Source organism: Vulpes lagopus, chromosome 5 (assembly GCF_018345385.1).
Source record: "Vulpes lagopus strain Blue_001 chromosome 5, ASM1834538v1, whole genome shotgun sequence".
NCBI lineage: Eukaryota > Metazoa > Chordata > Mammalia > Carnivora > Canidae > Vulpes > Vulpes lagopus.
The window spans coordinates 62,023,120-62,151,015 of NC_054828.1; the positions used below are offsets into that span (position 1 = coordinate 62,023,120).

Below are 127,896 nucleotides of genomic sequence, written 5' to 3' on the forward strand. Positions count from 1 at the left end.
ATCTGCCTTTGGCCCAGGTCATGATCCTGGGGTCCTGGGATCGAGCCCCACATCGGGCTCCCTGCTCAGTGGGGAGTCTGTTTCTCCCTCTGCCTCTGCTGTTCCCCCTGGTGTGCTCTCTCTCCCTGTCAAATTAATAAAATCTTAAAAAAAAAAAAAAAACATGTTTTGAGTGCCAGTGGAACTTCCTGAGACAGAATCGCAGTAGTGCCCAGAAGGCTCAGGGCCACACACACCTCCAGGTCACTACGGGCCAGGAGCTAAAAGAAGTCATAAGACTTCATCTCTCCTCATCTTTAAAGTCTGTTACAAGCCTAAGTCATTCATCCTTAACACACTCCTGTAATCATGTGATTTGCCACAAGCAAAAGTCCTTTCACCTGGGATCTCAAAGCACTCTGTAAATATCTATCAATCCTTGCACCTGCCCCGCAAGGTGACCAAGTATCAGCTGGCCTACTCGGTAAACAGAAAAGGTAGGCGACTGATTCTAACCACACAGCAAACTGGTAGCAGAAGTTGAGAACTCGGTCTGGGGGTTCTATTCCCAGGCTTGGACATCTAGGGCTGAAAGCCAAACCTGCATTTCAAGCACCCACAAAGTAGCTGGCACAGAATAGGTGCTCAGGTAATAATTCTTGAATGAATCAACAAGTTGGATATCCGTATTTCCAACTGCCTACCAAAAGTGTCTGAGTTCTGCTAACCTCCCCGCTCAGGTTCACATCTCTCCTCCCAACTGGCTTCGACTCTTGGGTTCCATTCATTCATTCTCCAACCAGAGCGTCCACTCTGGCAGAGGCCGTCTTCTAAGCCCTGGAGATGGAGCAGTGAATAAGTCGGGCAGTGTCCTTCTTTTAAGGAATTTACGTCCAGAGAAAATGAGGTAGGTAACAATCAAGGAGAAAAAATAAGTAGTAAGAAGGGTGATCCACACAGTAAATAAAAGCCAATCACCAGAAACCAAAGTTGCCGCTGCAGGTACAAGGCAAGAGCTAGATGCCAGAGCCCAGGGCACTAAGGATTTTGTAATATTCTAGCAACTTCTAGAAAGAAATTCTCATTTGCTTCTATTCCCCTACAACTGACAGCAGAAACTCTTAAATTAAAAAGAAGTCAATCATTTGCCTTCAGGGATGATGAGAAAGAGGCAAGCCGGTGATATTGTGTTTTAAGGAGTCTGGGAATGGAGTGGATGATGGCAGTTTCTGTGGGGGGGACAAGTCTGGTCCCCACAGGCGGCCTGCACCCAAGCGTTGCCCCAGAGCATAACATGAAAAAGACTTCAGTTCCCAGCAAAAGCTAGTCACCTCATTTACTCACTTCCCCACCCATGCATTTTATACATATTGAAATATCTATTATGTGTCACGTTTCAGGCTCCTCTATGCTCTTGGTGACCCCAGTACGACCCGGGCCAGCAACAACCCATCCCTCTACTCTTTTGTTCATACAAGTTATTTTTTATTAATATTATGAAGTGATTTTCTACTCAGTAGCAACAAAAGGAGCAAATACAGATAAGTGATTGGTAGTTGTTAAAATGAACTAATCAGTACCAACTTCAGTTTTTCATTTGCTTTAATAGATTTATTTTTTTTTTTAGGGAAGTTTCAGGTTTACAGACAAATGGAAAGTACAGAGTTCCCACATACTCACTCCCCTCCCCTGTCCCTGTACTGTTCGTCCTTCCTGGAAATGTGCCCGCCTGCTTACTTACGGGAGCGGGTAAGAGCACTGAGTGCATTAGCTTCCTGTTTTTCCGATCCTTCAAACTGTACAAAAACACTTAAAAGTTAGAAGAACTCAGGTTACAGAAAATCTAGCTCCTGCTTTTCTGCCTCACACTCTAGAACCAGCTATGTCCAGATAAAAATTCCATTCATGCTTCCTGGACCTACAGTGACATTATTTTAGGAGTGCACTTCAGAATCCCTCTTGGGACTCTTGATTTCATCATAAACCTCTTCTTCCCTCTCCTGAGTCTGACAGAGTGGGATTGAAGAAGAGGAGAGGAGGCCTGGCGATCAGAGCTGGCCATCCTGGCATCAGTCACAGCAATACCTTGAGGCCTGCAGTGCTGGGGAGCTCCCCTGTGGAAGTGTTTCCATTTTTCTCCAGGCACTTAAGGTCACTCCAGGGCCCTTAAGCCTTGGTCTGGGGAGGCAGCTCTGTAAAGAGGAATTCCTTAGTCCCATGTTCTCTATCCTCCTCCTGCTTCTCCAGGCCACTGTAGTCCCTCCTCTGAATGTTCCCAGGCCAGCTTAAATGCGGACAAATTCATCATTCACTGTAACTGTAATGTACCCAAAGGCAGCAGAGATTTTCCTTACCACTGTAGACAGGGCACTCACTTCCTTTTATTCCCACTGTATCGTGGTAATGCCCATGTAGAGTAAACCCCAAGGAAGAGAGTAAAAGGGAAAAGGGTGACTTTAAAGGCTGAGATGATCTTCAAATTAACACTTGCTCCCTGTAAGTGAAGCTTCACACAACAGATTCTCTCAAACCTACCTTCCTAAAACTATGATGCTGATGCTCGGCTCCAAGACCTTTAAGAACATCAGAAACAACCCAGGCACCCCAAGTAATGGGTCAACTGAAAATGCTGAGGAGTTTGTTGATGAAGAAGGTAACGCCCCAAACCCTGGAGGGACTAGGGCCGTGTCATAGCCAGGATGAGCTAGACCCTGGATGCTCCAACTCTTCACAAGGTGATGACCCACATCCATGATACACGCTATTGGTCCCATGCACGTATTTAATACCTACTACCTCCAGAGTTTAAGTTCACCTTAACCAGCTAAAGATGGAAAATGAAAAGGGATCCTTTGGTCAGACAGATACGTTGATGTGCAAAGCCCCAGAAGTGAGCTGGAGAGGAGAAGTCGGCGCAGCCAATCCCAAGAAACTGAGTGGGACCCTTTCTCCCCAACACTTTGATGCCCTGCAAGTGAAATCTTCGGTCGCATACGTGTGGTTGATGTAAGAGGCAGTTATCTAAATAGGTAAGTAGGTGTCTAAGTAGACAGACAATTAGCTAAATAGAGGAGCTAGAGATCCTCAGGGCAGCAGTTGAGGTAAAAAGGCTCCAATAGCAGAGCAACTATGTTTTCTTCTATGTTCTCTGGGCTGAAAGCGGGGCTCTCTCCACCCCCTTCTATCCACTGAATTTAAATTACAACCATAGCTATCACTTGTTGGGTGGTAGAAACTGGATTAGGTGGTTTACCTATAGTCTCACAATTACTCCTATTTTTCTGATGAGAAAATTGAGACTCAACGAGGCTACTTCATTGGTCTCCCTCCAAAGTCCGCTGCTGCCCGCCAGGCCGTGCTTCAGTGAGCCACGAGTGGGAGCTTCTGTGTGCTCTTTCCAAGAGCAGAGGAGAATCTCCTAGGACCCCACAGGACAGTAGGTGCATGAAGCTGAGCCTGGTGCATCTGGAGCATTTTCTGCCCCAGGGGTTGGAGGAGAGGTGAATAAGTTCGTGGAACCAAGACTCATACTACAGTCCCCCAGGACAGCCCATCCCAGCAGAAACATTGCAGTGAGCTATCCCAGATCCACAAAGCTCCAGCTCCAATCCCAATATTAGATATTTTATGCAATTGGTATCACCCTCCCTACGACAGGTGCACATGGGGCATTGTCCTATCGCTTTCTCTGCAAAACTTCCTTTGGCCAGTGCCATTCCCTGGTGAGTAACTGGCCCCCTGTTGATTCTGTGTTCATTACACAAAAGTCCTCTTCACAGTCTCTCCTTCATAGTGGCAGTGGGGGATGACATCTTCGTGGCTATGGCCATATAAACGTTCTGCTGCCCCAGTTCCTACATTGGCTAGAACTTTCCACAGGGACTATAGACCCACTCCTTCTGCACATATGCTGTGCTCTATGAGTGAGGGGGGTTGGCGTTTCAGTTGCATGTGTGTTGACAGGTGGACAGAACAAGGGATTTCACATAAATTATTCTTTAAATCCCACATTTCAGGGGCACCTGGGTGGCTCTGGTTAAGCATCCAATTCTTAATTTCGGCTCAGGTCATGATCTCAGGGTTGTGAGATGGAGCCCCGTGTCGGTTGGTCTGCTTAAGATTCTCTCTCGCCCTCTGCCCCTCCTCACACCCTAGTCACACTCCCTCTCCCTCACTCTCTCTCTCTAAAAATTAATTAATTAAAAAAATTAAAAATAAAATAAATCCCACACCTCCGTGTTGGCCTCCAGGCTCCAGGGTCACAGCCAGGTGGCCTGTGAACCCAAATCAGCCTTGTTCACACCTCACACTGAACTACCTGAACCTGTCTCCTGTTTCTCCTTTCATCAGGAATTCCTGTGACTCTCCCACATATGCCCTCCCATCTTCCCCACCCCTACCTGCATGGTGTGCGGTGGAGTTCAGCGTTTCTCAAACTTGGGAAACATACAGAAAAAATTGGGGGGCGGGAAGGCAGATCCATTCCCCACTTTAAGAGAAAGTGTAAAGCTGTCCCTTCCTGTGACCACTAGTTAGGAACCTAGATGCACATGTGGGCACTAAAACTAAATGACAGCGCTTGGTTCTAAGGTGATTATGACATGATCCAAAATCAGATTAAATTGGTTTTTTTTTTAATATTGAGACATTAAATATATTCACCATTAAAATACTGACATTAAAACATCAACATTTAGGGGTTCCTGGTTGGCTCAGTCAGAAGAGCATGTGACTCTTGATCTCAGGGTTGTGAGTTCGAGCTCCACATGGGGTGTAGAGATTACTTAAATAAAAATTAAACTCAAGTAAATAAACACTAAAAATTTTTTAAAATACATATTTAAATTTCTCACTGAACTCATGGATCTCCTGGGAAGTCGTAGCGGGCAGCTTAAGCAATGTCTTTAGAGGGGCTCCTGGCTGGCTCAGTCAGTAGAGCATGTGCCTCTGATCACAGGATTGCAAGTTCAAGCCCCAGGTTGGGCGGAGAGGCTACTTAAAAATGAAATCTTTGAAAAAATATTTAGAGGTGAAGATCAACGTTCTCTTTTTCGCAGGTGGGCACAAAGACCCCCACAGATTTTGAATTGGGAGTTGCTGCGTGAATGTTCAGGAAGAAGGAGGGGGCACCATTAACAGTTACTGAGAGCTTGCATTGACCAAGCCTGGGTAAGCCTGTTGTGTGCTTTATCTACTTAACCCTCCCCAAACCCCGATGAGCTCGGTACTGATCTTATCTCTGCTTTTACTGCTGGAGCAATCAAGACCCGGGGTTAAGCCATTTGACCACGGTCACCCTATTAGCAAGCACAAGAGCCCTGGTCTCTACAGCTAATGCTACGAAGACTGGCTCCGTCTTGTGAGTGCACACACACACACGCACACACACCTAATGAGACATGGCAGCAGCATCTGCTTTTGTCCTTCCCCCTTTCTGTTCTCACCTCTAGTTGCCTCCGCACTGATTCCAGACATTACAAAAAAGCCTGCTTCAGCATCACTCACAGCTCCAATGCCAGCATCGAGCATCTGATAAGTGCTTATGAATACCGTTGGCTTGTCATGGAGGGACGAAATGCCTTAAACAGTGTGTGTGCGTGTGCACGTGTGTGACTGTTCGTTTCAATGAAATCCTTATTGTTCTGTTCCCTGTTTTATGGTAATTGAGTACTGACTGGAGCACATCCAAGCAAATTAACTTTCTATTACTGACAGCAGAACAAGGAGACCAAAATCAGGACCATATCCCCTAAATAGGCCCTCACATGCTTTCTCCACCTCCCCCTGGGACCTGCTGCTGGTGTGCGTGAATTCTTGAGGACACAAAGCCCCCTACATGTCTGGACGGGGGTGAGCTTTTGGACAAAGATGATGAGGCCTAATGGCTGAGAGACATCCTCTGGGGTTTGGGGCGGGTGGGCTCCGTGCCTGACTGGCTCTTTCCTCCATCCTCCTTCACGATTTCAAACAGGCACCGAAGGACACTGGGGATCTGTCCATTGTCTCCCAGAACAATAGCTCTCGCAGCCCCCCCCCCACCCACCATGCAGACGCATGTGGAGAGACTTGATTGAAGAAGCATGTGTTCAGACATGATTAAACTTGCTAACTTAAAGAGGTATTAAAGGCAGGAAATAAAAAAGAGATGAGCCGTATTACTTTACCTTCGGGACCCCAGAGAGTATGTTTATACAATCACCATGAGGTAACAGCATGGAAAGGCTCCAAAGTTTGGCATGATTGAAACTGCGAGTCTCTTTTCTTGCTTTCCGGTCTAGAATCCTCTCCTTGGGGGGCTGAGTGTTGTCTGGTGCTAAACATTTCCAGTCAGAGACCTTCTCACCTCTCTCTGGAGACAGTCCTCTTCTCTTTCATTTGAACTCACCATCTTGGCTCATGTTTTTTGGGACCAGGCTCGATACATCCTCGCTTTGGTGGTTTACACCTTCCAAATATTTGTTGTCTGTTATCATGTTCCCCAAAGTCACCACTGGGTCCCCACTCCATGTGTTTGACTTCTTTAATCTCTCCTCATAAATCGCTCCATTCCTCCATTCCCTTCATTCCCTTCATTGTTTTTACTGCTTTTCTCTGAACTCCCCCCAATTTGTCTACATATTTCTAGTGCCAAGTGTCTACAAATAATCTGCTGGATTAAAAGCCAAATTTGGAGGGACCTCACCGATTCATCTCCTGCCCTGCATCCTTTCAAGGGGCCTTGGGTATAGTTCTAAATATCACTGACCCTTTTATCCCATTAATGCATAATAAATATCCTCTAGAACAACATGATCATGTTGTGAGGCTGCACATCACAAGACTTCCTTAAAGATGTTATTTTTCTTTGGGGTCTTTTAGTTCACAGCACCTAAGCCAACATGGAAGGACCCAGTTCACACCCTGGTATGCTTTCTAATGAATGATGTTAAAGAAAAACTTCAGGCAACCTGCCACCTATGGAGGAAGGCTATTTCCCACTTGGCCATTTAGGTAAGATACACTTCCCTAGAGAAATTGTGCTGTTTGCAGTTAAAGCCTGACACCAGTCCACAAAATACACCTAATCAAGCTTTCGAATACTCATAAACCCCAGCATGGGCAAGAGAGGTGTGAACGAGGTCACTGGTCATACACCAGTAGTGGTTGTGCAAATTGGCACAACCTATCTGTTCGGCAATCTGGCAATATGTATCCACAATCTTTACAACATACATGCCCTTCAACCAATGGGTAACTAATGAGGTTACTTCAAGGAAGCTTTCCTGAAAAAAATAATTGGAAAGGGGACAAATAATTGGAAAGTATGTACAAAGATGTTTGTTCAAGTATTATTTATAGTCATAGAAAAACATTGGAAATAAGCAAAAATTTTCTTTAAAGAGTGTTTGGGTAAATATATCTGAAAAGGGGCACAAAGATGTATACACAAGGATATTTAGCTCAGCGTCATTTATAGTAGTGGGTGACATTGGAAATAACCTAAAAATCCAATGTGGGATGGTTGGTTAAAAACTGATGGTTCAGGGGCACCTGGTTGTTTCAGCTGATTGAGTGTCTGACTCTTGGTTTTGGCTCAGGTCATGATCTTAGGGTCGTTGAGTTCAAGCCCTGTATCGGGCTCTACACTCAGTATGGAGTCTGCTTGAGATTCTTCCCCCCTCTCTCCCTCTGCCCCTTCTGTCACTTGCACACACACTTTCTCTCAAATAAGTAGATTTTAAAAAAAATTTTTAAGTCATGATTCAGCTGCATATTTGTTCACACAGAAAGATCCCTATGGCACCCTGAGTCAACAGAGCATCTTACAAAGAAGTCATAGTGTGGTCCCATTTTTATTTAGAAAAAAATATCTACCTTTATTTTCATATATATGGGAAAAGGTCTGGAGATAAATGCCCTGAAATAGTCATAATGGTTGTCTCTGAGTGCTGGGCTTTGGTGTGATTTCACTTTTGACATTATTGTCTGATTCCATCCCAATGAGCCTAGTTACTTGTAAGAGACATCTCTTCAGAACCAGAATCAACTTGGTAGCTGAACAGACTCCGAAGCCTGTCTTTGGACAGTTCCAATATCTTGGTTCTGGCTATACAATCTTGGGCAAGTTACTTAACCTCTCTCTCTGCCTTAGTTTCTTCATCTGAAAAAGATATGTGGGTAATAATAGTTTTCACCTTAAGAGAATGTCATGAAAATTAAGCTACTAAATATATTGCAGTGCTTATAGAATTGTGCCTAGTACCTAAGAAGAGTCCATGCTTTATTAAACTTTAGCCCTGTGGTGCCTGGATGACTCAGTTGGTTAAGTGTCCGACTCCTGATTTTGGCTCAGGTCATGATCTCAGGGTTCTAGGACTGAGCCCCACCTCAGGCTCCATACTCACCATGAAGTCTGCTTGAGAGTTCACTCTCTACCTTTCCCTCTACCCCCCTCAACACCTTCTAAAATTAATAAATAAATCCTTAAGCTCTGGCATTATTCAATAATAGAGAACATATATCAAGGACCTATTCTATACCCGGTACTGAGCTCCGTGCTTTACATACATTCTCTCTACCTTCAGGGGGAAGTGGTTTAAACCCTCTTTTCTCTAATAGATAAGGAAACAGACTTGGAGATGTATGTGATGTGACCAAGGCCACAGAGCTCTCCACCTCTGCAAGACAGTGGGACCTCCCCCAGGCTAACTAGAGTCCAAACCTGGTTCTTTCCTCTCTTCCCCAGATGTGAGGAACAGAGACAACTCAAAGATGGCTCCATGCTTTCTAGTTAGGGACCTGCATAGATGGTGATACCACAGACTATGGTGAAGAAAAATAAAAGAAGGCTTTCCAAAATTTTCAAGAAAGAAGGACTGTGTCAAATTAATCTAGTTTAACCCACATTATAATTTCAAAATGTCTAAATCCAGAACTTTATCTGTCTCCTCACAACATGCTGCCTCCAGAGTATCAAATGTACTCTTCATTTAAAACAAATGTTTCCTTCCCAACATTTTGTTGGGCTTGAACTAAAATTTAAAAAAAAGTAGTAGTACCAGGAAAAGCCATACATAAAGTTAGATCCTGATTATATAGAATAGTTAATATATGTAATTCATCTGAACATGCATAGAAAACACACTGGAAAAATATTCCACAATATGAATAGGTCTTTAGTATAAATATTGTAGCAATAACTTAATATCTCTGGAACACACAAGTATTTAATGTTTGTGCTTTTATTGTCAATGAAGTGGTAGGTCGATGTATCTGCCCAGAATTCAGTTGATTTCACTAACAACCTATTAAAACTAAAACAATTAGAAAACCAAGACACACAGTTAAAGTTGGGTTCAATCAGACTCTCAGTAAGGAAATGTCCAACCTGGAGTTAAGCAAATAGCATGTGCCTAGCTCTGAATGAGGCACTGAAACCACCTCCTAAAATTCCCAACCCCAGCTTCTTCCTCCCTCACATCCTCACACGTGTCCAACCTTCATCATCACCCTCAGTAAGCTGCTGCCTGTTAACTGAGTGTTGATAAGTTCTTCTCAGTGCCATGGTGAAAATCTGAATCACAGCTGATGTTTCCACCCACTTTCCAGATTCTTGGCTCTAAGACAGAGAACAGTCCACTGCATTCCAGATGCCCAGATGAACGCATCATCCAACACAGGAATGATTTCCTGTTGAGAGATGATTCCTCTCATTCTGTAGATGACCTAGGAAACCAAGGATATTCCTGCATGTGGGCATTCCCTCATACCACACAGGGCTCTGGTTCTTCGGGAAGACTACCGAAAGTCCTTTGCATACTAAGAACTAAGGCTGTGGTTTACCTACCAAGCATTTTGCTGACCTGTCTCCAAAATAATGGTCTTCACCTTGATCAAAGCAAACATTGAAATTCTGAAGCAGCCCAAGAGGGTAAAAACGGAGAAACCACGAGAACTCAAATTGTTACACTCTTCTCCAAATTGTACATGCAAGTTTGGTTAAAACACATGCACTGAAAGGAATCAAAGAAATAATCAACATATGCTAGAAAAAGGATTCTCTTGAATTAAAGGAGAATCAATGTCTACAGTTAGAATGAGCTCAAGAAGTACCAGGAAAGCACGACAATGTGAATGTACTTAATGTCACAGAATTATATATTTTTAAATGGTTAAAATTATAAGTTTTGTTATGTATATTTTACCCAACTAAAAAAAAAGGTAGTAGTACCAGGAAAAGCCATACATAAAGTTAGATTCTGATTATATAGAATAGTTAATATATGTAATTCATCTGAACATGCATAGAAAACACATTGGAAAAATACTCCACAATATGAATAGGTCTTATCACTAGATGTTGGTATTTCTGTTAATTTTTTAATGATTTCCAAATATTTTCCAAACTTTATGACAAGTATGTATTTCTATTATAATCAGAGGGATGCTGTAAAATATATACATACTTCTTAAATATGTCCCTTCTTCACCATTGCCTGTAGCAAGACCCCTGTAATCATGTCTCGTACAGACTATTTCCTTAACTCTTGACTAATGAATCAGACCCTCTCCACTTTCTCCTCCATACCAACACCAGGATGAGAAAGAGTTCTTCTGAAGTATAAAGCAGAGGACACATCCCCCATAATACCCCACCCCATTCCTGGTACTTACTCACCCCAAAGCCTCAACCCACCCCTGAGTCCTGAGCCTTGTCCTTCAACTTCCCCCATCCCTCTTCCTTCTCTTTGGTTGAGCCCCAGGATGATTGATTTGTCAGTATCCAGGGATGAGAATGAGTTTAAGGGGTGGTTGTGGTAAGGGATGTGGGGTAATGATACCTTCATAAGTGTCTTTAGGAGGAGATTCAGGTAAACATCTACCTGAAATTGCAAAAGTTGTGTTATATATTAGTGTGAGGTAACTTGAGACGGGGAGTGATGGAGATGAAGGGAGTTGGAATAAAGCAGCGTTTGCCTACCGGCATATTGTCTTTACTCTGTTTTTTCACTTGGGGTGGTATGAATTAAGATTGATGGAAATCTGGGGAGTTCTATTCTCATCGAGCCACCCCTCGTTTACCCTCACTTTTTTTTCTGGTTTACCCCCACTTTAGCTTCCTGCTAACTCCTAGGTCTCTCTCATCACTTAGATCAGGCGTCATTTTCTCAAGATCCTGCCCAGACATCCTGGTCTTGACTACATGTTCTTCTAGGCTCTTATAACATTTCAGCTATGCTTTGGTATAAGCACTTCCTCTGCTCCACTCTGTCCCTTTCCTTGCCCACCCTGACGCTAGACTGCAGTTCCACCAGCACAAGGAACATCTTTCATTCTGAATCCTGAGCACCAAGCATTATGGTTAAAATACATAGTGCAAGTGACAAGTGTTCAGTAATTACTTTTTAATAAATAGTGAGTGAGCAGAGAAGAATTAAGGATACGGGTAATTCATCTGAAGAACATAAGAGTTTATGGAGGGCTAAGTGGCTTACTACTTTACACCCCCACAATTCTGATGAATAAGCCAGAAGAAAGGGGCTTTTCATATATAAGTTACAGTGAACTCACATGTGAATCAGTCATTGATGAATTAATGGACTAATGAATCCATCTAAGACAAGGCTCAGGACAAACTTTTAAACAAAAATGTAGGATTATTTGATCCTCTAAAACTGAAGGCAGATAACAGACAGCAACAGTACCAGAGCTTCAGAATCTAAGAAAGACCAGGATAGGACTTGCCCGTCCCAGTTAGGCCATAGTTATTCTAAGAACAGATTGTGGGAGCATGGATGTTCCTCTCCATGGACCTCTAAATAGCCCCGTCTTCCTCATGTTCCCACTCCAGAACAGCAGCAAAGCCACTGTTATTTTTAGCCACTTGCCAAATATAATTCTAATTTATACAGCTTCCCAAAAGAAATAAGTCTTGAACAATGAGCATGGGTGGGCCAAGCACAGAAAAGCAGACAGGATGATTAGAAAGGTAAAGAACATGAGCACAGGTATGGAGGTGTGAAACTAAATTCTGCGTGTGTGCGCACGTGTGTGTACACGTGGTGCAGCGGATATCAAGAAGGCCAGGACACACTGCAAGGCAGAAAAAAAAAAGCAGGATGTGCATAGGTAGGAACTAAGGCCAGGATAATGGTGTATGCTATGCAGGGAGCCTAAATTCTTGTCTTGACTACGACAGGAAGCTATAAAGTTTTCAGGCAGGGGAATGATACAGTCCGATTAGCATTTAGAAAGATCCTGGAAGTAGAAAAGGCAGTGAAGGGGAGCAAGCGGGAGTCAGATAAATGGCTGCTGCAATAGTCCAACCGTTCATTGCCCCAAAATTTACCTGCACATTCAAAGTGACACAAAAATAAGTCTGCCCCTAAAACTTAGAGATGAGAGGAAATCTTGGAGAACATAATTGTAAACAATTCATGTAGCCAATTACAGTTCTTTCTTTCTTTCTTTCTTTCTTTCTTTCTTTCTTTCTTCCTTTTCTTTTCTTTTTAAATATTTTATTTATTTATTCATGAGAGACACAAAGAGAGAGGCAGAGACACAGGCAGAGGGAGAAGCAGGATCCCTGCGGGACTCAATCCCAGGACCCTAGGATCACACCCTGAGCCAAAGGCAGACGTTCAACCACTGAGCCACCCAGGCATTTCTCAGCCCTTTATTTAAAAGGATATAAAGAATAGAATGTCTTAGAACAGTCTAGTTCAGCTTGGCCCTGGCCATCAGGCCTGCCTGTAACCCATAAAGCCAACACCCAAAATGACGGATTCCCTAGACCTTTGCCTCATTCTTGAGCTGTATCCTGAATCACTACAATCTGAATCCACCTTGGTCTTGGTTCTGGGGCCCTTGCCTCATTTGCTGGTTGTGGTCCTACAGCTGGTACCCAAACCTACAGTCGGTACTCAGACTCTTACCTCTAGCTGGCCATTGCCCCATTTCTTTGCTGTCTTTACAGCAAAACCTCTCCAAAGACTTTCGAGTACTAATTGTCTCCAATACCCTGCCTTCTATTCTACCTCAAATCCACCCACCACATACATCAAACTATTTTTGTTAAGATCACCAAAGACGTGCCTGTTCCTAAATATAATGATTAATATCCAATTCTCATCTTACATGACTAATTAGAACCATCGGACACATCTTCTTGATAAACTTGTTTTGCTTGGCTTCTAAGATCTACAACTTTTGGTTCTGTCCTACTTGGCTGATTGCTCCTTTTCTGTCTCCTTTGCTGGTTCCTCCTCTTCAACATTACTTGTTATGTGTTGCTGGATAGCCCAGGCTGGGTCCTTGACCTTCTCTTCTCCATCCACACAATGGTTTCTCAACTTTGGCACTATTGACATTTGGAGCCACACAACTCATTGATATTAAGGGGCTATCCTACACATTATAGGATATACAGAAGCATCTTTGACTTCTACCCACTAAATGCTAGTAGCAACCCTTCCCCCTAGTTAAGACAATCAAAAATGTTTCTAGACATTGCCAAATATCCCCTGGGTAAAATGGGGAATCATCTCTGGTTGGGAACCACTTCCAGGTCTACAGGGAATGTTCCTTTAAATATTTTAGACTTTAGTGATCTCTCCTAGGCTTTAGGTTTTTTTTTTTTAATTTTTTTTTAATTTTTATTTATTTATGATAGTCACACAGAGAGAGAGAGAGAGAGAGGCAGAGACACAGGCAGAGGGAGAAGCAGGCTCCATGCACTGGGAGCCCAACGTGGGATTCGATCCCGGGTCTCCAGGATCGCGCCCTGGGCCAAACGCAGGCGCCAAACCGCTGCGCCACCCAGGGATCCCGGCTTTAGGTTTTATTTTTTTTATTTTTTTTTTCCGGCTTTAGGTTTTAAATACTATCTATATGCCAATGGCTCCCAAATTTATATATTCACTCTAGACCTCACTCATGAACTCTTAACTAGAATAGTCCATTTCCCAGTCAAATATTTCACTTTTTATCTAACAGATGCCCCAAACTCAAAATGCATTCCTCCCCATCTCAGTTGAAGTTAATTCCATCATTCCAGTTGCTCAGAGTAACAGTCTTGGCAACATCCTTAAATTTTTCACAGTCTGCCAAGAAATCTTACTAACTCTACCTTCAAAATACATCCAGAATTTAAGCACTTTGCTCCATCTCTACCACTTGATCCAAGTCACTACGATCTCACACCTGGTTATATCCTTGTGCCCCTACTACCTATTCTCAGCAGAGCTGTCAGATGAGGCTTCTTTTTTAGGGGTAAGGGGAGGTGCAGAGGGAAGAGAGTTAGAATCTTAAGCAGGCTCCATACCCAGCTTGGAGCCCAACATGGTGCTCCATCTCATGACCCGGAGATCATGACCTGAGCCAAAATCAAGACTGAGCCACCCAGGTGGCTCTTAATAGTTATTTATTTAAGTAAACTCTACACCCAATGTATGGCTCAAACTCATGACACTAAGATCAAGGGTCACATGCTCCACTGACTAAGCCACCCAGGCACCCCAGATGAGCCTTTTAAAATATAAATCTGATCATTTCATTCCTGAATGAAACTCCTCCAGTGTCTATGCATCTTACTCAGAGGCAAGTCAAAGTCCTTACTAGTCTAACCCCTTTTTACCTCGCTGATCTTTTTTTTTTTAATGGATTTTCCATCCTTTTTTTTTTTTTAATTTTTATTTATTTATGATAGTCACACAGAGAGAGAGAGAGAGCGGCAGAGACATAGGCAGAGGGAGAAGCAGGCTCCATGCACCGGGAGCCCAACATGGGATTCGATCCCGGGTCTCCAGGATCGTGCCCTGGGCCAAAGGCAGGCGCCAAACCGCTGTGCCACCCAGGGATCCCTACCTCGCTGATTTTATAAAGCACTGCTTTCAGTTATCATCTGAGATGAGAAAGCTGAGGGGAGCAGGTTTGGAAGGTATGACCAGGAGCTCATGTTTGGATGTTCTTATATATCCAGTGGAAATGTTGTATTGCAGTTGACTCTGTAACAGTGAGGGAACTCAGAGGGATTTTGGACTGGAAGTATACTTTGGGAGTTGTTGGTATAATGTTGGGACCTGTTTAAATACAGAGACGGTATTTGAAGACATAAGCCTGGAGCAGGTCACCAAGGGAGTAAAGACAAAGAGGACCAGGGGCTGAGCCTCAGGGCATCCCAATGTTAAGTGAATGGAAAGAAAAGGAGGAACCAACCAGCAAAGGAGACTGAAAAGCAGCAATCAGTGAAGCAGAGGGAAACCAAGAGTGACTTGTCCTACAAACTGTCTGAAAACAATCCATCAGTGAACTAAAGCCTGTGAATTGAAGGTTCCTCACTAAACCTAGATTCATCTTAGGGACTTCTCTAGCAAATGTACAATCTACTTGCACAGGGAAATGGAGAGCGTAATGTAAATATTTATTTCATCACTGTACTTAATTATCCACTAATTCAAAATGTATAGTTCTTGAGGTTCATGGTCTCATCTCCATTTACCGTCCACCTGCTTTCCTATTTATGATGTTATCACAGTTGAATTAAATAAGCCGAAAGCCGAGGTGTTACATGGATAGGGCACGTGGAGGTAGAAATACCAAATCAACACAAATGACTAACATCTTAAGTGTATTGTGACATTATCTAATTATTAATCTTGTCATTTACCAAAACGAGTACCTAAAAACCAAAACCAGGGTTTCTGAACTCTAAACTTCATCGTAACAAAACCTACTAAACACAAAATGCCTAATATTTAATAATCAATCTGCTATTATTCAGACAATATATTAATTGGTCAGTTAATTTCAAGGGTGTAAGCCCAACACTTCCTTCACATCTAGCACCACTTCACTTGGCTATTTCTTCCAGTGATAGAGATGAGGATTTATCGGGTGTGTATGACATTCATGAGTTACCATAGTGAGCAAGGCACAAACAGAACCAAAATTGGAACTCGGATCACTGTCTTTGTAAAAAGAAAGGTGACTAATGTACTTCTAGGTGGCTTCTTAGAAACACTTACTCCTCCATTAAGCAGAGGCTGCCCAATCTTTGCTTCTGATCAGCCTTCTAAATCAGAAGCTCAGAGCAAGCGTAGTTAAAAAAAAAAAAAAAAAAAAGGCCTTCAAGGTCATATTTCCTCCAAATAATAACTGAGTTCCAGAAACTAAATATCAGCAATGCTTCACACATGTAAGAAGGCATACGCCTCCGTATGATTTTCGACATATACACTATTGTTCTGTGAGCTCCTTGAACATAATCATGTATCTCTATGCACTAAACTTTACCAAAAAAAAAAAAAATGCTGAATTAAGTAACCATTTCAAAAACTTTCAAAACACCAGTTTTAGAACACAATGATAAACAGGATGCCAAACCCAAGAGAAGTTTCATTCACGTTTCTTGTGGAATCAGATTCCGTAAAAATTAGTCAGAATCTTTTAAAGTTCCTATAGAACAAATAGGCACATGCAGGCCTGCTTTAGCAATTAGGATGAAGTCAGATCGGGTGTCCATTTCGAATCTGTGAATGATGCAGCCCTGGGAGGGTCTGTTTCGCTAGATGAAAAAAAAAAAGGTAGAATAATTGTCGTATCTCTTACCTAAGTGGCATGCAGGACTGTGAGGCGCTCAGTATCCACTAATTGAATGAATGGATGCATAAAGATGAAAACCGGGGTTTATAGTTAAAATTTATGTTAAAAAAGCCCAGGATGGAAAGAACTGGCTTGACACAGATCCTGAGAAAAGAGCCCTGGGAACTGAAATTCAACTCAAATGCAGATGACCTGGCATTGTTAGAATACATAAATATATATATATATATATATATATATATATATATATATATATATATATAAGGTTTTAATATATAAAAATCTTATTGCATGGAAGCTTCCGGATCAAGGGCAGTAATTGTCCCTATACTTGGCATGAATTAGACCTCACCTGGAACGTTCTGTTTTGTTCCAGGAAAGACATAACAAGAAGGACCTCAGCAATCCCAATTTTCTCCAGAGGATACCAACCCCCCGCCCCCAATTGCTTAGCACAGGGCCTTGGACCTAAAGCTGTTCAATCAATAAGTGCTGAATTACCCTGAACTGATATAGAAGCATCTGGAAATCATACGAGAAGTGATTAAGGGAAGCTGAAAGGAGGTGGATTTTAGGTGAGCCCAGAATGCACTGTCTAGCGGAGCAGCCCTGCAATGAAATGAGACGGCCAACGACGTAGGAATCTTAGTACAGAGAGTATTCCGTCAGGGGAATGCGCATCCACCGTGGATGTCACCAAAGAACTGCTTATGCTAAGTGGAAATTGGAATAGATGGCCTCCAGAAACTCTTCCAGTCTGAACCACCTGGACAGACAGGTGTCAGGGCCGACAGAGGGTCCGTCCCTAAGAACACAGTCCAGCTAGCACTGCCCCCCTGCCCTCAGGTGAGCCCCTGCCTGCATCCTACCCTTCCAGAGGGTGATGCTGTTGGGCTCCAGGCTGCAACCTTCCATGTGCACAGCCATGGCCAGCCGCCCCGTGGGTCACCTAGTTGTGACAGGGTGACCTCCACCGGACCCTGGGTGGTTCCTGAAGCCCTAAACCAGCCATAGCACTTGCCTTCCCTTACCATGCTTCCCACTCGAACTGTTTTGAAAGGAAGCTGTTTTTGAAGAAATTCTTCAAGAAATAGAGATCTTTGGCTGGGAACGTTGTACCTACTTGCTCCTTACCCAAGAGCCAAGTCTACATACTTTCCAAACTTGATGAGATGAGAGCACCGGGGAGGGGAGGCGCAACTTCTTGCTCCCTTTCCACACACAAGCATCCTTAACACAGTGCCAGCATGTTCTAGAACCCGGCGGGCTGGTGATGTTTGCACGAAGCAACAGTGGCATCTAGTGGTGACACAGTTCATGTGCGGAAAAACTAAGAAAAACCTAATCCTACTCCCCAACCTCCCTTTGTTCTTATCCAACCAGACCTGAGAGAAATTGGCTGGGAAATAGGAAAAGTCGGTAAAACAGGGAATCATGAAAATGATGTGTGCGGAGCTTACTAAATACTTAACATATCTAACCTTGCATTCATTCAACCAATGATGTACAAGCCATAATTTCTTTCTAGAATGCCGACCCACTGGGTTAGTGCTAGTCTACGTAGCATAAACCAAACATCACACATCATCTACAGTAGCCAGTTTTTGTTTGTTTAAATAAGCGAGAACTTTAAGACACCTGTGAAGTAAGATTTACTTCACTGGTTTTTATAGAGTTTTGAGGTTTTTTTTCTTACAGTTGTCTCTTATTGCTTTTTAGTAATCGTGGCCCTTCAGCTCCAAGCCTAACTTAAAAGGGAAAAAGACACCAGTGTGGGTTTTGGTAGTTGGGGATCTCGAAGGCATCCACAGCACCCCTCTCCAGCTGCCTCCCAGCTCTGCCCCTCCTTATATCAAATTTTTTTACTGGGAGGAGGGAGCTGCACAAGGGCAGGTGGGAGCACAGGCTTCTAGAAGCACTGCCACTGGGTGGTTTAGTGCATGAGAGCTGGAGCCACACTCCCTGGCTTCAATTCTACCCCCGCCACTTTGACCTCTACCAACTCTATGGTCTTGAGAAAGTTATTTATCCTATCTACGCCCAGGTTCCTGATTGGGAATGTAAGAAAGAACACTAGCCCCTACCCTGAGGGTGGTTATGAGAATTACGTGACGTAATCCATGTATGGCCCTTGGCACAGGGCCTAGTAAACAAGAACCACTCAACCAATCATTAATTACTGGTATTTGTGTTTCTCTTCTTTCTCTATCCCACAGACCTGCAGTTCTCAACCCTTTTCATCTTAGGACCCCTCCACCTAAAATCTTTAAAATTATTTAAAGGTCCCTAAGTTCTTAAGTTGATACATAACTTTTTAAATTTACCATTTTTTTGAGTGGGAAATATCAGGGAGAGAGACATAACATGAGAGACTCCTAACTCTGGGAAACAGGGGGTGGTGGAAGGGAAGGTGGGCGGGGGTGGGTGTGAATGGGTGACAGGCACTGAGGGGGGCACCTGATGGAATGGGCTCTGGGTGTTATTCTGTATGTTGGCAAATTGAACACCAATAAAAAATAAATGTATAAAAAATAAATAATTTACCATATTTTAAAGATAGATTTATTTATTTATTTATTTATTTATTTATTTATTTATTTATTTGAGACAGAGAGCACAAGGAGGATGGGGGAGGGGCAGAGGGAGGAGCAGACTCCTCGCAGAGCAGAGAGCCCCATGCAGGGCTCGAGCTCAGGATCCTGGGATCATGACCTGAGCCGAAGGCAGACACTTAACCGACTGAGCCACCCAGGTGCCCTGTGATATTCACCATTTTACACATCATTTTAATTCTTTTTAAAAAAGACAATAACAGGGGGATCCCTGGGTGGCTCAGCCGTTTAGCACCTGCCTTTAGCCCAGGGGCCTGATCCTGGAGACCCGGGATCCAGTCCCACATCGGGCTCCCTGCATGGAGCCTGCTTCTCTCTCCTCCTGTGTCTCTGCCTCTCTCTCTCTCTCTCTATGTCTATCATAAATAAATAAATAAATAAATAAATAAATAAATAAATAAATAAATAAATAAATAAATCTTTTTTTAAAAAAGACAATAACATAAATAACTATTTATGAAAAATAACTACATTCCCTGAAACAAGAATACTTGGTAAGGGAGTGGCATTGCTTTACACTTTTACAAATCTCTTTCATGTCAGGTTATTAAGAAGATAGTCTGTTTCTCCCATCTGCTCCTGCATTCAGTCTGTTCTAATGTCACACATCACGTAGTCTCTGAAAAATTCCTTTTACACTCATGAGAAAAGGGGAGTGGAAGAGGCAAATAATGTCTTAGTGTTATTCTGGAAAGAGTCTTGGCCTCCTGGGCTCTACAAGAGGACCTCAGGGACACACTGCGGTGCCCAGGCCACACTTGGCAGTTTGCACCTGTGGCCCATAGCTCTCCCAGAGAGCACAGCAGCAGACCCCAAGTCAGCTCACTGGCAAAACTGGGAGGATTTGCACAAAGTAGGAGGCCAATGGAACTAGACATAAAAATACACCTGCTGGTGAAAGCTCCAGGCAAACCCTTTACCCTGAGCCTACCATACGCCCTCTGGTTCAGAAACTCCAACTTGGGCCACACAGGTCAGAGTCCTGCCACTCTGCTGTGTGGATGACGCTTGTTTATGATTAATAATACCATTCCTGGAATCCATCCCTTTGTCTGATTGATGGGATATAATTGTTTTCTGTTATTGTTTTTCTTGGTTTATTTTTTAAATTTGCTTTGGAAGAGAGCCAATCCAAGGAAACTAAAACATTCCCTTAATGTAATTCCTTTCTCAAAAAAAATTTTCTGGTTGGGGGAGCACCTGGGTGGCTCAATTGTTTAAGCATCAGACTCTTATTCTCAGCTCATGTCGTGATCTCAGGGCCATGAGATCAAACCCCATGTGGGTTCTGCGCCCAGCCTAAAGTCTGCTTGAGATTCTCTCCCTCTCTCTCTGCCCCTTACCCTGCTTGGTCACTCTCACTCTCGCTCTCTTGCTGTCTCTAAAATAAACAAAATCTTTTTAAAAAACTTTTTAAATTCCAGTTAGTTAACATATGGTGCCTTATTAGCTTCAGGAGCAGAATTTAGTGATTTGTCACTTACATGTAACACCCAGTGCTCATCTCAACGTGTGCTCTCCTTAATGCCCATCACCCAGTTAGCCCATCATCCCCCCACATCTCCCCTCCAGCACCCCTCAGTTTGTTCTCTACAATTAAGAGTCTTTTACAGTTTGCATCCCTGTTTTTTTTTTTTTTAATTCTGGAAATCCAAAAGTTGTATGTGACTGAATCATTACTTATTTCTACATCATTATAGGTTGGATTGGTGGTGGTGTGGGTGACCTCAGGCAACAAGAAGGGAATAAATGGGGAGAGCTTTAGCCCCTCCACCCCAATCTCAACTAGAGCAGCTCTGATATCCCCCAGATTTGGTTTGAAGAGAGGGTTCTTTTGTGGATCTGAAAGTCCAGAAATAAACCCTAAAACACACAGGCATTGAGTGCAGGATAAATAAAGAGAAGATGGATTATTAAATAAATCATGTTTGTACCACTGGGAAACCATTCAGAAAATCGTTAAGATGGAGTCTTAGTGCACATCTTATGCAAAAGTAAATTCCAGATGGATTAAAGATTTAGGCATGGAAAGTGAAACCCATAAAAAGAAAAAAAGAGAATTTTCAAATAATTCCAAAGATATGGGAAAGGTCTTTCTAAATATCATATGAGACCCAAAAGCCATAAGAGGCTGATAAATTTGAATAGATGTTTTTAAATCTATATACATGTCAACAAATTAGCATAAAGTCAGAAGATAACCAGAAAAATGAGAATACTGCAATATTATAGACATTTTTCTTAATGCATAGAGAATTTGTATCAGTAAGAAAAAAGACCAAAAATGAGCAAAGGCTATGAACAAAGGACCTATAAATGATTAAATATATGTTAGCCTCATGCATGTTTTTATTTTTTTAAGATTCTATTTATTCATGAGAGACAGAGAGAGAGAGAGGCAGAGACACAGGCAGAGGGAGAAGCAGGCTCCATGCAGGAAGCCCAATGTGGGACTCGATCCCGGGACTCCAGGATCACGCCCTAGGCTAAAGGCAGTGCTAAACTGCTGAGCCACCCGGGCTGCCCTCTTGCATGTTTTTAAATGGACAATAATACCTGTCCAATCAGAAAAGATCAAAAAGTTTGATAAGATATTGAATCATGTGAGGGTGGGAAGTATTTACATAATATCTGTGGAGAGAAACTTAGCAACATTTTTCAAAATCTAAAATAACAGAGGTAAAATAATAAAAAAATAAAATAAAATAAAATAAATAAAATAATAAAACAAAACAATACAGAGGTACTTGGGTGGCTCAGTGAGTTAAGCATCTGCCTTCGGCTCAGGTCATGATCCCGGGATCTTGGGATCTGGTCCCTGCTTCTCTCTCTTCACTCCCTCTGCTCTTGTGTGCTCTCCCTTTCTCTTACCCTCTCTAATAAATAAAATCTTTTTTAAAAATCTAAGATGTACATTGTCGACAAGTAATCCCATATCTAAGATACTATCCTGTAGCTAAACTTGCCCATTTGCAACGTAACAACATGTGTGCAAGGACATGCTCATTCCACAGGTATGGAATCGGAAGCCAAAAACTTCTCCGACAAGAGGAGGATTTCATTGTGTACGGACCTAGGATGGGAACGAATGCAGCAGTAAAAGAAATGAGGTCTACCCACACTGTTACGGAAGTCTCCCTGATATATTAAGTGAAAAAAGAGTCAGAAGCTTAGCATGCTATTATTCATGAAAATGTGTGTGTGTAGACATGAATATGCACAAGATACTTCTGGAAGGATCTGCATGACAGTGCTAACGGCAGGGAAATGGGATGGTTCAGGGACGAGCTGCAGAGACAGATCTAGTTTTTGCTACACGCTTTTGGGGTACATTTTGAATTTTCACCCTGTGCAAACACTACCTTGTTTAGAGGAAACGTTTCATCACTTTGTAATTCCGTTGCTTAAAAAACATTGAAAACTACTGAGCTACATGATCTCTCCATCTGACATTCCGTGATTTCATTATTCCAATGCGCTTTTATTAAATAATTCCATGCTCTGCAATTTGTTTTTTTTTTTATTTTTTTATTTATTTATGATAGTCACACACAGAGAGAGGAGAGAGAGAGAGAGGCAGAGACATAGGCAGAGGGAGAAGCAGGCTCCATGCACCGGGAGCCCGACGTGGGATTTGATCCCGGGTCTCCAGGATCACGCCCTGGGCCAAAGGCAGGCGCTAAACCGCTGCGCCACCCAGGGATCCTGCATGCTCTGCAATTTGTTTCCCACTTGAAGAATGCACTAGAAATTCTGGTCCATGGATCCACACACAAAGAAAATCTTCAAGCTTTTCACCATTTGTTACGTCCGGCTGCATATACGTTTGTGGAATTTATCATGTAGCAGTTAGATACGACCTGATTTTTCCCAGACATCAGTACCTTTCTGGTCCAAATGGGGTCCCCAGAACATCAGTGACTCAAATTCTATTCTCACAGATAAATTTTGAAACAGTGTCTATAAAGTCTTTCCTTCCCCTTAACACTGGGCAAGTCTTTCTTAACATCCTCAGGGGGTGCCTCTTATGTGTTCCCAAATAGGCATGGTCCCAGCACGTGCCCCTTGGCTCTGCTAAACACTGTAGGTCCCCATGAGGACCATGCTCACGTCCAGCCCTGCAGCTTCCCTAGGACATGCTGGAGCCTTCTCTGTGAGAAAGCTGCACAGCCACCTGATGAAGGGAGAGGGAACGTGCCTTCTGTTTCTATTATACTCTAGGAGGGGAGTTCCACAACTATGCTGTTTGGGCTCCCACAGCTTGTGTTTTGCTTACAGTCACCCTGCTGTCCACAGGACGCATCTGCCATGAACGCAGATGGGGCTGGGGCTGTAGGCAAAACTAGCTAAAGATGGTTTTCTAGTCAGAATCACCTCTCCTGGGGCATCTGGGCGGCTCAGTGGTTGAGCATCTGCCTTGGCTCAGGGCATGATCCCGGGGTCCTGGGATTGGGTCCCACATCAGACTCCCTGCAGGGAGTTTGCTTCTCCCTCTGCCTGTGTCCCTGCCTCTCCCTCTCTCTCTCTCTCTCTCTCTCATGAATAAGAGTCACCTCTCCCTCTGTGACAAGGAGATATAAGGCCAAAGAAGACTCAAGGACTTGGAGAAAGAACCTTCTTCATAAAATAAGAATACGCTCCCTGACCATGTCCCCTCTTTCCACTATTATTATGCTGAAGAGGACAAAGCCAAAAATAACAGAGAGCAGCTCAGGGGAGGCTTGAAGCACTAGACAGTAAAAAATATTAACAATTTTTCACTGATGATACAGCCACTGGCTTGCCTTTATAACCTGCAACCTTCAACCTTCATAGCATCCCCACCCCTGTGCCAAATGAGAATTGTTTCATAGGAATGATGGAAAACCTGCTCCAACTGGGCCAAAAGCAAACACTGGAATGTTTGCTGATGTGCTAAAAGGCTATAGGGAGACAGATTTCAGGTATGACCTGATCCTGGGATCACTTGATATGAAAAGGGCCTGGTTTCTGTTCCTCAGCTCTGCTGGCTCAGTGCTGCCTGTTCTCCTCCCACCCTGGTGGTTACAAGACCATTCCCAGAAGCCACCATGGGCTCCTCCCTCCAGGTGCAAAACCATTAGAAATGAGCGAGTCAGCTGCCCCAAGACTTCAAAGCAAGAGCCCAGGAACTGAGTTTCTTTACCCATGAGCTTGTCCGGAGGTCAGACACCATAGCCGGGTGGAAGGAGAATGCCGAGTGGCTTAGCTCAGGCCCTGTGCTCCCGGGGCACCCACCTCACCAGAACTCAGATGCAAGTGGAGGGAAGGGAAGCTCGCCCAGCAAAATCAGGGTTTTGCTGCCAAAGGAAGATAGTTAATTATGGGCAGCAAAAATAGCAGCGTCCGCAACAAATCTTGTGAGGTTGGAATTACTGTTCTCACTGTACAGATGAGAAAATCAAAGGCCCCAGCTGTTAAGTGATTTGCACAAAACTCATAGAACTGGGAAGTGGCACGGATTGGATTTAACCTCAGTAAGGTGTGGGCTAAGGATGAGTGGGTGCTTCCCTGGTAGACTGGAGCAAGGGGGGTGCTCTAGGCAGAGGTTTGGGAAGACACAGTTGCAGGGATGCTTGGAGGGCAAGCAGCTTTTTTTTTTTTTTGAACCATTCAGGAAAATATTTTTATACAACTTAATCCTGAAGATGCATCATGTTTGGGAACTGGTCAAGAGGAAATCTGAGGGATCCCTGGGTGGCGCAGCGGTTTGGCGCCTGCCTTTGGCCCAGGGCGCGATCCTGGAGACCCGGGATCGAATTCCACGTCGGGTTCCCGGTGCATGGAGCCTGCTTCTCCCTCTGCTTGTGACTCTGCCTCTCTCTCTCTGTGTGTGACTATCATAAATAAATAAAAAAAAATTAAAAAAAAAAAAGAGGAAATCTGAATCTTCAAACCATTTCAGAATGGCTTTACATAGCCCCCACCCCCACCAACACTTTGGTCCCCATCATTTATCTGGGAAATGGCCCAAAAGAGATCATTTCCCTTCTGGGGTAGTAGCACCTAGTGGTCAAACTTCCTCACTCCAAGCTGCTTATACTGGGGGGGGGGGGGGGGGGTGCGGGTGAGGGAAGTGGAGTTAGGCTCGTGGTCCACTGTTGTAAACTGCAGCTGATCTGAAATGCCAACAACAGCAATGAGACCCTCCTGAGACAGAAGGGGCTTTGGAAGGGAAGGGCAAGCAGCTTTCAAGGAACTTCAAGTCGTTTGCAAAATTGTTAGATGGTGCAACAAAGAGCTCAGTCTGGTGTCAGAGGGATCGTGACTCTGTTATTTACCAGCTAGGTGACCATGGCCAAGGACATAATTGCTCACACCTCACATTCATCATCTGTAATACATGCTTCATGGAGTTCTTGGGAGGAATAAGCCAGAGAACATAATAAAGGGGTGGGGACAGCACAGTATTGTGCTGATGATAGGTTGGAGAAGGTGATGAATGGGAAAGATGGTAGGAAAATAAGCTCAAAAAATAACCATGGGCCAATCATGCCAAGATACGGATTTTAGATTTTATCCTCCAGAAAATGGGGAATGATGGAAGGATTTTGACCAGAGGGATGGCCTTCTTAGTTTTTCATTTTAGAAGGATCACTCTGGTAGCAATATGTAATTATAGCAGTGGGGGATCTAGGGAAGACTATTAAAATAGTTAGATTGACTGGTGGTTGCCGAATCTAGATCATTGTTGAAATTACTAGGATTTTTGTTTTAATGCAGATTTCTGGACTCCTCAGGGATGGGGAGACATCTGGGCTGAGGGATCAGCAAGTTTCCACTCAGCCCTGTTGGTCTCTTAAGGAAACTGATCCAAAAAAAAAGAAAGAGGGAAAAAAAAAAAAAGGAAACTGATCCACCTTCCCAAGAATCAGCATTGCTTAAAGGAGAACTAGGATTACAGCAGGAATGCAAATATTAAGAATAGTCAACTCTCTAGTTTTAACTCCAAGATTCTTGAGACCCCAGGGGGCAGAGTGGAGCCTTGGATAAGGAGTGGGGGTGCCGGAAGAGGTGAAGAGGACGGGATGGAGCATGACTTTTTAGGTCATGAGTCTGACCAGAACTGAGCACCAGGAAAGATGTACTCAAGTTCAGGAGATGGCCCACTGGGAACCTCCTGGAAGCTGATCCAACCCAACATTTGCCCAGTCCCCATTCAGTCCCTATTTGGCCACAGGCCACCTTTGTGAAAGAGCTACTGCCTGGCTCTGTCTGCCTACTTTTAGCCTCCATCCAGAAGGGCTTCCCATCCACAGCTGTATCCCAGCAGCTCTATGACTCTAGACTTTGTTGACTTCGAAGTGCTTTGTGTGGGCAATAGATAGTAGTCAACGGGCCAAATACTCATGGGCCACTGCATTTCCATCTTATGGATGAGCCATAATTCACCCAACCATTTCCCTTATTCTCAGATGTTTACATTCTTTCCAAATTTCTATTAATAAATTTACTGCAGTGAAAATTTGCCCACAAAACTTTTACTATCACTTCCAACTCTAAAGTATCTAATACTTTTCGAAGAAACCTGGTAATGGTTATTTTTCTCAAGTTTGAGTTCAAATCTCAAACACTATTTTCTTCTCAAAGGTTGCAATTCGATCATCTGATAACGTTTGATACAGTTCACCATTGAGCAACTCCAGGGTTAGGGGCACAGTCAAAAATCCACGTACAACTTCTGATTCCCCCAAAACTTAACTACTAATAGCCTGTTGACCAGAAGCTTTGCTAATAGCACAATTAACACATATTTTGTATGTTGTATGCATCATATACTGTATTCTTATAATAGAGAAAAGAAAATGTTGGGGGAATCGTAAGAAAAATGTATTTACAGTACTACACTGTATTCATCAAGTGAGTCCACATAAAAGTGGACCTGCAGACTTCAAATCCCTGTTGTTCAAGGGTCAACTATACCTGTTGATAATTTTTTTAAAAAACTCTAGGCGAGCAAAGAATGAAAAGTAAGAAGGATCCCTGGGTGGCTCAGTGGTTGAGCATCTGCCTTTGGCTCAGGGCATGATCTTGGAGACCCAGGGTCGAGTCCCGCATAAGGCTCCCTGCCTGGAGCCTGCCCCCCCCCCCCTCTCTCTCTCTCTCTCTCTCTGTGTGTGTCTGTATCTCATGAATAAATATTTTTTTAAAAAGAATGAAAAGTAATTTCTTTAACCTGATAAATGATACCTACCAGAAACCTCAGCAAACTTAATGGTTCCCTTAAAAGTCAGGAATGAGCTATAAATGCCATCACTGCTCTAAGGGTGGCAATTTGACAACATACAGGACCGAGAAATGTTCATCCTTTCTGACCCCGTACCACCATCTGGATGAACATACCCCAAGGAAACACGTAAGGCTCTCGGTGAAGACAGAGGTATTAAGGCACGCCCCAAGAACTGCCTGCACACAGGAACCACCTGTTTGACAACAAGGCTCTGGTTCTGTGAATTCTGGCATGAACAGGTGATGGCACCCGAGGCACTGAAAGTGATGCTGTTGTGAGAGCATTGACTGGAAAGACAGCTTAGTCTACCTCCGTGTGTGTGTACACGCGTGCACAGACAATAGCATACTGGAAAAGCCCATACCAGAATACTGATGATTCCTGATGAATATGCTCTCTTCTGCAAATTTTCTTAAAATACATGCTACTTGGGCAGCCCTGGTGGCTCAGCGGTTTAGCCCCACCTTCAGCCCAGGGCCTGATCCTGGAGTCCTGGGATCGAGTCCCACGTCAGGCTCCCTGCATGGAGCCTGCTTCTCCCTCTGCCTGGGTCTCTGCCTCTCTGTCTGTGTCTCTCATGAATAAAATCTTTTTAAAAAATCTAAAGGTGAATTTTACAGACACACGTTCTTCAAGAAACTCTCCGTTTATTCATACTCACGAACCTGCTATTCTGCAAAGTTCCTCAAAGGTCATGAGCCATCCAGTCATCAGGTCGGAGGAGATGGAGTTTATTGGGCTGGTTCCTTGGGTCATGTGACCAAGGTGGGGGGGTGGGAGGAGTCGAAGGGGAAGGGGAAGGGGAAGGCCAATGTCACAACAGTATCCCCAGCACGAGCTCAGAGAGAAAACAGCACACCAGCTACAACAATGAGAATCTTTATGCACAGGTCTGTAATCAGTACAATTCCTTGGAACAACAATAGAGACCCGGAAAAAAAGGAATACACGGTTTCAAACAGTGACAGCCCAGAGGTCAGCATTACCAACCAGGTGTAAATCATCTGGAGGCTTTTGTAAGAGGATGGAGGTGCAGGAGGTGCAGGAGGTGCAGAAGCGTCGAAGGAGTCCACTCCGTGCACAAGACCTGACCAGGGACAGGGGTAAAAATAAAGAAACGGTCACTGGCAAGTGCTTCTGGTGCTTGCACCCAGTGTCCATGGCATGGCGAGGATGATGAGTCCAGGCTGGTCTTCGCACGTGCTGCGTGCTAGCGGCTACTGCACACGTCCCCGTTTTCTAAAGTAGGCAAGGCTCCAAAATTAACTGATTCACGCTGCGATTACATGGTAGGATGCATGCACGTTACTGGTACAGAGAGTGCTTTGACGGAAATCTGTCGGTTTTTAAAATCCTGACAACCATGGTGCCCCCTCAAAGGGCTAGCATCCTTTCATTTCCTCATTCTTTCATTTGGGATCCATACTTACTCCAAAGCATGTGCCATCTCCTTTATCCCTCCTCCAGAAAGACCAACCCCAGGGAATGGGGTGGAGGGCTGCTGAGGCTAAGACACCCCGCAGACAGCAACAGCACCATCCTAAGGACGGTGGCAAGGGGCCTCCACCCCCCTCCCCACCTCCCTGAACCCAGATCCTTGGGGGAGCAGAGAGCTGACTCAAGAGAAGGAACAATAGTCTATTCGAGGCGGACAACCCCCAAAGGGATGAATCTATTCTGACTCACGTGGATGGGGGAGGGGGAAAGAATAGAAGGTGGCATCATTGTTATCTGAAAAGTTTTAGCAGATGGAAGAAAATCATGTCATGTGCTTAACTTTGGAAACCTAGCAGAGGGTCCCATTCCCTGGGGGTGGAATGCAAAGCAAGCCCAACATTCCACCTACGCCCTTCCCAAGACAGAGGTGGTGGGCACGGCTGCTTTTTAAGCAGCGGCATGCTAACTTCAGATGGCACAGAATTCCAGACCGAAATCGCAATGACTTTTTAGTCATATTTTCCATCTTCAGTTCCTTTGGGGGTATAAATACCACAGAAGGGATTAAATGGCTTTTCTCACTGTATGTCATTCTTGTGTTTTCTGTTCAAAAGAGCCCACACAACCGCATTCTCCATTATAAAAATTAATACCTCTCGTAGTAAAAGCCCTCTCTAAAATTATAGCTTTGGTTTCCGGATTGGCAATCCAATTAGCTCAAATTCACATCGACTGCATCAACAATATGCCTGCAAGCGTGGCCAAGGTCTTTCAGAGATGAGGATAAAGACGCTGAGTCTATGCTTCCAATGATAGTTAGAGAAGGGGACTGAGGAGTGAGACTTTGTTCAAACAAATGACAGCTGCACAAAGCATCTTTAAAATGAACTACCTTTTTGGGTCGAAAGGTTAGAGCTGGTTTTGTGAAATGCCATCACAGGCCTCTATGACATCTGGAGAAAGGTCCTCTGAGTCTGGAGGGAGCGTAGTGAATGGCTTTCCGGGCTTGGTTTTTAGAACCTATGTAGCCAATGCATCTGTGCACAAAGAGCATTCAATCTGCCTATTGCGCCGGGGGACACGTGACTTAAGTCACGCTGAACAACCAGGAGTATTTACCTTGAGTGTCTGAAGTGCTGCTTCACCTCCGTTGTGACTCAGAGCTCCCATCTGCATAGTGGAAAGAACAGGTGCTGTCTCTGACCCGCTGGGACCGGGGGAGAGGTGGATAAGAGAGAGCTAGAAAGCACTAATGCCTTCTCCAAAGAAAGGCAGTGTTCAAGTAACAAAGTACTCCACAAAGTACTCCAATCAAAGAAGCGCAAAATTCAAGTAACAGAGTGGCAGGTGCTGTGTTCTGGCTTTTGAGCAGCAGAGGCCTCGCCGCATCTGCCGTGAAGAGCTGGTGGGTAAATGAGCCGCGTGGACCAGCTCCGTGGAGAAGCCACCAAGTCATCCTACCACGGAGGACCATGACTCTTCTGAAGAGGAGAGAATGAACCTTGGGAAAAGCTTAGTGGAATCAGCAAGCTGCTCAGGGTGATTGTTTAATGCATATCCAGTGTGTGTTCTCTGCATAAGATCTTCAAGTTGGTGGGCCAACCTAAATTTCAACAGATAGAGGTTTTCTTCATTTTGCAGGTAGAAATACAAAGAAAGGCTATCTACATTTTTCTCTTGCATTTCAGCATAAGAATTTAAAAAAAAAATCTTGAAACTGGCTGAAGGGAACTATTAAAAGACAAACTCACACACACAAACATTCCCCCAGTGGGGCAGGAAGAGGAAAACCGGGAAGTTTTTTGTTTTTGCAACTAAGACACTTACTTCCTTTTCACAGTTTCTGTTCTAGCAAGCTAGTGTGTGCATGCTTGAGGATCAGTTAACACCCAGAGAACCAGAAGGTTTGGGGGAGCGGTGTCCCAGGGACCGCGAAGGTTCTCAGAATGGGAAGGAGGAGGGGGGGGGGGTTGATAGCCTAGAGACACAGTTGTCTAAACAACTCACAATGAAAAATTGGGAAAACTTCACACTTTAAAACTACGGTATTTATTCTGGCCACAAGAATTTGCTGGATCAGTTATGGGTGGGCGGGGAAAACACACCCCGTTCTGGCTCCCCTTAGGAAAGGCCCATTTCCCATGTTTACGGATTGGTGTTCATCTCTGAACCGATCTACTCGTTTCCATTGGACAGCTACGAATGTCTCAGAGCCATTCAGCCGGAACCCCTCCACCGCCAGGAGAAGGTGCATCTACGTGGACCTTGAGGCCCATCACCGTTTCTTAGTGCTGCTGTTGCCGCCACCAGACTTGCTGAAGCTCCTGCTCATGTGGGGAAAGTGCACGGTTGGGGTTCTTTCCGTAGGACCATATAACCCCAAATTCCTGGCAGTGGCTGACTTGCGCAGTGGTTTGACACTGGGGAAAGGGCTAAAGAGGGGCGCTTTCGGGTGGCCACCCTGAGGGGGTCTGCTTGCGGCTTTGTGCTCACCAGGGGCATCGGGCTCTGGGAAGTGCTGCGGGCAGGGCGGGCGTGCCTTGGGCTCGGGGTCTGCAGCAGCATCCCTCTGCTTCAGCTCCAAGGCCTCTAACTTCACCTGGACTGCAGACACGTCGGCGTCGGCCTCCCCAAAGGCTGGCTCTGGAGACTGTCCTTCGATCGTCCTCCCGGCGCTGCCTTCAGAGCAGCCGCCGTCTCCTCCTCCAGCTGTGGCTGCACAACTGGACGGACCCTCTGCTGCCCCCGGGCCGCTAGTCTTGCCACCCTCGCTCTGCTCCTCTATCAGCCCGACGGTGTCCCCGCAGCCCAGCTGACTCTTGGTCCTCGTCATGTTCTTTTTGTGGACTCGGATGTGGGTCCGCCAGGGTGAATTGAGCTTTGTCTTGAGGTCTTCATAGGGGACAGGAGACGTCTTGCCTCCCGTGTGACCGGGGATGTGGATGACCGCATTCTTGGCAGGCCTGTTGGACATTTTCATCTTCTTTCCTAGAAGAAGGTGGTTGATAACTGGAGAGTTGTTTACCTGAGACGGGAGAATGCTGGTCACTGGCCCTTTGTCTGGAAGAAATGGTGAAAGGTTGTGTGAAACGCACCGCAGAGGACCTGGCCATCGGGGCGCAGGAGTCACGCGGGGCTTGGCCCCAAGCCCACCCAGGTCTTGCCCCGGTTTGGACAGAGTCACGTGACTGAAGGCAACAAACACTGAATTCAATTGTGGAGCCTGGACTACCTAAGTCCCTCCTCTTCAAAGAGGAGGACAAAGAGGCCAAGGATACGGAAGGGGCAGGCTCACTGAAGTGTGGACACCCTACTGTTCCTTAGCACGAGTTTTGGTCTCCGAGAAACCACCTCAGAGGTCTTGTTTCTAGAAATGCTTAGAAGGCTTTTTTAAAAATAAGTCAAACTCCATGACCATATGGATTATCAGCTGTTAGCTTCGGAAAGGTAGGAAAAGAAGACCCGGTGCATTATGGAGTGAGAGACAGCAGGATGGGAGAAGTGAGAAGAAGGTGGTAAAAACGCAGTGAAGTCACTGCTCCCTGGCACCCGGTACTAAGAGGGGAAAAGCGCTCCGCGTCCTCAGTGGACTTTGAAGGCTCAAGCACACATGGCCCCAGAGATGACAGCGGCAGGCCGATGGCCCCACCAGCTCTGTGTGAACGAGCTTCCTCCAGACGTCCGCATCACCCGGATGAACTCCCTTCTACAGCTTCTCGACTGCTGTCACCTACCTCTGGTCACACTCCAATCCTTGTTGAAAATATTGGCAAGTGTCCCCTCTTCACCCCGTATCTTACTAGTCCCCCCAGTTACTTTACTGTTTCTCTGACTGACCCAACTCCATCCTAAACCTCGGCACTCAGACCTACCCTTCCTGAATAATCTTTAACTCTCCTATCCTTCTCTTTGACTCTTCTAGCTCTCAGGCTCTCAATATCGCTACCTGTGGTACTAAATCAAAGAGACTTTGGTTCTTCGATCTTTCAAACCTCCCACACATAAGCCCTCGTCTATCTCTGGGTCACCGATGCTCCTACCAGGCTACGTGCGTGGCTGGCCATGGGGACTTCTGTCTCAGCAATAACCACACATTCTCAACATCCCTACGCCTTTAGACATAGCAAAATCCCACAACAAATCGTGTTATCTTTCCCCAAAGTGGGGGTGGTGGAAATCACACAGACATGTGAACAGAAAGCTCTCCAGATTCATTAACTCCTATTTCGTTGGGTCCTCAAAGCCACTGAACAATCGTCTTCTTTCCTTCTTCCATCCAATAACCTGCTCAAATCTGTATTATTGTTTCCCCTCTCCCACCTTAGTCCCCTTAACTTACTCCCAAGCAAACCACTTTTCCTCCAATAGCTCCATAAAAACAGAAGCTATCAGATTCAAAAGGCCCGGACTGGGACACTTGGGTGGCTCAGCGGTTGAGCACTGCCTTCGGCCCAGGGCATGATCCTGCAGTCCTGGGATCAAGTCCCACGTCGGGCTCCTTGCATGGAGCCTGCTTCTCTGTCTGCCTCTGTGTGTGTGTGTGTGTGTCTCATGAATAAATAAATAAAATCTTTAAAAAAAAAAAAAGGCCAGGACTTCCTGTCCTCCCTACTCTGGGAAGCTGGTCCCTCAACTGCCATCCTCACCACCTTCCTTTACTTCTCAGAAGCTGAGGTCCAGTGCAACCTCTCCCACCAGCACTGCTAATCCTATCGTCTACCATCACCTCTAAAAGCTTGCTGCTCAAAGTGTGATCCCCACCCAGCAGCACTGGCATGACCTGGGAGCTTGCTGGAAATGCTTAATCTTAGCCCCACCCCAAACCTGCTGACATGAATTCTTCATTTTAACAGATCCCCCAAGTGATTTACATGCACACTGAAGTTCAGAAGCAATGCTTTAGAACTTTGCCATTGAGCAAGCAATCTCTCCCTAAAAAGAACCAAATAAACTGTGATCTAGACAAGAGTCAGGAAACTTTTCCTATAAAGGACCTGATTGGGGGACACCTGGGTGGCTCAGAGGTTGAACATCTGCCTTCAGCTCACAGCATGGACCCCGGGGTCCCGGGATCGAGTTCCACATCGGGCTCCCTGCATGGAGCCTGCTTCTCCCTCTCCCTATGTCTCTGCCTCTCTCTGTCTCTCATGAATAAATAATTTTTTAAAATCTTTAAAGTAAAAATAAGTAAATAAAAAAATAAAATACCTGACTATAAATATTTTAGATATTGTAGTGCAAAAGCAGTCAGACAATATGTAAATAAATGGGCATGCCTGGATTCCAATAAAACTTTCTTTACGAAAACAGGCAGCTAGAAGGATTTGGCCTGTGGCACACAGTTTGCTGACCTCTGACTAGAGCACAAGGTATTGAGCTCATTTAATACCCACTGGTAATACCCCTGTTCACCATCCCACCCACAGATGTGTATAATGCAGCTAAAAAAAGGGACTATGCAAAGAATCAGAACACAGGGATCTAGCCCTGGCCTAGCCACCCACCACAGCTACATGACCCTGCTAATAAGACATCCTGAGTCACCATTTCCTCATCTTTTAAAAGGATATAAAAAAAAAAAATCCATTCTTACCCTCCTTACAGATTTGCTTTAAGGACAAAATGAGGATACGTAGGAGCCAACACTTTGAAAACTAAAGTGCTACAGTTGTTTCTTTTGTGTTTTCCTTTTTAGTGATTCAGGTTGAAGTACGAATCTTTGGAAGTTGCCAACTCCTCCCTTCTAAGTGGAAGGTAAGTTCAGTTTTTGTGCAAGATCAGTCACATGCTCACAAGCCTCTTAAAAACAGGTCAACTTTCATATTTTGATTAATACCGGGCAGGCATCATTTGCATTAGGATTTCACTTAGCACAAGCCAAACCACTCCCCAAATCAGCATGTATTAAATAATAAAAGCAGACTGTTCACTGGGATTTTCGGAATTTAAAGAGAAAAAGAAAAAGGCGGTTTGACAGTCCTTGGAAAAGAGCATTTCCAACTGCGTTGCAATTATGTTCTTCTCAGCAGACCCCCAAGACGCTTCTAACCCATCAGTGAGGCAGGAATGGGTTTTTCCTTCTTCTCTGACCACAACTATCAGTTGTATTACTACCTACATGACTGGTGGACAGCTTACTTGACTGGCACACAGATGAATATGTGCCAGAGGCAATAGCTCCAAAAACGTCTCAAGTCCAAGGACTGTGTGGCTTTTGCAACATTTTAATCATCTGCCAACCCCTCTCCACAAGCACACATAATGAAGATGTGTTTAATACCATCGATTGCCTGGTTCTTGGTACCTGAAAGGAACCCATGGTCTTTTTCTTCTGTAGAGCCTGATAAAATAGAAAATGAGATGCTAAAGACGCTATGAGCTCATGCCAGCTGTGTCTGTGGATGCTGAGCTACAGAGAGCTGCGATTCTGAGGCTATCCTAGGAATACGCGTTCTTTTTTTCACAAGGTGACAGAGTTAAAACTGTTTCAAAAAATCACATTACCTAAAAAAAAAAAAAAAAAAAATCACATTACCTGCCCTGATATACACCTGATGCACCTGCTGCTGCTGCTTCTTCTTAATCCGAGAATACTGCCGCTTTAGTGCGTTGATATCCGTGGTCATGCGTTCCATCATCATGCTGTTAAAAGCTGCGTGGTATTCACTTCGGCAGGAATTGATTGCTCCTGGACTCAGCTCCGCGATGTTATTAGCCCGTAGGCTCTGCTCTTCATTCGGTTCTGCACTCAAGGGGAGAGACATAAGGACACAGTGTCATGGAGGAGAAAGGCACTAAATGAGAACTGATGACACCAGGCCCTGTGGTAGTAGCTTAATTTCCTTGGAATTCTAACCACAAAAAAAAAATTGCTACAATTTGTCTTGTACATGTTTTTCTTCAGCCCTGAAAAAATTTCTGCATTTTCTTACTAGCCTAACTGTGGGTCTGAAATGAGGTAGGTGGGTTCCCTGTGTGATTTTGTTACCACTTTGTTCATTATAGACACCGAAGATCAACTCTTTCCACATAAAAGTCCCTGCCACTTTCTAAAATTCCCTTAGGAAAACAGAACTCCACAAGTCTAAAGTCAGTTTAGAGGTTTGCATATAATGGCATGAGGATTTTAGTCTGTGATTAAAAGTGAGTTTTTCTTAAGTTAAAAATAGCAACACATTCTATAAAATTATCAGAACTTGGGATCCCTGCATCTCTAACAATGAATGTTTTTTTTTTTCATTCAACAAACATTTCCCACTGTCTACTACATGTGTTTTTGTCTGTAGTTTCTGCTTCTGACACCTACAGCTAGGAGATTCGTCCCTTAAATAAAATTGAGCTTACATCTAAGAACGAGAAATAAGCCACTGTGTGAGAGCATACACACATATTGCACAGGCTTTTCTAGCACAGTGTATAATAGTGGCCTGGGAACAAGCTTTTTAAAAATGTTTAACGAGAGATTTTAACTATCCTAACATCTACTAAAAGTGTTATTCAGATAAAGCCTAAACATCAGATAAATTTACTTCCTTTTCTACTGAAGACCTTTTTCAAGGAGAAAAAAATTTCAAAGGTGACCTGCTAATCTTTATTTACTCAAAACTGACAAAAAAGACTAGCTCTAAAACTTAGGAAAAAGTGATCCTATCATCCTGAAGCACGTTACCAACTAAACAGACAGAAAACAGAAGGAAAAAAAGGAGGGGACATATACCTAGACTCCAGAAATGCAGGCGGAAAAATTTTAGAGTTAAAATATGTATTGATTTCATGGCTACATACCAAAAGCTGAAATTCTGGCAACAAAGAGAAGGGGTGGAGGGCATTACAAAATCAACAGGACTCTTGCTGAGTTTAGATCTTTTAAAAGTCATTTAAAAAGATGAGAGGAGAGTACATAACAAGGACATACACAAAATCACGTTTGAACCAAAACCATTTAATACTCAAAACAAGCTGAGGTTTGAGGAAAAGACTACCAAAAACTACTCACAACTGAGGGGGAGGTAAAAAAAAAAACAGCCAAACAAACAAAAATAAACCTTCTAAACATAACAAAAATGAGAAGATAGCCCCACGACTCTGAGAAGGTGGTATGAACTCAGTGGAGGGCAGAGAGAACAAAGGAGGACCTGATATCTTCTGTCCTTCCTCTTTCACCAAGGAGAATGGTCTTCAAACTAGAAGAAGCAAAGCAGATGTCCTAGAGGAGGAACCACCACCCCAGATAGGAAAGAACATAGTGGGAGAACCATGAACTGCTTCAAAAGAGTTCATTACATCGATGGTGCCCAGACCACAGGAAGTCCATTCTCCACAAGAAAAGAACAAATGTAGCATAGCATTCAGTTCAAAGCACACATCTTAAGAACGACACTACCAAATGACAGGGCATTAAAAGGTGAATATACAGGATATTCAAAGTTCTGGAAGTCACATCTTTTGAAAAATCCTCAACTTGGACCACAGAGAAGGATTTGGGGGACATGACGGCTGTTCTCAAAGATGGGAAGAGACTTCCAATAGAAGAGGGAGTAGATTTGTAGGTGGAAATTATCTCTTCACAACTAGAAACCATGGGCTACGCAGAAGGACCCAGCAGAATGTCTTATGAGATAATGAGTTTCTAATCACTCAAATACAAGTCAAGGCTATCATAGAGGACATTTCCATAGTGGAAAAGAAGCAAGTCCATATCAATTACACTCAAACAGAATGTAGGAAGCATCCACTGTATGCCAGGTTCTGAGCTAAAGAACTGAACATACAAAATGGAATCAGATAAACTGGGGCAAAAGATAGCAGAATGAAAAAGAAATACGTATGATGTATGCAGCACCTAACAGAGAGATCCTACTAAATGATAAAGGAGGGGCACACCTGAGTGGCTCAGTTGGTTAAGTGACTGACTTTTGATTTCGGCTCAGGTCATGATCTCAGGGTCATGAGATCAAGCCCCGCCTTGGGCTCCACATTCAGCAAGGAGTCTGCTTGGTTTTCTCTCTCCTTCTGCCCCCATATGCGTGCACTTTCTATCTCTCTCTCAATAATAAATTAAATAAATTGTTTTTAAAAAAGGGTGCCTGAGTGACTCAGTCACTTAGGCATCCGCCTTCAGCTCAGGTCATGATCCCAATGTCCGGGATCAAGGCCCACATCAGGCTCCCTGCTCAGTGAGGAACCTACTTCTCCCTCTCCTCCTTGCTTGTGCTCTCTCGGTCGCTATCTCCATCTCTCTCTCTCTCTCTCTCAAATAAATAAATAAAATCTTTTTTTAAAATAATGAATTTAATTAAGTTTTTTAAAAAGATAAAGTAACAGAGAAGACACTTTTAATAAAGACGTTTAATACCGGTAACCAGGTCGGGAAATAATAGGCATTTATGGGACAAAATAATAACACCTTTGCCAGAGTGAATCAATGCACGGAGATCACCTAAATAGAAAGCCACCTCTTTACCTTTAACTTGCTTTTGGTACTTCTGCAGTTCAGGTGCCAGGAGCCCACTGAAAGGTCCAAGACACCCCACTGCATTAGCGATAGTGTCTTCATCGTCTGGGTCATTCTCCTCATCACTGTCTCTGACCCTACCATGTCGTCTTGGAAAACATAAAAGAAGAAAAGGAAATATTCAAAGAAAATAGTAGTGGTTTTTAAAAACATAAATGATAGTCACATGGTTTAAATGACGTAAACTTACTTTTTATATATAACTGTAAACATAACATATATAGAAAGCCTCTCTCCTATCCCTGTCCAACTTCTGCCCTTGACCCATCTAATTCCCAAAGCTGACTACTGTTACTAATTTCTGATGTGTTCTTCAATTTCTTTATGCATAGGTAAGCAAATATAACTATACAGTCTTATTTTTCTTTTATTGGATAAATAGTAGCATACTGTATACACTCTTCTGTGCTGCGCATCTATTTACCTAAAAATCTCCACATTCACACAGAGAGCTGCTTCATCCTGTTTTTATCGCTGCGCTACACTGTATGCATATAACCCATGTTGGAAACCAGGCTGCTAATGATGTACGCCTGAGTGGTTTCCACTCATCTGCTATTATAAGCAATGCTGCAATAAATAACCTTATAGATACTGTGTTTTGCAGGTGTACAAATATATTTGTGGGATAAGCCATAAAGGTAAATTGCTGGGTCAAAGGATATATGGACTAGTAATCTGGGGAAATACTGCCAAATTGCCTGCCACAAATATTGTAATAATTAACCTCCAACCAGCAACGTGCAAGAGTGTTTCCCTATAACCTCATCAACAGAATGCATGTCAACCTTTTGAACTTTTACCAATCTGACAGATATAAAAAAAGTCTCATCTAGTTTTAAGCTACATTTCTCTTGATGTAAGTGATGCTGCCTCTTATGTAAACTACCCATTGCCATTCTTTCATCATTTTTTTCAGTTGGGTGGCCATTTTCTTATTGATTTCTAGGAACTTTATGTATGAGAGATTACCAATTACAAATATTTTTTCACGAATATTTCTGTGCCTGCTTGTGGAGGTTTTGTTCTGTTCTTAGTCACGCAGAAAATTATTTTTTAAAGTACTTAACTTTTTCCATAGTGTTTTTGAGTCAGTTATTAAGGCCTTCCCAGTTCCAAACAACTAAAAATATTCTTCTACATTTTCTTCTGCTAATTTTATTATTTTTTTTTCCACTTAAATACATTTTTCACTATTGATTTGATATTTTGGTACTTCTGCAGTTCAGGTCCCCGGAGCCCAGAACTTGATAAGTTTTCAAACACTAAATTCCTATATATACATATAGGTATATATGTGTGTGTGTGTGTGTGTGTGTGTGTGTACACACAAATATATATATATTATATATACTAATATATATAAAATGTTTATATATTTATATATATTAAATATATATATATTTGTCAACTTCCATCTTTACATTTTAAAGTAGCTCGTCTGTCTCTTCATGCACCTGTCCTACACTATTTTAATTATTAAAATGTTTAGTATTTGATATTTTTAAATAAGTTGTAGGGTTCCTAAATATCCCTTCAGTTTACGTCCCAATCTGCTTTGGAAAGAACAGTTTTAAAAATCTCTATCTTGAATTTTAATCAAAATTTTGGGGAAAAGAGACATTCAGATTTTAAGTGCCAAAATACTTTAACTATATAGATCTGGGGCTTAACAAATATGAAGTTACAATAACACATTAAAATACTAAGTCTTCTATCATGAAAACAAGAAAGGGGGTGAGGAGGAAAGACCTTACCCAGAAACTGAGGTGGGTTTAACTGTGGCTGGGAATGGTGTAATGTTGTAGGTGTATTTTTCCCTCAACTCTGCCAATTGTGGGAAAGGGAATGGAGCCATAGAATAAACAGTCTGAAAAACAAAAGCAAAAATTCCAAGTCTGAAATGGTGGCTTTAAGCAGCTTTTATCAATCCTGGAAAAACATTAAAGTTTTATAATTTGGATTTGAAGAGGTAGATTGTGCTCCTCACACAGCAGGTGGAGATTCTACTTCAATACCTGCTTTAGACAAAGACAAAAGAATATTGATAAACACAATGCTGAGTCCTCAAATCAATCCAGCTGTGCTGGGCATTCCAGGTGGTGAACATGGGTGGCAGGTGGGGGCAGTCTGACTTCCTCCCAGCCCAAGTGACAGGTGGGTTAATTCAGAAATTCACAGTTCCTATTACTTGTTTTGTTTTGTTTTGTTTTTAAGCTGGGCATGGAGCCCAATACAGGGCCCGAACTCACAACCCCAAGATCAAGACCTGAGCTGGGATCAAGAGTCAGATGCCTTGATCTGAGATCTAACCATCTGAGCCACCCAGGCGCCCCCTCCCTATTACTTCTTTAACAAAGTACGCATCCATGATCTTCATATGTAGGGCTTATTTGTTTCAAAGCTTTGATGATTTTTATAGACATTTAATGTCAGCCTTCTGGACAAAATTAAGTCTAGTGGATGATCTTATGATCACCTGCATGCTTTCTCCAAAGATACCACCTTTTCAAATGTCTGTGAATGAGTTCTAGGTGAAAATTGTTAGCTGTTATTTTTAAAGAAAAAAAAAAGTGACAGGGTGTAAAGCATAGGCTGTTAAAAATCTATAAATAAAAATGGGAAAAGCACCTGTGCTTCCTCCAGAATTTCAAAATTACATATCACTTATCAGCAGGAGGAAAGTAATTCAGTGCGTTCTCTTAATTTTACTAACATGCAACTGCTCCGAACATACGTCTTCAATGCTTCAACTACTCATTCACCAGAAAATGTATATTAATCAGACTTTATTTCATGTCTCCCAGGAAGCCATTAACCAAAACTAACAATATTATAGGTCAACTATACCATGATAATTTTAAAAAGAAACCCCTACCATTTGGATTCAAGTTTAAAAGAGGAAATTAGTAATGCTAGGAATTGCAAAATTCCTTATAAATGAAGTAAGACGTCTCACTGAAGACAATTAGTAGGATAGCCAGCTAAAGAGTCATTTGTGTTTTATTTTTGCCAGTTTTATAAAAAGTTACCAAAATATTTCCTTGTCCAGCCTCATGAAGGGTGGGAAGGAATGGGAAGAACATCCTGCCCCTACTTCATCCCATCCTGCCCCAGGGTAATTGGTCCCAGCTCTGCAAGCTCCTTCAAGCTTCCACACAGCTTCAGACACCTGACCAAAAAGAAAACTGGCCCCATTGGTGTTTTGGTCTTCCTTTATCCTTTACTTTCAGTTAGTCCTTCAAAAAAGAAATCAGTGCTCCTGAAACCAATGTGTTTATACTACTTTTTCACATATATTCACTCACTTATTCGAAGGTCTTACATCTGAAGGCAAGTTAATGCCAAAGATGTGCACCACACATCACCGCGGTCCTCAAAGCACCTGAGAAGCTCTACTCTAGGTTTCCAACTTCATAAATCAGAGATTTACAACAGATTCCCAGAAAGATACATTATGAATCACCTGACAGCACTAATTCATCAAACACTATCCTTCTTTTGGACAAGCATCCACATCCTTGTCATTTCCACGCCATCACTGGTGGAAAAAAGTAAAAATGGTCCAAGGGTGCCTGAGTGGCTCAGTCAGTGGAGTGTCCAACTTTTGGTTTCAGCTAGGTCAGGACCTCAGGAGTCCTGGGATCGAGCCCCGTGCCAGGTTCTGTGCTCAGCAAGCAGTTTGCTTGGGATTCTCTCTCTCCCTCTCCCTCTGCCCCTCCCCATCACCGCATACCCTCTCTCAAATAAATAAATAAATAAATACATCTTTAAATTAAAAAAAAAAAGTGAGCAGTCCAAGGGCAGATCCTACATCATGGCACAGGAGCGCTCCCCCCCCCCCCCCCCGCCCAGGTAACAATCATTACTGACGAGCACTTCGGGGTAGGTTTCCCCAGCACCTACAAACACTTCTAACAGCAGCACCCCAGTTTTCTCTCTATTGCCCTCAAGGAAGTCATGAGAGACTGTCAAACGTCTTACTGAAATCTCTATACACGATTTCACCCGCATCCTCCCAAACTCTTTTCCACACCATGTCAATTTTTTTTAAAGCAGCCACTGCTAATTTAAAAAAAAGAGGGGGGGGGTGTGATTTACAGAAGGAAAAACCCAGCAGATTATTTTGTGTGTGGCACAGAACTGAAAGAACTGGGGAAGACCACCAGGAAGACAGACTCCTTCCACGTCTTCAGGCTCAAAGATGAAGACCTTACGTGCAGCCCACATTTTTCATCTGGAGCCATTTCACGTTTGCTGACAGATTTATGGCCCACCATAATTGGATCCCAGCCACTGAATCAATTTTTTTTTTAAAGAGTGAATACAGGAAAGAGAGTGCCTTGAAATGACATTCACCATTTCTCTCCATAACATTCTATGACGCCAAGGAAAAACGGCAAGTCAATTTACGATCCAAACTACCAACATACGCTTAGACAGACATTTATATTTAGGTACTGCTGGGAAAAAAAATTCCATTTATCTTTTCATTAGTGACACGCTTTACAAAAAAAACATAAGCTGAACAAAATTAGGCTTAGTTCATCTCCACCCAGATGTTCCCCTCAGCAGAAGAAAAGCCACTGAAATGGCATCTAATCAATCAAACCGCAGCCTGCGTTTTCCCCTCTAGGATTCTCTTACAGCAGGGAAACGAGGTGGTTCTCTTTTCTCCTAATACCCAAGACTGGAAATTTCTATAGGACAAAGATGGTGTGTGTCAACATCTCTCATTTGTTCTGGCAACATTTAAGTGAAATAAAATGTTGCTTTATTTTTCTGAAGGGGATTTCAGCTTTGAGAGAGGCATGTTTTGAGTAAGGTGGACGCTGTGTACAGGGTGGTAGGGGAAAAGCACCAGGCCGGGAGTAGCAGACTGGCTCCCAGTCCCAGGTCTGCTCCTAGACAATCGAAGAAACGCCACACACTCACTCTCTGTCAAGTGATAGAATTGGGTTGATCTTTAAGCTTCTTTTATTTTTTTAAAAAGATCTTATTTATTTATTTGAGAGAGAGAGAGAGAGAGAGAGAAAGAGCAGGGAAGGGGCAGAGGGAGAGGGAGAAGCAGACTCCCCACTGAGCAGGGAGCCCGAGGCGGGGCTCGACCCAGGACCCTGACATCATGACCTGAGCCTCAGGCAGACGCTAACCTGAGCCCCCCAGGTGCCCCTTTAAGCTTCTTTTAAGCCAGTGTTTCCCTAAGTGTTGTTTAAAAACCACCTGCATCTGAACCACCCCTGGGCTAAATGTCTGCATTCTAACACACTCCTGGGAGGTTTCCTCATACACCGTCAGGTTTGAAAACCACTGCCTTGAGTTCTCCTGTTCTATGAGTCCATGTATTCACTGAGCAAAGGTGTGTTCTTCATAGCACTCTAGGTGTTATGAGGATGCTGAGTAGAATGAGGCCCCTGTCATTAGGGAACTTACCACTTCATTAGAGAATTAAGATTAACATACTTGAAAAAATACCAAATAATGTAAAACTGTCTATAATTAGCATTGTGTCAGTTGTTGAAACTCTGGATCGCAGAAGGAACACAGAGGAGGCCTCGCTGAGGGCTGAGACGAGGGAGGCTGGGCGGAGGAGGGAGGGACAGCCGGGTGACCCATGCTGGAGGTTCCAGCTGTGTGGTGGTGGGGAACACCTTGGAGAGGTGACACACAGGGCAGCCAGAATGTATCTCCAATGCAACCTGTCTCCATACGAACCCATCTCCATGAGAGAACTCAGCTCTCCTTCCTAAGCCAGAGACTTGTCGGTTGCCTTTGTCTCCCCATTTCTTTCTCCTATCTTCTTCCCCCACATCTATTCCCATGGCCACGTCCTATTGATTTCACCTTCTAAATATCGTCTCTGTTCCAACCTTTCTATCCTTCACGGCCTCTCCCAGGCTCCTGCTGTCAGACTTGCCCCCTTCACAGAGCTGCCCCTGCCTGTATCTGACAGCAGCCACAGCTCAGATCATTTTCCCTCTCTCCTTAGGACCGTTCGGGTCTTCTTTTCCCCTTTCCACAAGCTCCACAGCCTCCCTAGAATTCCAGCAAGCACGATTTCACAACCACTAACCTGAAAGGTCAAGTACGATCCCTACCATGGGTTGTGGTCTTCCCCACCCACCCCAGATACCAAGCTCCTTGTAGGTTCCTTCACACACCCCAAAGTTTTCCACTGCTAGGCCTTTGCTCATGGACTCCCTCAACCACGAACCCCTTCCTGCTCTGCACCACGGCCTCCAACATACACAATCTCACGTGTGCATGTATCCACATACATCACACACACCCACACAGAGCTCGACCAATGCCACCCTTAAAGGTAAAACCAGATGTTATTTTCCTCAAGGAAGCCTTCTGACAGATAGAAATGCTCAAGAATATCTGGAGAAGTTAATATAAGGCCTAGAAAACTAGGATGAAGCATTTTAGTTAGTGCAGTTATTAACAAGGAAGCACTGAAGGCGTGCCGAGGAACAAGGAGATGACCCACCCAGTGTGGACCATCACTCTGACAGCAAAATACCAATCACATTAGTGCAGAGGGAATCTGGAAGGAGGGCCACCATCTGTGAGTGTCGTTTAATTCAGCAAACATTTATTGAAAAAAGAGAAGTAGGGAACTAATTGCAGACTCCCAACAAGTGTTTGCTTAATAAAGTAATAAATTTATTGAGCAGCTCTAGCAAAAGGCAAAGTACTAAGTATGTATGAGCAAAGCATAGTCCCTGTCCTTAAGGAGCTTAAAAATATCACTATGGAAATAAGATGGTCTTCTGTCAAGTAGAATGTGATGAAGGCTCACAAGAGATGTACAAAGACAATGTCCCGGTGATTCAGAGAAATGGGAAATGACTTTAGTTGAGACTCTCAGATTATGTTCCACAAAGATGACATCTGAACTGGAACTTTCCAGGAGGTGGCAGGCTGTAAACATGTGAAGGAAGAAGGAAAAGACTGAGCAAAGGGGACACAGGTGCGGAGGGGGCACAGGTGTGAAGGGGGCACTGGTGTGGAGGAGGCACAGGGACAGAAGGGGCACAGGTGCAGAGAAGGCATATGCCTAGGGATTTCTGGAAGCCCTGAAGACAGCTTGAGTTGACTAGAATTAAGTCAAGGGTACAAAAGGAAGCAGCCATGGCTGAAAAGATAGGTTAGCACCAGACAGTCAAGAGCACTGGATGCTAAACTAAGGAATCCACACTTCGTTTTATAGGCAGTGGGTAGCCATTGAAGTTTCGTTAGGGAGGGAGAAGGGACAATACCTAGACCCTGAGTCCTGCCTTGGGCATATGAATCTGCCAGTTCTGTGGGATGTAAAGAATCTCATACGTGGAATATGCCAAGCATGGACATCGCTCACAGAGCCATGTTCAATTAAAGATACTTCCCTCCGAACCCTTCCTCCTCTCAGACAGGAAAGAAGGAAGAAGATAATGTAAAGAAAAGTTAAAATAAAAATTACAAATGTTCAGGGAAGTTCTATCAGGTGGTCAGCATTCCCAGTGAGTCAGGCAGCTGTCTGCTAAAAAATAAGGGATTCTGAGAAGGAGCTGGAGGCGTCAGGAAATGAGCAAAGGACTAGAAGGTCCCGGCTTCTCAAGCCCTATGTCAGGGTCTGAGTTCTCATTTTCCAATCTGTTGACTGGACCCAAGCATGACCTCATGCATGGAACCCAATATAAGGGTAAAAGCTGAAACTGGCGAAAGGGGAGAGAAATCACAAAGAAAGACATACAGCCCAAAGCCAACCTTAGACAAGACCTATGGCTGGTTGGTGGGCAAGAGGAGCAACCAGGAAGAGAAGCAGCAGTGAGAAGCATCAGAGGGAAATAAGGGTAAAATCATATTACAGAACCTCATGGGAGACAGAATGTTTACAAACTTGCTATCTATCCTATACTCACTATCAATTTTAATGCCTCTGTGAATATGAAATTGAGATAAAATAACCGGCCAGAAAATAACAAAACCCTTCAAGTCTTTCATATTGAAACTTAAGATTAATACACAAACCAAAATGCTGATTGAAATAACTTCCTTTAATCCTCAATAATTTCTCCCTCAAAATAATGATGTTACCTCACAAATATCCCTTGACAAAGGTTAAAAATCAAATTTAGTGGTGCCTGAGTGGCTCAGTTGGTTGAAGGTCCAACTCTGGATTTCAGCTCAAGTTCTATCTCAGGGTCCTGGGATAAAGACCTGAGTCGGGCTCCCTGCTCAGCGGGGAGTCTACTTGAGGATTCTCACCCTCTGCCCCTCTGCCTCCTCATTCATTCTCTCTCTTTCTCTCTCAAATAAATAAATCTTAAAAAAAAAATCAGATTCAGAAGAAGTACCTGGTAACATGGGGTGGGGGTGGGGAGTTTGGAGGTTGGACTTTAAAGCAACACAGCTTGAAGGGAAGCATAACAAACATCCATTACCCATTTTTTTTTTCTTTCCTCCCGTGATATAGTGAGATTCTGATCAAATTATACATAGATTCTTGGTCAAGTGAAAAACTAAATCTGAGAGCTGGCCAAACATACTTCCCTGGGTTCTCTGAAGTGAGGCCAAGCTGCTCACTCACCTGCATGAGTTCATGGCTTTCCAGAAGGTCATTCTCTAGCATCTCCTGGGTAAGGCGCCCCATGGTGCCATAGAATTCATCTGCTGTCTCACAGCATTCTATCTGCCTAGACAAAGAAAGTACAGAAGAAAATGTTTACAACCTCCATGCTGTTTATCAGGTATAGACCGCAGGTGCAACAGATGTGTTGCCTCTTGCCATCCTATCGATTGAGTTAGCAATCAACAAAAATCACAATCCTAGGACTTGCCCATGGCTTTGTCATAGCTTGCATGTCCTGGCTTACAATTCTCTGCTATTCCCAAATAAACCCATTTTGCTAACTTTTTTTTTTAAACCACAATCCTAGTACACAGTCTAAAACAAAAACAAAAACAAAAACAAAAACACCAAAGTCAACTTAGAGGTACTTATTACGGGATGTGTCTTTCCCATCTGCCCCCCGGCCTCATAGCCCCACCTGCAGCATCTTTATTATTTTCATGTGACACAGTCTACACATCAGAATGCCCACCACTGATCAGAACTAATAACCACAAAATTGGGTACTGAAGAACAATTATCCCCTGTAGGGAATCTGGGGCTCTTAATCTGCAAATGGTGATCTCATTGGTAGACAAGGACCAAATCACAGGAGAAGTGAAAGATGAAAAATACAAGAACAAGAACTTTCCTGCATATTTCATCATCCACAGGATGTTTTCACAGGCAGAAATTTTTCAGTTCTTTTCGGGGCACTGCAGACAGCTAGAGATAAGGCCCTGCTTCTTGCATTTGGTTCTGCATGTAAATAAAGAATCTGTCACCTGGCAACCTATAAGGCAGGTTAGACTTTCATCCTTCTTCTAGAGGGGGGACAAAGGGGGAATAATCTAAAGCAAAGAGGACCGTGGGCAGCTCTTTCTGCCCACAGGTCCTGCCCCTGTGTTTTAACAAAACGTTTTTTGCACAGATAAATAAATAAATAAATAAATAAATAAATAAATAAATAAATAAATAAATAAATGCTGTGTATTGGTTTTCTCTATTACAACAGTCTTTGTAAAGTGGGATAATTGTATTTGCACCCCCAACCATAAGACCAACATTTTGACATACACTAATGTTGGAGAATTTCCAAAGGGCCATCCAAAACAAATATGATGATGGAAAAACTTCAGGTTCTGGAGTGCTCTTCAGTCCCAGTGCCATTAAATGAAATAGACTACTGAAGTGTTACTACAAAACTACGGAGTAGCATGCGGGCATAATTGAAAAAGTGGTTAAGTTTACCCTGGAGGGCAAGGAAGGGAAATAATGCTTCAGAGGAGTTCTGAAAAATATTCTCTGGGTTGACAAGGAAGAAAAAGCTTTCCAAAGACATGGATGCAGGAGACGGCAGGCCCTTCCCAGGCCCTGCAAGGAGCTCCACGCAACCAAAGCTGCCCAGGAGGCCTGCATGGCCAAGGGCAACAGCGAGCACTGAGGGTACTGAGCTGCAGACAGATGCCAACGGGTCCTGTGCCACCTGAGCCTCTTCCGGGCCAAGAGTCACGGAAAGGCACTTAACAAGGAGCGTGGGAACAGATGTGCCCTCAGCAAGGCTGGCCAGGGGTAGCGTGGGGAGCGCAGGGTATGATGGGGAGACCAGGGAAGAAATACTGCATGAGATCAGGATGAGGAACAAGGGAGCAAGCCAAAGGCCAGCACCAGAGAGAAATGGAAACCTAAGAGACGCCAGTGAAGCTGAGCTGAGAGTCCACGGCTCACGTACTCCCAAAGCACCCTGGGTGAGTGAGAAGAAGAAATGCCAGGTTGCAGGAGTTAAGGGTGAACGAAGAGGTCCCATGGAGCTGTGGTTTATGATTTTTCCAGTGGAAAGTTTGTAGGGAAACATACAGGCACTGGAGTCCCAAAGTTCAGGATTAAGTCCCAGCTCTGCAACTAATGAGCTATGTGACCATGAACTAGTTAATTAACCCTCCTGGGGGAGCTTTCTCACTTGAAAAGGCAGGGAGAATAATCCTACCTACTTCCCAGGCTTATGCAGAGACCTGAATGAGACCATGTGTGTAAGCTGCCTGACATAATGACGACACTGCAGGCACCTGCCTTTCGCTTAACAAGTGGCATGCCCCCAAAATGTACAAGTACACTGAGCAAGGACTCGGAAACATTTAAAATCCTACCAAGTGTGACTCCTATATCCCCTGAACTTCATAAATACATACTTAGTACCAGGAGATTCACATTATTAAAAGTGCAGATTCTGGCTGGCTCAGACTGTAGAGCACATGGCTCTGAATCTCGGGATTGTGAGTTCAAGCCTCATGTTAGTTGTGGAGATTACTTAAAAAATCTTAAATTTAAAAAAAAAAGGGGGATGCCTAGGTGGCTCAGCAGTTGAGCATCTGCCTTCGGCTCAGGGGTGTGATCCTGGGATCTGTATCCGGCTCCCTTCGAGGAGCCTGCTTCTCCCTCTGCCTCTGTCTCTGCCTCTTTCTGTGTGTCTCTCATGAATAAATAACTAAATCTTTTTTAAAAAATAAAAATAAATACAATTAAAATTAGAAGTACAGATTCTAGAGCTAGGATTCCTGGGTTCAAAATCAGGCCCCTCCACATACTTACTGAGTGACATTGGGCAATTCACTTAACTTCTCTGTGGCTCAGTTCCCACATCTGTAAAATGGGGATGAGAACAGTACCGACATAACATGATGCTGGATAAGGACTAAATGAATTAGTTTCACATCTTGAGTGCTGAGAGCTACGCTGGTTCACAGTGCGGAATCTCAGAAAAGACCAGACGGATAAATTCTGATCCTACACATACTGGATAGTTGGGAGTAAAACCAGAATCTCTTCTGTTCCTCCTGCCCCGTAACTAAGCACTAACACAAAGGTGACTATAACTAACTCAGCCCACAGTAAAGTGCTACACTTAAATCCCATGAACTAGTTATACCGGTAACTGGACTCTCCCACCCAGAGAAACTATCAAAGTTCAAAGAGCGTCAGGCATAGAATAGGTTGGAAATATAGGGCTGCAGAAAGATATAGATATTGGGGAGAAATGAAAAGATAAGTAAACGGTGCACCAAATCCCCAGCGGACTCACTTATTTGCCCAGCTGAAAAGCAGTGTACCATAAAACAAAAGCAAAGGAGACAGCTATGTGATGTTTAAAAACACTTATACACAATAATGATCTAAATCCCTAAATCGAGAGTTGGTGGATCTTAAAAAAAAAAAAAAAAAAGTATGAAATGCGGCAAATCTCCCAGGAAACAACTTTTCATAAATGAAAAGGCTACTTAAAAGGTTTTTGAAACAAAACACTGGCAGAGATTTATTGGTTTTCTGACATGTTGTCTATGAGTACCCACTCAAGTCATTTATAGCTCTAGGAAAGAAACGTTAAAAACTTCTCTGCATCTCAACTCTAACAATTTCATCCTAATATTCCTTCCATTACCCAGAAGGTAAAATTTTAACAGTCATAATAAATTAGAAATGGGTGAAAATACCCTCCTTTTCACAGTCCTGCTACCAGTGACAAACATAAGGAACATCTATACAGTAATATGTTTGGGGGTAACAGATTTCATCACAGAATTAATTCTTGGTGAAAGGAAAGAAGTTCCATGTGTTCTTTTTTTTTTTTAAGTAGGCTCCACATTCAAAGAGGGGCTTGAACTCACGACCTTGACCTCAAAAGTCGCAGGCTCCAGGGACTGAGCCAGTCGGGTGCCCCCTATGTGTTCTGCTATTGACTATGTACTAAGTACCACAGAGATACCTTATACATATTATCTCATTTCATTTTATCATGACCCTGAAGAGTAGAACTAAATAAATACTAAGGATTCAAAAATCATCCGAATTGTGAATGTTAACCAACAAACCCAACTACCCCTCTCCCAATCTTCCTCTTCTAAGTTTCTCTCCTGCCCCTCTTCCCAATTAGAGTCCAGGGAGAGGCTGCAAAGAGTAAACCAGCCAGGACACTAGCACTGAGGAGGAGATCTACAGCCATGGAAAAGCCAGCCCCCTTCCCCAACAGAGATTCTATTGCCCCCTCCCCCAGCCATCAAGAATCAGCCAACTGAGGGATCCCTGGGTGGCGCAGCGGTTTGGCGCCTGCCTTTGGCCCAGGGCGCGATCCTGGAGACCCAGGATCAAATCCCACGTCAGGCTCTCGGTGCATGGAGCCTGCTTCTCCCTCTGCCTGTGTCTCTGCCTCTCTCTCTCTCTCTTTCTCTGTGACTATCATAAATAAATTAAAAAAATTAAAAAAAAAAAAGAATCAGCCAACTGAGATTTCAGGAAGCTAGAGCAATTCAACAAAGTTCCCAACTTTCTCTTTTGCTCATGCTTAAATATAGATGCTTCCCACATTAGAGCACAACATGGCTTAAGGCCCCCCATACCTCAAAACAGAAAAAAATGGGGAAATCACTTACTCTCCCAATTTTGCCCAGATGGCCAGCGACACTCTTAAGATGATTTCTGAACCTTCAAAAAAGACTGAATCCCAGATCTTTAAGACTGTATGGTTAGGGAGGCAGGTGGCAAAGAGAGTCAGAAACCACTGCATCGTGAAGACGTTCGTAAGTGGGGGCTCGTATCCACCTGAAATAAAACAAACACTCTGCACTTTGCAAGATATAAAAATACCCTTGTTCAATTTTCCATGTCCACCAAATACACTTCCTGACTTATTTCTTTTTATCTTTAAAGTCTGGTTCTTCCCCCCACCCCCCACCCCTTTGCTCCTTCCTCTTTTTGGAAGGACAAAGGTATGTTTGATAAGATCTCAGTAAGATGACCTTCACAAATTCTTTACGGTTATTTCAGGAATTTTTTTGAAGATTCTATTTATTTGACACACAGAGAGACAAAGAGAGCACAAGCAGCAGATATGGCAGAGAGAGAGGGAGAAGCAGGCTCTCTGCTAAGCAGGGAGCCCAACACAGGCTCCATCCCAGGAGTCCCTGGGATCATGACCTGACCCAAAAGCAGATGCTTAACTGACTGAGCCACCCAGGTGCCCTGATATTTCAGAAATCTTATCCTAGAACTTAATTAGGCTCTACCTATTGTGGAGTATTGAAAATTAAGGAGAATGTTCTCACCAAAAAAAACAGGAGAAAAAGAAAGGATTTTGGACTCTTAAAAGCAGAATTCAATTTTCAAAACCCCGGAAAGCCTACTTTATTCAAATGCCGCTGATAAAAACATTGCTCATTAAGAGATTACTTGTCTGCTTCTTAAATTATGCACAGCTCTCAGACCACAGTGGAATTAAACTAGACATCAGTAACAGAAAGAGAGCTGGAAAATCCCAAAGTATGTGGATACTAAGCAACATGAAATTTTAAAATATTTTGAAATAAACTATATATACAGCTCACACTGAGGTTTCCGAATTCACAGTAAACACGGAGCTCTCTCTTTCTTCCTATGATGGCATTAAGTATGTATTCTATGAAACGTAAAAATGGAGATATTTAAACTGATCCTTCCTCCAAGTTTGTCAGGCTATGCATTTACCCATGGATAAGCAAAAAGAGATCTATTATTCTCCTGCACTCGTCGTCTCTTCTTACCCGAGAACAAAGGAGCATCTTTGCTCAGAGACTTAGAATCTGTGGGTAGTGCTGATAGGCAAGTGCAGGACGTTTGGAGGAAAACATGGAGGCCAGGAAAGGACGTCTGACATGGGACAGGCAAGGCAGTCTATCTGGAAGCATTATGAAATCCACGCAGGTGCACAATTATACTCTGCAGCCAAATTACATAAGATTATTCAAATGGCTCAGAAGGAAATGCTGAGAGACTCCCAGGTGTCACTAGAATTTCCAGTGTACCATAATCACAGATTAGGTCCTCAAATCCTTTCATATTTTCCCAGATTGAAATGCATGGGTGGGGAACTGACAACCGTTTTACAGGAAACACAACAAACTTCTGATTATTCTTCCTGGGAAGTGCAGACAGTGGGTATAATCACAGCCACTAGCTCGGCGCTTCGGCAAGCTGGGTGATGCCCAGCAGACAGCAGTGACTCAGAGCTGCTTGCAGAGCAGAGTCTCCAACCCCAGCCTCAACCCAGTGCCTTCCCTCAGCATTCAGATTCTACCTGGGGTCCCGGGGAGCCCTTCTCCAGAAAGAGCTGGCCCATTCACCGAAATACCCTTATGATGGATAGATAAAAGAAGCATTGGGATCCCTGGGTGGCGCAGCGGTTTGGCGCCTGCCTTTGGCCCAGGGCGTGATCTTGGAGACCCGGGATCGAGTCCCACGTCGGGCTCCCGGTGCATGGAGCCTGCTTCTCCCTCTGCCTATGTCTCTGCCTCTCTCTCTGTGTGTGGTTATCATAAATAAATAAAAATTAAAAAAAAAAGCATTAAACATTTCAATCCAAAAAGACTGTTGATTTAGCACCTAAAACTTAATGAAAATACATGTTCCTCTCTACATAGCCTCCATGGTTCAGGCAAAACTACAGTCTGTGAAACTGTACTGGAATTCAGTTTTTTTAAACTCCTATGGATGGATGCCAGCATAGAGCAGTTTAACTAGATGGTAAGGCATGGACACCAGTGTTCTTCTAGAGGGCAATATGTCATTTTAGGTGTTGATCTGATACCAGTAAAGTATTAGGTTCTTGACTGACTTGGCCACTTGACCATGGCCCTATGATTTTTTTTCAGCTGTTTCTGTTCTCTACCAATCTATTTCATTGTACCAAACGCCCACTAACAGAAATACCTGAAAACAAGTATTTCCGCTCAAGGTTTAGGCTCAGATGTACAGTGGAATCAAGGAAGTAAAATATTTTCAAAGGTATAATGGCACTGAGTCATCACTACCTCCACTTTCCTTGTTTGCAGTTCTCTGAAGAGTATCCAGGTGCTGAGATAATTCAGGGAGCTTCAGTCTCAAGAGATCTCTGAAGACAGCCATATCCACAGACAAAGCCCGGAGATTATTAACAAAATAGCTTTCAGGAAGTACCTTATCAATAAGGTAAATCATGATCTGAAGAAAAAGATAAAAAATAAGATTGCTTCCTAAAGACTGGGATCCCAACATGCCCTAAATAGAAAGGACATATTCAAAAAATGCAGTTAGCCAAGCACACCATCCTTCAAAACATGTCAATATCAAATGTTCTGGATTTTCAAGGCTCATCTCCATGCTGGGCAAGGAGTGAGTGGCATAATTATTAAAGTATTATTAAAGTAACTCAGACCCACAGGCCACTGCTGTCAAAAGTTTCTAGATAAGCCACTAGACCTGAGTTCACCCCATAAGTAGCTGTGCTTGCACAACCCTCAGCCTTACTCAGAAGTCATGGAGCACATGCTCCACCAGCGGCCAGCAGGAATCTCAATACTGACTCCCTGATGTGAGCACAGTTTCACAACCTTTATATGAAAACCAAGAGCTGAACCACCATAAAACACCCCAACTAAAGCCAGTCTCAAGATTCACTTAGCCTCAACCTGGTTATTAAAACTAAGAGTGGCTTTGGGTCCATTTTCCTCTCCCAGGAGAATACAACAAGGCTTTGTTTGAACAAATGGTACTTTGAAAATCTGGCTTTCTTTCATAAGATGGTCTCATAAATTCTTCAAATTACTATTTTCACTCTTACTTTTCTATTTGTGTTACCTTTGCAAAGATGTCAAGAACCACTAGAATGATCCAGCAAAACACAAGAGTTCTATATGTCAATCCCTGGCCCTTTCCCTGTCAGCCTGTATACCCTGCTATGCTGTCCTCCCTAGAAGGCCACTCACTCCCCAGAGTACAGGGAAAACAAAATTAAGAATCAAGTCAGAGCCAGCCCCATAGGGTAGTCTCATAGTTTAATTTTCAATCTAAAACAAAACTCTATACTCTAAGAAAATTATCTCCCAGACCAGACAAAGGCCCATTTCTCCCTCATCCCTGGCTTTTAATTTCTACTTTTTTAGGGTCAGAGTTTTGACTAAGTTATAATAAGGGTTGCGCCATACTCTTGAGAAGGTCCCTCTGAGACCTTTAATACAAGAGCGGGCAGGTGGAGCTTAGCAATGAAGGGAGTATAGAATATTCCATCTGTGGAGGGAAGAAGGACCTAGAGAGATTGATGCCATTTGATGGGGAGTGCAGATCTCCAGCAGAGCAGGGTGCCCTAGTGGGGACCTTGTACTTTATGAGTAAGGAGAAGAGGGATTTACAGGATGACACAGGCACAATTTAAAGGTAATAGTCTATTATTGCACTTTTTATCTAAGGATTTAATACTGAGAGAGATACTTAAACTTCTCTGAAGAAATCATGATCTCCCAAACGAAAACAAGAAACAAGAAAAACAAATTTTCAATTATCACAGTAATTCTTGTGACACAATGAAATTCTCTGTCCAAAGGCATTGCAAAGTCTGACAGGACATCAGAGACAGGCTGGGTGGAATGTTAGGTATGTCACTCCACCCACTAATATATTTCAAAAGCCCCACATTAGATGAAAGAAAAGAAAAGAAAGAAAAGAAAAGAAAAGAAGAAAGAAAAGAAAGAAAGAAGAAAGAAAGAAAGAAAGAAAGAAAGAAAGAAAGAAAGAAAGAAAGAAAGAAAGAAAGAAAGAAAAATAATGGCAATAGAGCAAAAACAGTCTCTTCAACAAATGGTGCTGGAACAAATGGATATCCACATGGCAAAAAATAAATCTAGACACAAACCTTACACCTTTCACAACAAATGGACTCAAAATCGATGGCAGACCTAAATGCAAAATGTAAAACTATAAATCTCTTAGGAGATAGCATATCCCAGAGCCCCTGGGTATGGTGATGATGACCTTTCAGGTACAACAGCAAGGACACGATCCATGAAAGAAATCATTGGCAAGCTAGATTTCTTTAAAATTAAAAACTTTGGTTTTGGGAAAGACAATGTCAAGAGAATAAGAGGACAAGCCACAGCCTGGGAGAAAATATTTGCGAAAGACATATCTGATTAAAGACTGTTATCCAAAATATACAAAGAACTCTTAAGACTCAAAATAATGACTAAAAATGGACCAAAAACTTTAAGAGGTGCCTTGCCAAAGATGTATTCAGTGGCAAATAAGCATAGGAAAAGATGCTTCACATCATCCATCATCAAAGCAACCCAAATTCAAACGAGGTAACACCGCACACCTATTAGAACCGTCAAAATCTGGAATGCTCACAGCACCAAATGCTGACAAGGATGTGGGGCAATAGGAATTCTTATACATTGCTGGCAGGAATGCAAAACTGGATAGTCACTTTGGAAGACAGATTGGCAGCTTCTTACAAAACTAAATATACTCTTATCATACGATCCGGCAATCACACCCATTGGTATTTACCCAAAGGAGCTGAAAACTCATGTCCACACAAAAACCTGCACACAGATGCTTATAGCAGCTATATTCATATCTGCCAAAACTTGGAAGCAACAGAGATGTCCTTCAACAGGTGAATGAATAAACAAACTATGAACATGCAGACAATGGAACATTATTCAGCACTAAAAATAAATGAGCCACCAAGCCATGAAAAGACATGAAGGAAGCTAAATGCATCTTACTAAGTGAAAGAAACCAATCTGAAAAGGCTACATATTGTATGATTCCAACTATATGACATTCTGGAAAAGGCAAGACTGTAGAGACAGTAAAAATATCAGTGGTTGCCAGGGGTAAGGGCAGGGGAGAGGAATAAGCAGAGCACAGGGGATCATTAGGCCAGTGAACACACTCTGTATGAATATTAAAATGATGAATACATGTCATTAAACATTTGTCTAACCCACAGAATGTACAACACTAAGGGTGAATCGTAAACTATGCACTTTAGGTGATTACAACATGTCGATATAGGTTCATGGACTGTAACAAATGTACCTCTGGTGGGGGATGTGTGGGGGCAGGGGGCATATGGAAAATCTCTGTATGTTCCTCTCAATTTTGCTATGAACCTCAAACTGCTCTAAAAAATTATGTATTTTTTAAAAAGTAAATAATGAAGGAGCTTCAAAGTTTTACGTAGTTAAAAAGTTACCAAGACAAAAACAGTAAGTGCTCAAAAGCATGCAAAATGGTTTACCTACTTCTCAAATAAACTATATATTTGCCTAATAATTAAAATTTGCAGAGGACAAAATAGCTGCTGAAAAACACTGACGTCCAATACTTCCCTTTGCCTCTGAAGTGACTCTTCATGAATCCAATCTTCCTCTGCATATTCAATGTCTAACCACAAGATTCTGAAATGATGATGATGTCATTTCATTTCATGGAGATCATTTTCTTAGAGGCAGAAATATAAATATTCAGTTCCTCAGCTTTATCTCATCCATATTTTGTGTGTGCATTTTTAGTTTCTCAAGGAGTTTCTTTTATGATTTGATTGGCATGTATATCCCTTCCCCCAGACCTTTCTACTTCACCTCCTAACCTGAATTGCTTATTCCAACTCTTCAACAGAACGGTTCTCATTTTATAGTCACAAAAATTACATCTGAAAAGAAAAAATCAACTAAAGCTGATAGACTGAGTAAATAAAAGGCTTAATAAAAAATGTTTTAAACTTATATTTTTTATTTATCACTGGCTCTCCACTCCCCCACTTATTTGATGAACAAGTAGTTTCAGAGCTTTTTCCTTAAATACAGGGACAGAAAAAGTGAAAGGGTGAATACAGATTGAGATTAGGCCAGACTGGGTTTATAGTTAATTCCACCATGATGCATATACAACTAGGAGGAACATTTGTTTGTTTTTCCATAGGACATTAGTCAGTGACTGGGAATATCACTAAGGTATTGACCATAATCAAACACAAAGCTGGGGTTGGGGAGGCTCTTGAATACAAAGACTAAGTACCCATCCCATCCATCACAAAGCATTGCAATCAACAGCAGTTTGAGAGTTCAGATAAGAATTAGCAATCCCATATTGCCCCAAGCTAATAAGGGAATAGCCATCCTGTGCATGTGTTCATTTCTCATAAAGATTATTTCTGGTGACTAACAGACTCATATTCCAATTTATAAGCTTAAATTGCTTGTGAACCATCTCAAAATGTTTCTAGAATTTTTTTTTTTTACTAATAATAGTTGCAGGCATTGAAGGTTAAAAGATAATAAAATATAATTTGCTTCCATAACCTATCTCCATGCAAATACCTTCCATGGTATATATACTCACTCTCAGCCTAACCTCCTCCATAGCTTGCCCCATAGATGAAATGGTAAAGGAACCCAATAAGAAGATCCAACCAACCAGAATTACACATAACTTGTGTAGTAGGCAATTTCTAACATGACACCCCATGACCTCTGCCTCTTAGTAGTCATATCCTTATACAAGCCCTTCCCCTTGAATAAGAGCTGGACCTAGTGACTGGCTTCTAATGAATAGAATATGGCAAAAATGACGGAATACAACATCTGTAACTTAATCTCTCCTGCCTTGCTCATTCCCTTTTATTCTCTTACTCTGAGGGATGCCAATCACCTTGTTGTGAGATGGAGACATGGCAAAGGACTAAAAAAGGTCTCCAGCCAACAGGCAGCCAGGAACATAGGCCCTCAATCCAGCCGCTTGTGAGGGATTAAATGTTACCAACAACCACATGGACTTGGAAGTGAATGCTGTCCCCAACTGAGCCTTCAGATGAGGCTGCAGACACAGCCAACAGTTTGGATGCCACAACAATAGGACTTTGAGCCAGCTAAGTCACACCCAGATTCCTGACTCAAAGAAACTGTGAGGTAAATCATGTTTGCTACTTTAAGCAGCTAAATCATGACACAGCTGTGAAGAATAATTAATATGATTAGTATTCAGCTTGCTTTAAAAATGTGTTTTACAAGTGGGACAAAAAACATAATCATTCTTCTCACAACTGGCAGCTACATGAGTTGGTCACTTGACCTGGCTGTAATATGGAAGAAATGGTGATTATGGGTCATTACAAAAGTGTAGAAAACACCCTGGAAGGAGGTGGGACATCAGGGACGAGGAATTATAGTTCCAATACTTCACTCTCAGAAGAATTTCAATTGCCCTCTCCAGAGCCTCTTACTCACTTTCAGTGCATCCCCTTCATTGCCTTCCACTACTTCCAGAATTAGAGCAGCCAAGATGTTAAAGCCTTGGCAGTATCCAACATTCTTGTTCCACCGGGCGTAGGCCAACAGGACCCGTTTTAACACAACCCTGTCCTGCTCAGCCTCCTGGCCACAGTAAGAACTGCAGCCCGTGCGGTGAAGATCCTGAAGAAGGCAAACAAAAGTTTTTTAAATGGTTCTTCATATTCTCTCCAAAAAAAAAAAAAAAACCTTTAGTTATAACTTTGCCTCAGCATTAAATAGAATCAGATTATCAACCTGAATTTTAGTTTTTAAAAATGTTTATGGGGGCAGCCCCAGTGGCGCAGCAGTTTAGCGCTGCCTGCAGCCTGGGGTATGATCCTGGAGACCCGGGATCGAGTCCCGCATCGGGCTTTCTGCATGGAGCCTGCTTCTCCCTCCGCCTGTGTCTCTGCCTCTCTCTTCGCTCTCTCTGAATGAATGAATAAATATATCTTTAAAAAAACAAAAAATAAAAAAATAAATAAAAATAAAAATGTTTATGGGCCAAAGCAATTTTTTAAATTTTCTTTTTCTAATGTTTTCTATTTTGCTAAGATACATTTTTCCCCCCAGTTTTATTGAGATCTAGTTAACTAAAGGACATTTTCAAGAGGAATTTCGGACAGGCAAATTTTCTAACTTTATAATTTTGGGCAGCCCCAGTGGCACAGTGGTTTAGCGCCCACCTGCAGCCCAGGGCGTGATCCTGGAGACGTGGGATCAAGTCCCACGTCAGGCTCCAGCATGGAGCCTGCTTCTTCCTCTGCCTGTGTCTGCCTCTCTCTCTCTCTCTCTCTCTCTCTCTCTGTCTCTCATGAATAAATAAAAATCTTAAAAGAAAAAAAAGTTTTGTCCTACCTTTATAATTTTCTGCCAAAATTTAAAATGTTTCCAGAATTAATACCAAAGGGACACAGTATTAACAAAAATTACATTATAATTCCATACAAATTGACAGTTTCTTTTAATACTATGTCTCAGATAAAACAAAAGTCATTTCAACACATGACTTCAACACATGATAGATGCTAACATTACTCCTTTCTCTGAAACACAATATAATATTTAGCTATCAAAACTCAAAATAATATGAAGGAGCAAAACTAAAATAGCAAAAAATGCAATCTGTACTACAGAGAGACAGAAAAATCATTCTGTTCAAGACAGAAGAATCTATCCAAACTGTTTTAAATTTTGTATAAAAAATACAGAAACATTTGTTGTGCTTTAATATTTAATTAGGGCAATACATGTAATTTAATAACTAAGCAGAGACTACAATTTTCAGGAGCTAATGTCATTTTACTGACACAGCATTCACTTCAATGAGGAAAATGAAGGATCCTCTTAATAACATGATTGTTATAAAATGTATATTACCTTAACTCACAATTTAAACAGAAAATATTTCAAACATGGACTACTTCATCACTGAGAAACACTCCTGAAATTCCAAATAAACAGTTGAAATATGGATAGTGCACAAGCTTTTAAAACATACAAAATAAAATTTCCTAATTGTTTTTAACATGTGTCTGAAACAGACCAAGTCAGATCACAAAGTAACTCCTTTCCATTAGTACTCCTCACAAAAAAAAAGTATCCTCAAATCTGTCAAAACCTTAGCCAAACTCTGGTGGCCAAAATTTATAGGAGACAATGTTCCTTTTAAAACCCCAGCTTAGCCTTACGTTGTAATAAACTCATATAAAATCAAAAGCCAGGGATCCCTGGGTGGCGCAGCGGTTTGGCGCCTGCCTTTGGCCCAGGGCGCGATCCTGGAGATCCGGGATCGAATCCCACGTCGGGCTCCCGGTGCATGGAGCCTGCTTCTCCCTCTGCCTGTGTCTCTGCCTCTCTCTCTCTCTCTCTCTGTGACTATCATAAATAAATAAAAATTAAAAAAAAAAAATTTAAAAAAAAAAAAAAAATCAAAAGCCAATCTTAAAAAAAAAAAAAAAAAAAGTGGGCACCTGAGTGGCTCACCCAGTTAAGTGACTGACTCTTGGTGTCATCTCCAGTCGTGACCTCAGAGCCATGAGATGGAGTGGAGCCCTGAATCGAGCTAAGCACAGAGCCCACTTGGGACTCTCTCTCCCTCTCCCTCTTCCCTTCCTCCCTGCTCTCTCTTCTTCTCCCTCAAATAAATAATCTTTAAAAAAATCAAATCAAATAATTAAAACCCATGTGCTGGAAATTTATGTAAGAGAACAATAGTGGGACTGAATTGAATCAGCAACCTTGGCTGTTGGCAACAGGCCCTAATCAATTGTAATAATCCCAGTAGGCAAACCACAGCTGCCTCCACAGTTGGCTTGAACCCTTGACCATCTGGTTTTAAGTAGACTCATCAGTCAATCTATCTTCATAAATTGGCAGTTAAGAAATTATCAGAGACCCCAACAAGAACCTAATTATTCTAACATGATATATACTTAACTTTAAATTTCCCACTCTGTAACTTTTATGTAAAAATCTAGCTAAGAGGGCAGCCCCGGTGGCGCAGCGGTTTAGCGCCACCTGCAGCCCAGGGCGTGATCCTGGAGACCCGGGATAAAGTCCCACGTCGTGCTCCCTGCATGGAGCCTGCTTCTCACTCTGTGTCTCTGCCTCTCTCTCTCTAGCTGTGTCTCTATGAATAAATAAATAAAATCTTTAAAAAAAAAATCTAGCTAAGAGCACTGACCCATGCTAAAGGAAAAGAAATTTCAATCTCCTATCAAGTGAACAGAAGATGAATAGAAACATTTTCTTCTTACTGCCAACATATAAATTAATGAAAACAAAACATAGTCAAAGTTCCCATTAAGAGGCTGTTAACTAACAGAATAAGAAAGCAGGAAATATATGGACATTCAGACCATAAGGTTTGATCCTCTGTCCAGGGAACATCTGGATCCTAGAAACCTCCTTCTAAGTCAGGACAACAGGCCAAACTCAGGGGCCTTACCTTGACTATTTGAATTCCCATTGAGTCATCATCAGGATTACTCCTTTCATTGAAAGTGAAGCGCATGGTTTTGTCCCAGTCAATAGCTATACTGTGCAAATAATGATCTGCCAAGGTCAACCAAACCTGAAATATTAATAAAAAAGAATACCAAAGTAAAATATATAGTTTCACTTTTATTAAAAAATAATTATTGCATCTGATGAAAAATGAGAGCTGATCCTAGACCAAATATAGCCCACTATTCATTTCAACTTTCATTGACATGTTTGCTAATTGCACCACTTAAGGCCTTTCATTTATTCTTTCCATTAACATTTGTTGAGCTTCTACTATGCACCAAGCAATGATCCAGCCATTAGAAATCCTGTTAAGAAACAAAAAAAATCTTTAACTCTTATTTGAGTTCACTGATTAGCTATATCATCTTCTGAGCTTGCTATAGTTGGCTTTGAATTCTCTCGGTACTTGTACAAGAGCTACCTGGTCATTCATGGAGAATGGGTCTTCTTTCACCACGGAGTAGCCTGTGCCTTTAAATCATCCCTCAATCTCTCTCTCACAACACACAGGTGGGGCCCCATAATGAATCACTTTTTTTAAGAGAGTCACTGGGTATTTTTATTCTGTTGATCACTTTATCCTGAAAAGCGGTTTCTGTAAGATTTCTCATGTATATTTTGAAGAACCGCCAATGTTCAAATGCAAGGGGCATTAAGACTAGGTTCATAAGTGAATATACCAAGGAAGCACGTCGAGTTTTAGCATCTGAACATACTTTAGCAGGATTAACACTGATCAATATCTCCAGCCAGAATTTTGTCCCAAGCATCAGAATCATATACCTTATATTCATAACAGGAATCCATGTCAACTCAGCCTTCAGAATAAACTGAGAATCTGATCCCTTTTCTCCACCTCCATCACTGCAACCCTGATCCACATCTTGCCTGAATTATCTCAAGTCTCCCACTGATCTCCCTGCTTCTGCCCTTGTCCCTCCTATTATTAAGCTGGAGAGGTCCATTTAAAATATAAGTGTTATCATGTTACTCCCCAGCTCAAAACTTCCCAATGCTTCTCTCTTCCCATCTCAGACTGGGTAAAGGTCCTACTATGGCCCATAAGGTCTCCATGATCTGTCATCCCCCTCTCTCCATGCATACCCCTGAGATGCCCTTACCTGAGGGTGTTTCCTCTGTTTGAGGTGCTCTTCCCCCAGGTAGCTGCCTCCTCCGGGCTCACTTCCACATCTAGGCCCTATTCAAATGTCACCTTGCTATTTAAAATTCCACCTCCTTACCTCCATTCCTCCACTCTGCTCTCATTTCTTTCTCTGCTTTATTTTTATGCATGGCACTTATCATCATCTCACATACTTTATATTGAATTCATTGTAAGCTCCATGAGGACAAAAACTTTGGTTTTATCCTCCCATTCCTGTATCCTCAGTACCTGAAACAGTACCTTGGCACAGAATACATAATCAATAAATGCTTATTAAATGAATAAATAATGAAAAGAGACAGCTTTTGAATTACTAAATCTAGAATATCCTTTTGGACATTTCAGACATTTTAAAGAGGAACAGAATGCTGATCTTTTGTATTTTAGCCCTAGGAATCCTTCTCACCTTTCTCCTCCATTCCTTTGGTATTCCTGTTGATAGCCTGGCAACTGCCTTGAGAGCATCATACCACTAGGAACACAGAAGAAACATTGGCAAAGTTAGAATATTGACCTGGATAAGCACTTTCAAACCTTTTTCCCATTTCGACCTCCAGAGAGTATGATAAAACTTGTACAGCACACGGAGGTAAACAGAGCTTCTTTCAGCCAGGCTCCAAGTCCTATGCACTCCCCACCTTAGGTACTCTTAACACACCTATGACCCATGTGCACACACAGGGTTGGGAAGCTAGTTCAGAAACAAAAACATGTATTATGGATTCAAAATCATAGATATTCGGTTCTTATAATTTTTTCACAACATGCACCATTAATTGAAAGTACAAAATTTTTCATTGCAGATATAAACCCAGGCCACTTGCAGGCTCATTATTTATCTGTAATTTTAAAAACTGACTCACCTAATATGTATCAAAGTACATGTTAATTTTCCCACTTTGAGGACGTATCTCAGTGTATCTTGTATATATACCCCCAAATAAGAGTATTTTCAAAACCAAAAATAAAGTTACCTGCTGAAAACCATTTTGACCTAAAGATGGCTCAAGAGTGAACTTCAACTTTGTGTCAACTCCTAGAAGAAAAATACATAACTGTTATTTTGGAAAAAAATAAGTTAGATCAAAAATAAAAATAAAAATTAACCTGATTCTACTGAGTCATAAAATTTTTAAAACATATATTTTTATTAAATTTTAGTCCATTTTGTTAAGTAGATTCTTTAAATAGAAAAATAGCCTATGGCCATTAGGATGGTGGCTTCCACAGTTGTCTGAAATAGTGTAAAAAAAAAAAAAATGACACCACAGGTTTGGAGTCACTCAGATCCCCACTCCACTTTGGTTCCTAGTGTCAAATTATTTAATTTGTCTCAGTCTCAATTTTTTTTTTTTTTGAGAGAAAGAGAACACATTAATGCATGTGTACATGGGAGGTGGGGGCAGAGAGGGAAAGAGAAAGAATCTTTTAAGATTTTATTTACTCATGAGAAAAAGAAAGAGAAAGAGAAAGAGAGAGAGAGAGAGATGTAGAGACCCATGCAGAGGAAAAAGCAGGCTCATGCAGGAAGCCCGACGTGGGATTCGATCCCAGGTCTCCAGAATCATGCCCTGGGCCAAAGGCGGCACTAAACCACTGAGCCACCCAGGCTGCCCCATGAGAAAGAATCTTAAGCAGGCTCCACACCTAGAGCAGTGCCCAGGCGGGCCAGATCTCAGGACTGTGAGATCAAGACCTGAGCCGAAACCAAGAGTTGGTCTCTTAATTGACTGAGCCACCCAGGTGCCCCTCAATTCATCTTTAAAGTGTGGGTAATAATATCTTTCTCAGTGGATTGTTATTTATGAAACTTAGGAAGAGAGATCTCTCCTTACAGAATTTGTTTTCTAAGACATGTGCATGGACTAAGTGTACGAAAGAAACTTCTGTGAAATGTTAAAAGTTATCAAAACAACATCACCACCTTCTCACTTGTGGAATAATCCACCTCAACAATCTTATTTGGAGATTTTCATGTATCTTAAAATTCTGTCATGATACACTTGCTCATTGATGATAAAACATTTGGTATTTTTAATCATAGACTACAAGCTAAAAATATAACTGATCTCTAATTCCAAGTTATCTACGACTTTAAATAAACTTCTTTGATTCCAATCCCAAATGTATGGGAGAAGAAAATAAATAGAATATATCAAGACAATGTGTTTATAATATACAAAGACTATATGCTATATTCATATTGAGCTTTTATTCAGAATTCCATGTTAGAAGTATGTGCTGTTGTTCTTGAAGTGAAATTAATGACAGTTTTTATTCCCATGTAAGTTTTATTTAGAATAATATAATCAAATCTGAAAAACATGGTTTTTTTTCTACAATTTCAAAATCAATTAAATTATATTTCAAGTCACTTGTTTTTCTTTCCCCCAATTCACTTTTTAAAAAAAACTTTACTTAAAAATTCAAAGATCAAGATATACCAAACATTATTAATAGCATTCAGTTTTATAATTTATGATTGTCATTCATGACAATATTTTTGCTTCTAAGATGTTGATTGCAGATTAGGCATACTGAAAGCCTCCCCACAACCTCCACTACTTAGGAGTTGGTATGGAGATAGAAACGATCTTCAGAATTTAAAATTACAATAATAAAGTAGATTTGTTCTTATATATATATATATATATAGAGAGAGAGAGAGAGAGAGTGTGTGTGTGTGTGTGTGTGTGTGTGTGTGTGTGTGTCAAGCTGGAAAGATGTATATGATTTGCCCAAGCCCATGACAGTACGCAGAATCCCTTCTTGGGAGTCCCGGGAGAGTACTGTGAACACAAGATTTCTAAAGTCAAGCTGTGGTACAGAATCCCAGGCATCCAATCAATGCCCTGATAGGTCTTTTCAAAGCTTCAGTCCACTAGCTTATTCTGCCCAAATAAAGATCTCCTTCTCCAAGGGTATATCAAGTACCCCCGCCGCAAATTCTCATCTGTGTGAGATGGTTTCAATGAAGTCCTGCTTCACTGCACAGCAATGACACAAGGGCCACAAGAGTGCCTCCAGCTGGAGCCAAGGATTCAGGGCACCAGGAGAAACACGCGTCGCTCTACGGTTGCTGTCCAGATGCCCGGTGCTGAACGGAGGAGCAGATAGTCATGACTTCTGCTCTGTTGGAACAACGGCAAGAGAACAAGTCCCGCGCTGACTTATTTCAACCGAAATAAGCTAAAAAGCTTATTAAAGCTTTTTTATTAAAGCTTAAGCTAAAAGCTCCGAACTCCCTGTGTGTATGATCAAATACGCAACCTCTGCTTTTTTTTTTTTTTTTAAGAACACCTGCTGGGCATCAGGTGCTGAAAACCGACTGGGGTTAGTCTAAACCACAACTATTTTCTCATGATCTAAAGTGAGTCACAGGATTTAACCGGAATTGATCATTCACCACCTGCATGCGCTCGCTGAAATCAGGTCATTTTCTCCCCTTTTCTTCTAAATTGAGTAAGGGAGGGGGAGAAGGTTTATGTTTCATCTGATAGCCAAGGGCTGTTCCGGATTCAGAAACACAAAACACTTTTAACGTGGGAAGGAGTTTCCTTTTTTCTTTTTCTTTTTTAAAGGGTAAAGGAAACGGTGAATAAATACTACAGTCTCTGCAATCAGACACTTCCTTGCGGGGGGGGGGGGGGGGACAAAGAAACCACCAGGTCCGTAAAGGCAGTCACGCGTCCCACCCTTTGGGGTTGCGCGCCTCGTCAGGTTCTCCCCGGCAGCTTGGGGATGAGCAGGTCCCCGACGGCGCAGGGAGGCAGGGGCCGGGGGGGGGGGGCAAGCCTGGAACCCCCTGCGGGTGTCACCCTGGGGACCGGCGAGCGCTGAGCACCGGGGAGAAAACAGCCGGCTCCCTCTGCGGCCACGCGGTTGCCAGAAAGCTCCGTGCCCATCAGACCCCAGGGAGGGGCGCCGGGCGGTGCAGCAGGCGCGGAGCTGCGCAGCCTAGAGGAGCAGGGACGCGGACACCCCGCCGGGCAGCATAAAGGGCCCGGCCTAGCACGCACCGCGCGCCCGAGCTCCGGCTACCAGAACGGGGGTCTCCACTTGCAGGAGGGTTTCCTACCCACCCCCACGCGGGCCCGCGGAACAGACGCTCCGGGCGCTCCCGCCGCGCACACCTTCAGGGAAATGCACCCGGTGTTCCCTTCGCGGCCGCTGCCTTCCCCTCCAGCCCCGAGCATCCAACCGGCGCCTCCCTCCTCCTCCCACGCGGCTTCCTGCGAGCCCGGAGCACAGCGGGCTGCGCGGCCTCGGGTGGCCCGGGAGCCGCCGCCGCCGCCCCCCCCGCCCCCGGCCGGGCGGGCAGGGCCGAGCGCAGCCCCAGCCGGGGCCGGGGCCGGGGCCGGGGCCGGGGCCGGGGCCGGGGCCGGGGCCGGGGCCGGGGCCGGGCGCGCACAGGCCGCGGGGTCGGGACCCGGAGCAGCGGGGCCTCCCGGCCTTGGGAGGTCGCTGCCCGCGCGCAGGCCTCGGTCCGCGCTCTTCCCTCCCAGGCCGACCCCGCCCGCCGGCGCGGAGCCCCGGTAGCCCGCACCCGGGAGCGGATGGAGAGGTGGGGGGTGGAGGGGGTGGAGGGGGGTGGAGGGGGGTGGAGGGGGTGGGGGGGGTGGAGGGGGTGGGGGGGGTGGAGGGCAGGGGGGCCCGGCGCCGGGGCGCCCCGCCACGCTGCAGCGCCGCGTCGGCAGCCCCGGGTCCTCACCCGGCTCCAGGGTGCAGAGCAGCCGGGGCGCGGTCCGGGAAATGCAGCTGCGCTTCTTGAGCACATTGCTGAGGATGGTGCCCACGCCGCCGCCGCCCTGCCGCTTCAGGCATCTCCCTCCGCGCCTCAGGGAGCCGCTCAGCTTGTCCTGCCGCATCCGGGAGCGCCCCGGGCTCGGGCGCGGCCGCGGGCCGCCTGGGGTCCCGCCGGCCTCGGCGAGTCGGCTCCGGCGAGGGGCGCGCGGGGCGCGGAGGGCGCGGGGAGCCGCGGGCGCCGCGGGAGGAGCGGAGCGCGGGGCGGCGGAGCGCGGGGCGGCGGGCGGGCATCTGCAGTGCGGAGCCCGCGCGGCTGGGGCGGGGAAGGGGGCGGGGGACGGAGGCGGCGCGCCCGCCCCCAAGCCCCGCATCACTGCGCGCGGGCGGGGCGGCCTGGCGCGGCGGGGCCCGAGCGCAGCCGGCGGAGCACCTGCGCCCCGGGCCGCCAGCAGCGGCGGCGGCGGCAGCAGCAGCGGGGGGAGGTCCCTGTGCCCTCCCAGACCTGGGCCGGGCTGCGGGGGCGCAGCATCCCGGAGGGGCAGGTGCCCACCTCGCCACAGCGCCGGAGAGGACAGGTGCGGCCCGAGGCGGGGAGGCCGGCGCTCGGGGACGCGCGAGCTTCAGCCGCTCCGTGCCCGGCCCTTTCCTGGCGGCCCAGAGAGGCATGGAAGGCGTGGAAAACAAAAATACTGGTGGTTTCCCTTGGAAGGATAGGCTTCAACAAAAGAATCTATGCAGGTGTTCACATATAAAAGTGTTCTTTTTTTTTTTTTTTTTTAAGGGCTTCCTAAAAAATAGAAAAATAAAAATTTAAAAAGGGGGGGGGGGCTTGCTAGTCTCTCCAGCCGGAGACGTCGGTAGTGTAGAACTATTCACTATCATTAACTGTTCAAAACCGAACAACAAACAAAAAGTCATTCTTAAGCTAGGATATTAACTAATGGAATATGAATCACTAAAAAATGGATGAGGAAATAAGGAAGGAAGGGATATGGAAGGGAATACAGAGACATGTGTATTTGCTATGTTTGGAAAAGGAACACTACATGGGTAAGTGTTTACTGATACAAAAAGTATTTACATGAGAAGGAACGTGTGGAAGAAAGAGACATGGAAAACTGAGGTTTTCTGGATGTTCCTTGTATACGGTTTGGACTCTGGAATAACATATTTTTAAAAAAATGAAAATGAGTGGAAATAAATGAACCTAACTGAAAAGCCTATTGATGGCACAAGAATACAGGAAAAAAAACCTTGTAAGTTGCTTTAGAATACAGTATTATGACGACTGTACATCCATGGTGGTATATATTCCAAGGGCAAATAAAACTGCAAAGACACCTTAACTGTCAACAAGTAGCATTACTGTAATCTGTGATATTGATGCTGTTTTTTAATTCCTATGTACACTACAGAATAAAGGAAATAATTATGTTAATGTCAAAAGGAACCAAAATCTTTTCAGGGTGACAAAATATTTTTTAAGATTTTATTTATTTATTCATGAGAGACACGGAGAGAGAGAGGCAGAGACACAGGCAGAGGGAGAAGCAGGCTCCATGCTGGGAGCCTGATGTGGGACTTGATCCCAGGACTCCAGGATCATGCCCTGGGCAGAAGGCAGGTGCTAAACTACTGAGCCACCCAGGGATCCCCAGAGTGACAAAATATAAGTATACAAAGAAATTAAGGTTTTCTTAAAATCCTACAATATTATATTTAAATTGGAAATATCAGTATAAACTCATCTCTTTTTTTATTTCAAAAATACATACACAGTTGATCCTTGAACAAGGAACAATGAGAGAGTTAGAGGTGCAAATCTTCTCCCTTCCCCTCCCATAGTAGAAAATCTGCAAATAAATTTTGACCTTCCAAAAACCTTACTAACAGCCTGCTATTCACCAGAACCCTAACCAATAACATAAACAGTCAATTACTGCATATTTGGATGGGGCACCTGGCTGGCTCAGTTGGTAGAGCATATGACTCTTGATCTCAGGGTTGTGAGTTCAAGCCCCATATTGTGTGTGGATATTACTTAAAAAATTTTTTTAAAATCTTAAAAACCACATATTTGGCATGGTCTGTGTATTACATATGTATTCTTAGAATAAAGTAAGTTAGAGAAAAAAATCTTAAGCAAATCATACAGAAGAGAAAATGCATTTACAGTACTTCTCCAAAAAAATCCACTTATAAAAGAACCCATGCAGTCCATGTAGTTCAAACCCATGTTGTTCAAGGGTCAACTGTATATCCACTAAGTAGGTTTAGAACTAAGGACAACTCAGCAGCAGTGAATACCCGCAGTGCCCAGGTTGTGGTCTCTAAAAAAGCATCCCCCACTAAAAAGAACCAGGGCTCCTTTGAAGTGTGACTGATTCTAGGTCTGAGCCAGCAAAAAGTACAAGATGAGCCTGAACCATTTTGATGAGCTAAGGAAGTGCTCCAAGACTAATGGGGTCATGTCAAAAGGACCTAAGAGCCACATGAATAGGCCACTATTGGTCAAAGATGGAAATTTTTGAGCATCAAAAACAATGGCTGCTATTGATCGAAAGGTATTGAGTATTTTTAAAAAGGATTCCTAATGATACTCTGAAAGAGCTGGAAAAGAAGTCATTCTTACGACTCTGGCATACTTATTGGGAATCAGTACATCTGGGCTTTATGAAGTAGCCCCAGAATTTGAGGACGATGTCAGAAATGATACGACTCTATGCATGAAATATACATTTTATGTATAAGAATCAGTTAAAATGAGATTGTTAATCTGTGAAAGTAAACCCGGCTCAGACGCAACATATAAGCTACTCAGGTATGCCAGCCCCACCAGAGGGAAAGTGCTCTGAAAAGGCAATACCCTGCCTCATCACTTGAGAAGATGAAGTCATTGTTTCACTCGGTCATGATTAACTGTTTGGTTTAGATTTCCCAACATTTTATACCCAGCTCGGGTACAAAAATGTATCCTTCATCAGCCTGATGATTTCATAGTTTCAGTACTTGTTCATTTCTTTAGCTTTCTCTTAATTTTAACAAGATGTCCATTGACTATTCCAGCCTGTTATTGCTGAGAACAATATGAGAGCATATGACACAAAGAGAACTGATGTTTAACTCTGGCCAATTTTTTAGAGGGCACCACAGGCCCCTGGGGGTGAAGATGGTGATTAATGGCCAGTGTCAAAGGAAGAGACCTGGAAGGAGACAGAAAATCCAAGAAAACAAGCTGGTATCTGCATGCACAATCTCGTCTTCCAGAGCTCTCATCTGCTCAAACCTTAGAGGGTTTTGTGTTCTCTTTCAACAAGAGAAGCTATTCACACTCCGTTTCCAACACTGGGCCAGCAGGAAAGACTGCCTCAGCAGCCAAGAGGAGGAGCAATAAACTCTGCTAAGATACTGCCTCTGAAGTAGAAAGGACATGGAGCTCCCACAGCTGGTGGACATGTGCCACTCAGACCATCATCCCCCCTCCCTTTGGCTCAGACTCCATGCTCACCAAGCAAACAGTGTCATCTGACTTCCCCATAGATTTTGCTGCAAAGGAGAAAATGTACTGACCTGTTAGCACCGCAGTCAATACTCCTGAATTCACTCAACTCTCAGTGAGCTGAAAAAAAATCAAACTTCTGGACTGCCAAAACTGAATCTAGACCCTAGATTGCCAAGCCACCTAGATCTGTCATGGCTGACCAAAAGCCCTCTCCTTGAAGCTCTTCTTCAGTTGCAATACTTTTTTTTGCTATCAGTCACAGGGGCTTGTTGATAAAAATTCCATTTCATCTCAGATTTATTAGAAGGAAAAACTGACTCTTAAAAAAAAAAAGTTTCTGGGCACCTGAGTGGCTCAGTCAGTTAAGTGTCTGACTCTTGATCTCCAGCCTAGGTCTTGATCTCTACTTAGAAAAGAAAAGAAGGGATCCCTGGGTGGCGCAGCGGTTTAGCACCTGCCTTTGGCCCAGGGCGTGATCCTGGAGACCCAGGATCGAATCCCACGTCAGGCTCCCTGCATGGAGCCTGCTTCTCCCTCTGCCTATGTCTCTGCCTCTCTCTCTCTCTCTGTGATGACTATCATAAATAAATAAAATTAAAAAAAAAAAAAAGAAAAGAAAAGTTTCCTTAAAAACTTCCCATTCTAAAGTACATGGAAATTGAAAACAGAAAAAAAAAGAGGGGGGGCTTGAAAGTTTCTACTATTATACCAATAAATAGCAAGGGAATTAAATAACATAATTCTGTTTACATTGGCGAGGAAAGCCAAGATTGCCAACTTTTATAGCAAACAGATAATTAAACAAGCACTAAAATACAATGGTCCAAACGCAGTCATGGCACAAGCCTAGTATTACACTTATTATGACTCATAGTTTCTTATTCATGTCTGGAATATTGTTTTCTAGAAGCAAGAGATGTCACCTGAAGTCAACTTGCAGTGGAAACAATGCCAGCATAGACTTTGCTTGAAGCTCTCAGGTGGTAATATTTCCAGCCAAGGCCAACTGCACATGCCTCTTTTCTAGTCAAGTGATCTTTATGAAACATATAAAATCAGTGAATTCACATTTGGGCACACCGTATCTTGGCACAGTCTGGAGAAATTACAATTTAAGCTGAATTTGGGGAAAGGAAGGCTCAGCGAAAACCTCACACTGGCTGAGAATCTTACTTGGATTGCCAAAGGAACAGCCTGCATGCCTCACACAGTCGGATCCCCATGGGACATCCCCAGAGATGGAAGTTCCCAGGCTGACCCAAGAAGTAGGAGTCATTTGGCTACCTCTGCACCTCAGGCCTATGAGCTGGGAGTGAGGCTTCCTTGAGAGCAAACTATTCCTTTAATGGGAGAAGGAGGAAAAGGTCAGAAGGAACAAAAAGCCCCACTTCAGGAATAAAAGCTCTGTCCCAAGGGGCTTCCAGACAGAAATCAGGTCTGTGACTTCTGTGGTTTCCTAACACTGTTATTTTTGTTTAACAGTAAAATCTTAAAATAAAAAGGAGCTACGTGCTTATCTTCAGGGACTGAACAGAACAAGGAGTGACAATTACCAAGAGAAAAAGCCCTGGGAGCCTGCTTTGAGGAGAGAGAAGAACCACAGGGAGCTGGCTTGCTCAGGGGGGAAATGGCCCTGGAACTCATCCTGACAGCTGGCAGGTGTTCAGGAACATACAAGTTTCTGAGGGTCAGTAGAGATCTTACCAGAGAGCAGGTCTAGTGTGTCTCCCACTGGGCAGACCTGGGGGTGGGGCTACATCTTTGCAACCCCACCAGTGAGAAAGGTAAGGGTCTGGTGGCCTCAAGCCACTTTTCTCTCCCCACAACTTTTGGAGGTCTGTGAGCAAATCCTGAATAGTAAAAATAACATCTCCCCTAAAGGGACAGTAACTGTGGCCAGAGCTGTAGGAAGCTGATACTCTGCTCAGACCTACCTAAAAGTACGGCCTTAATAAGTAGTTCCCGCTGCCCATTATCCAGGACGAGAAGCCCACACACTATGAGCTCATGGTGATGGGCTTAATAATCATTTTCCCCTCGTGAAAGAGGCACAGAGGCAGGGCAGTAGGAAGATACTGAGGGGGAAGAAAAACCTGACAATTATCTGACACATCACCTTACGTACTGGGAACATTTTTTCTTTTGTATGATTTTCTCCCTCCAGTCATAAAAACCGATTTCCCTATTTAAATACAGGCATCCTGGGGCGCCTGGGGGGCTCAGTCAGTTAGGCATCTGCCTTCAGCTCAGGTCATGATCCCAGGATCCTGGGATTGAGCCCCACATCAGGCTCCCTGCTCAATGGAGAGTCTGCTTCTCCCTCTGCCTCTGTCCCTCCCCCTGCTCATGCTTTCTCTGTCTCTCTCTCTCTCTCTCTCTCTCTCTCTCAAACAAATATGAATAAATAAATACAGGCATCCTTGAAGACCATCGGGGTAGCTTTTGTATTTTGTTTAATTTAGACAAAGTATTCCACCAAACACAAAACAGAAAGCTTCTAAATCCCAATACCAAATCAACTCAGCACTGCCTCCTACCCCGAGAGTCCCTGTCAATGTTTTCCCAGGACCATTCCTTTTAATTGGATATTTTCAAGAACAAAACCACTCCTAACATTTCCCCCCATCCTGAACACATTCAAATATCTTGAATGAAGTATTTTCAGAATAACCAGTTTTATCTACAGACCAGAAATTTTTAAATTAAAAACTGGTATAATAATTTAATTCACAAGGAGAGTTGAAGTCCCATTTCAGGTTACCAGACTGGAAATGTACTTAAAATCCTACAGCCAGGCAGGTCCACATAACCTCAGATACACAGCTAACCCCAAGTTTTAGAAATCCTCCTATTATTCCTCTTGGCCTGTTATTTTCTGTGAAGTGATTTCTTGCCTCAAAATAATTGATACTTACTTAATACTACTTAAGGTAGGTTTACTTCACCATATAAAGACCTTCTTATATTTCTTTTGTTCATTTATTTTTTTAAAGATTTTACTTATTTATTTATGAAAGACACACAGAGAGAGGCAGAGACACAGGCAGAGGGAGAAGCAGGCTCCATGCAGGGAGCCTGACGCGGGACTCGATCCCAGGACTCTGGGATCATGCTCTGGGCCGAAGGCAGCACTAAACTGCTGAGCCACCCAGGCTGCCCTCTTTTGTTCATTTATTCACTCATGAAATAAACATTTATTTGTCAACTGCTTTTGGAAAGATATTGTGCTATGGTCTGTGGGAAATAAAAGTATGAATTTAGTACATTCCCTAACCTCAAGGAACTTACAGTTTACTGAAGGAGAGACAAAGTGGGTAGGCATGGAGTCTGCGTGGGATTCTCTCTCTCTCTCTCTTTCTCTCTCTCTCTTTCTCTCTCTCTCTCTCTCTCTCATAAAATATTCTGTATTTATTTAAGATTTTATTTATTTGACAGAGAGAGCCAAAGCAGGGGAAGTGGCAGGCAGAGGGAGAGGGAGAAGCAGGCTCCTCGCTGAGTAGGGAGCCCAACGTGGGGGGACCCCCGGGGATCATGGCCTGAGCCGAAGGCAGATGCTTAACCGACTGAGCCACCCAGGCGCCCCACTCTGTAAGTATTTAAACTACTATGTGAGTACTTGGAGGGATAGCATGATCTTTACCTCTTCCAGGGCTTTATTTCATTGAGCTATTACGTTTCGAGAAGCCAAGGACAAAGCTCATCTCTGCTCTTACAATTGTGGTATTTGGCTCTCTGCCTCTCCATCAAGGTGGACAAGAAGACTTAGACCATTACTTTAGAAGATGAAATCATTGTTCAACCTAGTCATGACTAACTACTTAGCTTAGCCTTCCCAACCTTTTGTGCCAAACCAGCCTAAGATTCCTTTGGCCCAGTCAAGGGATATGAAAGGAGACGGTTTCTGTTACCTCTTGATGCAAATTAATGTAGCTTAGAAATATATGTTCATAGAGAAGGGAAGGGTCATGACTTTCAAAAGAATGCACTTAATTTTGATGGCGAGAAGAGAGAAGTAGCAGAAGGAGAGATGAGAATGGCATTAAGTTTGGCTTGGCTGGCCTGGGAGCCTCAGATCACGCTGAGAGAAGCAGCGGAAAGTACAGACTGGGGGTTTACCACAAAGATACAGATGCAATGAAACGCTGAGACACCTGCACCCCGATGTTTCTAGCAGCAATGTCCACAATAGCCAAACTGTGGAAGGCGCCTCGGTGTCCATCGAAAGATGATGGATAAAGAAGCTGTGGTCTATGTATACAATGGAATATGACTCAGCCATTAGAAACGACAAATACCCACCATTTGTTTCGACATGGATGGAACTGGGGGTATTATGCTGAGTGAAGTAAGTCAATCGGAGAAGGACAAACATTATATGGTCTCATTCACATTTGGGGAATATAAAAATTAGTGAAAGGGAATAAAAGGGGAAAGGAGAGAAAATGAGTAGGAAAAATCGGAGAGGGTGACAAAACATGAGACTCCTAACACTGGGAAAAGAACTAGGGGTGGTGGAAGGGGAGGTGGGCGGGGGGTGGGGGTGACTGGGTGATGGGCACTGAGGGGGGCACTTGGCGGATGAGCACTGCGTGTTATGCTATATGTTATAAAATTGAACTCCAATAAAAAAAATTAATAATTTTTTTTAAAGACATGGGAAAAAAATTCTAATGCCCAGACTCAGTAGCTCAATGTCCTTGGGCAAGTTTCTTAATTCCTGGGTTTCAGTTTCCTCACCCCTATGATCAATGATACTTATTGCATTCTTGTGAAAATGAAATGGCATAACAAGTCAAGAATCCAAAAATTTAAGAAAAAAAAAAAAAAAGATTCTTTTGCTTCAATCCTAAGAATACTTTTAAAATATATTATACTGGGGCAGCCCCGGTGGCCCAGCGCTTTAGCGCCGCCTGCAGCCCACAGTGTGATCCTGGAGACCGGGGATCGAGTCCCACATCCGGCTCCCTGCATGAAGCCTGCTTCTCCCTCTGCCTGTGTCTCTGCCTCTCTCCCTCGCTCTGTATCTCTCATGAGTAAATAAAATTAAATTAAATAAATAAATAAAATAAAATATATTATGCTTTCTTGACCTAAAAAGAATATTCTGAACAAACTGAATTTTTATGTATTTATTAAGAATCTTACATTATCAGGCAACTGGGTGGCTCTGCCTTCAGCTCAGGTCATGATCCCAGGGTCCTGGGATAGATCCCCACATCACCTTGGGCTCCCTGCTCAAAGGGCTCCTGGCTCAGTGGGGAGCCTGCTTCTCCCTCTTCCTCTGCCCCTCCCTGCTGCTCATTTTCTCCCTCTTTCTCTCTCTCAAATAAATAAATAAAATCATTATTTTTTAAAATATTACATTATCTTTAGATCATTATTATATAAGAGTCCAAGACAGTATTAGAAAGGAATTGAAAATCATATTAGGAATCACATTAAAAGGAATTGCATATCCTCTGAATTACACAGACAACAGATACTTAGGAGTAAGAGGAATTTTGTGGTATATCAATCAACACAGTCTTCAGTGTAGCATATCTGGTGATTTACATTCACTTTTATCTCTATCTTCATAAAGATTTAGGAATCTACCAGTGTATCCTTGGAAATGGTCATATGTGTTCTAGCTTTTGAAAGTCAACCTAAAGTTTTGGTAGTACAGAAAGCCTCTTAACGAAGCAGACAGCTCTTAATAAATAAATTTTCTCTGTGTTCCTTCTCTGGAAGCAATACAAATGTGGCCTGTTATACTCATGTACTTGATAGAGCAGTGTGCTGGCACCTTTAATTACAATTGTCTTTAGTCCCAGCGTGCCGCACAGTGTCACTTGGCAGTATGTCAGTCTAACCTAATGCCAAAATCAATCAGATATACCAGCCCCCCACGGAGGAAATAGATTAGGTCTAAAAAAAGAAAACTTACCTCTGGTCTCTCTAAATTTTAAACCTTCCCGATACTTAAAAACTAAGTACCCCAATGTACATTAGAAAAATTCTAGAGACACCTGGGTGGCTCAGTGGTTGGGTGTCTGCCTTTGACTCAGGGTGTGGTCCCAGGATCCGGGATCGAGTCCTACATTGGCCTCCTGCAGAGAGGAGGAGAGAAAGGAGAAGAGAGAGAAGAAAGAGAAGAGAGAGAGAAAGGAGGAGAGAAACCCTGTTTCTCCCTCTGCCTCTCTCTCTCTGTCTCTCATGAATACATTTTTAAAAAATAAAATAAAATAAAAATTCTAAATAAATTTCCAGCACAGGGCCTGAAACACCAGAGCCATTCAGTAAATGTTGTGGGGTTTTTTTTTTAATTGCCTCTATGACACACAAGAACTGTCAGATTGTGATCCTGGATTAAACATTTAAAAATGGTACCTGCATGAGGACCTGAATAGACATTTTTTTCAAAGAAGGCATACAGATAGCCCACAGACACATGAAAATATGTTCCACATCACTCATCATCACGGAAATGCAAATCAAAACCACAGTGAAATATCACCTCACACCTGTCAGAATGGCTAAAATCAAAATGACAAGAAATAAATCACAAGTGTTGGCAGGAATGTGGAGAAAAGGGAATCCTCGTGCACTTTTGATAGGAATGTAAATTGGTGCAGCCACTGAGGAAAACACTATGGAGTTTCCTTTAAAAATCAAAACTAGAAATACCATACAATCCAGTAATTCTACTACTAGGAATTTACCCAAAGAAAACAAAAACACTAATTCAAAAAGATATAGGCACCTCTATGTTTACTCCACCATTATTTACAATAGCCAAGATATGGAAACAATCTAAGTGCCATTGATAGATGAATTAAGGAAGATGTGGCATAATCTGGTCTATTACACAGGCATAAAAAAGGATGAGATCTTGCCATTTGTGACAACATGGATGGACCTGGAGGGTATTACACCAAATGAGATAAGCCAGGCAGAGAAAGACAAACACCATATGATTTCACTCATACGTAGAATCTAAAACTTAAAATAAATGAACAAACAAAAAAAGCAAAACAGCCATAGAGAACTGATGCTTGCCAGAGGGAAGGGGTATGGACAAAATGGATGAAGGAGAGTGAAAGATACAGGTTTCCAGTCATGGAATGACTAAGTCATGGAAATAAAAGGCTCAGCATAGCGCATATAGTCACTGATATTGTAATAGCATTATATGGTGACAGATTATGTATGTATAGAGAAGTTGAATCACTATGTTGTACATCTGAAACTGATATAACATTGTGTGCCAACTACACTCAAATAAAAATTTTTAATGATAAAAAAATAAAAATGGTACCTGCATATTGTGGTAATCACTTCACAATACATACAAATATCAAATCACTATGTTGCACACCTAAAACTAATACATTGTTATATGTCAATTATTTCTCAATAAAAATAATTTTTTACAAATGGTACCTCCCTAAACACCTATCTGCCATGTGACACACTTCTCTCACCCCCACGGCTGATTCATCTATGCCTTTGAATTATTTATAGGTAGATCTTTTCCTCTCAATAGATCATATACTCCTTTGAGCAAAGGGACTAAGTCTTATTCATTGTTGTATCTCTCCCCTCCCCTGCCTGCAGCTAGCATGGAACTCGGTTCACATATGACACTCGGTACATGAATGTTAAAAATAAATATCATAAATTCATCATGTCAAGAAGAGAGCCATACCTTCCCACTCATTGAAAAAAGCTTTTTATTCAATTACAAGAGAAATAAGCAGATGTGTTTATAAACAGTTATCTTGACTGACATTTATACAATGTACCAAAAAATCCACAAACTCTATTCTTAGTCTCCCTAACAAGTTTCCAAAATATGTGATGCTCAAATGTCACAAATTTGCTCTACTTATCAGGTGAAAGATGCTCTTGAAATGCTAGGTAGAATGGCAGTCAGCATAATAGGATAGCTAAAAAGCAGAGACTCTAAAACCAGATGCCTGGATTTGAAACCCAGCTCTATCACTCAGTAGCTACGTAACTTGGGTAAATTGTCTGATTCCTCATCCACAAAATGGAACAATTAAAGTACATACTTCACAGGAGTTATTCTAATGAGCCAATGATACAGGTAAAGCATTTACTATACCATCTGGCCCATGGTAAGTACAGCCTATTATGTCATTAATATATAGTACAATTGGAGCACCTGGGTGGCTCAGTCGGTTGAGCCTCAGACTCTTGATTTTGACTCAGGTCACAATCTCTGGGTGGTATGATCAAGCCCCACATTGGGCCTCCTGCTCAAGGGGAATCTACTTCTTTCCTTCTTCCTTTCCCTCTGCCCTTCCCCCTGTTCATGCACACGTGCTTGCTCGCTCTAAAATAAATAAATATTTAAATATGAATATAAATATATAGTATAAAAGGCACTTAGACTATCTTTTTTTAAAGATTTTATTTATTTATCTATTTGAGAGAGAGAGAGAGAGAGAGGGACAAGTAGACTCTGTGCTGAGTGTGGAGCCTGACTGGGGGCTCAGTCCCACCACCCTGAGACCACAACTTGAGCCAAAATCAAGACTCACTTACTCAATTGAATAAGCCACCCAGGCGCCCCTAGACTATCTTTTAAAGGAAAGACATTTTAAACTAATACATCAATATTGCTATAGATTACAAACAATGCCACCAGGTCACCCTAGCTTCTTTGCTCTTTAATTATGTTACCACCCATTTTGGAATATAGATTTTTAGTGCAAAACTAGTCTAGGAAGCCCATAAAAAGGAACATTCATTTAAATTGACAAATTGCTCACATTTTTCATCATCCTGATTTTTTTAACATGTTGAGAATTCACTTCAGTGCAGACAAGCTAAGCCTTCCCTGCTCTTCATAAATTAATAAAGCCCCAGCATTAATTACCCAACAGCCACTTGCTCTGCAAGATCACTACAAGCAGAAAATCAATCTTTCACAGCACAGTTTAAGTAAGCAATTTTCTTCCCAATCTTTCCATTCTACCAATATTATAATTTTTTAAATAATGCATACAAGCTTCTAAAATTTGGTTCAATCATTTTATTTTGCAGGGTTTCCCAAATGTAGGCCATTATTTATTAAAACTTTCTGGTCTTTCAATATATTTTGATTTGCAATATAAATAAATTTTATGGTGTAGTCCACATTCTTACATGTATTAACATTAATTCCTTGAGTTGAGGGTAAGGAAAGACACCCTAGAAGGAGAAATAGCTTGTCCAAAAAAAAAAAACCACATCATTTTTATAAGCCCGTCAGTTTCCCAGGACTATATTTTCTAAGGCAGATGCACAAAGAAAGAAGCAAGGATAAAAGGAGAACTAGTAACAACCACCACCACGTACCAATTGTCTTATGAGTCAGCACTAAGCTAAGTGCCTTAATTAACTCATTTTAACCCAAGAAGGTAGATAATATCTCCCAAGAAATGAGGAGAAAGGAAGTGTATGCATATATTATAAGGGTAATTTTTTGCTAAGCATAGGAAACAAATGCCTGAAACAAAAATACAATCCAATACAGTTAATTCTGGGTGGTGGGAATATTTTCTACTTTTCTGACTTCTTTTTATTCCCTAAGAAGGAACCAAGAAGGAAAGAAAAGTGGAACAAACAAACCAAGAGAGGAAATAACTTTTTAATCATATAAATAATAAACGGTGGAGCAGAACATAAAGACTCCTAACTCGGGGAAACGAACTAGGGGTGGTGGAAGGGGGGAGGAGGGCGGGTGTTGGAGGGGAATGGGTGACGGGCACTGAGGTGGACACTTGACGGGATGAGCACTGGGTGTTTTTCTGTATGTTGGTAAATTGAACACCAATAAAAATTAATTTAAAAAAAAAAACACTTGGGAATTTGGAAAAAAAATAAATAAATAAACGGTGGAGCTGGGATTTAAACCCAGGTCTGTTTCTCTCTAAAGCCAATAAAACATAACCAGATATTTTTTATCAGAGTAGGATCAAAAACATTTTGGAAGTTCTGAAAGACTTTTTTTTTTAAGATTTTATTTATTTATTCATGAGAGACACAAAGAGACAGAGACAGAGACATAAGCAGAGGGAGAAGCAGGCTCCCTGCAGGAAGCCAGATGTGGGACTGGATCCCGGGACCCCAGGATCACGCCCTGAGCCACCTAGGCATCCCAGTTCTGAAAGACTTGCTCACAGCCCCATTTATGTTACCAAAAGGTGAATAAAATATGCATCATTTTGCCAAACTCCCCATATTCTATTAACCTACTAAAACAAAGTACTGGTAGAGGTAACAAAGGAGCTTTTCAACAAGGCCAGCTTCGCCCAGCTAGTGAAGAGAGAAAAAAAAAATCCCATGATGCCAGAGCAAACGAGGGAAGTTCTTAGGCTAGGATTACAGAAAACCAGCTATATCTTTTACGACAACGTGATGGGTCATGCAGGAGTTAATTAGTGCCCTCAGAGAGTAGGCTTGGTGGAGACCCCATGGGGCATGCCTTTCTGCATCAACTCACCCCATAACTCATCCAAGGAAAATCTGGGCCACCTTGAAGTTCCCCCAAGAAGCTGCAGATATGATTTATCTCTAAAAATAACTTGCCAAATGTGAAACAGGAAACAGGAAGCTGGCTTAATTAGCTGAGAAAGCAACAAACCAAAGACCCTCTCCATAGAGAGCAAATGGTAAATGATGCGGACTCAGGGTATAATCAGTCTTGAATGATGCTCGGGCCATTGTTGCGTTCCCTCATGTGCAAGGAGCAGCTGTTGTAATTACTACATCTCAGAGTTAGGATACCATTTGAGATGATTCAAACCAAATTGCCCAGACTTTTAAAAACGTGTTTGAAAACTCTTGCACAATATCACACACGGTAGCAAAATCTCATTAACTACTTACTGATGCTGAAGCTTTGAAGCAGTGAGTCAACACTTCAGATGCTGCCTTGCCATATGTCCAACATTTGCATTACAAAATTTGATGTATAACTTGATTCAAAATGTCAAAGAGAAGTGTTTAGGATGCTCCCACCAGCCCACCTGACCTCATCCAGGTAGTTGGAGCCACACAGAGGGATGCTGTTGGCAGCAAAATTCCTCTATGACTGGCTCTTCCGGGGGGAAAAAATTAGATTAGGCCAGTGATGTGAATTCACCTTCCACCTCCTAAAACTTTCTGGCTTCCTTACAGTAAGGACAGTTGAGCTCTACAGTAGATTACTAGGGCCTGACAGAAATGACTGTCAGAGAGAAATTTTCAGGGGACGAAGTCCAAAGAACACTTAAGAACAATATCGTCTCAGACTTAATTCAAGAGCCAGCCATTTCTTGGGTCCTTTCATGTGTGTTGTAGCTTTCTTGTGTTAGCCTGGAACCTTCAGGTAAGTGTGTTACTCACAACCAGCCTCATGCCAGTGGTACTTTAGGGAATGAGAAAGGAGGAAGAGGTTGAGAGGAAAGTGAAGGAATGAGGAGAAAAGATGCACCATAGGGGCAGGAGCACATAGCAATGGAGAAGTCAGGTGGCTGAATTGGAATAGATGTGAAACACACTGCTGCCCCTGCCCAGATCTGCCAACAAGGGCTGTTGGGAGCAGGGGCTATATTTTGCTATTGGTTGTCTCTAGTCCAGGAGATCACTGTTCTTTTTTCTCCAAGGTTTTGCAATCATGGGAGATGTGAGGATGGGAAGCAGCAGGAATGAAGGATAAGGAAAGGGTGCTTCACAGCTGAACAGGGCATGGGAGAGCTGTTGCCAGAGAATCCTCCTTTCTTTCATGAGAATAGCTGGGAAAAGCAGAAGGTAAAGATGTGGAGGGAAGGAGAAAGTACAGGAGGAAGAGGGAGGGGAAGACATTCTATTAGGAGATCCCATAGTAGCAAGTGGTATAATAGTAGCAAGCTTTCGGACTGGACCTGTAGCATTACTGATCTGAAACCACAAACAAGTGGGTGGGTATGAATCACAGATGCAGAGGGAAGCCACAGAAGCAATTTTAAGTGATGAAAAACAAGTCATAAGATCAAAGCTGGGGAGACTGGAATGGAACAGAAAGGAGATGGATAGAGAAAGATGGTTTGGGATGAAGGCTATAAAGAATTCAGGGTAGGGGGCACCTGGGTGGCTCAGTCGGTTAAGCATCAAACTTGATTTCAGCTCAGGTTGTGGTCTCAGGATCATGAGATCAAGCCCAGTTGGCTCCACGCTCAGCACAAAGTCCGTTTGGGATTCCCTCTTCTTCTCCCCTACCCTTTACCCCCTGTACTCACTCAAGCGTGCTTGTTCTCTCTCTCTCTCTCTCTCTAAAATAAGTAAATAAATAAAATCTTTAAAAAAAAAGATTAAAAGAGAATTCAAGGTATGAAAGGTGTACTTTTGATGTAGTGCTGTATGAATAGCACAAGAACAGACTTGCTGTGTTTATCAAGTCGGAGCTATTTTGGAGCAGCATTATTCACAATAGCCCCGGGGCGAGAACATGCCAAGTGTCCATCGACAGATGAATGAATAAGCAAAATGTGGCATATACATACAGTGGAACATTATTCAGCCTTTAAAAGGAAGGAAATTCTGACAAATGCTATGACATGGATGAACCTTGACATTATGTTAAGTGAAATAAGCCAGTTCACTAAAAGACAAATACTGAATGCTGGTTGACAGGGGCTGGGGAGAGGGAGAAATGGGAAGTTGTTGCTTAGTGGTCATGGTTTTGCAAGATGAAAAGAGATCTGGAGACAGATGGTGGTGATGGTTGTACAATATAAAGGTACTTAATACCACTGACCTATACCCTTAAAAGCAATTAAGATGGTAAAGCTTACGTTATGTGTATTTTACCACAGTAAAAAAAATGAGAGATGCCTTTTAAAAAAAAAAAAGCCAGAGAGTTGCAGATCAGCACTTGGTGTCAGGCAGTTTTGAACATGTGTCCCCTATAGCAGCATCTTCCAAGATACAGGTCATCTTTGGCAAACATTTTCCAGCATCTATCCTATATAAGCAGTGCGCTAGACACTGGAAACATCAAGTCCAATGTGAGACAAAGACCAGGAAATAACGTGTGGTAATTCCATGTGGCCAGGATGACCCTGAAAAGAGTGAGCACGTAATGAGACTATGTAGTCAAAAGTACTCTGCAGGAGAGCTGATGGCTCAGCTGGACCCTAAAAACAGAAGTTGCCATATAGAGAAAAAAGTAAGCAGGCATGAGAGGTAGTTGTGGCTGGAGAGATTATGGTGCTCCTGCAGGGAGCCTGCTTCTGTCTCTGCCTGTGTCTCTGCCTCTCTCTGTGTGTCCCTCATTAATAAATAAATAAATATATTAAAAAAACATACCTAACACAGATTTACTATATTAACCATTTTAAGTCTATAGTTCTCACAGTTGTGCAACCATCTCCAGAACTCTTTTTATCTTCCCAAACTAAAACTCTATACCCATTGAATAATAACTCCCTATTCCCAGTCCCTGGCAACCACCATTCTACTTATGTCTCTATAATTCTGATTATTCTAGGTACCTCATGGCAGTGGAATCATATAGGATTTGCCTTTTTGTGATTGCATTATTTCATTTAGCATAATGTCCTCAAGGTTAACCCATGTTGTGACCTGTGTCAGAAAGGCTGAATTATGTTTCGTTGTATGTATATGGCACATTTTGTTTGTCCGTTCTTCCATTAATGGACACATGAGTTGCTTCTACCTTTTAGCTATTATGAATAATGTTGCTATGAACATGGGTGTATAAATGATCCAGCTTTCAATTCTTTGAGGTATATACCCAGAAGTGAAATAGCTGGATCATACGATAATTCTATTTTTAATTTTTTAAGGAGCTGTCATACTGTTTTCCACAGCAGCAACACCATTTTACTTTCCCACCAACGGTGTGCAAGGGTTTCAATTTTTTCCACATTCTTGCCAATACTTGTTATTTTCTTTTTTTTTTTTAAGATTTTATTTATTCATGAGAGAGAGAGTGAGAGGCAGAGACACAGGCAGAGACAGAAGCAGGCTCCCTGCAGGGAGCCCGACATGGGACTGGATCCCAGGTCTCGAGGATGCCACCCCGGGCCAAAGGCGGCGCTAAGCCGCTGAGCCACCCAAGCTGCCCCAATGCTTGTTATTTTCTATTGTTGTTGTTGTTATAGGAGCCTTTCTAATAGGTGTAAGGTGGTTGTAAGCATCTTGTTTAGCCCCTCTGAGCCTTCAATTTCATCATTTGTAAAATAAGTACATTGGATTAAATGATCCCCAAGGATCTCAAATTTCATCAGTCTATGAATTGAGGGGAGAATTGAGTTGACTTCCTGGGAAAAACTCAGGTCATTTAATTACTCTGAGACTCACATTCCCTAACTATATTCACAGCAGTGACACACACTCTGGTTGTGGTTTCAAGTAAAAGACCGAAATTCAAGTGCAGGGAGCATGTACTTAATAGGAAGGTTTAAGAGAGCCCAGCCCAGCCACCTACAGAGAAGGTGTAGATTCAGCTGGATACTGAAGTTGATTGGTCCACAAAGCCGGAGCAAACTTTACAGCCCCCCTCCCCCCTACACACAGGTGGGGTTGATTGTTAGCAGTGACTGTACTAGAGAGACGCCTTCTACTCATCCTTCAACATTCACTTATAGATAGAACTTATAGATAGAATTGCAACTAGATTTAAAAAAAAATGGCCAGGGTGGGATGGCAGAGAGAAAAGGTCATTACTCTCAAGAAATGTGATGTTTTCTGGTGTAGGGTGAATGCCCCCCACTCCCAAATACAGCAAGTAAAACTTTGAAAGCAGAAACATATTTTCTCAAGGAGACACCTTGAGGAAGAGTCACCAGTAAGGCCCCTGGAAGAACACTGTGCTTACAAACAGGTAAACAAAGGCAAACTGGATAATCTACGAAAAAAAAAAAAAAACAGATATATCAAAAACAGGATCCAGGACTCCTGAATCCTCACAGCCCAATAGAGTTCTCAAAGTGAGCTCCTCCTCGAAAAGGGATGATTATTATTATCACATCTTTCCAAGAACAGCAAAAAAAAAAAAAAAAAACTATTAATATGGATGTATACAGACCGTTTAGCTCCATAAAAGTCCAGGTCTTTTTTGTAGGACTCCGAAAGCATTGAGGCCCTTGGTGAGGGAATCAGACATGAGAGCCTCTTTAATGTTCTATTAAAAGTCATTATCTAGGGATCCCTGGGTGGCGCAGCGGTTTGGCGCCTGCCTTTGGCCCAGGGCGCGATCCTGGAGACCCGGGATCGAATCCCACGTCGGGCTCCCGGTGCATGGAGCCTGCTTCTCCCTCTGCCTGTGTCTCTGCCTCTCTCTCTCTCTCTCTGTGACTGTCATAAATAAATAAAAATTTAAAAATAAATAAATAAATAAATAAATAATAAAAGTCATTATCTAACACCTGAAAACTGTAAGGGTCAAAGATTGAGTACCTTAAACTTTCTGTGGCTGATCTTGGGAGAATTAGGGCAGAAAAAAACTCAACGAAGGCCACCAATACAGGCCGAAAGGGATCTGCTCCTCAAAGAGTTACAATGTATGGAGAAAACAAAGAATTGACTTTTGTGTCTTTTTTCCAATCGTTTTTAATTATATCACATGCTAATTCTGGAAACTGTGTGAACTGACAAATCAGAAAACTGCTGGATATGAGAAAGACGTGCAGGAAGGGTGGGGAGAGGAGTGGGCCCAGCCCCAGGTCAGGGAAAGGAGCAAGCCTACCCTCTACTGGCCAGCCTGCATGGTGGCAGCGAGATCTGCCAATGAGACTCGTACTGCTGGAGGATCCAGACACACAAAAACCAAAGCGCTCATCTACAAGTTTCATACATATCAGAAACCTTATGGGAGGGATCACAGGCCAAATAGCAAACTCTGATGTTGCCTTAGTGGAACCCATTTTTGCAAATGGTGTTGAGAAGGTAATGCTGAATGAGACCAAAAAACAGCTCTGTCTAGAGGTGCCTGGGTGGCTCAGTTGGCAGACTCTTGGTTTGGGCTCAGGTCACGATCTCAGGGTAGAGGCACTCAGCGAGGAGTCTTCTTGAGAGCCTCTCCCTCTCCCTCTGCCCCTCCCCCTGCTTGCACTCTCTTTCTCTCTCAAATAAAATAAATAACTAAAATCTTAAAAAAAAATCTGTCTAAAGGCTAGGCATGGGCTATGATGTGCATTCATTAATTCATTAATTCATTAGAAGCTATTCTTTCCCAACATAAGATATCAAAATGTATTTCTGGGGCACCTGGGTGGCTTCTTCAGCTCAGTGTCTGTCTTCAGCTCAGATCATGATGCCAGGGTCCTAGGATCGAGCCCTGCACCTATGGGCTCTCTGTTCAGCTGGCAATCTGCCTCTCTTTCTCCCTCTGCCCCTCTTCCCGCTCCTGCTCTTGCTCTCTCTCTCTCACACATACAAATAAAATAAATAAAATAAAAAAATATATGTATGTTTATATACATATATAGTTCTACAGAGTCCGTTGCTAACACCTACCTATTCATGCCCCTACCAGGAAAAAAAAAATGATGTTGCATTACTATTTAATGTTATATAATCCGGGAGGCCTGGGTAGCTCAGCAGTTTGGTGTCTGCCTTCAGTCCAGGGCCTGATCCTGGAGACCCCGGATCGAGTCCTGCATCAGGCCCCCTGCATGGTGCCTGCTTCTCCCTCTCTCTCTCTGTATCTCTCATGCATAAATGAATAAAATATTTTTTAAAAAGTTATATAATCCACCAAAAGTGAAAATCATACCCAAAACACCAAAAAGCAGATGAGGGAAAAACTCTGACATCCGGAGAAGGGAGATAGAGTCAGATGCATATTTAGAATTGGGTAAGTAAACTTTTATAATGCTGTTAAGGAGATGAAGACAATATAGCTGAATTATCTGTATTTGCTATTGTCCTGCCATCTGATACACGAGTTTTCAAACACTTTTTCAGAACTTCTTTCTAACTAGAATGATAGAACCTAATTTTTCTCTACTCACTCCTTCCTCACATAGAGCTAAGACTGCATTAACATCATCAGTTAATATACATGTACTTGCCAAATAGCCAAACTCTCAAATAGCTTTCAATCTAGCTAGGAAGACAGTTCACATACTCTAATGTCCTGTGTTCAATAACAGTGACACTGGTTAATTCTGAGGTCCTCTGTAGCTCCAAAATTCTAATGTGTTGTAATTTCACAAGATTTCCGCACATTAACTAGCTTAAAAGTTCCAATCTCGGCAATCCTGATACTGCTCCTTCCTAATCAGTTCCTTTCCCATTTATCAAAGTGACAACTCTAAATGTGCACTGTTGTCCACAATCTCCGAGCCTCCTCTCTCTTCCATCACCAAGTCACCTGCCTCACATGTGTACAATAACTTTGATCCAATCTTTCAATGTATCCACACCCCCCTAGCTATCCATCCAGCCATCCAACAGACCTTCAGTGAGCTCTACCGTAAGGCCAAGCATTGAACAGATGCTGAGGATAAAAAGGTGAATGGAAATAGCCTCTCCTCCAGGAGACCTATGTCTAATGATAGGGGAAAGGAAATAAATAAATGTATAAAGAAACAAATTACCACCATAAAATATAGATACAGATATATGTCTATGTTATTGGTGTTTAATAGAACGAAGGATAAGGAATAGTGGGGTTAAGAGGAGGAAAAGGTTAATCAATAATAACCAATGAGGGCACAGAAAAAGCTCTATACAAGGAAGTCAGGACAAGCCTAGTTCGCAACCCATCTCATTACATCACTTTGGAAAGAATTATAACACCAGGGGCACCTGGGTGGCTCTGGCTGAGTGTCTGTTTTCGGCTTGGGTCATGATCCTGGGGTCCTGGGATCGAGTCCCGCATCAGGATCCACGCAGGGAGCCTGCTTCTCCCTCTGCCTATGTCTCTGCCTCTCTCTGTGTGTCTCTCATGAATAAATAATCTTTAAAAAAAAAAAGAGTGTAACACCCTTGTCACATACCTTGGTATACTCCCAAGTGTAATGTGGCTTCTGTCTCCACCATTCAACTGAAATAGAAACTCCTCTCTGACATTTTAAAAAGGCAAAATCCAATGCCCTTTCCAATCATCTTCCTATTTGACTTCTTTGTATTAATTATACATACAGCCACATGTGCTTGATAATAGTTCTTGAGAACTGTGCTGTAGAAGCTAGAACTGCATGTCCTTGAAACTCTGTCCTCCAACAGGGCTGTCCACACTGCTCTCCTCTGTGGGCTCTTCTGCATCCCGGGTCCTGCACTCTGGCCATGCCACACTCCTCCCCAGCAGCCCCACGTGGTGCCCATCTGGCATCTCAGCTGTAAGCCCATACCAATGCCTCCCACCCCTTACCCAAATCCAAAGTCCCCAGATTCCTCCTGTTCCCATACCATCCTCCCGGTCCTAAATATCTCACCGCCTCTTCCCCATTCCCAGCGCTCCTTCTCCCGGGGCCCACCAGTGCTACTGCTCTAGTGTGCCGGTCTCCCCGACACTCCTCATGTCCACTCACCCTCTCCAAGCCTGTCCTCCTTGCTCACGCCAAAGTGACCCTTGACACAAAAATCCAATCACATCACTCTTGGCCTCTGCAGTGTTACTACAGGACACAATGTAAACTCCAGCCTCCAGTTTTAATCCAGTAACACTAGAGTATGAAAAGTACATCCCAAATACTTGATGCTCTCACAGCCCCTGCACCATCATCTCAGCCTGAAATGTCTCCCCAGCCCTCCTGGGAGTCCACAGGGCACATGTCTCTCATTTTTCTAATCTGAGTTCTTTGAGATGTTTCAAGGAGGATGTTGGTGGTTCTCATCTTTGCTCCTATTGCAGACAGGCAGTTGCCTACTAATAGGTTAAATATTCCCAATTAACTTAATCTAAAAACAAGCATAATACTTTATTTTTTTTCAAGAATAATACTTTAAAATCAGTCCCAAAAACATGTTTATATATTCTCTTACCAGCTGAAACACATAAAAGATGAGCCATCTTCTTGCATCTTATTGGAAACGAGAAAGCGCTCCTCTCCCAAAAAGCTTTAAAGTTTACAAAACTCTAATGATGACTATTTGATATCTCCTCCTCCAATAACCCCATTCCATTGGGATTTTCTCAAACTTTGTTTATTTGAGGGGGGGGCATGAGTGAGGGAGGGGAAGAGAGAGAGGGAGAAGCAAGCTCAACCCCAGGATCACTCCCTGAGCCGAGGGGCATGACCTGAGCTGAAGGCAGCCCTTAATCAACTGAGCCACCCAGGTGCACCCCCCATCAGTTTCTTTTAAAATGTAAGGATCCTTAGCAACCTTCACAGTTGCCTTAAAAAAGGCAAGTATCCAAACGCTGATGGAAAAGGCAGCCTCTAAACCTTCCCACAGTCATGGAAATAATAGTAAATAATATAGCCAACACTATTCTAACAATCTTACATACTTTACCTCACTTAATTCTCATAATGACCATCTAAAGTAGGTATTATCACCATCCCCTATTTCCTGATGAGAAAACTGAAGCACAGGGGGGTTAAGAAACTCGCATGAGATTGCACATCTAGTCAGAGGCAGAACTGGGATTCAAGCCCCCACCACACAGAAGTTCCCCCTTATCTGTGGTCTCACTTTCCATCATCCACTGTCAGCCGTGGTCCAGAAGCAAATAATGTCCTGACACATCATATCCCGACTTCATTTCATCCTACAGACATCGTATCATCTCTTTTCACAGGAAGGGTGAGTACAACACAATCAGATATATTGGGAGAGAAAGAGAGAGACCACATTCACATAACTTTTATTATAGTATATTGTTATAACTGTTCAATTTTATTATTGTTGTTAATCTCTTACTGTGCCTAATTCATAAATTAAACTTTATCCTAGCATGAATGTATAGGAAAAAATATAGTATATAGAGGGTTCAGTACTATCCACAGTTTCAGGCATCCACTGGGGTCTTGGAACCTACTGCTTGTGGATAAGGGAGGTCTACTGTACAGAGAACATAAATTTAATGGTGCTCTCAAGAAAGTTTAAAAGAGGAAGCCTGGGTGGCTCAGTGGTTGAGCATCCACCTTTGGCTCAGATCATGATCCCGGGGTCCTGGGATCGAGTCCTGCATTGGGCTCCCGGCAGGAAGCCTGTTTTTCCCTCTGCCTGTGTCTCTGTCTCTCTCTGTGTGTGTCTCTCATGAATAAATAAATAAATAAAATCTTAAAAAAAAAAAAAAAAAAAAAGAAAGGAAGTTTAAAAGAGAAGAACACCCCCTGCTGGCTGTATATATATATCTTTCTTTTGTCCTAATGGATAACAAAAACACCAACTGGGGAAGCCCTGAGTTACCAACCAGCTGAGTGAGTTTTAGCAAAACTCTTAACTCCCCAACACCTCCTCTAACTCAACCATAAGGTTGGGAGTATGTAGAATTAAAGTTTAAGTTCTTTTCTGGCTCTAAATGATTCTGAGATTCAGATTTCTTTTTTCTAAAAGCCCGTTCTCTCTGTAAAAGCTCAGAAGAAACATCTACTGTTTTTTCAAAGCCACCAGAATCTCTCAAAAGTCAGAGGTTCAAAAGCTATTACTGTTCCAAATATTATACAAACTTGCAGTATGTGTAAGAATAAGCAAATTAGAACAAAACAGAAAAAAATAATCCTTAGCTGCAAGACATTAAAGAGTTTAAAGAAAATGAGAGGCTGTGCTAAAAATACTATAAGCAGTTATAATCCTGTTTCTTTCATCTTGTCAAATTCTTACTAAGTTACTTCAAGGCAGATCAAGCTGCTAATTATATATCAAAACATATCTAAATCTGTTATCAATATTAACAACATTGTGCTAAAATTCACAATTCCACCACAAAGTTCCAAATGTAAGGCAAATTGACCTTAATTTATTTTATTTTTTTAAATCTACCTTAATTTAAATGCTAGCTTCCTTCAATGTCAAATATGTCTCAGTAAAACTAGGGGAAAAAACACACTAATTTCTTTTCAGCTATCAAAACAAATGAGCTCATAAAAAAGGAATGTGCAGGGCAGCCCGGGTGGCTCAGCCATTTAGCACTGCCTTCAGCCCAGGGCGTGATCCTGGAGACCTGGGATTGTGTCCTCATGGGGCCTGCTTCTCCCTCTGCCTGTGTCTCTGCCTGTCTCAATAATGAATAAATAAAGTCTTTAAAAAAAAAAAAAAAAAAGGAATGTGCACATCTGGTTTAAGAAGAAAGACCGGAAAAAATCGCACATAATTTTGATCCCCACCAAAACCACATTAAAAATACAGTATAGGGATTTCTATCATAACCTACAACAGGGAAAAAAAGAACAGAGACAACAACAGAATTTTGAAGCTGAAAAGACATAGGACAAGTAGAAATTGACTTAGCAGAGCCTATGAAGCCAAATCCCAGTTGACAGGACAAAGCTTTATGACACCACATATTCCACAAAACACTCAAGGATAGGCAGCCAGCTCCTGAGGAAGCTTAATAAGGAGAATGTGGAGGAAGCTGTTGAGAAACAATTGTATCCCTAGATCCTCTCCTCTACTTCAGGAGTTTGGGCAATTACTCCTCTCTCATCCCTACAAAGGTTTGAAGGTTTCATTTCTGAAGAGGGTTCAAACAGGGAGTCACTGGAGAGCCAGCTGAGGGTGAGTGCCTTACCTAAAACAGAGGGATTCAGTGACCACCTACAGGCTGACTGCTGAATGCAGGGACCCCAGCTCTTACCCCACAGACCTTCCCTGTCCAAACAGGAGCTCTTCCCTGAGGAATCTGAGCAGCCCCAAAAGAAAGACCTGAACATATGCACCTGGGGGCCATCCAGGTGACTCCTCAATGAAGCTCAAAATCAGTAAGCCTTACAGCTCAGAGTTCAAGTCCACTACTTTAGACTTCCACACTTAATTATGAGCAGACAGCCAAGGACTGCCACAAATCTGAGAAAAGACTCGAAATATAATAACAGTTTTTTTTTAAGATTTTATTTATTTATTCATGAAAGAGATCGGGGGGGGGGGGGCGGCAGAGACACAGGCAGAGGGAGAAGCAGGCTCCCTGTAGGGAGCCCGATGTGGGACTCGATCCCAGGTCTCCAGGATCATGCCCTGGGCGGAAGGCAGGTGCTAAACCACTGAGCCACCCAGGCTGCCCCAATAAGAGTTTTTTTAATTTCAAGTTTTGATATCAATTATTTACAATTTCTATTTGGCCTTTAAAGTGTAATAAATAACCATAATAAGAGTTTTGAAAGGTTCTTTCTTCCTTGTTTTCTATTTGTCTTAGTGTCTATCATTAATATCTTTGGGGTTTTTTAAGATTTTATTTATTCATGAGAGACACACAGAGAGAGGCACAGACACAGGCAGAGGGAGAAGCAGGCTCCCTGTGGGGAGCCCGATGTGGGACTCGATCCTGGACCCCAGGATCACACCCTGAGCCAAAGTCAGGCACTCAACCACTGAGTGACCCAGGTGTCCCTCATTAATATCTTTGAAACAATGAGAAAATATATGAATCTGTGAAACAAGAGTAGGATACAGAAAACGAGCATTCAAGTAATGACCCCCAAAAAAGAGGTCTCAGTAACAGGACTGAAAAATAAAGTTGAGATAGTCTCCAAGACAGTAAAGCGAAAAACCAACACAAAAACAAGGAGTGCTTGAGTGGTGCAGTTGGTTAAGTGCCCAACTCTTGGTTTGGCTCAGGTCCTGATCTCAGGGTCGTGAAACAGAGCCCCCCATCAGGCTTCACACTGAGTTCAGAGTCTGCTTAAGATTTTTGCTCCCGGGGATCCCTGGGTGGCTCAGCGGTTTGGCGCCTGCCTTTGGCCCAGGGTGCCATCCTGGAGTCCCGGGATCGAGTCCTGCATCGGGCTCCCGGCATGGAGCCTGCTTCTCCCTCTGCCTGTGTCTCTGCCTCTCTCTCTCTCTCTGTCTCTCTCTGTCTCTTTCTATGTCTATCATGAATAAATAAAAAATAAAATCTTAAAAAAAGAGGATTTTCTCTCCCTCTGACCCTTGCACTAGTGCATGTGTGCACTCTAACTCTCTCTCTCCCCCTGTCTCAAAATAATAAATCTTTAAGAAAAAAACAAAAGAAAAAAAAAACACACCAAAAATAGAGAGATGGAAAATAAAAAAAACAAAAAATATTACAAAACTAGTCCAGAAGTTCCAACAGCCAAAAAATAGGATTCCAGAAAGAGGAAAGAAAGAAAAGGAGAGAGGAAAAGCACCAAAGAAATATTCACATAAATTTTCCAGAAGTGAAGGATGTGAGTTGCCTGACCGAAAGAGTCTATCTAGGCCCAGCACAGTGGATGAAAACAGACCCACACCAAGCAACATAGTCATGAACATGATGATTTCAGAATACCAAGAACCAAGAGAAGATCCCACAAGCTTTCAAAAAGGAAAGGAAAAAAAGAAGAAAAAAATCCAGGACAAAGGATGAGGAATCAGAAAGGCTTCAGACTTCTCCAGAGCAAAAATGGAAGCGAGAAGTCAACAGAGCAGGTACAAATTGTCAAAGTGAAGATCTAATAAAGACATTTGCATTCCTGCACAATTTCCAAAATTCTACCTCACAAGCACTCTTGCTCAAGGGCATATGGGCACAGCTATAGAAAGAATAATCAGGAAAGAAGAAAACATGGGACAAGAGAACAAAAGATCCAACACTGGAGAGGGCCAAAGAGACAGAAGGGAAATCCCAAGGTAACAGACCAAGCACCGCTAGTCCAGACCATAGCACTGTGGCTCAAGTGACAGTTGTGTTGATGGAGGTCAACACAAGATCCTTCCTGCTACTGGGCCATCTTTCTAACTCGAGGACAGAATGCCTAGAAGAGCAGGTGTTTTTCTCACAATGTGCTGACGAAGTGCTCACTCTCTCCTCCTTTCCCTCCATGCTCACAAAAGTGTTCTGCTTTGACCTCTCTCCTCCTTTCCCTCCATGCTCACAAAAGTGTTCTGCTTTGACCTCTCTCCTCCTTTCCCTCCATGCTCACAAAAGTGTTCTGCTTTGACCTACTTCTGAGAGCAAGAGCAAGGCCATCGTCAAAAATAAAAAGCAGGCCACTCCCCCAACTTTGCGGATCACTCAGCAAGAGATACCACAGGACTTATTTATAGCGTAGCCCCCTAGATCCCCCAGAAGGGGGTCCTGTGCATTCTCAGGGGAACCCAACACCAGACTGTGACCCAGAGACTGGTTTATCTTTGGGGAGCTTTTATCTAACAGAGGCAACATTAATTACCCTTTCCCTGTACAACTAGGCTTGAGCTTGCTACTCAGTTTCTGAAAACTTTACATTGTTGAGGAAAGAATGCAGAGGATAGAAAAACTATAAAGTAAGGAAATGATCAACACAAATGTGGGGAAGAAAGGAAATTTCACAGGGAGGAGCACTCAGGCTTCTAATGTGCTAGTAATTATTACTAAGTCTTGGTTAGGTAGGTATCCACTTACATAGAACTTTATTTTTTTAATATATTTCTAATACATATATGATGATACGTTCTATATAAAAGATATTTTAAGTAAGTAAACTCCTGTTTACATCAGTGAAATTGTTTTAATATCTTGAAACACCAAAGGAACTCTTAAAATAGTCTTTAAAGGGATCCCTGGGTGGCGCAGCGGTTTGGCGCCTGCCTTTGGCCCAGGGCGTGATCCTGGAGACCCGGGATCGAATCCCACATCAGGCTCCCGGTGCATGGAGCCTGCTTCTCCCTCCGCCTGTGTCTCTGCCTCTCTCTCTCTCTCTCTGTGACTATCATAAATAAATTTTTAAAAAAAATTTAAAAAAAAATTGGTCTTTAAAATTCTCTGCCTATAAATGTGAAAAGTTATGTGAAATGGGCAAATTCTATATAATGTACCAAAGCTGATGCAAGAAGAAATAGAAAATGTAAATAAGTTTATAAGTATTTTTTTAGGTTGAATCTGTAAGTTAAAATCTCCCTACAGGGGCAGCTGCGTGGCTCGGTGGTTGAACATCTGCCTCTGGCTCAGGTCATGATCCTGTGGTCCTGGGTTGGAGTCCCTCATCGGGCTCCCCACAGAGAGCCTGCTTCTCCCTCTGCCTGTGTCTCTGCCTCTCTATGTGTGTCTCTCATGAATAAGTAAATAAAATCTTTAATTAATTAATTAAAATATCTTTTTATTAATTTTTTAAATTTATTTATGATAGTCACACACAGAGAGAGAGGGGCAGAGACATAGGCAGAGGGAGAAGCTGGCTCCATGCACCGGGAGCCCGACATGGGATTCGATCCCGGGTCTCCAGGATTGCACCCTGGGCCACCGCTGCGCCACCCAGGGATCCCTAATTAATTAAAATAAAATCTCCCTACAAAGAAGGCTTCAGACCCAAATATTTTACCAGCAATAATATCAAACATGAAAGAAATAATTCCAGTTTTATATAACCTCTTCCAAAGTACAGAAAAAGTGACCATACTCTGGAACTTCTTTTATGAGGCTCCAGAAACCTGACAAGAGCATTATAAGAAAGGAAAATTACAGGCTTGTCACTCATAAACATAGCCATAATAATCAACAAAATATTAGCAGATCAAATCCAGCAATATATACATATATATACATGCATCTTATGACCTAATTAGGATATTTCCAGGAAAGCAAAGTTGTTTTAACATTCAACATATCATCTCAATATAGCAATAAAGTATATGATAAAGTTCAACATCTTAGCAAATTACATAAGGGAATTTCCTTTATTTGATAAAGGATTTCTACAGAAAATTTTCAGAAAGCATTGAACTTAATGGTAAAATGATAGGGAAAAAAACCTTTCCCTCTGAAACTGTACCTGAGATAAAAATTTTGCCCCATTATCACTACTTCTATTCAAAATTATCCTTGAGGTCCTAATCAGGGCAAGGTTATCCTTGTCCTAACCAGACAAGAACAAGAAATCAAAGAATGGTAAAGAAAACTGACATAAAACGAACAATATTCACAAATGATAAATATTACATTTTTTTAAAAAATACAAGAATTTCCTGGGGGACCTGGCTGGCTATCAGTGAAGCCTGTGACTCTTGATCTCAGGGATAGAAGTTTGAGCCTCACACTGGGTGTTAGAGATTACGTTTCAAAAAAATCTTTGGGGCCCCAGAGTGTCTCAGTCAGCTAAACATCTGACTCTTGATTTCAGCTCCACTCATGATCTCAGGGTTGTGAGATAAAGCCCCACGTCAGGCTCTGCACTGGGCATGGAGCCTGCTTAAGATTCTCTCTCCCCTCTCCCTCTGCCCAACTCCCATCTCAAAAAAATATTTTAAAATCATAAAATAGGGACATCTGGGTGGCTCAGCAGTTAAGCATCAGTCTTTGGCTCAGGGTGTGGTTCCAGGGTCCCAGGATCAAGTCCCACATTGGGATCCTTGCATGGAGCCTGCTTCACCCTCTCCCTCTGCCTATGTCTCTGTCTCTCTCTGTCTCTCATGAATAAATAAATTATTTTAAAAATAATAAAATAAAAATATGAGAAATATAAAATACAAAATAATTTATAGATAATTAGAATCAACAACAAAAAAAGTAAGAGTGCTGGATACAAAATCAATATGCAGAGAACAACCATATTTCTAAGTATTAGAAATAGAAAATGGATTTTTTAAAACATGACAATTTAAAATAGTATCAAGAAACCTCAGCTACCTAAGAATATATCCAGTAAAAGATGCCAGACTTCTACATAGAAAACTATAAAATACACCAAAAACCATAAGATACTTAGCAGTAAACCCTAAGCAAAGAGGTGAAAGATCTTGAGCGCTTGCATGGCTTAGTCAGTTGAGCATCTGACTCTTCGTTTCAGTTCAAGTCATGATTTCAGGGTCCTGGGATCAAGGCCCATCTTGGGCTCCAAGCTCAGCAAGGAATCTGCTTGAGATTCTCTCCGTCTCCGCCTGCCCCTCCCCCAGCTTGCACTTCCTCTCTTTCTCTAAAATAAATAGATCTTTAAAAAAAAAAAAAAAAGTAAAAGATCTGTATGCTGAAAATTATGGAACACTTACAAAAGAAATTGAAGAAGATGCAAAGAAATAGAAAACATTCCATTCTCATGGATTGGAAGGATAAATATTATTATAAAATGTCTATACTACCCAAAGCAATGTACACATTCAAAGCAATCCCAATCAAAATAACACTAGCCTTTTTTACAGAACTAGAACAAACAATCCTAAAATTTGTGTGGAACCATAAAAGACCCCAAATAACAAAAGTAGTGCTGAAAAAGAAAAAACAGAAGGCATCACAATCCCAGACTTCAAGCTGTATTACAAAAATGAGTGGGAAATATCAGAAAGGGAGACAGAACATGAAAGACTCCTAACTCTGGGAAACGAACTAGGGGTGGTAGAAGGGGAGGGGGGCGAGGGTGACTGGGTGATGGGCACTGAGGGGAGCACTTGATGGGATGAGCACTGGGTGTTATTCTATATGTTGGCAAATTGAACACCAATAAAAAATAAATTTATTAAAAAAAAAAAGCTGTGATCATTAAGACAGTATGGTACTGGCACAAAAAAAGACACACAGATCTAGAAAACCCAGAAATTAACCCACCTGTCTATGGTCAACTCATCTTCAACAAAGCAAGAAAGAATATCCAATGGAAAAGAGACAAGTCTCTTCAACAAATGGTGTTGGGAAAACTGGACAGCCACATGCAGAAGATGAAACTGGACTACTTTCTTACATCATACACAAAAATAAATTCAAGATGGATAAAAGACCTAAATATGAGAGAGGAAGCCATCAAAATCCTAGAGGAGAACACAGGCAGCAACCTCTTTGACCTCAAGCACAGCAATTTCTTACTGGACATGTCTCTGGGAGAAGGGAAACAAAAGCAAAAATGAACTATTGGGACTTCATCAAGATAAAAAGCTTCTGCACAGCAAAGAAGACAATAGACAAAACTAAAAGGTCACTGACAGAGGCATCTGGGTGGTTCAGTGGTTGAGCATCTGCCTTTGGCTCAGGTAATGATCCCGGGGTCCTGGGATTGAGTCCCATACTGGGCTTCCCACAGGGAGCCTGCTTCTCCCTTTGCCTGTGTCTCTGCCTTTCTCTGTGTGTCTCTCGTGAATAAATAAATAAAATCTCTTAAAAATATAAAAAAAATAAAAGGCCAGTGACAGAATGGGAGAAGATATTTGCAAATGACATATCGAATAAAGGGCCAGTATCTAGAATCCATAGAGAACTCATCAAAATCAACACCCCAAAAATAAATAATCCAGTTAAGAAATGGGCAGAAGACATGAACAGACATTTCTCCAAAGAAGACGTACAAATGGCTAACAGATACATGAAAAAATGTTCCACATCACTCATGATCAGGGAAACACAAATCAAAACCACAATGAGATACCACCTCACACCTGTCAGAATGGCTAAAATCAACAACTCAGGAAACAGATGTTGGTGAGGATGTGGAGGAAGGGGAACCCTCCTGCATTGTTGGTAGGAATGCAAACTGGTGCAGTCACTCTGGAAAACAATGTGGAGGTTCCTCAAGAAGTTAAAAATAGAGCTACCCTATGACCCAGCAATTGCACTACTAGGTACTTATCCAAAGGATACAAAAGTACTGATTCACAGGGGGCACATGCACCCCAATGTTTATATGTTTACAGACGCACTATCAACAATAGTCAAATTATGGAAAGAACTCAAACTTCCACCAACTGATGAATGGATAAAGAGGATGTGAGATATATAGATATGGATAATGGAATATTACGTGGACAGCAAGAAAAATGAAATCCTGTCATTTGCAACAACATGGCTGGAATTAGAGGCTATAATGTTAAGCAAAATAAGTCAGTCAGAGAAAGATAAATATATGATTTCATTCATATATTTAAGAAACAAAACAGACGAACGTTAGAGAAGGAAAAATAAGATAAAAAGAGAGGGCGGCAAACCAAGAGACTCTTAACTATAAAAAACAATGAAAGTTGCTGGAAGGGAGGTAGGGAGGGGATGGGCTAAATGGGTGATGGCATTAAGGAGGGCACTTGGTGGGATGAGTACTAGGTGTTATACCTAAGTGATCAATCACTAAGTTCTACTCCTGAAACCAATACTATACTCTATGTTAACTAACTTGACTTTAAATTTTTTAAACTGTAAAATATTATTTAAATAATTTTTAAAATACTATTTTATGGTTTGAAAGACCCAACATTTTAAAGATGTCATTCTCCTCAAAGATCCAAGAAGAACCAACATAATCTTGAAGAATGAGGTGTAAGAACCTACACTATCACATAGTAATAGTTATTATAAAATGCAATGATTTCTCACTGTTGAAGCAAAATGAACTGTTTTGTTGTTTTATTTGTCTATTCTTGAACCAATACAACACAGAGAAAGGCAGAGACACAGGCAGTGTCTCTGTTGTATTGGTTCAAGAATAGACAAATAAAACAACAAAACAGTTCATTTTTGCTTTTGTTTCCCTTCCCTCAAGAACCCCAAAACAGATCCACACACATAGAGACACCTAATTTTATGCAAAAATATCACCTCAGAACAGTGATTAAAGGGATGGTCTCTTCAATAAACAGGGCTGAGTCAATCAGACATCCATATGGACAAAAATGAAATTTGACTCCTATTTCATATCGCACAAGCAAATGAATCCATTCTAGGTGGATCGAGATGTAGAGATCAAAACAAAATAATAAAGCTTCTAGAAAATAATACAGGAGAGTATCTTCATGAGTTTGATATTAAAAAAAGATTTCTTAAGCAAAGTGAAAAGGCACCAGACATAAAGGCAGGACTGGCTACATAATTTGTGGAACCCCTTGCTCTGCAATAGCAAAGCATTAAACCAGGTGTGGGTCCCTATTGACCATAGGGGCCTGTGTGACTACACAGGTCACATGCCCATGAAGCCAGCCCCTCAAAACGCTAAAAGACTAGTAAATTGTACTTTTTAAAAACTAAGAACTCTTGGGGCACCTGGGTGGCTCAGTCAATTATGTGCCGACTCCTGTTTTCAGCTCAGGTCATGATCTCAGGGTCATGAGATCGAGCCAGGTGTTGGGCTTCACACTGGGCATGGATTCTGCTTGAAATTGTCTCTCTCCCTCTCCCTCTGCCCCTCCCCAATGTGTGTGTGCTCTCGTTCTCTCTCTCTCTCCCCCTAAAAAATAAATAAAAATGAAAAACTAAGAACCTTTAGTCATGAGGTGACTATAGTTAACAATACTGTGTTGATGGTTGAAGTTGCTAAGAAAATAGATTATAAAAGTTCTCATCACAAAAAAAAAATTCTGTAACTGTACGGTGATGGATCTCAACTAGACTTAACTGTGGTCATCATTTCACCATATACGCAAATATTGAACCACTATGTTGTATACCTCTAACAAGTATCATGCCGTATATTATTTCTACCTCAACAACAATTAAAAAAAAAAAAAACCCAAGACCTCTCATTCATTAAATGACACTCTTAAGAGAGTGAAAATGCCAGCCAAAAAGGTGGAAGAAGGTATTTGCAATGCATGTATCCGACTAAACTTCACATATAGAACACTTTAGAAACTCCTGCAGAGCTATGAGAAAAAGTAGACAATCCTTTTCTTCAGAGATAAATAGCTAATAAACATATGAAGAGGTGCTGAACCGCATTAGTAATCAGAAAGATGAAAACAAAAATCCACAGCAAATAAACACTCACTGGAATAGTTAAAATTTAAATGACTGGCAGCACCAGTACCAGTTTGTTTTATTTCCTACAGTACTTATCACTTTACCACCTCCTTACACACATAAATACTTATTCTTGGTGAGCAGGTGACCCAGCTGAATTACGGAACTTTCTGGAACTATGGAGAAAGAGATCTGTTCTTTCAGGTAAGATTGCTTAATTGGAGCTGCTATATTGCCCATTTTGGTGTTACTCAGTGCAGAGGAAAGCACAGCTAAGAGATGAAATCATAGCCTTAAAGATGCTATTTGAGCAGCTGTATCTGATTTAGTTGCACCTGAAGCCACATCCCTGGCGTCCTAATTATGTAAGCCAATCAATTTCCCTTTCACTTAAGTCAGTTTGTGTTTCTGTACTCATGACTGAAAGATTTTTAACTATTACAATGTTGTAACAAAACAAAATGGTAGACTGAAAAGCAGTGCATCAATCCTTCAAACTTATATTTACAGATAACTTATGCCAATGGCATATGAGGTTACATGAAAAAGGCAGGATACAGAAATGTTATATAGTACATTGATTTTGGAAAAACTTTGTGTAAAAAATGACTTGTGGGGCACCTGGGTGGCTCAGTAAGTGAAAGCATCCAACTTTTGATTTTAGCTCAGGTCATGATCTCAGGATCCTGGGATCAAGTCCCATATCAGGCTCCCTGCTCAGCAGGAAGTCTACTTGTCTCCCTCTCCCCCCTCCCATTCATGCTCCTTCTCTCTCTCTCTCAAAATAAAATAAATAAATCTTTTTAAAAAAACACACTTAGGGGCACCTGGGTGGCTCGGTGCTTGAGCGTCTGTCTGTGGCTCAGGGTGTGATCCTGGGGTCCTGGGATCAAGTCCTACATCAGGCTCCTCACAGGGAGCCTTGCTTCTCCCTCTGCCTATGTCTCTGCCTCTGTGTCTCTCAGGAAAAAATAAATAATAAATAAATAATGAATTTAAAAACACACTTGAATAAATATTCAGAATTATAAAAAGATTGTCTTTCAAAAATGATTTTTCCTTTTTATAATTTTGCATTTTTGAAAGTTTCCATAAGGAGTGTATTATATTTTTAACACCTTTTATTGAGATACAATTCACACACCATAAAATTCACCCTTTTAAATTGTACAATTTAGCGATTTCTAGTATGCCCACAAAATTGTGTAACCATCACCACTATCTAGCTACAGAACATTTTCATCACCCCAATGAAAAAACCTATAGTATTAGTAGTCACTCCACATTCTCTCTACCTGAGCCCCTGACAACCACTAATCAACTTTCTATTTCTATGGATTTACCTCTTCTGGACATCTCAAATAGAAGCACACAACACATGGACTTCTGCGTCTTGCTTCTTTCACTTAGTATAATGTTTTCAAGAATCATCCATGTTATAACATGAATCAGTACTGCATTCCTGTTCATGACTGAATGTTATTCCACTATATGGATATGCCACTTCTGTTAATCCATTCATCCATTGATAGACATGTGAGTTGTTTCCATTTTGGGGCTATACTGAATAATGCCACTATGAGCATTCATGTACAAGTTTTTGTGGGGACATACATCTTCAGTTTTCTAGGAGTGGAATGGCTGGTTGAGTGCATTTACTTTTTTTTTGTTTTTTGGTTGCATTTACTTTTATAATTTGTTTAAAAAACACAGAGAACTATTTCCTAGCGGAATATGTTGAATGTCAAACTCAGAGCCACACTGATTCCTTCGCCACAGAGAACAAGTTACTATTTTAGAGAAGACAACCATAGGAAAAGAACAAGGACCACTCACTATTTGACAAGTATCCGTGTCTGCCAGGCATTTACAATAGATAGCAAGCTTTAATCACATTATTATCAAGATGCCAGAGTAGACACATCAGTCAAATGAGACTATAAGCTATTTAAAATTCCTGTACTCATTGACAAGGCTAAAATAAAGACAATATTTCTATGAATGTTTACATTTTTCCCACCCTTTTTTCTTACCATATTTTCTCAATGACAGCTCGATTTTACCACTTGATTTATACTACCATTTCACAAACTCAACCAGCATAACTTAAATATTTACTACATTGATGCAGAAAATTATAAAATTAGGAAATGCTGATAATTAAGAGGGCCTCCCTCTGCCTTCAGTGTTTTCAGTTAAATCATAAGATAAACAAACCACTTAAAAATCTTAACATCAGAATCAAACTCCTGGCCAAATATTCATCTTATTCTTATTGTCTTGAAGCCTTGAGGTGGATTTTCCTGCACACCTCCATGTTCCTAATGAATAGTGACAGCTGCTACCATTCTATCGTTAATTTTATTATTAATACTAAATTGGTTGTACCATGCTTGCTTCGGCAGCACATACACTAAATTGGTTGTACCATGGTTACCCTTCGATACACAGTTAAATATAGGGAGAAGAATATACTCTTCTACAAGGCAAATAGTGATCCTGTTCTTCTTATTCCCAACTCTGTTTTAAAATAAAAAAGATTGTAAAGACACCTTGGGTGGCTCAGCGGTTGAGTCTGCCTTCAGCTCCAGGGCATGGTCCTGGGGTTCCTGCAGGGAGCCCGCTTCTCTCTCTGCCTGTGTCTCTGCTTCTCTGTGTCTCTCATGAATAAATAAAAATCTTCTTAAAATAAATAAACAAATAAATAAATAAAAATAAAAGGATTCTAGGGATCCCTGGGTGGCGCAGCGGTTTGGCGCCTGCCTTTGGCCCAGGGCGCGATCCTGGAGACCCGGGATCGAATCCCACGTCGGGCTCCCGGTGCATGGAGCCTGCTTCTCCTCCCTCTGCCTGTGTCTCTGCCTCTCTCTCTCTCTCTCTCTGTGACTATCATAAATAAAATAAAATAAAATTCTTTAAAAAAAATAAAAAATAAAAAATAAAAGGATTCTATATAAGACTTAGTGTAGGAAACCATAAAATCCAGGCAGTTACATCATATGTCTTCAAAATAAAAATGATCTAGTCATTTTGGTTCATAATCCACACTTATTTATGAAATCATTATATCCCCTTTGGTGTATCAACAGGAAATAACCTATTTTAATTAAAGATTAAAATTGTTTTCTATTATAACATGTTATAGAAGGGGGAATATCACTTAGGAAAAGAATTGTCAGCACTAGATCCATATATAGAGGGGAAAATTGGGGTTATCTGAACTTTTGTATGTTAAATACAAAGAACTCAACATGCATGTTGTATTTAAATGCATCACTGCCAATCACCACTAAAATGAAAGCTTAGTTATTGAACGTAAAATAGTGAAATCTAAGTTCCTTAGAATTCATTTTTTTTTAAAGATTTTATTTATTTATTTATGAGAGACACAGACAGAGAGAGCGCAGAGACAGGCAGAGGGAGAAGCAGGCTCCATGCAGGGAGTCCGATGTGGGACTCGATCCTGGGACTCCAGGATCACTCCCCGAGCCAAAGGCAGATGCTTAACCGCTGAGCCACCCAGGCATCCCAATTCCTTAGAATTCTAATCAAATGTATCTATTAGTTGACTTTCAGGAAAGATGCAAAATGTGCAATTATGGGAATCAGACATTTAGTCACAAAACATCTAACCCCTGGAGAAATAACAATTTAGTCAAATTTCGAACAATGTCTACATCATAATATAATATCATAAGAATGATAATTTTGATCCACTGTCCTTTCTTAATTCAACAAAATACTTTCTGTTCCATTTAGTTGAGCCTTATTACCAAAGTGATAATTGAATTCCCAAGGTTAAGAGGCATTAACCCCATACTCTGAAATACAAAACTGGCTAGACTTAAAGAGACAAACTCTAAAATACATAGGAAAGCTGCATTCACAAATTCACAAATTGAATTAGGTGCTTGTGAACATGTTTTTCTTAAAAGACACAAATGCCAGTCCTTTTCTCAGTCAAATAAATCCAAACTATAAATAATTATCAGCCCCTGTTAATTAATTACCAACCCATGACCCTGTGCCAGCCAGACATTCTGCTCTGTCTCCTTACACTGACTCCTCCCCCCTCTACTTTCCCACACATCCAAACTCCATGCATTTACCGCTTTGCGCTTTTCACTTCTGGTACAAACAATAATAATGGGTAGTTGAAAACACAGTTGAAAAGAGAAAAATCAAGGTATTTCAAAATAAAAATGGGAAAATAACAGCATTTTTACTTGTAAATCAATCAGAATCCATGGAAAAATATCAAATATAACACATGCCAACTTATTGTAGATAGCTAAACATATATAAATGTACATCTAGGGATCCCTGGGTGGCGCAGCGGTTTGGCGCCTGCCTTTGGCCCAGGGCGCGATCCTGGAGACCCGGGATCGAATCCCATATCAGGCTCCCGGTGCATGGAGCCTGCTTCTCCCTCCGCCTGTGTCTCTGCCTCTCTCTCTCTCTCTGTGACTATCATAAATAAATAAAAATTAAAAAAAAAAATGTACATCTATGTGTATGTATATCTATGTCTGTATTCCCCTTTTCTAGCTATTTCAGACAAGTACCTGGCTCTGGGGAAAGCCCTATTCAAAACCAGTCTCTTTAAGGACACCCCAGATTTCTGTATGGACTATTGTATCACTATAATTAAGCAACATTCTGCTTAATATATATATTAGGTTGAAATCTTCTTTAGTAAACAGGAAGAATAATAATTTGAGGATTGTAAACAGTGATATAATAAAACAGGAGGAAGAAAATGTGGTATTTACTTTTGAAAATAAACATAAGAATCAACGTATGCCATTGATTTTATTATCTGAAACTAACCAAGCCCTGAACATTGTATTTTATGAAAACAAACATCTTAATTTGGAATTTTTTAAAAAACTGCAAAAGAGGGATCCCTGGGTGGCGCAGCGGTTTGGCGCCTGCCTTTGGCCCAGGGCGCGATCCTGGAGACCCGGGATCGAATCCCACGTCAGGCTCCCGGTGCATGGAGCCTGCTTCTCCCTCTGCCTATGTCTCTGCCTCTCTCTCTCTCTCTCTCTGTATGACTATCATAAATAAATAATAAAAAACAACTGCAAAAGATATCACTTTATATATAAAATGTGACAGCGTAAAGAAACAAAGTAAGGCAACTTTCACATGCACCTAAAAAGTTCTCACAGGCATTTTATTGAAACATCATTGGTGCCTCTATTTGCCATACCTGAACATACTGTTTTGCCATGCTGCATGTTAATAAAGAATACAAAACAAAAATAAGGAAATGTTAGCAGAATAAAACATAAAACTACCACATGGAGAACTTAAAAATTAAGTCACAAGTCTTTATATCTAGAATTTAACATGGGTCAGTGATTTAACATTTTCAACTCAAGTAACAAACCACACAGCCCTTAGCTGTGAATGGATGACCCATGAGATGGATTTAATTTGTTAAAACATTTTGTCCCTTTTAGATTTCAAAGCAAGTTGGACGATCCTGTTACAAAAGTGTCCTTTTAAGTCAATTTTTAATCCACTTATTAGAGTGACACCAAATAAGAGGACAAAGATAGTTGCCTTTCAGGTTGTGCCTATTTGATGCAATTCGAAAAATAAAGATTTTAGTCATTCTTTAGCATCAGGTAAAAATAACCACTGTCAAAATGCAGTACCACTTCAAATCCAGGATGAAAAAAACAAATTTTGTAACATCAGACATGTACCATACATTGTAACCAAAAAAAAAAAAAAAAGAAAGAAAGAAACTGGGTTGTTCCTGGTTCTTAGTTCCCACGCTATAAGCTTCTATTTAAAACTTTGCAATATATTCAAGTCTGACTACTGGCTCAGCTCCACTAACATTTCAGACACATGCAGCAAAAGGGCTGCCCCGAAGCCCAGTACTTACTTCTCTTCTGTGACACAGCCTGCAAGCACGCAGTCACAATATCGCAGTTTCTCTGTACTTTGTGCAGCAGCCTGTCTTTTTGCTTCAGCTGCCGAAGTAGCTTTGCCGACTGAATGCCAATTCTGTGCTTTAGCTCTTGAAGGATTGTCTTCAGTTCATTAGTGTCTATCAGCAAAGAAAAATAAGAAAATAAATACCCAGAGAGGAATACAAATCCCAATATAATACTAATCATGGGATACACATCTAGAACACCCATTTAAACCAGGTAATTCTGGGTTCTCACTCAGGATTACCTATACAAATTCAGCCAAGATATTTCGATCAAATAAGTCACTCATCTATTTCCTGCCTGTGAAACAAATACTGTAAGATAAATTTTATCCTTGAGGCCACTTGCAACATGTAAGCAAAGACTCTTGTAATATTTAGCTCTGGTTACAAATTTACCTTTGGTTGCATGAAAATTGGCATTTTTTTTTTTTAATTTATGATAGTCACACAGAGAGAGAGAGAGAGAGGCAAAGACATAGGCAGAGGGAGAAGCAGGCTCCATGCACCGGGAGCCCGACGTGGGATTTGATCCCGGGTCTCCAGGATCGCGCCTTGGGCCAAAGGCAGGCGCCAAACCGCTGCGCCACCCAGGGATCCCTGGCATTTGTATTTTGTATGATTAACGTGCTCAGATGGTAAGCTTACAAGAAAAGAATCCTTTTGAGTCTGTCCCATCAATGACAAACCTAACAGCTGATGGCAAATGTTTTCAAAAGCACTCACCTTTGTAAATGATCAGTTAAAAGTAAATAATATAACCACATTTTCTGAGGTAGATAAATATACCAATATTGATTTTGTTTTAAATATATAGTCTTCCAATAGCTTGACTATTAGGTACAGTAGTCATTTTAGAAACTCAGCAAATTTTCAGATACGATAGAAAATACAGTCCTTTAAACAGATAAGTGAAGGATAATTCTACATTCATAAAATTAATATTTCTAACAGCTGTTTTTCTACAAACAAAAAAAGATTTGGGAATCAAAAGTATGGACAATCTCTATATAAGTAATCATTACAATCTGGGAGTTCTGTTTGTCACACTTGGTTTGTGTTTTCTTATTTTAAGATTTTATTGATTTATTTGAAAGAGAGAGAGAGACAGAGACAGAGAGAGCCCAAGTGGGGGTAGGGGCAGGAGGAGAAGGAGAAGCAGGCTCCTCACAGAGCTGGGAGGCTCTATCCCAGGACTCTGGGATTGTGACCTGAGCCAAATGCGGATGCTTAACCGACTGAGCCACCCAGGAACCCATTTGTCACATGATATTACCATTAGTCACTAGAGTGTGACCTGCCAGTCAGGGAAGAAGCTTCCACTCAATTCAGCATTGACTAGGCCCTCATTAGAGATCTTGTGTAGGATTTGGATCCATTCATTTTTAAACAGATTTGGAGAAATTAGCAAGGATCCATAAGAGAACAAAAGAAGTGTTCAAAAGTAAAAAACTTTTTTTAAAAGTTCCAGAGAGTCAAAGAAAATGAACTTTGGGGCTCTGCATAACAGAAGTGAAAGGAGGGTCCTTTGACAGAGTCATATTTGACCACATCATGGAAAATGCATTTGACCTTGAGAAGAATTCCCTTTGGATACCTGGGTGGCTCAGTCAGTTAAGTGTCTGCCTTAGACTTAGGTAATGATTCCAGGGTCCTGGAATGGAGCCTTGTAGTGGGGAGTCTGCTTCTCCCTCTGCCCCTCCCCCTCTGCTCAAGCTCGCTCTCTCATGTTCTCTCTCTCAAATAAGTAAATAAAATCTTAAAAAAAAAAAACAAAACAACTCGCTTTGGATCAACCAACTACCTTTGTGATCTTAGGCAAGGCAGTGTTCTGAGTCTCAAATTCTGCTTAGCCTATGAGTTTATGCTGAGAAACAAATGTGAATGGTCTGTATTAACAATATAAGTAGCACTAAAATAAGAATAAGGGATAATAGTAATGTAGAAGAGAACAGAGACCAGTTATTCCTCTTACCTTGAGTTAAAACATGGTGATATATAATGGGGAGCAAGAGTGCATTTAGGTTAAATGATCATGTTTGTGCCCTAAGGACAATTAAGTGTGGAAACAAGCTATAAGAGGAGATCAGAGGGCTCTTCTTTCCTAGATTCCTTCCATAGAACAGAGAGTCTTTCTTTGAATGTTCAAAATTTTTCCTTTCAGAAAGAAAAAAGGGCAGGAATATCATCATCTTGCATTTACATTACAGATTTCTTCCAACAAAGAGTCCTTTTTAGTGACCCTTAAGGTATCTACAGCTCTGTGATTCTCTGAATTATACGTATTGTCCAATATGGGAAAAAATCATCAGAGCTGAGTTTAGAAATGTCTTCTACAGCAATATCTACTGGTATATAAGCATCTCAAAGACAGAAGTAAGGTCTCCTTTATTTTTATATGCCCCACTGAATCAGCCACTCTTCCTGTTAAATGAGGTTAAATAAATGAGCAGAAGTGAGATCATCAACTGACAGGCAGTGGACAACCTCCCCTCTGAGGCATTCTGGCATATATGATAATAACAAAAATAGTATCTAACATTTGTTGAGCATTTTATACACATTAACTTAAGTAATTACCTCCACAGTCCTTTCTCAGGTTAGGTGTTATTACTATCTACATCCGTAAGTGAGGAAAATGGGCAGGTTATGAGGTTATTTCCACTTATGAGGAAAATGGAAAGGTTAAAAAGCTTGCCTGAGGGACACCTGGGGGGCTCAGCAGTTGAGCATCTGCCTTCGGCTCAGGTCATGATCCCTGGGTCCTGGGTTTGAGTCCCGCATCGGGCTCCCTGCAGGGAGCCTGCTTCTCCCTCTGCCTGTGTCTCTGTCTCTGCCTCTCTCTCTCATGAATAAATAAATAAAGTCTTAAAAAAATAAAAAAAGCTTGCCCAAGGTCCCAGAGCTAGTAATGAACACTGGCAGGATACCAACTCCTGCCTTCTGACCTCAAAGTCCACTTTCCTTCTCAGAAAACACTGAGAAGAGAGCCAAGATTTCCTGAGAAACCATTTTTGATGCCTCCTGTAAGTGAAGGACCTACCTATGCTAAACATCTAAATAGGTGCACGGCAAAATTCCAAATAGAGAGAAGAGTGAATTAACACACGAGTTATCCGCAGTATATGAGACTCTTACTAAGCATTATGTTAGGAGGGACATTTTTGACCCTGAAAAAAAGTCAAGTAATTTAATAAACCATAAAATTATTTATGCAGACAGCTGTTTCCAGGTGCTTCTACCAGCTTATTTATTCTTAGTATTCTAATGATGTTCATCAAAAAAAAAAAAAAAAAGCGGGGTGTGTCTGTCTGTAAGAGTACTAGCATATGGCACTTCCGTTCATCCTAACAGGGTTGATTTAAAGGAAAGGTTAGCAGGCAACTAGCCATGCAACAAGGCAGACCTTGTTCTGGCTAGACCAGAAAGAATAGACTCTTACAGGTCTTAGGAATTAATAGAGGGGTTACTGGCTTGAAATCCTCTTGTAAAGCTGTACTGTTACCTCTTCTTTATGCTGTAGCTTGCCAAATTTCCTCCTCCAAAAGGAAATTACCAATCCCCAAAATGTGCTCAGTAATGAAAAGTGAACAGCCTTGTAAAAACAGAAAGCATAACTCTTCAAAATTGATTTTGTTGGATTCTGAAAGAACTATCTATGTAACTCTTGGCATAAACAGGCACCCTGAGAACAGCCAAATAACTGTATTAAATGAAATGGCACTATTCCAGTCAAAGTCCCAGGCAGGGGGAGGAAGGTGGAAGTCATTTGTAACAATCATCTGGGGGGAAAAAAACTTTTTTTTTTTTTTTTTTTTTTTTTTTTGCTAGGAAGCCAAAAGAGGAAGTTGAAAGCTGTTTACACAGATTTGGGAAGGCAGACAGATTTATTCCTTTTCTGATGTGTGTGTTTTCCTCCCCGCTGACACCAGCTAGACTGATTACAATGAGGAGATGGGAGGCCATACAACAGTGTTCTCTACTTCCACCCTCTCCTGGTAATTTAGCAGGAGGACAATAATTCAAGAAATGTTATGGTGACTTAGCGTCTGTTTCCACATCCCACTTCATTTGGTAAATTGAAGTCTTGATACACCTATAAAAAAAGACAACTGCAATTACTGTGTTAGTGCCTGAAAAGCAAACTATTATGACCGGTTGAGGGAGGAGGAAAAAAATTCATTAGAACCTGAGCATCAGAGTCTGATAACAAAAGAAACACCACATTAGCCTCTCCCCGCCCAAAACAAGGCCATTTCCGGATGGAGCCTTGCAACTGCAGGTAGCAGCAGTCGCACACAGTGGGGCCCTCCGCTAATCCTCCACCGAGAGGGTTAAAAAAAAAATCCACCTCGTGAGCTTTCTGAAATCAGACAGGCTGGCAGAAATGGAATTCATCCGCTCTGCTTAGAAACTGCATTATCGAATTATTCCGCCCCGCTGGTGCAGCACTATCCTAGCGCCCCGGCCCGCGAGGGCGGATTAGGGGAAGAAGGGGGGGGGGATCACGCGCAGGAGTCGCCTCTCTTCTCCGCGCGCCCTCTAGGCGACTTGGGTAACCGAATCAGAAACTCCGAAGCTGTCCTAACAGCTGTGCAGGTGAAATCAGAAGGTGGGCTGCCTCTCCCTTTGGGCCTCCACAAACACCTGGCGGGGTAAGGGGTGCGGAGCCGCCGCCGCCACCAACTTCGGTTCACCTTCAGCGCTCGCGAGGGCAGGGAGGTGGGGGTACGTACAGTGAGGACCAGGTGTGGTCACAATCGGTGACACTGTGGGCACTCGCAGCAGGTCAAAGGAGACTCAGCCCCAAACCTGAGATGAGCGCCCGGCGGCACCCGGCAGGTGTGCCCAGGTGGGCGGCGGGGTCCGGTAGGTGTGCCCAGGTGAGCGGCGGCCCCGGCAGGTGTGCCCGGGTGAGAGGTGGCTTCCGTAGGTGTGCCCGGGTGAGAGGTGGCTTCCGTAGGTGTGCCCGGGTGAGCGGCGGCCCCCACAGGTGTGCCCGGGTGAGCGGCGGCCCCCGCAGTTGTGCCCAGGTGAGCGGCGGCCCCGGCAGGTGTGCCCGGGTGAGAGGTGGCTTCCGTAGGTGTGCCCGGGTGAGCGGCGGCCCCCACAGGTGTGCCCGGGTGAGCGGCGGCCCCCGCAGGTGTGCCCGGGTGAGGGGCGGCCCCGGCAGGGGTGCCAGGTGAGCGGCGGCCCCCGCAGGTGTGCCCGGGTGAGCGGCGGCCCCGGCAGGTGTGCCCGGGTGAGCGGCGGCCCCCGCAGGTGTGCCCGGGTGAGGGGCGGCCCCGGCAGGGGTGCCAGGTGAGCGGCGGCCCCCACAGGTGTGCCCGGGTGAGCCGCGGCCCCGGCAGGTGTGCCTGAGTGAGAGGTAACTTCTGTAGGTGTGCCCGGGTGAGCGACGGCCCCCGCAGGTGTGCCCGGGTGAGCGGCGGCCCAGGTGAGCGGCAGGGTCCGGCCCCCCACCCCTCCCCCCTCCCCCCCGCCCCGGGGCTCACCTTTCCGCCGCAGGTACTGCAGCTGGTGCCGCTGGCTCGGCCGCTCCTGCAGCTCCTGCAGCACCCGGGAGTCGCCGGCGCCGCCGCGGCCGCCCAGGAACACGTCGGAGCCCGAAGCCTCGGTGGAGCTGTCGAGGCTGTCGCGGCGCGGCGGGCGCCCCCCCGGCCCGCGGCCCCCGCCCGCCGCCTCCTCGTGGTCGGCGCCGCGGTACAGCTCGGTGAGCAGCCCGCTCACCAGGGACGCCGCGCGGCTGCTGCGGCCGCCCCGCGCCCCCCCGCCCGGCCCCGGCCCCCGCCCCGGCCCCGGCCCCGGCCCCTCCGCCGCCCCCGCCCCCGCCCCCGGCCCCGGCCCCGGCCCCCCGGCGCCCCGCGAGCCCCCAGGCAGCTCCGCCCCGCCCTGCCCGCCCGCCCCGGGCTCCCCGGGCTCCCCGCGCCCCCGCCCGGCCCCGCGCGCGGGAACCCGCTCCATGCCCGCCCGGCCCCGCCGCCCCGCCGGCCGCTCCTCCCGCCCAGTTCCGGGAGCGGGCGCGGCCTCCCCGCCCCCCCGCACCCTGCAGCGCCCGCAGCTCCGCCGCCCCGCCGACGGCCACGCCTCCGCCTACCTGGGCGCCTGGGCACTGGGCACCTGCGGCAGCGCCCGGCCAGCGCGGCGGGGCGGAGGGCGCGGCCAGAGCGCGGCCCGAGGAGGCCCCGGGGGAGGGCGCCCGGGCCGCGCCGCCTTCCCAACGCCCAGGGCGACTCTGCCGCCCGCTCAGCCCCCGCCACGTCCGCGGGGGGCCCTCGGCGCCCGGCAGGAGCCGCAGGAGGCCGCCGCCGGAGCCCCTCCTCGCACGCTCCAGACACGACGCCCCCCCACCCCACCTCCCCACACCCACCTCACTCCCCCTCTCCCTCTCCCCCTCCCCACCCCTCCACCCTCCCACCTCACCTCCCCACCTCCCCACACCCACCTCCCTCCCCCTCTCCCTCTCCCCCTCCCCACCCCTCCACCCTCCCACCTCACCTCCCCACCTCCCACCCCCCACCTCACTTTCCCCTCCCACCCCCCACCTCACTTCCCCACCTCACCTCCCCACCCCCACCCCTCACCTCCCCACACCCACCTCACTCCCCCTCTCCCTCTCCCCCTCCCCACCCCTCCACCCTCCCACCTCACCTCCCCACCTCCTACCCCCCACCTCACTTTCCCCTCCCACCCCCACCTCACTTCCCCACCTCACCTCCCCACCCCCACCCCTCACCTCCCCACACCCACCTCACCCACCTCACTCCCCCTCTCCCCCTCCCCACCCCTCCACCCTCCCACCTCACCTCCCCACCCCCACCCCTCACCTCCCCACACCCACCTCACCCACCTCACTCCCCCTCTCCCCCTCCCCACCCCTCCACCCTCCCACCTCACCTCCCCACCTCCCACCCCCCACCTCACTTTCCCCTCCCACCCCCCACCTCACTTTCCCCTCCCACCCCCCACCTCACTTCCCCACCTCACCTCCCCACCCCCACCCCTCACCTCCCCACACCCACCTCACTCCCCCTCTCCCCCTCCCCACCCCTCCACCCTCTCACCTCACCTCCCCACCTCGCCATCCCCCCTCCCCCACCTCACTTCTCCACCCCCCACCCGATCTGGGCTCCTTTTAAGGTGCTCTTAGCCTCTGACCATAACCTCTCCGAATACTTGGCATTTGAGACTTTTTTTTTTAAAGATTTTGTTTATTTATTCATGAGACTGGGAGACAGAGGCAGAGGGAGAAGCTCTCCCTACGGGGAGCCCCATGCGGACTGGATCCCGGATCCCAGGACTCCGGGTTCACAGCCTCAGCCCTGGCAGAGGCTCAACCGCTGAGCCCCAGGCGGCCTGGCATATACTTGAGCCTTAATAAAGCTGTGAACTTTTATCCTTCAGTGAAAAATAAAGTGCTAGATTAAGATCACCTAATTCCCAGGCACAAGACCTAACAGAGATGAGGGTTTTAGTAAATGTCCTTGAAATGGCCAAACCAATAAGCTGACATGCCTGATTCTGGCAGTAAAATCAAAGGTTCCCGTGCTATCCTGAGATGTATCCTACACGAGGTCTCAAGGGAAGAACTCTGAGAGGCCCCTCCACTGCATATTTTGTGAATTAAATAACAATTTTCCATTTTTGAGTGCTTTTTGTACACCAGATACTGTTCTTCATCCCCTGTACAAATTATCCCACTAATTCTCACTTCTACCCTATAAAGCAGGTAAATAGTATTTTTTTTATTGAGGTATAATTGACATATCACTAAGTTTTGGGTGTACAACGTAACACTTTGATATTTATTTCCAAATGATCACCTGGATAAGTCTAACATTCTTCACTACACATAGTAGCAAAGGTAAGTGCTATTTTATCCTCACTTTTCAGATGAGATACCTGAGGCACAGAGAGGCTAAATAACTGCCCATTACAAAGAATAAAGTGAATTTTTCTTAAAGTGTCTGGCTTTCATTATGGATGACTACATATTCCATTATGGGTGAATATGTATTTGTCTATCTCCTAGTGCCATTAAATATTTGCCATATTTCTAAAAGGAACCACAATGCACCTAGTGAACAATGGTAGTGCTTTGTGTGTTCAGCACACTTTTTACTTTTCAAGGCACTTTCATAATGGAGCCTGACCTGACAGGTAGAAACCTGAGGTCTTTTGGCATCACCACCACAATACTTGTAAACAGAGTGAGAACAATAGGACCCTTCTTGAAACTGGAGTTAATTTTAAGAAAAGCAAAATGTTAATAACTTTTTCCTTAGGTATCCAGAATTTGAAATTATACTAGAAATACTATTTTATGGTTTTGTAAACTGTATTAACTCCTATATCCATTTAATTTTAAAATGTACAAAATAGAAAATAAAATTATTATTATTTTTTTACCATTGTTCCCAACATTGAATAGAGTCTTGGGAGCCTTCTTTCATATGCCAAACTTTGCAGCAAACAGCACTTTCATAAAGGGAAAAACTGAAATTGGATCTCTTTTTTTGTTTGACTTCATGGCCCTTCATCTCCATCCAGTAAGAGATGTGATTACTAATCTTCAGCACTTCATGTTGTGTACCTCTATCAGGACCTATGGACAAAGAAATTCAAAAGTAAGCTGAAGGGGATGGTGAAAAAGACCAATAAACACAATCTGTCATTGACAGTCAACATTTTTAAATTAATCAGAACTTCAAAATTATTTTTCATTTCCTACCAGTACCAAATCACACAAGAGAAAATTGACAAAGTAAAAGATAACAAGGAAAGCAGATTCAAGATCCTTGCATTTGTTGGAATGATCATCTCCCAGATATGCACATGATTCTTAGTCACCAGGGTCAAATCTCCGCTTAAATGTCATCTTCTCAGTTGGTCTAACCGCCCTATTTTTTTTTCTTTTTTCAAAGATTTTACTTATTCATGAGAGACACACAGAGAGAGGCAGAGACACAAGGAGAGGGAGAAGCAGGATCCCTGCAGGGAGCCCGATGCTGTACTCTATCCCAGGTCTCAGGATCATGCCTTGGGCTGAAGGCGGCACTAAACCGCTGAGCCAGGGGATCCCTGGGTGGCCCAACGGTTTGGCGCCTGCCTTTGGCCCAGGGCGCGATCCTGGAGACCCGGGACAGAGTCCCACGTCGGGCTCCCGGTGCATGGAGCCTGTGTCTCCCGCTGCCTGTGTCTCTGCCTCTCTGTGTGTGTGTGTGTGACTATCATAAATAAATAAAAATTTAAACCACTGAGCCACCGGGGCCGTCCAAACCACCCCACTTTAAACTGTGGTTCCCTATCCTCCCTAATTCCCCTTCCTTGTTCTATTTTCCATAATACACTCCACTTTCCAATATACTACACCATCTCCTGATTTATTATGTCTTCTGTCAGTAAAATGTAGGCTCGGTAAGGCAGGAATTTTTGTCGGTTTTGTTCACTGGTGTATACCCCTAAAACTAGACAAAAGAACAACTCTCTGCTTTCCTAAGAAAAGAGAGTCTCATTAAAAAGGATCTTAGAAGTGGTGTTAGCAAAGAGCAGCCCATTTTTGGACTTTACATTACTGCTGCTTGGTGACTGGAAGGCCCCAAGCAAGTTCCCTGAAGCTCTGAAGCCAATTAGTTGGATGTAAGAGAGAACTATTGGTCTCACAGAATATGATTTCAATCCGAGAGTGACTAAAAGTAATAGCTAAAATTAAATTTACCGTGGTTAATTATGCTACTGATAATAATCAGTATTTTAACTTATTTGGAACCTTAGTTTTAATGTTTAAATAATCGTACTAATTATTTCATACCAGATACAAGTTCTAGTGCTGCATTATAAGGAGCCAAGACTCATCATCTCTAAGTTGAGTACAATTCACTAAAATCTACAGAATGCAATTTATGTGAATTTAGTGCACAAGCTACAGGCTCTTAACATTTAAATTATTTCCAAACAGGTATCAAGGTCTTGTCAATAACCTTCAGATACCCATCATTTAAAATTACATAACAAAAAATAAAATGAATTAAGGCTTGTAAAAAAAAAAAAAAAAACCTACCTTAACAAGACTCTCAACATTTTTGATCATCTGATAGTTTTTTTCAGCATGTTCAGACACACAAACACTGAACTGCTCTGATGAAAGCTTTGATTATGCTTGGAATGGCTGATTTCTAAAATCTAGCATTTAATCTTCCATTCTAATCCTTCAGGGATTACTCATTCTCAAGCATAAGAGAAATTCAAAAGGTCATTGCTGGGTTTCAGTTTCTGCTCATAGAAGCTCATGCTTGCTCTTTATTTTTGCTTATTACAATTTATATGCTTGGACAACAATACAATCTCTATTCTCATCTTATCTTAACTATACATGAAGACGACTTTTTTATAATAAATTTATTTTTTATTGGTGTTCAATTTGCCAACATACAGAATAACCCCCAGTGCTCATCCCGTCAAGTGCCCCCCTCAGTGCCATCACCCATTCACTCCCACCCCCCGCCCTCCTCCCCTTCCACCACCCCTAGTTCGTTTCCCAGAGTTAGGAGTCTTTATGTTCTGTCTCCCTTTCTGATATTTCCCACACATTTCTTCTCCCTTCCCTTATATTCCCTTTCACTATTATTTATATTCCCCAAATGAATGAGAACATATAATGTTTGTCCTTCTCTGATTGACTTACTTTTCAATCCAGAAAGTTGGGATGCCGGGCAAAAAAAGGGATTTTAGTACTTTCAAAAACCATCAAGCCTTAGACCTTAGGAAATACATAGCAATAACATAGTAGGCAGTCCATAAATAAAGGCTATTAATGATAAATGATATTTAAGTCATAAAATTTGAGTGCTTAGAGGAAATTTGGACATCTAACCTGACTACTGCTTAATTAATTATTGTTACACTAGATTTCCAAGTAAGAGAATATAACCTTTTCTTTGCAATAGTGAAAAAAAACTGTGATTGCTCAATGCCTATCCGCTGGGAGCCAGACTTCGGCTAGCCCACCTGTACTCACGTGACATTCTTTGTGAGGTGCCTACCGTGCCAGCATTTTGGTAGCCGCTTAGCTAAACTAAGCTAATTTGTCTAACTTGTTGTTTAGTGCCCCTTCCATGGTGAATGCTTTCTCACCAGAAAGAAGTCACACAATGATCTTCACACTTTGTGCCTATTCTTGTATGTCCATCCTTCCGCCTCTACCTCAGACCTCCCGATCTCCAGTCTTCTAGTCGTTTTCCTTCTATGCTCATGAGGGCCAGCCAAGGCCATTCACCACTACCAACAAATGCATTTTTATGCTAACCTCAGACCACTTCCCTTACCTCACAACTGGATGGTCAGGTACATCAACCAAAGCCTTGTCCATTAGGATCGTTCTCTTACCACTGTCGTTCAAGGCCAGCCCTGAGTGGGGCTGTAATGCAATCCACCATCCATTTCCACCTTCCACCAATAAACCAAGCTGTTCTGTCCATAAACCAAGCTCGGCCTTTCTCCTCCTCCTTTGGCTGGTCATACCCCAGGTGTGAACTGCAAGGGGGTACTCCGGTAACCATGATGAGTGATAGGGGAATCTGTGCTACCTATGCATGCACTTGTTCATGCCCTCTGATCTCGCTCATGCTTGGTTCCAGATGTAACAGTTCATCTCACGTAAAATTACTGCTGATTCTGATCAACTTTGACTTGGTAGGTCCAAGGGGACCCCACTCATGATGGACAATACAGGAAGCACGGTCATTTGGTGTCTCATGATCACGAGTTCCATCTCTATCAGGGCTCATATTCAGGAATATATATAATTCCTGCTGTAGATAACATTACTCCAAAATCCCAGGGGTCCTCATTATTAACTTTGCTACTGGGACTTGTTCCACATTGCATTTTTTTCTCATCACTGACACCTGAATATCATAGGTCTGCCAGAGTGTATGGCCCAAGCAAAAGGGTTACTTGTGTCACAGGCTGGACCTGCCACCAGGACAGACTTCAGGATGTAAACCCTGTAGTTGTACAAAGCCTCACTCTCAGAAGGTCCCCACTCTCAGCTTATGCTTTTGTGGTCACCATCTTGAAATTATTAACAATTTTATCTTTGAACTTGTGTTTTGACAATAAAGTCCAATGGGACATGTGCACGAGCAGAAGAGATAAACCAGGACAAGGAGTACAGAATGCAGCAGCTGTGCCCCAGGCAACTGTCACATGCTCAAACCTCAGGATAGTCCAGGGAGTCTCAGGGCCCCAAGGGAGTCAGAAAAAGACCAGAGCCCAGACTGGGCTATTGCAGAAAGAACACTGGAGAAGCAGCAGTAGTGGCAACAGGAATCAGAAGGGAAAGGGGCTCTACACAAGGCCAGTGCAGGGACCTGTTGTGGGGGGCCCCATCTGCTCCCCAAATCCCAACTTTGTGATATTTGTACGAGTCTTTGAGGGCTAGGATCAGAGGTGCTGGCTTTCAAGGCAATACACTTCATCAGTAAATTAATACAAAATAAAAGCACACATGAGAACATTGAAATAAACCAAATCAGAGAATTCTCTGAGTTCTTAGAATGTAGAATACTCCAAAGAGTTTAGAAAACTTATGCAACATGGCAAATCAAATATCCACAAGCCTATAAATAGAAAATAACCCCCATTTTCATGTGAAACTCCAGACAACCAATTATTAATGATGAAAACAATTTAAAATTAATTTTCCTTGTAACTGAAGATGCAGTGATAGAATGGACAGGCACTTTGAATTACTATAAATTAAAGCGTGAAGCCACTTGAGATTTCTTGTGCAAGTTACAGGAAATGTCAAAAGAAACATCACAATATAATACTAGTGACAATTCTGCAATTGCAAAATTACAACAACTTAAGATTTACATTTAAAATTAAATTAAGGGGATCCCTGGGTGGCGCAGCGGTTTAGTGCCTGCCTTTGGCCCAGGGCGCGATCCTGGAGACCCGGGATTGAATCCCGCGTCGGGCTCCCAGTGCATGGAGCCTGCTTCTCCCTCTGCCTATGTCTCTGCCTCTCTCTCTCTCTCTCTCTCTCTCTCTCTGTGTGACTATCGTAAACAAATAAAAATTTAAAAAAAATTAAAAATAAGAATAAAATAAAATTGATATCTAAGTAAAACTGATCTATAGGAAGATTTACATGTATTTATTTTTATTTTTATTTTTATTTTTAACTAGGTTCCACACCCAGCATGGAGCCCAATGTGGGGCTTGAACTCATGCTCTTGAGATCAAGGCTTGAGCTAAGGATCAAGACTGAGCCACTCGGGCACCCCAAGATTTACATGTTTTTGGAAAAATTATTCCACAAGAATCATCAGTTCCACCACGTGCTAACATTTCTATTTGGAAATAATCTATCAAAAATTGATCCTTTTGTTATACATCCCATAAAGTACTTACTAGTTCCAGTAATAGGATCTTTCCAGAAGAAAATTCTTCCTTGGGGATCCCTGGGTGGCTCAGCGGTTTAGTGCCGCCTTCAGCCCAGGGTGTGATCCTGGAGACCTGGAATCAAGTCATGCATTGGGCTCCCTGCATGGAGCCTGCCCCTCCCTCTGCCTGTGTCTCTGCCTCTCTCTCTTTCTCTCATGAATAAATAAGACAAAAAAAAAAAAAAAAACTTTAAAAATAAAAAAAGTAAAAAATAAAAAAAGAAAGATCCTCCTTAAAAATTAACAAATTTGGATCCTCCACTGTGGGGATCAGGTGTCATTGAAGGCCTGGAGCCCCCTCTCCCCTCCCATAGGAAGTCTGAGTGGCTTCATGGACACCGTATGTGGGTGTAGGCTGTTTTTTAAATGACCAAAGCAGCTCAAAAGTTAGCAACCATCTTACAAGCTTGAGGTAAAGGTAACTGGGACTTTAAGCATAGGATCCTGTTGGGGCTGCTGGAAGCCTGGAGGCATCTCACATTGCCATTCTTGGGAAGGTTTGGTTTCCCTGTTATCTCAGAGGAGCACTGACCTCTGCATGTTAGTGCACCCCACAAGTCAGATTAAATCCCAGGCCCCTCAAATGTTGTGAGTGTTGCTGGTGGTCATTACCAAGATCAGAAACCAGGTATCCCATTGTTGACGGAGAACAAGTGTAGGGCAGTCACTCTGTGATAGAGAGTCTGTACCCTAGCCTGGGGGAGGGAGAGCCAGCTGCTTGCCAGCACTCAGTGGAGGGTGAGCTCCTGGCTGACTGGGTGGCAGAGGCTTCTGACCCAGAGGACGTGCAGCTGCCAGTCACCTGACTCCTCTTAGAGGACTCAGGATGGGAGAGTAATTGGGCTCATTTCAGACTTTCCTCTTCTCCATCTTTACCCTGTGAATAAATACCTGGGGACAAACCATCAAAAAAAAATTATAATTAGTATGCATTATATCAAATGAAAATGAAGTTGCTAAAAGTATACATCTTGATGGTCTGAGAAATGAATTTGCAGGAAAGCGAGTCAAAAATATATATGTATTAGCAATCAAAATACCACATTAATAAAGTATCAATGCTAATTAGATATATAACACCAAAAATACTAGTTGCAATTTGTAAGATAGAGTGTTACCTACGTATCACTATCATCTCCATTGCATTTAGTCAGTAATACAATGTTTTTATTTATTTTTATTTTTTAATTACAATATTTTTAAAAGGATTTATACTTTAGTATCTTTAGTGATACTCCCCCCCCCCCATTTTTATTTTACGCTAGGCCCCACAGATCCCGGAGCTAGCCCTGTCTGCTCTAGTGTGCTTTCCTGCTCCAGACTCCACTCAAAGCTGGAAGCCTTTCATGTCACTCAGTACACAGGCTGTGGCTGTATTCCCAGGGCAAATAAGTTGCACACAGAACACAAAAATGTCAAATAAACACTGTGCTTCCTTCTTTTTTTTTTTTTTATAATTTGTATTTATTTATTTATGATAGTCACACACACACACACAGAGAGAGAGAGAGAGAGGCAGAGGGAGAAGCAGGCTCCATGCACCGGGAGCCCGATGTGGGATTCGATCCTGGGTCTCCGGGATCGCACCCTGGGTCAAAGGCAGGCGCCAAACCGCTGCGCCACCCAGGGATCCCTGTGCTTCCTTCTTGTAATAAGAAAAGCAAGGTGCAACAATTTATTTTTACTTTGGAGGCAATGACCTGGTAAAACTCCTGGATCCGTACCATCCTTTACTGAAGTGCCAAGTCCCCGAATGTTCATAGGCCTACCTCCCATTCTGCAGAGCATGTATCATATAAAGGTTGCAGTATGTTAGCTGCCTGTGTTCATCCTGCCTGATGAGCATGTCACCAATGCAACGGATGGATAAGGAATTCACCAGGTGCCCAGACCGTCTAAACCTGTTTAGACTATGACATCTCTAAGAGGTGTTTTAAAAATCCCTGACCTGTTGGGGTGCCTGGGTGGCTCAGTTGGTTGAGTGTCTCCCTTCTGCCCAAGTTGTGATCTCGGGGTCCTGGGATGAAGCCCCATCCTGGGCTCCTGGCTTGGCAGGGAGCCTGCTTATCCCTCTGCTGTTCCCCATGCTTGTGCTCTCTCTCCTTCTCTCTCTCTCTCAAGTAAATAAATAAATAAATCTGAAAACAAAAAACAACAACAACAAAAAAAAAAACCCACCCTAACCTGTTCATTCCTTCATCTGTGTCATTTATTATGTTTCTATTTCCCTGGTGATGGGTCACATTTTCCTATTTGATATCCTGGGTACTCCTGTGAATTTCATATTGTTGAGCAGCTAGATGCTGTAGTTTTTCTTTGAAGAGAGTGGGTCCTTGTTCTCACAGGCAAGTTTCTTGCAGATGAGCTTGACATTCTGAGACTTGTATTTAAACTTTGTCCTTGCAGGGGCGCCTGGGTGGCTCAGTTGGTTAAGTGTCTGACTCTTGATTTTAGCTCAGATCATGATCTCCGGGGCATGAGATCAAGACCTCCATCGGGCTCTGTGCTCAGTGGAGGGGTCTCCTTCAGACTCTTTGTCCCTCTGCCCCTCCACCTCCCTCTAAAATAATAAATAAATAATCTTTAAAAAATAAATAAACTTTGTCATTGTAGGTAGATGATACTTTTCAGTCAGGGTAATTTATCCCTACTACTAAGGTATGACCTTTTTGGGTTCTCTACTGAGTACCCCTGCTGATCAAGGAAGACTCTCTCCTGGCTAGTTAGATTTCATATATCTCCTCTGAGAATTCTTACATCTCTTTGGTTATTCATTCCTTACCATATGTATGATGCTTACACCCTATATGCTCATCTCAGTGTCCAACAAAATCTCAAAAGGGTATCTGTGCAAATTTATGGGGGCTTTTCCTTCTCTTTGGAATCTTGCCTCACAACTTCCAGCTATCTCAGCCTCCCCCAAACTTAATCTCTGTCCCCTTAATTCTCTGTCCCCACATAGGACCCTCTTTCTGGCTCCTTGGTTTAGAATGTGTCTACCAGCCAAAGTGGCAACAATTAGTGCCTTTTTACACATGGATCATAGTCCTGCACTGACTGTTGTCTATTGTGTGAAACATATTTTGTCCTGTTTTCTGGTTGTTTATAGCAATAAGGTTAGTCTGGCCCTAATACTCCACCACGGTCAGAGATGAAGGTCTTAAGATTATTAAATATTTAAGTGAAAGGTATTTTTACTTTAAAGGTCACAATAAAAAATAGTGTTGTACCCATAATGGAAATTTCATAGGAATTTTTCAACTAATAGCTGGGTTTAATCCATTTTTGTTTAAGGCATGGGAAAAAATTGAGGTAAAAAATTCATAAATATGAAATCAAAGTGATAAAGATGAGTGAGAAAAATCAAAAGATATTATCCAAACATTGAAAAGTAAATAATTTGTTTCACATCTTAACAAAAACAGTAATTGTTTAAAAGGAAGAGATGAATTGCCAATGAAAGTGATAAATAGGGGCACCTGGGTGGCTCAGTGGTTGAGCGTCTGCCTTTGGCTCAGGTTGTTGATCCAGGAGTCCTGGGATTAAGTCCTGCATCGTGCTCCCTGCACGGAGCCTGCTTCTCCCCCTGCCTGTATCTCTGCCTCTCTCTGTGTGTCTCATGAATAAATAAAAAGATCTTTTTTTAAAACAAAGTAATAAATAGGCTCTTGAATTGTTTGATAATCAATCTGCAAAGAAGGTAAATCATATAAACTCATTAAAAAATACTAAAGTGTCTGATTTAAATTCAAATTGACATTAACGAAGAGGACATAAACCCATAATACACAATTACAATAAGTATGGGTGTGTGTATAACCAATAATGAACTGAGGATGAAAAAAAATTATGATCAATAATAAAAAATGAATACTGATCAACTATGCTACAGAAAAGACTAAATTATCTTCCTATTCTTCCTACAGAGCATATTACAAAGCCACTGTCACATGAAGAGGCAATTGAAGTACACATAGCCATAAAATGAGGGGGATGGAAGCATGGAAGCCTGGACAGGTATATCTGGCAGTTCACTAATAAAGACATTACATTTTAAAATTTCGTATTTGTGGGATCCCTGGGTGGTGCAAAGGTTTGGCGCCTGCCTTTGGCCCAGGGCGTGATCCTGGAGACCCGGGATCGAATCCCACATCAGGCTCCCGGTGCATGGAGCCTGCTTCTTCCTCAGCCTGTGTCTCTGCCTCTCTCTCTCTCTCTCTGTGACTATCATAAATAAAAAAAAAAATTAAAAAAAAATTAAAATTTCGCATTTGTAATTTATAATATTTTTCAACTTTGGCATGGTGTACAGTGCCACGGTTATTTATACTATACTATGGTTATTTCTTCTTAGTCTAACTATTCATTTTACACCTAATTTTGTATTTATAATTATTACTCTTTTTCTTCAGGAGCCACCACCCTTGTCAAATTGTATATAAGCTTCATGACCCACAAAATCTGGATTTGGGGCAGCCCTGGTGGAGCAGCGGTTTAGTGCCGCCTTCAGCCCGGGCGTGATCCTGGAGACCCGGGATCCAGTCCCACATCAGGCTCCCTCCTTGGAGCCTGTTTTTCCCTCTGCCTGGATCTCTGACTCTCTCTGTATCTCTGTGTCTCTCATGAATAAATAAATAAAAATCTTAAAAAAAAAAATCTGGATTTGTTCTATCATCATCCCTCTCCACCTAATGTACCTTCACTTATCCTAGTCCTCTACAAATCTGTACACCATGCCACAGCATAAAGGACCTTATAAAAATTCATTTTATTTCTCCCCTACTCTTCCAGTGATTTCCCATTAGCCTTAGGATGAAGACCAAAATCCTCAACATAGGATCTGGGCCCTCTCTATATTCCCCCTCCCTCTCTCCCTCTGCTCCAACTCCACTGGCATCTTTTTGTTCTTTGAATGCCCTACAAGCCCTTTACACACGCTGTACTCTGTGCCTAGGAGACATTCTATCTCCCCACTATCCCATTAACGAATTACCTCTTATTTAAACCTTCCATGGTCACTGGAAGTTCGCTTCCTCAGTGAATCTTTAAATCTGGCCAGCCCCTTCCTCTCCTTAAACCTTCGCTGCTCTTTAGTTTTCCTTCATAGCAGGTCTCCCTCTTTGTAATCCTACACTTCTGTGATTATCAGATCGTACATCTCTCGCAATGAGACTGCAAATTCCATGAAAAAAGGAACGGTGTCTCCTCAGCGTTAGTCTAGCATCTGGAATAAAGCCGACACCTAATTACACCCTCTCTCCATCACATACTTGAACTAAGAACGGTGATACAATCTTACAATCTGGGGCACCACAACAGGTTCGTGTGCGCGTGCGCGCTGGGAGTTTCCCTGGACATCTCGACTTCCTTGGGGTTATTCCACCAAGTTGCAACATGAGCCTCACCTGAGGCTGTAACCCAGCACCATGGCCATCTGCGAATTACTCTGACCAGATTCCTAGGATGCATCTTCTGGCAGTGGACCTTTACTTCATTTTGCAAAGATTCTCTTGCCTTCTGTGAACCTTTTTTTTTTTTTTCGGGGTGGGGGGGGAGAGCAACACTTCCTTTTGCAAAAGCCTTGTAGTTGTATATACATTTCAAAGTACTTCCACAATCATTCTTACCTCCTCATGGTATAATGCTTTCCTGAATTTTAAAACACCTTTCATGGCAGATGGTCTAGTTTAGAGAAAATACACTTTGTAAGGAGCCAGGAGATACAGGTGGTAGCTCTGAGTTGGGAATAAGGCTTGACCCTTCCCCTCGCCAGGAATCTGTTTCCATAGATTTCAGCAGGGGGTCGATAGCTCTGTTCTAGAGCTACCACAGATATATTTGGAGCCCTCGTTCATGGAAGTTTTTCCCCTAAAGATTACTTAATGTTGGGGATGCCCAGGTGGCTCAGTGGTTCAGTGCCGCCTTCAGCCCAGGGCCTGATCCTGGGTACCTGGGATCGAGTCCCACCTGGGGCTCCCTGCATGGAGCCTGCCTCTCTCTCTCCCTCTCATAAATGAATGAATAAAATCTTAAAAAAAAAAAAAAAGATTACCTAATGTGGTCGCGTAACCACGTCTCCCCGGCTCCGTATTTGTTCAGTGTGCGTATCCTTCAGCATCATCTAACGGGGCTTTCAAAATTCCACCAAGGAGTATTAGGGGGGAATATTCAAGAACTCCCCAAGATGTATTTAAGACTGTGAGGATGTCCCTGAATCATCTGCTTGTTTGAAATCACGTTATCAGCTGAGGCTAGGGATCAAGAAAGCTGAA

At 42.8% G+C, this 127,896-nt stretch overlaps 1 protein-coding gene across 7 annotated transcripts; it reads right to left on the reverse strand.

Moving 5' to 3' along the window:
- Positions 1-28,283: 28,283 nt before the first annotated feature.
- On the reverse strand, positions 28,284-114,011 carry TBC1D30 (TBC1 domain family member 30). Of its 7 annotated transcripts, none has more exons than XM_041755761.1 (14): positions 113,669-114,011; positions 108,123-108,287; positions 64,238-64,299; positions 63,670-63,735; positions 62,037-62,162; positions 59,042-59,227; positions 53,804-53,972; positions 51,392-51,560; positions 46,947-47,052; positions 40,129-40,241; positions 38,321-38,460; positions 35,393-35,599; positions 35,138-35,197; positions 28,284-31,917 (listed from the first exon to the last, which is right to left on the reverse strand). In XM_041755761.1, exons 5-14 carry the CDS (start codon positions 62,100-62,102, stop codon positions 31,133-31,135), a joined length of 2,001 nt encoding a protein of 666 aa, XP_041611695.1. In that variant the 5' UTR covers positions 62,103-62,162; positions 63,670-63,735; positions 64,238-64,299; positions 108,123-108,287; positions 113,669-114,011; the 3' UTR covers positions 28,284-31,132. The 7 variants fall into 7 exon arrangements, with proteins under 7 accessions (XP_041611695.1, XP_041611692.1, XP_041611691.1 ...); XM_041755758.1 differs by lacking the exons at positions 108,123-108,287; positions 113,669-114,011 and adding an exon at positions 67,975-68,158 and having other exon boundaries at positions 28,284-31,181; positions 31,351-31,917; XM_041755757.1 differs by lacking the exons at positions 108,123-108,287; positions 113,669-114,011 and adding an exon at positions 67,975-68,156 and having other exon boundaries at positions 28,284-31,845; positions 35,162-35,197.
- Between the last annotated feature and the right edge of the window lie 13,885 nt (positions 114,012-127,896).

What these genes read in the sequence shown, in the direction of transcription:
- TBC1D30 (XM_041755754.1), bottom strand. Translation starts at nt 68,131, where the DNA reads ATGCGGCAGGACAAGCTGAGCGGCTCCCTGAGGCGCGGAGGGAGATGC. An exon ending in TGCAAACAAGGAAAGTGGAG is followed by an intron (nt 51,561 to 53,803) that starts GTAGTGATGACT and finishes GTTTTATTTCAG; the next exon opens with GTGGATACGAGCCCCCACTT. An exon ending in GTACCAAAAGCAAGTTAAAG is followed by an intron (nt 35,600 to 38,320) that starts GTAAAGAGGTGG and finishes CCTTGAGTGCAG; the next exon opens with AACCGAATGAAGAGCAGAGC.